Raw genomic sequence first — 144,179 nt, forward strand, 5'->3', positions numbered from 1 at the left:
ATGGGGCACAGAATAGGTTCTTCACTGATAATTCGTGTACAGTCCAATCTGTGTACAGTCCAAAGCAGTTCACTAGCAGTAAAGTATCTGACCTGACTTCAGGAATTCATTCTCTTTGTAGATCTGAATGTTAGTGTATATGTGTTTACCTCTGAGTATGTATGTGTGAGAGAGAGCCCCAGAGAGGAGAGTGTGAGAGCAAGAAACTCTTCCTGGGAGAGAGAATGATCATCTAGTCAAAGCTATGGTTAAGTTAAGATAGCAATGTGAGCTGCATTTCCCCTCCTAAGCCATCATCAGCTCCTCCCAGGTCCAAACATCTCATGGAGATGGTACAAACCAGTGGTAGAAAGCAAAGTTTTTATACCCATTCTACTCTTGGTAGTATTCTACTCCTACTTTTATAGCCTACTGAATTAACTCAGGGGCCATGGCTGGAAGTTTTCTTTCAACTCCCATAAAGTACTTTGAGGCTTTTGGTTCTTTATCAGTGCAGAACAAATTCTATCCTAAATGTCAGCCCCTGTATAAAGTTTATACTTTAAACTACTAAATATTAGTGCCAAAGCACTTGGCAGGACTACCTTCAATTTTCATTAAGAACAATATAATACTGAAAGACATACCACTCCCCACATATCCACCAGAACCAGAGACCTCAACAGAGTCTCAGAGGAGGACCAGCATCCCTCAACTCCTGGGGAATTCAGGGAGGTTCCACGGAGTTAGCTCACTTGTTCCTACCAGCAACCTCTCAGCATGCTGACTCTGCCTTGATTACAGCTCCTACTCTGACTTCTGCTGTCCTCATGGGCTGCTGGCAATGCCACTGACAGAGCGGACCATCAGTGTCTGTGCCAAGAACAAATTGCTAGATCCCTTCAAAACTTCCAAGCCTTGGTGGGAGACGGTGATGAGGCCCAGGACCAAGTCATGCTGTGCTCTCTACTGGAGACACTGACTGTTGGGACAACTAGGGCACATTTTGTCTCTTGCTCCCAAAAGACTTTCTTTATACCCAGAGCTTTTCATCCTTCTCTCAAGTATCTCCTCTAATCACCTCTTTCACCAAGGAGCTCAAAACCAATTCCGATTGACTTCTTACCTCTAAGAGGTAGATGCTAATACTTACACAACTGGATTTCTAATAAGATAAAATGTGATACTCTGTGGGGAATTCCTGTAACAGTGCATGGCACAGAATACTCAATACATGGAAGATAAATTCCCATGATTTTTACTAGGATTATCGTCGGCTCTAAGAAACATGTTTGCGGTTTTTTGTTTGCTTGTTTTTGGTTTTTTAATGAGAGCTAAAACATAACATACTCAAGAATCCTGAAGGAAAATTTGGTCTGCTGCTACCTAGGAAAGTTCCTAAGGCATCTGGAGAGATTCAGAAGTGTTATGATCTTATCCTTCAAGATTTTTTTTCTTTTAAGTCTTTTTCAGAATTGCATTTCTGAAAGGGAAACGGGATGAGTTGTTAAGAATGTGCTTTGAAGAAGTGAGAAGCTTCACAGTGAATTACAGATCTCCCTTGACTTACGATGGGGTTACATCACAAAAAATCCAACATAAATTGAAAATACTGTAACTCAAAAATACATTTAATACACCTAACCTAGTGCTCAGAACACTTACATTAGCCCACAGTTGGGCAAAATCATCTAAAACCAAGCCTGTTTTGTAATAAAGTTTTGAATAACTCGTGATTTATTAAATACTGTATTGAAAGTGAAAAACATGATGGCTGTATGGCTGCAGAATGGTTCTGAATACATTGGTTGTTTACCCTCATGATACGTGGCTGACTGGGAGCTGGGGCTCCCTGCCCAGCATCACGAGAGAACACTGAGTATCATACAACATATAGCTAGCCCAGGAAAAGATCAAAATTCAACATCTGAAGTACAGTTTCTGTTGAATGCATATTGATTTTGCACCATCATAAAGTCAAAAAAATCATAAGTCCATACCATCCTAAATCTGGGATCATCTGTGTTTAGATTTCCTGGGAGTGTGACATAAATAAGAGAATAGTTGCAGAGGAGCATTTTACTTAATGATATCCTGTCTTTTGCATGTAGAACGAGTGTAAGTCACCTCCCATAAATTGGCTATTTCTGTCAGATGTCAGAAACATGTTCAGTTTCACTCAGTGTTTGATCTCTACCAGAAGTCTCATGTCAATATAAAATTTAGGGCCATTATTATCCTGAAATCTCAGCTGAGGAACTTCATAAATTTGTGTCCACCATGCAGAATAGAATTTTCTTGTGTGTGTCTGTGTCTGTGTGTTTGCCTAGAAATGCCTTGATTTCGTCAACATCAATCAGTGACTAGAACAATGGACTTTCACACTTGGTTGCACGGGATTTTGTCCACCTGGTAATAATTATTGTCTGCTTTGTTTCTAAATGTTTTTCAGCACAGTGATTTCCAGTGGTCCCCATATACTGGAAATGTGTACAAGAGTCCTCTGGAAGGCTTGGTACAACACAGATTGCTAGACCTCAATCCCAGAATGTCTGATTTTGTAGGTCTGACCTGGGGCCTGAGAATTTGCATTTCTAGCACATTCCAAAGCAATGCTGCTGCTATTGATCCAGGGATTCACTTTGAGAATGACTCTCCTAGAAGATTTCTTTCTCACTGTGGACATCTGGAAACAGAGGATAAAAGACATTTCCTTTCCTGACAAGTAACACATTCCATACTGGATTTTGGATACATTTCCACTTCCTAATTCTCACTAAAATTTGGTAAAGCACATACTTTCAACTTTTTGTTCAGAATAAGAAATAAAGGGCTGGTAAACTTTTTCTATAAAGAATTGAATATTAATTATTTGGGGCTGTAATTCACATACAGTCTCTGTCTCAAAGACTTAGTCATTGTGGTGTGAAAACAAACATTGACAAAAGGTAAACAAGTGGGTGTGTCTGTGTTACAATAAAATTTGACTTACAGATACTGACATTTGAATTTCATATGTAATTTATGTGTCATAAAATATTGCTCTTCCTTTGATTTTGCTCAACTCTTAAAAAATTCTTGGGCTTCCCTGGTGGCTCAGTGGTTGAGAGTCCGCCTGCCAATGCAGGGGACGCGGGTTCGGGCCCCAGTCCAGGAAGATCCCACATGCCATGGAGCGTCTAGGCCCATGAGCCATGGCCGCTGAGCGAGCGCATCTGGAGCCTGCGCTCCACAACGGGAGAGGCCACAACAGTGAGAGGCCCGTGTACCACACACACACCAAAAAAAAAAAAAAATCTTAATTCTCAAGACATAAAAACGCTAAGAACAGGGCCAGGTTTGGCCCATAGTCTTACTTTGTTCACCTCTAGTATAGATCCTGGTACCCAATGCATCCAATGATCAATAAGTTGCCTTTATATTCCCAGGATACAGATGACTGTCATGAAGCCCTACATCCTTTGTCACCTATAGGAAGAGTTTCCAAGGACTGAATGGGTTGCATCAGAGTCACCTGAGATTATTAGAGTGATAAATTCCATTTGTGCCACTACCCTCCAACTCAGATTCTGATCTATTAGGGCTGGAAGGAGCTGGAATATCTGTTTTTCAAACAAACAAAAACCTAAAGGTATGTGTGATTTTAATGCTTAGTGGGTTTGGGGAGTCGTTACCATTATAGCATTCAGCTCATTGCTGGGTAGAGTGGGCCCTTCATGAATATTAGGCACAAGAAATATCTGTCCTGATAGAGATATTCTCAATACCAATAAATTAATGGCAGTGTTTCATTTAAAGTCCATCACTCAATTCACAAGATCCCTTTTATGATCTCTATGTTTTTATCTTAACATTTTAAAAAATCTTGCATAATATTCTTACTTCCTCAAATCACTGCATCACCTCTGTAGACCTATCTTAGTGTGAACTTAAAGCTCCCAAGGGATTTGCACACCCAAGCACTTTGTTGGAGGCTGATGAAACATTTTATATTTCTCAACAGATTTTTTGCTGGGACTCTGCATTACAGTATCTTAGAACATAAGAAAGGAACTAAAAAATAAGGTAGATTTGGTTAATGTGTACCTAGCAGACACAGAAATTCAACAGATAGAGATGATTGAGCAAGTAACTATTCACATCTTAGTGGAATTAAACTAAATCTACCCATTGACTCTTAATCTCCAATTAAAAGTAAGCAATGGAAAACAGGTTTCAAAAAAATGCCAACCTATGCTGTGTATTCAACAAGGACTGTGAAATGTGTGGGAAATACTGACAGAAGTTAAGTTAACCTGACCCCATGCTTTGAGTTGTGGTGTTTGTACCAAAAAAGGCAGCTCTGCTGAGTGATTTTCTTCAAAGTACAAGAGACAGACTGAAGAAACCTGAGGCATAAAGATGCATGTCCTTGAGATAATGCACTAATTAATGATGGCAAAGTAACCTCACGCTGAAGTACTGCGTTATTGGTAAACACGCTGTTATAATTGAATTACATGTTCTGTGAGGAAGGGGAAAAGCTCACTCTGGATGTCCAATTAATTGTCATTTTATAAAGCTTCCAAGAGCACCGCCAACCCCGAATCTCCTAATGAATATGAGTTGAAGATGACACATGGCACTTTTTTTTTCCTCAGAAGCCTCCTAATCCAGCAGAAGGATGAGTTAGCAGTGGTAGTTCTAATCTTATTTGGAAGCTTTTAATCATGAAAACAGCAGTGAGCTGGGTGTTAGGAGTGACTTAACAGTCGTAAGCATCAGTCCTTCTTTATACCAAAGTTTTCTCACACGGAGAATGGAGCTAATCCATCTTTTCTTCCTAGCTATATGGGTTAACTGAGAATGAAATACCAACCTAAGGGTTTATTGTTATTATTAATGTTGTTGTTGTTATGGTAACTTTTCCTCTGCTGGATCCATTTTGGAGCTTGAGTCCTGGGTACCATATTTGATGTGGGGCTTCTTTCCTGATGAAGCAGGAGTGGGGAAAAATAGAGGCTGAGAGACAATTTCCTGACACAGACTCAAAGGCTGGTCAAGCCAGGCAAACCACAGTTAGTCATATTGTCCACTGGAATAATGCAGCCCCACAGCTGGGGGACAAAACCCTTCAGCAGGCATGCCAGCCAGCTTAAGGGCACAGAGTGGGAGCAGAAAAAAATCTGAACAAAAAGCGGGAAGTGTGCTGCTCATTTCCTTGCATTAATATTAAAAAGGACATCTATTGCACTGTACCTGTTACTTTAACTTTGCCCACCATGCATGGCAGCCCCATTATGTTATAATTTCTCTCTTGTTCACGACGCATCTCATTAACTGCTTCCTCAGATTTGCAAGCATGGAGCCTCACATAGCTTTTCTTCTGTTGTCGTTCATGATGGTTTGCTTTTATTTTATTTTTTTCATACAAAATCTATTTATGCTCCTTCCCTGTTTCATGGTTTATCATATCTCTCTCTTTATACTTTTATGTATATTGCTGTCTTTTAATGTGATTGCATTTTGCTGAATTAATCTAAGACATTCTTCCAGTGCTAAGAGGACTTTGCTGAGAGCACGTTGAAATGTTTTGAAGCAGAGGAAATATGCTAGTTTGGGGTGCTGTGAAAAAGTAACTCGAAGCCAAAGTGCTCTCAGGGGATTGCTTTGGAGACACAGCTCTCTAAGACCACCATTGTCCATTTTAAGTGAGTGATAGCAAGTCACTCTATGTATTAGGGCTTCAGGTATCTAATCTCCAAAAGTAAAGGGGTGGACTATATAACTTCTCAATTTCCCCTTATTGAGAAAAGTGTGATATTCCAGTATTGCAGGGACATTAGTATAGGACAATGTAAATGTAGGTAAATTATGGTTCCATCATTTCTGGAGTTCCCAGAATATAAATATTTCTGCAATGAACTCCAAGTAAATAATGACTATTTTTCATTTTTAAATATTTGGATTTTTTGAAGAATAGTTGATTTGCAATATTATATTCATTTCAGGTATACAACATAGTGATTGAATATTTTTATAGGTACTCCATTTAAACTTATTATAATATATTGGCTGTATGCCCTATGTTTTAGAATATAGCCTTGTAGCTTATTTATTTCATACATGAATATTTGTAACATGTTGGTGAACCATGCCATTTAGAATTGCTGAACACAACCTTGAACATGCTCTTTTCCACTTTCTGTGCTCAAAAAACTTTAAGGGTACTTTCTCTATCCACTGGTGAAGCCATGCAAAGGTCCATGACTGTTAATTAAAACTATAATTTTCCTTTAACTATTCAACAAATATTTGTCAAGCTACCATTATCTGTGAGATTATAGGGCTACAACACAAACAAAGCAGACATGTGTCTACTGTCATGGAAATCATAGCCAAAAAGTAGGTCAGATCTTTATAAAATAATCACAAAATAAATATAAAATTGGAAAGCATTGTAAATTCTCAGAAGGGAACACAGATTATATTTCATGTAATGTATTATATTTCTCAGGGTTTATAATTTGCCATGGGAAGCAATGGAAAATAGTCTTATTCCCTTTTGTCTATGGAGAACTTCAGTTCCATGGAGATCCAAGGCTTGCCAATGGCATCTCAGATGTGAAGCCAAGCCTTTCTTCTTAATTCAGTCACTTTTCACCTTGCCACATAACCATAACCAATTCCAGAGAAAGAGAAATTGAACTTTCACCCATATAATCATGTGGACATTTTAGAATGAATGCAGTATAGCCAGGAGGCAACATCAAATATGTCATAGTATCAGGAACATTAAAACAAAAATGGGCAAGCAAAAAAGTGATTCAGGCAGTCAATTTCAGATGCCCACTTTGGCTGGAATATGTACTCTCAGAGAATCTAGAGGGAGAAAAAAATTAAAAGAAAACTGCCCCTTTATAAAAGTGTAATATAATAATTAGAATTATAGGGTTGCTTTCATTCCTGCTCTCAGGAAAGAAAAAAAAAAATACACTCTTCATATCAATTCAATGTACTCTTGTTATTAGAGAGCATTTAGCAAGCTCCAGTATTTCAAGCCAGATAGTATTCCTTAAGAATGTGAGAAAGGAGATTTCTAACTATAACTTGAATAAATACTGGTAATTTTCACCATTTTTATATATGTCTTTTTCCCCCTAAATACAATAATGACTTATGTATAATTAATGTCAGTCTTAATTTTCTAATCTTAAGAGGCTTATTCACAGAAAAATTGCACTTGTCTACAGATGATTATCTTAAACTAGCCTCAAAAAGAAGCTGCTACAATTGAATTAAATATGCATAAATTCAGGTTATTTTTTATACTTTGGAAGTCATCAATTTGCATGTGTTAAAAGAGTCCTATATTATTACAGTAATGAGATCTTAAAAAGAGCATTCAAGTGGATTCTCTTCAAAATTTGTGTTTAGGGCTTCCCTGGCGACACAGTGGTTGAGAATCTGCCTGCTAATGCAGGGGACACGGGTTCGAGCCCTGGTCTGGGAGGATCCCACATGCCATGGAGCAACTAGGCCCATGAGCCACAGCTACTGAGCCTGCACGTCTGGAGCCTGTGCTCCGCAACAAGAGAGGCCGCGATAGTGAGAGGCCCGCGCACCGCGATGAAGAGTGGCCCCCGCTTGCCACAACTAGAGAAAGCCCTCGCACAGAAACGAAGACCCAACACAGCAAAAACAAATAAATAAATAAACTCCTACCCCCAACATCTTCTTTTAAAAAAAAAAATTTGTGTTTAAACTTGACCAAGATATTTAATATCTCATGGTTCACCTTGAGAGCTGTGAAGACAAGCTATAGGGAGACTGACAACAGGCCTTGTGTACATGTATACTAGGATATACAGCCTCCTCAATATGATGCTGTAGGGTACCAGTCATTGGCAGCAGAGCTCCCCCCAGACATGGCTGGGATGTAGGGGGCAGAGGGCTACTTATTGAGCCTCCCCTGTGTGCCACTTACTATGCTTGGGTACAGGGTATACAAAAAGTTAAGATACTAACAAAAGCAACAACAACCAACTATTCATGGTCTCAAATAATCTATAACCAGTGAGGGAGACAAGACAAAGGTATGTGGTATTAACTGAGATCTTCATGGGCAGCGGACACCTGACTCATTCAGACCTGTGGGATGGGGCAGCCAAAGAAGCCTCCAGAAGGAGGTCACACTGTTATGGAACCAAACTTGGGTCCACTTGCCCACATGCAGTAAAGCCAATCTACTGACACAGGGCTGTGGTGAAGGAAAGTACAGCGTTTATTTCAGGGCACCAAGCAAGGAGAAGGGGCAGCTCATGCTCAAAAGACCCAAACTCCCTGATGGCTTTCAAGGAAGGGGTTTTAAAGGCAGTGGGAGAGGGGGATTCAGGGTGCGTGATCAGCTTGTGCACAGTTCTCAGATTGGTTGACATCGGGGTGAAGTTTCAAGCATCATCATCAACCCACTGGTTTCAACCAGTCTAGAGTCTATGTTGCCGTGATCAGAAGTTTCCATCTGGTGGGGGTCTGCTTCCTATAAAAACAACTTAGGAATGTGTGTCGGGCCTTTATCTGTGTCTTTCAGGGAACTGGGAGTTCAGTGATTCTACGTGGTGGATTTATAGTCTAAATTGTTACCAGTATCCCAGCCCAACAGCTATTCTCTGTTTCAGAGATCATGAGGGAAGATCAAACCATTCAGGGAGAATGAAATTTACATATCGACCAGTGGTTCTCAGACTGTGGTGCCTGGACCACAAGCAGCAGCAGCAGTACCTGACAACTTGTTAGGACTGCAGTGATCGGTCCCACTTTAGAAGAGCTGCATCAGAGCGGAGCAGATTCTGAGTGGAGCCCAGCGACCTGTGCTTTCATACACCCTCCAGGTGGTTCTGATGTCCACTGCAGTGTGAGAACTGCTGATATAAAATTTGCTTGTGAGTCATGGACATTCTGAGTATTTGATGAAAACTACATACTATCTTACAGACAGGGTTGGGATACTTCAGGAAATAAACATTTTACATTCATTATTCAGGAGTACATGAAAAGTTGAAAGGCAGTCGATGACACTTTGTGAAACACAAAACTGACCTAGTTCTATCAGAGGCATCGCAATACCCTTGTTATTAGTCTGCCTGGGCTGCCATAATAAAATCACAGTCTGGGGGGCTTAAAGAGCAGAAATTCATTTCCTCACAGTTCTAGAGGGTAGAAGTGCAAAAGCAAAGTGCCATCAGAGTTAGTTTCAAGCCTCTCCTTCTAGGCTGTAGTTGACCACCTTCCTTCTGTGTCCTCTGTGCAGGGGGTGGGAGGGTGGGGGGAGAGATATGATGTGTCTTCCTTCTTCTTATGAGGACACTGGTTCTATCAGATTAAGGTCTCATCCTTATAAACTCATTTAACCTTAATTACATCCCTAAAGGCCATATCTCCAAATACAGTCACTCTTGGTGTTAGGGCTTCAACATATGAATCCGAGGTGATGAAACTCACTTTGTAATAATGCTGGATGCAGAATTGGGGTTTGGGGACTCAATTTGAGCTGGTAACACATAATGAAAGCTTCAATAATTTCTGGAAAAAGATTTTTCTCTCTTTCCTTCTATACTTTAACCTGAATTTATCAACAGGAAATACGGGCAACCACTTTGACACTATATGGGATGAAATTGGCTCAGAATGGAGGAGTATATTTTAAGGTAGTAGAGTCAAGGAATGGAAAAAGAAAAACATTTGGTGTCAGAAAAATATCTGGGTACTAGATCTAACCTTAACTGTAGTTTCCCCTGATATTTTAATTCCATGAACAGGTAATTCTCATTTTGGCTTAAGGAAGTTTAGGTTAGTTTTTCTGCCCCTTATAAAGAATACAGAGGCAAACAGTATTGAGACAGGCTGGGACCTGGGACCTGGAACCCTTTGCTGCAGTGCTTGCACCTGGACAAACATCTCCTTGAGGAACAAAATACAAATAAATTATAAGCGACTGAAAATAACTGCATGCATGTGTAGTTGGGGCAAATCATAGACAATAAGATACAAAAAGGCCAAAACCAACTGCCACTTCTGAAGAGTTAGGATCAAAACCAGGGGGTCGGGAGCAAAAGTAGGGTCCTGCACATGCCCCCTGCACGCAGCACCACTGAAGGGGTGGGCAAAACAACTCAGCCACCCCTCCCGCCGACCCCTGGACACACCCCTACCTTCACCCATATAAGGAACCAGATCGCCCCCTGCTTGGGGAGCAAGCAAGGGAAACTCTTACTGATTTTCTTTCCCTCCTGCTACAGCAGAAGCCCTAATACAGTCTTGCCTGAATTTCTTGTCTGGTCTCTTATCAATTTCTATTGATTAAGGAAGGCCAAGAACCCAGGGTGGTAACAGTATTGGACTAAAAAGTCATCACAAACCCTTCTCTACCCCTACACAATCTCTCCTTCCTCTCTGCAGACCAGCATACTGACCCTTTCAAGTACATATGGGAAAACAGACTCCACAGATACAGAGTCGTAGATCTTGCTGTTCTGAAACCAATAACCAACTAACCCAAAGCTCAGTGCCCTGATTCCGAGTGTCCTAAATATAAAATCTCACTAGGTATACTTAATTCAGAAGTCCACCCTAGTCTTGGAAGCTCTGGAGTCCTAAAATGTCATTTACCAGGAGGATCAACCCTCAAAACCTGAGCCTAGGTGGGAATGAAAACCCCAAACATGTGATCAGCAGCTCAGCACTCTGCTAAATGGGAGGGGAAGTCGTACTGGAAGTTTTCTTCAGCTCTAACCTTGCGTGTTGTTCTAGTTGCTTACATGTGATAGAAGTCACAAATATGTATTTTTGTACTGGAAGTCTAAAGTGCAGAGATACAAGAAACCTATCAAAATCATAATTTCTAAATGTTGTGTTTTCATACTTTTCAAAGAATATGACACACTTTATTTTGCTTTTTAAAGAGAACTAAATAGTTTCTTTATTAGGTTTTTAAGTATAGGTTTTCCTTCCCTAATGATTTTTTTAAAAAAGAGAGAGAGAAAACTGAATCACAGGATTGGGGATCACTAAGAGAGAAAAAGAAATTTCACGACATAAAATACTGTTTTTCAATCAGTGCCCAGAAAATATTGTATATGAATAGTCAGCAGGTGCTGAGGTGCTTACGCTTAGGGATATGAGCATGTGATGAGCACTACATCCCCTGCAGTGAGACAAAACAAGTGTGAAATGAGATATCCAAACTGGGTATCTCATTAAAGGGAAAGGAGGGAAAGTGAGGGCCTGCGGCCCACTCTCTCTGGACATGAATTGCTCTGATATTACAAAATTATACAAGCAGGTTGTTCTGGATCTCGATCATGATATCCCAGGAGCAAACAGGAAATGGAAGCTTTCAGCTATATCCACATAACTTTTCCAAAAGCAACAGATGAGTAATTTCCTTTATACTAATATTCATGAAGGCAAATAGACAGTCTCACTAGGATCCAGGGAAGCTGAGGATGTGACATCCTTCCTATGGTTAAGTATGTGAAAACTGTGAATAAGCCTCAGCCATTGTCTTCATTCTAATACATTCCATGTTAGTCTAAAATGGAGATCCAGCCCAATACCACTTCTACTTAACTGGGACAATTGTATTTTTAAAAATTTCAATAAATGTTTAATTTTTATAAAAATGTTGTCAACATATAATAAGAAAAAAATAAAAGCATCTATCCCCCTCCCAACCCTTATCCATAAGTTTAATACTGAAAGATAAACTCATTTAATATTATTAATGCAATCTTTTGGAAAATTTCCAGACATGTGCTTACATATATATATATATGTTTGTTAATAATTTTATTTTTCTTCTTTATTTTTATTTTTTATATTTTATTGAAGTATAGTTGATTTACAATGTTAATTTCTGCTGCACAGCAAAGTGATTCAGTTATACACACACACATATATATATTCTTTTTCTTCTTGATTATACTTTTCAGTTAGTATTTCTTGGAAGAATATAAACTCTCATTCTTTTTAATGATTGCATTACACCTACCATCAAATTTATATATTAACTTCTCTTTTCTTGGTTAACATTTAGATTATTTCTAATTTTTTTTTAAAATTTTTTTGTTTGTTGTATTTACCATTTAAGGAGCAATGCTTCAAAAAACATTATTATTCACAACGTTTGCATCACTCAAATATATATATCCAGGACAAATTCTTAGAAATGGAATTTCAGCTATTGATAGGCAATGCCAGATTGCCCTGCGCTGAATCCATACCTACATTCACTAACAATGGATGATGCACTTGTATGCACCTCCTGTTATAGTTTGGGCTGCTATATTTACTTTGTTATTTTATCCAGGTTAGTTATATGCTTACTTATGCTTGCTGCTTGATCCATCATGGAGTTAGACAGGCAGGCTGCTTACTCATTAGAGAGTTGTACTCCATCTGCTATCTGTTCTCCCTTCAGCCTCAGATGCAGCCCACTTCTGGACAGATGCCTCATTTAGACTTGTCCACTGTGTCTCTCTGAGGTGTGCAATGTGGTTAGGGCCACACCTGCATCTCTGACACTCTGTAGACTCAAGTGTCCGAAGAATAAAGCTTCATTGGGCCTTTCAAAATTAGCCTCCCCATTTTGAATATTTCAGCATATTGCTATTTTTTTTAACTTTTTATTTTATACTGGAGTATAGGTGATTGAAAATGTTACGTCAGTTTCAGGTGTACAGCAAAGTGATTCAGTTCTACATATACAGGTATCTATTCTTATTCAAATTCTTTTCCCATTTAGGTTGTTACCCTAATACTGAGCAGAGTTCCCTGTGCTCTACAGTAGGTCCTTGTTGGTTATCCATTTTAAATATAGCAGTGCATACATGTCAATCCCAAACTCCCAATCTATACCTCCCTCCCACCCTTCCCCACTGGTAACCATAAATTCGTTCTCTAAGTCTATGAGTCTGTTTCTGCTTTTTAAAAGTAAGAAGCTATTCATAAGATCTGTTTACCATTTCACCAAAACTGGCCAGAACTTGGAAAGTATTCTACAAATTTCATTTTCTGAAATGTTTGTTTGCTTGTTTGTTTTTAGTATCATTTAAGATAATTTCACTCCTTTTCATCTATAGAGGAGAGAGGGGTAGTTTGGGGTTGAAGGTCATCTGGTTTCAGAAAAGAAAGTGGTTAAGGTTTCTTCCTGGACTCTGCCATATTACCCAAATGTCCTTTGCAAGTCAAATGCCTGCATGTGAAATATGACTTGCAGGGCTATCAGAGCCCCCTAGGAGGCCTTTTAAATGAGGAAGGGAGGAAAAAAGGAGTTCCAAGTTGTGATTACAAGGTCTCTTCTCTATATTTTCAAACATGATTTCTCTCCTTAAATTTGACAAAAGGGGCTTTAGTTAGGAGTCTTAGAGCACAGCACTCGACTTACATCTATGATGTAATGCTTTGACAATTTTAAACGTATGTTTCCTATGTTATGGTCTTTTTCTCTTTTCTAGACTGTACTATTTGAGGGTAGGGATTTTAAGATTTGTTTTTATTTTTGCAAACGTATAAGACAACACCTGGCACTGCGCAAGTGTTAATGATTGCTGCATGAAACAATCATTTAACTTAAAAGTTTTGTCTCATTGACAAAATAAAGTTTGTTTAGAGCACACATTTGTTGAAAGTGAATGCAGTCAATATAAAGTCCCTTATGTGAAACTTTATTGGATTTAATTTCCTATATACTATATCCCATAGCAGTTTCTTTGCAGCATCTTCCTATTCTCCACAATGTCCTATTGTTGATGTGTCTAAAGTTTTAGTCATTGATTCTCCTCTCACTTTTAACTATGCTTACACCCTAAATGATCTCATTTGGCCCCGTGGCTTTCAATATCTTTATATATAGGCTCCCAAATTTATATATCCGTCCTAGATCACTTTCCTGAACTGCAGACTATGTATCTAGCTCCCTACTCAACATCTCCATCTGCACGTTCAAATCCTATCTCAAATCTAACGTATTCAAAACTGATTTACATGGCCCCCCACGCACCCACCAACACGCTTCACCTTGAACTTTCCCCATCTCGAGATTAATGGCAGCCTTCCACTTAGCTCCGCCAAAAGTTGAATTCTTTCTTTATTCCTCATTTTCTCTCCTACCAAAACTTCTAATTTTTAAAGGAAATCCTATTAACTCTCTTTTCAAAATATATCCATATTCTTAGTACTTCTCACCGTCTCTATCATTATACATGAGACACTGAAGTAGCCTTTTAACACATCTTTCTGTTTCTATCCTTATCTCCCTCAAGTCTATTCTCAGATCAGCATCCAGAGTGATCCTGTTTAAATCAAGGTTAGGTAATACCATTCAACCTCAAAGCAGCTCATGTCACCCACGGCTGCTAGCCTCTAACCCCTAAAAAGAGAATGTATATGTTTTTGTAGGTAGGGAATAGAGAAGAATCATATATAAATATCCTTAATCAGATGACTGCAGATTCTTATATTCAGTGGCACATTTCAAGGTGGAGGAAAGTGGAAGTATGTGGCTATTGGACCACAGACTTATTAGAATTGGGGAACATAGGCTTTGAGATCAGATGCCCTGGGCATGCAGTCTAGCAGTTTCACATTTCAAATGAGAGATCCTGGGGCAATTACTCATCATGGGGATAACATCTCAAAAGAATTAAATGAAAATAGGTAAGGTCACCTGTGCAATTTAAAGTCCACAAAAATGGGCAAAAGACCTAAATAGACATTTCTCCAAAAAAGACATACAGATGGCCAAGAGGCACATGAAAAATGCTCAACATAACTAATTATTAGAGAAATGCAAATAAAACTACAATAAGGTACCCTCACACCAGTCAGAATGGCCATTATCAAAAAGTCTACAAATAAAGGGGACTTCCCTGGTGGTCCAGTGGTTAATGCTACACACTTCCACTGCAGGGGGCATGGGTTCAATCCTTGGTTGGGGAACTAGTTCCCACAAGCAGCACAGCCAAAAAAAAAAAAAAGTCTACAAATAATGCTGGAGAGGGTGTGGAGAAAAGTGAACCCTCCTACACTGTTGGTGGGAATGTAAATTTGTGCAGCCACTATGGAGAACAGTATGGAGGTTCCTTTAAAAACTAAAAATAGATTTACCATATGATCCAGAAATACCACTCCTGGGCATATATATCTGGAGAAAACCATAATTTGAAAAGATAAACTCACCCCAATGTTCATAGCAGCACTATTTATAATAGCTAAGATGTGGAAGCAACCTAAATGCCCATCAACAGAGGAATGGATAAAGAAGATGTGGTATATTTATACAATGGAATATTAGCCTTAACAAAGAATGAAATAATGCCATTTGCAGCAACATGGATGGACCTAGAGATTATCATACTAAGTAAACCAGACAGAAAAAGACAAGTATATGATACTGCTTATATATGGAATCTCAAAAAAAAAAAAAATGAAACAAATGAACTTATATACAGAACAGAAAGAGACCTACAGACATAACAAACTTATGTTTACCAAAGGGGAAAGGAGGGGAGGGATAAGTTACGAGTTTGGGATTAACATAAACACACTATTATCTATAATATAGATAACCAACAAGGACCTATGGTATAGCACAGGGAACTATACTCAACATTTTGTAATAACCTATAAGGGAAAAATGTCTGGAAAAAGATATATATATATAATTTAATCACTTTGCTGTACATCTGAAAGCAACACAACGTAGTAAATCAGCTATACTTCAATTAAAAAATCTGAAAATAAAATAAATTGTACAAGTCTAGCACAAAGTCCAATGAATACCTGTTTCCCATTTAGCACTTTTTAATGACTATCAAATGCTTAAAACCCTACATCTATAAAACAGAAGCAGTATTTACATGAGGAGATGATCTTAAAGCAATAAGTTAAAGAGAGAGGAAAGGCAGAGCAGACCCCCTCTTACTGAGTTTACCATTCTCTGTCTGGCAAAAGCAGATTAAGTAGAGACTTGACTGGGCATAAACTAACCACATCACAAGGTACTGGCATCAAAAAGACAGAGAAAGAGAAATACTAAATCCTTCCAACCCAGATGGCTTTGTTTAGAGAACAGCTTAAGAAAAAACAGGGAATGTAACTAACTCTAGGAAAATTACATTTTTATCTATGATCTTTTATTCTTCATTTTGTCTTCCTATTTTTATCCATTGCTTTAAGTTCTGCTATTTTGGAACATGATTAGTTGTCAGTAGGGAAATATAATTTTATTTTAGATGATTTGCAGGCTGAAGCTATCTGAAACTATGAATCATTCCCAAACTTGAACCTGAATCTCATGCATTCATTCATTCACTCATTCATTTAGGTTTGGGGATTTTTTTGGTGGGATTTATATAGCAGATTTCCTCCTAGGGGCTAAAATGTACTGAGCAGATATACTCTCTACTCCTGTCTTTCCCCTTTGTGCTTCTAGATGCTATCTCTGGGCTTATATCTTAGAAGCATCAAAGTAGTTAAACAGGACAACAGAGAAGTAAAATGGGTCATAATACCATGGAGAATCTGTAATGGATTTCTCAATTTCTTCATTGCATATGCTTCTTGGAAATGTCTCAGAATTATGGAAAAACAGAAAACTTCAGTCAATCAAATCATCTAGCTAATAATTAGTGTGCTCCTCCCTCACTTGTCTGACCTTATTTTCTAAACTAACCTCATTGTTTCAGGCATAATAAGATCCACATTGTTCTCTATACATGCCACCCTCATCTCCTCTTTGACCTTTGCTCAGCATGGCCCTCTCTTTCCAAATTCTTCCATATGTGACTCTCTGGTCCCTCTAAAACTCACTGACTACCAACTCCTCTCAAGTTCCATTACACTAAAAATTGGCACAGATGCTACATGGAGTGGACAAGAGGTCATCACCTCAAGAACATGAAGGAGTGTCAGTGTGATCATTAGTCAGGGAACTGATCTGGTTGTTTGTAACAAATGGCAAAAAAAATATCAGTAGCTTAAAGGACAGATGCTTATGTGTCTCTCCCTCAAGGCAGTCCTTCACATAAAGAATGTAAGGCTAGCATTCCAGAATTCTAGGAATTTGTTTCGTTGCCACTCTCAGTAGGTGATATATCTTTTGAAATATATAGTGCTATTCTGGCTCTCATCAGCACATGCTCAGCCCAGCTGGCTTTACCGTATAACTAACTCCTTCTTCAGGAGTTTCGCATCAAGTCCACCCATAGGGACACTGGTAAAAACTTGTATGCGTGGCCAACCCAAGCTGCATGGAAGTTGTCATTTGGATGGTTATGTGTCCAGCTGGAATTTGGGGTTCTGAATATATAAAGAAGTAGGGGAAATAGATATTGAAATACTGAATGCCGTTTGTCTTCCCATCAATACAATCCGCCACTAGGGGGAGAATGTTTTAGTCTCTCCTATGCATGATGCCAGAATGTTTCGCAGTTCTGTTTCTGTTCATCACAAATGGTTTAGTTGGCAGTTGAATCTTAAACATCGGTCAACTGAGTTTTGTTAGTATGAACTGGCATCTTCACATCCCACCAGGCAGGAGTGTTGACAAGTCTGAGGTCCAGGGCTGTGAGCCAGCAGATGGTAGATTTCACCATGGGAAGTGTCACTTCATAAGGTGACCTGGGACCCAGTCAGTCAGCCTCTTCTAGTCAACACTCCTCTGAAGGGCCACATGCCAGGAGAACATATTTCAACTTGTAAATATTCTCTCTTCCAGACACATGGACACTCAGTCATAGTCAACCAAAACCCAGTTCCAAGAGCATATCTCCTGCTGGGAAGCAGAACCCTGGCTAGCTCAATACTCCATCCAGAGTTCCTTGGACTCTAAACACATTCAGCCATTTTGATAGCAAATAAGTCTATTAATGAAGTTTGGAAACCTACCGATTATATATTACTTCTTCCTCAACATACCTGTGTTCCACCATAACAAGACCAACAGTCATGGAAACATGATGAACTGACCTTCATTTCTTATATGAACCTTAAAATAAGGAATGTTATTTTAGGTATATAGTCTCGTATTTTCAAACATATTATTAGCTTCTTTAGGAAAAACTATTCCTTGTATTATAAGCTGGACTGTTAATAGGTATAAATTAGTGCTTATGATTTGAGTATTTTATTTTATATCATTTTATCCTTTATGTACATGGATATATGGCCAGTATATAATAATTTACTACCATGTAGTGAGTATTAAATATAATAACTGTGTTACCTAATTTAATTTTTGAAAGGTCCCTTGATATCAGCACCTCGAGTATGTAGATGAAGAGGCTGAGGTTATGGCAAAGTGATATATGCTCAAGTCCACTCCAAGAGGACTCGGAGGGCTCTTCAAATTAAGGTCTAAGTGTAAAGCCTGTGCTGTTATCGCTGCACTACTCTGCCACTTTAATTTAGTAAATCAAAATAGCGTTCCCCCTGTAATTCTTCTGAAGTTCATTATGTATGAATTGGCTGTAAAGATAGTGAGTTCATCAATGTATCTAAGGTCAATACTATGAATAACTATTTATTTTCCATTATGCTCAAATACTCATCATTATGGTACTAAAATGAACAAAAGTCTGCTTGTTTAACTTTTCATATTATTTGAGATATCTTTGAACAGAAGTTGCAGAAAGATATATGATGTTTGAAGTATACAGAGAATTGGTGTTTAAAGGGGGAAGAACAATAGTTTGTGGGGTTTTGTGTTTTCTTTTGGAAATTAAATGAATTATCAAGTGGTTTTATCTATTTATCTAGTAATAAGTACTGTGAGCATTGGGATTCCAAAGTTTCAGAAAATGAGTTTAGAATTAGACAGCTGTCTTCTTGGTGTGTCCTGATGTGGTGTAAGGGGCAAGGCAGCTTTCTCCAAGCTCTTTTTTTAAGGGCACTAGTTCCATTCATGAAGACTCTTCCATCATGACCTACTGAACTTCCAAAGGCACCCCCTCCAATACTCTCACTTTGGAAATTAGGTTTCAAAACATTTGAATTTTGAAACCTAATAAATAGGGACATAAATATTCAGTCTACAACAATTTGTTAAACGTTTTCTATAAAACAGACAACTTTCAAGGTATTTTCTATAAATCATGGTTTTGAGGTATCACAATAGCCTCTGAAGTGAACATTATGATCCCATTTTACGAAGGTTCCAAGTAATTAATTGGCCTAAGAACACTCACTGACTAAGTAGTGAAGCCGGATTTCTACCCAGGAAAGAATTATCTGGCAAAGTCCTGGCCTCACCATTTACAAGCTAAGTGAACTTGTTTAATTGCTTACTATTTAAGACTTTATGTATTTTATTCGTAAAAGAATAAAAATATATTTCATAGTATTGTTATAAGCCAGTATATATAAAAACACACTGTAAACTAAAAAGCAAAATTTTAAATGTTTTTGAAATACCAGAACATCAAAGAGTACACCCATACAGTGCTAAGCATTATGAGAGATTCTGATGACAATGCTTGGTACCAAAGAGAAAAGGGATGTGAGATGTTATAAAGAAATGTACACTGAGCAAGACTACAAAGATTTCATGATGTGCCGGCATCAGAAAGGGCGCAGAGATGAGCATTACAGGGGGATTACTTGAGAAGAAGTTTTGATATACCTGACATTGAATGTGACATTTGAATAGTAGACTGGGACCAGGAGATCCAGACAACCAATGTGGAATCATGATGGACAAATTACATTAAAGTTTAAATTCCTGTATTAAAAGGATTACTAGGCATTAGCTAAAATTTTTTTATTATTTTTTTTATTTTTATTTTTTATTTTATTTTTATTTTTTTTGTGATATGCGGGCCTCTCACTGTTGTGGCGTCTCCCGTTGAGAAGCACAGGCTCCGGACACGCGGGCTCAGCGGCCATGGCTCACGGGCCCACCCGTTCCGCGGCATGTGGGATCTTCCCGGACCAGGGCACGAACCCGTGTCCCCTGCATCGGCAGGCGGATTCTCAACCACTGCGCCACCAGGGAAGCCCTATTATTTTAATAAACATTTGTATGGCATTTTTATAAATATTTATTCATTAATCCTTATGACAAGGCTGAGAGGAAGGTATTGTAAGTATCACCATTTTAGAGGCAGGAAACCGAAGCATAAAGACTCTTGTTAAGGGTAGCAAGACAGATTTTATGTAGACTACTGCTGTAAGGAAGAGACTCCATTATAAGCCGAGCTCAACTCCAACTAAGACAAAAGGTGAACATTGGGAAAATGCAAAACTACAGAAAGGAAATGAGTGGAAAAGCAATGAAAATGGTTTGGCAATGTAGATTGGAACAAAGTTTATTTTGCAGTTTGGCAGCATTGCATTTTCTTGAGCAAAGACTCAGCTAAAGGACACAGGATAGGGTAGGTAGAAGCCAGGGTAATGTTTGCTCAAGTATCTTAGCACAGTGTCCAAGCAAGTGCTTTGTGTCATGCGGGAGTTCATGGTTCACTGAACTGCGTTCATATAGCTAGTAACCAGCAGAACCAAGATTCCAACACCAGCATCCTAACTCCTGAGTGCATATTGAATCTCCATATCAAACTTACCACTTGCTAATTCCAACACTTTACATTTTTTTCTTTGTAGCCTTTATGGCCCAATTTATACATCTTATGATGTTTGGAGCCTCTCTGGTGGTTTAAAATGTTTCAAAAAATCTCAAAAGTGTATCCACATTGTTGTTTTGGATTTTGACTGTAATTCCTATGGATTCTTGACATGAAATTATTTGAACCACTAAAAATGCTGTCTCAGTTATTCTCATGATCTGGGCTGGAAGTGGCTCTTCCCTATTTTGACCTGCACCTCCTCAATTGTTCTCACTGAAAAAAAAATGAATGTGAAGTAACTGAACCGTTCGAACTTCTTTACCTTAAAACAAAACAAACTAAAAATCTACCACCACCATCAACCACAAGACAACACAATTCCATACCGAACATACTCCTCAGTGTCTTTTGAAATGCCTGTGACTCAACATGTGGTTTAAACTGAACTTTTATTTGACCACTGTTCTTTCAGTTTTACCAAATTACTAGATTGGGCTTTACCTGATTTCTTGGAACTAAGATTCTCAGCACATAAATTTGGTTTGATAGGCAAAAACATTCACACACATATATGATGCCCTCTTTCCAAGGGTTTCCATGTAAAAGAGAGAGAACACGAGGTGGCTGGCTGGAGGGCGTGCTTCAAGCTCAAAGTCTGCCTTAGCCGCAATAGAGCTGTTGCAACTCAATTTCCCCCCATCAGAAATGCTCCAAGTGTTTGGCTGAGATTCACTGACACTTGAGTTTTCCTGGTAGGAAGTTTCAATGGCTCCAGCAGAAGCAGTTCACACTTCTAATAAGCAAAAAGACACCTAGAGGTGCCCTGTGATACAGTAACATTTTTTTCAAGAGGGTGGAGGATAAATTTACATGGGTTCTAGGTAACTTAAAAAAAAAGTGAAATATATGGTCCCTAAGAATCCATGCAGGTGGTGAGACTGAAAATAAAACACCTACTCCTAAACCATTTTGAAATATTCTTAGATGAATAATTGAGCAAAGTAGAAAACACAGAATAAAATGCATGCTTTGAAACAGCCTTGAGCCAGAAATTTCCAGCTATGGTTGATTTTTGCCATCGGACACTTTAGTCACTTCAAGTTCGTATACTTTTGTCCTCCACCACATTTATCACCTACAGGCTGATAGAAAGGGAAGAGTAGATTTCTGTGCAGAAATTAAACCAAAAGGAAGAAAAAAATACATCAAACAGTTAAAACACACACACACCATCAAAACACTCATGTTTCTGCACTTCACGACACCACCTTAATTTCCATCAGCTGGTGCAGCTGTGTACTTCCCACCGCGCAGCCTCATGAAGGGTATATTAAGTCATTATGCCCTGTGAGATAGGTATAATTATGAATCTTCTCACCGTACTACTTTGAGAGTTTCTAAAATTCAATCAGTTAGAGACTGAGTGTTTTGTTTTTTGTGTTTTTTTTTTAAGTGCCACAGGGGGAAAAAGCCAACAACAACAAAAAAATCCAGAGGGGAAAACTATCTCACTCCCCATTACCAAAGGGCTATCTGAGAGCACTTTCCAAGAGGAGTATCTGTCCCTCTCAGCTCACTTTGAGAACTACTATAACAAACTTCCAGCAAGGATGGTCAGGGATATACAGATGTGAGAGGAGATTGCCCTAACAGAAAATGACCAAAAGGAAATCCAGGCTGGAGAATCTCCCATTCTTATATCTAGGTGTGGAATGCATGCTTTAAGAATGGAAAAACAAGATAAAACAAGATAAAACAAGAGGGGCTTCCCTGGTGGCGCAGTGGTTGAGAGTCCGCCTGCCGATGCAGGGGACACGGGTTCGTGCCCCGGTCTGGGAAGATCCCACATGCCGCGGAGCGGCTGGGCCCGTGAGCCATGGCCGCTGAGCCTGCGCGTCCGGAGCCTGTGCTCCGCAACGGGAGAGGCCACAACAGTGAGAGGCCCGCGTACCGCAAAAAAAAAAAAAAAAAAAAAAAGATAAAACAAGAGGATCCACCATCCTCTCTAATCTCTGTATGAGAAGTGTAATGAAAGTTATCCTTAGTACGGCTACAGGAAAGCTCCAAATACTGAGGACCATATTCTATAAATTAATCCAGAGTTTGTTTGCATTGAAGATCAGAAAATAGACTGCCTTTTCGTTATAGCACGCAATTATCTATTTTCCATGGCTGGATATACATCTAGATTTTTACAAAATATTGAGGAAAAAAATTAAGATCAGAAAGGGGATACTCTAGTTATGGGTGGTAACACAACTTTAATACATCCCATCTAAAGCAGCCAGTGGATATTGAGAAAGTAACATCCAGATGCTACTAGAGTGAACTTGGTGTAATATCTTTGCATTCAGAAATAAGATTCTCCCAGGTATTTGTAACAAATTTAGAGGATAGAATAATTTATTCCAAAATTTAAGGACTTCTAAAGCTTGGGTAGGATTCTTTAATTCAACTTCAATATGTTAAACCTCCACATGTATTGTCAGTGCTAGGTCTGTACACCTATGCTTATATGCAAAGTATCTTTTGCTACAAACTGTCTTTTTTAGTCTTTGTTAATGCTTACCTCTCTCAATAAGAATATGTTATCTTGAAGCAGATTTAATATCTTTTGAATTTACCCAGACTCTTTAGCCTGGCATTTGAGGTTTTCCCATCAGCTGACTTCACTCTAGCTTCCCATCATAATTTTCAAGTTGTCCCTCAGAAGAAACTTCCTTTACATTTGTCAAATGAAATATAACATAGTAGCTAAATTGGGAATTCCAGTTACAACTCCACCTTCGCACAAGTTACTTTTAACCTCATTTTGTCTTAGATTTCACATCTATAAAATGAAGGTAAAGATCCTACCTCACTGAGTTGAGAAACTTAAGTGGTTTAATCCTTGGAAAATGCGTACTGCGTTGTTTCACACATAGGAAGCACTCAATCAATGCTAGCGATTACCACTTTACCAGAAAAACATTTTGTGCTTTTCAACTCCTACAATTTTGCTCATTCTACCTCTTGATTCTTTGCCTATAACAGGTTTCCTATCGTTCAAGGAGAAAGTAGATTCCTCTCCTTTGTGAAGGCACTCTGAACTTTCTGCCCCAGTCAGCTATATTTGATTTTTAGAATTAGAAAGCTTAGTAAACATTTTGTTATCCCTTTCTCCTAAAAAATAGAAGTAATGCATCTTGCATGTAATATACATGCTACAAGCCACTTTGCAATTCTCTGTAATGACTGTCACATTCAAATATTCACACTCTTTTTTCACATGCTACCTCTGTGGGCAATTAAATTCCCCTCATTACCTGACTTCTTATGATATATCCTACCTGTGCCAGTTGCTGCCTACGATTTATAATTACTTTGTGATCTGACATGTTTTACATTCCAATTTATTCTCTCCTGGACCAGGTGCGTACATTTTTATCTGTATCACATTTGGCTGCTTTATTTCTACTTCTTTTAAAAAATGGCCATAAAGACTCAAATAGAAATCATGACTATTTCTTTGTAGTCAATCACACACTAGGTCACAGGACACCAGTGTTATGGGATCTCTTTAAAACTTTGACTGAAGTGAATGCATTTTACCTTTACCAGCAGAGCTTGATGTAAAGCCAACTGAAATGTTCCCTGAGTCACTGATTCTCGAACACCCCAGAGACGGGGCAGTGAGAGGGACTGGTAAGTGGCATAAATAAAGAAATCTTTCAGACTGAGCATGTCTCTACCAGAGATTTATGAGGGAAGGGAAGCTAAGGTCCTGGCCCCTTTGTCTGTGAAAATGGCATGGGGAAAAAATAAAAGCTTCTTGAGGACGATGAACAGAGATTCTTTGAAGCACTGGGTATCAGAGAATTCTATGCCTTAGCCTCTCCTGTCTCATTGACCAAAGCAAGTCATCTTAGGCTTGTTAACTTTAAAGCCTTAAGAATTGCAATCCTCCATGTGCCTTAATGGGGAAGATATGTAAATACTTGGTACAGCAGCACTAAAGATAACTGTGCATATTTTACCATTGACCAAAATAAATAACAGAATCTGACTCAATACAGAGAGTTCTTTACTGTCAAATTACCTTTTTCTCCCAACTTAATTTCTGCATTTATAATTTAAACTCAACTCAAACCAAGAGCCTCCTTCACACACACACACACACACACACACCCCACCCCTCCACACACACACAAAATCTAATGAAGGCCAGTGGGTCTTGCCTATAGTGACTGGCTTCATTTTCCATTCTGTCTACCTCTTCCCCACCCCCCCCCATATGATGTTTCCCTACTTCCACCTCAAGTTTCCTCTGGACCAAACAAACAATCACAAGTGTACGGACAAGTGAGACTTCACAGCAGATAAACTGCCATGCTTTGCCTGCCCACCTCTTGTTTCGAAGGCTTTCATTTCCCTGGGACAGCAGACCAACTCATCAGCTGAATGAGACAGCAGGTCCATGAAGGAGGAGGAGGCCCAACCAGGGCTGTTTATGAAGGGAGGATTTACATGCTCTACTTGGCTGCAGGGCTATAAGATAAAGCCGGCTTAGGTATCTGACACAGGTATTTTATCTTTATTTGTTCTGGTTACCCAGGGACCATAAGAAAAAGACTGGCAAGCAATCAAGAGATTTTTCTGACAGCTGAGGAGACATATGTGAGTATAGAGAGACAGGTGGAGGAATTCTTCACAGGATATTTAATATACTGTATATCCTTGCACAGGATTCAATGGAGGCTCACTAATACAGCCTTGGCTTTTCTAGTAACCTCTGCAGGAAATCTCTCTGTTCTTCATGGAAGCCTTTATCTCGGGTGAAATACAGCTCCTGTATAGGTGATACTCATATGGGACATATGCACACAATCTCCATTTGGACTCATTAATCATTTTTATTCTGGACAGATTATTCAATGCTATAAGATATAATGAAAAAATATCTTGTTAAAACTAAAACGTCCAAGAGAGTACTTAGGGAAATTTATATAGACTGAAAACATATGTTAGATGTCTTCCAAATTAGAATTTGTAAATAAATGATTCTGGTTTAATCACATGGCAATTTACAGGGACATTTTTGGTAAAAATGATCACATCACAGGCTGACGAGAATTTAATACAGATTGAGCTATTTCACTTGCTGCTTGAGTAGTTTTAGAGATTTTATTTGTCATTAATCTTTTGAAACACTTGGTTTATTAATTTACACAAGAATTCTGTTTTTAAATCAATTATACTGTGAATTTTGAAATACAGCCCAGTGAAAAATCTTAGACACTGAGCTGCATTTCAAAATCTACCACCAGCCTTCAAGCCCACCGCTCTCCATGGTCCTCACACACCCCACTGCTGGAGAGCAAGCTGAACTCTTACTTCATGAAGAGTCTCTCCAGCCCATGCCACAATGTTGTGAGCTACTTTGTAGGTTTGTTGGCTTTGATGAGAGAAGACAAGGCACAGTTCTGACTCTAGATACTGGGGCGCACAGAGGCAGATAGGAATTCTTTGACCCACTGTCGGTTGGTCAGCTACTCCATTCACGTGAAACCATTAGTGCTGCACGTATGTGTCACATGGCGATACTTATTGAAACGGGATGGAAGAGGCTGGCACAAAGGAAGTAATATTACAGATGCTGTACTGTGGCGGCAGGCTAATATCCCTCCAAAAAAAGGTCTGTCCCTTCTTCTAAGTCAGATGTCTATCTTTTCCCCCATTTACCTTGCAGCTGGATAGGATGAAGCAGCTAGGTTTGGAACAACGAAATGTGTGTGGAAAAGATGTGAGCAACAAAGCCATCTTACAATTTTTAAAAAGGCCTCTCCTTGAACTTTGACTTTTTTTTCCCTTCCCATGGTCCAAAACATAGATGTTGCAATAGTGCAGTTTCCATCACACAGATAAGAACAACAATCTAGAGGTTTCTGTGGCAATGATATGGAAGGAACTTGGGACCCTGAATAAACTTGCGGAGCAAAACTGCCCAGCTCTTTTTGATGAACTAGACTGCCATGTTAGAGAAACAAACTCCTATTTAAACTACTTTATTCTGGGGACTTCTTTCTTTCTTTTTTCATTTCATTTATTAAAAAAAAAATGTACAGTGGATCTTTTACCTAACTAATAAAAGTCACTTGATTCAAGGTATTTACAATCTCATTCAGCCTAATAGGGAGCACTTAACTTGGGCATCCTATAAAGCCACTTAAGGGTGTCATTCTTTTTAATATCCAAGAAGATATCCTACAAACTGCATCTTAGCACCCACAAGTTGTTTATGGAGCAGGCTTGGCCTCTTCTGTAGATAGAGAAAAAGCAGTTACGAGTCCTGGGTTTGCTCATACAAAACTTAGTCTGAGTTACCTGAACCACTCAACTTTTCTCTGGCTTGTTTCTCCTTCTGACCCTTCTGACAAATGGACTGAATACCTCTTTTCTCTTTCATGACCTTAACCTGATGGACATTAATGGATTTTACAGAAAGGCTGTCAGAAACAGTAAAAACAGGACATTAGGTGAGGATGCCTTTCAAATATAGGTTCAAGGTTCCAGATGCTGTCAGAACCAACTGACTAGTATTCTTTTCTAACCTATCACTCAAACTAACTTCCTGAAACTTAGCCTGTGCCAAATGTCCTTTCTAATATATTTGTTCAAATATATCACAAAGATATGATAGTAAGTATACTCTTGCCATGAAGAGAAATATATATCAACCCACTGTTGGCATTATGTAATTCATGATATGTGATAAGTGAGATAAAATTGCACGTACTTTTGTTAAATTACATCAAAACTGTAATTCACTTTTGTAACCTTTAGTGAGGAGAAAATACAGATGGTGCAAGCTACCAAATACTTAAGATATAACTTAACAACAGAGGAATAATAGGTAGAAAAATATAGTCAAATAAAATGCTTCTTTCTCTACTTTTTGTTTCTTGATTTTCTCAACCAAACACACAAGCAATGAGTACCCAAATGAGAAGCATGGGTCTCTTAAGTTTTATACTTTTTCAGATTCACTGTTGGGAGGATTTAGCTTCTCTGTAGAGTCCTTATTACTCATCGGCATTTAAATTAAGCCCTGATCCCCCTCAGTCTTCTCACTCAATATAATCTTAATAAGGGTAGTTGGATATACCAGTTTCTGCCAATTCCACAGTACATCACTAATTCAATGTCCAAATTCTTTTTTCATCCTCCACAATTTTTCCAGGGTCCATCATTATCTGTGACCATGATGTACTGACCCCAAATTAATAAAGAAGGAGAAACACATGAGAATAAAAAGTTATCAGTCTCTTCCTATTCAATTTATAACATATCATATGGGTTTATTTATGTGTATATGATCTAAGGGATCAAGGGACTTTACTTGTATATATGATATATGTATGTATACATACACTCACACACATATATGTATATACACGCACACATACGGATGGCTTGAGTCAAATGCTTGTGCTCTTGAGGCTGAAGAACTATGACCAAGACTCAACATGAATGTGCCCATGAGAGAATCTATATAGAAATTCACTGATTTAAAAAAATCACCAACATAGACACACTCCAAACACGAAGCAGTGAGGAACTAAACTAATAATTTCAGGTTGAATAGAAAAGACGGGAGACTACACTGAGGGAGAAAACAAGAGAGAATAAATATGCACTAAATAAAATATCAAGCTAATCTCCCAATTATGCTAATTAGAAATGTGACATAATGTTAAAGTACACGTGAAAACTGGACTTTGACATGTAAGAGTTGGTGGCCAAAACAGGCATGAAGGTCAGTTCTAAATTCATAGAATGAAAGCCACATTGGCCTCTAATCATTTATTTTACATAATTAACCATTTGGTCAAAAATATGTATTAATCATACCCATTTTTTTCAACTCTTACTAATTACGTTATAGAATAAAGAGATTCTGTTCTCATTTGTGAATCCTTAAACATACACACCACCAAATACATAGACTTTTTAAGATTTTTTTTTTAACTTACTGATAATTATCCATGCTTTGACTAGAGTACTGAAAAATCTGAGGAAATCAAGTGTTTAATTATAGGGAATGCATCAGAACCAATTAAATGTTTTGCATTAATATATTAATACACCAAAAATAAAAAGAGAGTTGAATTATCTATCATTCTTTGGAAATTTAGATTCCTCCTAATAACATCAATTGTTTTGCTTGGACTTGATGCCTTTCAGTAAAATTTCATGCTAACGGGAAGACAAAAGTGAGTGAAAAGGCAACATTGTAAAGTCAGAACATATTTTTAAGCCCTCTATCTGTTTTAATGTGTCTCCACATAAAGGTAATGCTCTTTCCAGCTTTGGTGCTTGTTTAGTGCATGGCCTGTGGTGAAGAATGTGTCTCCCCTCTCCACCTTTATTTCCTAAGCCTCGTATATGGAGAGTCCTGTGACTAATTCTGGTAATAATATATAGGTATTGAAGGGGGTTTCATAAATCACTTTCACGGATAGCTTTTAAAATAAAACAAAAAAACCTGTGGATTTCTCTAGCCCTGACTTTTCCTACCAAAGCAGGGAAGGCTGTAGATGTACAGATGGCATGACCAGGAGGGAAATGGCCTGGATCCCCGAGTCACTGTCCAGAGGAGAACAGCCCTGCGGAGTTGCTAAGTCCCATCTGAATGTGATGCGAGCAAGAACTTAGCTCTTACAATAGTAACCTACTGGAGATTCAGGGTCTGTCTGTCTGCTGCAATAGCTCCCGCTACTTACTGTGACTTCTGCAAAATTGGCCCTGTAAGTAGAATGTTGTCAAAAAATTAACCTTAAAATATGTTATGATGGCTTCATGGTCAGGTAAGGAACAGTGAAAAAATTATCTTAGAGGCTTGGAAATGTGGCAAATATTTGGATAAAACAACTCAGGTCAACCATCAGGATAAGCCTGTGGTTTTCCCATTCAAGAATCCCTGTAGCATCACTAAATTGAAAAAGCGAGGACTGAGTGAGTAGGTGGGGAGGAAGCAAAGAATAAAGGAGATTTGAGAACTGTAATTAAAAAGAATGTATCAGGATATTCCTAGCCCAAGACAGGATTTGGACCAACAGATGAGAAGTTTATTAGATAGGGGGAATATACAGTGCTACAGAAAATAAATAAATAGATACTGATATGAACACATTTTCTGAAATCTTTTTTTTTAGGTACCTGAAATCTATCAAAGTTACAGAGGATTTAGAAATAAGGATCCCAATAAAATGGAAAATATCCAACACTATGTCTTTCATTTTGCCCCATTTTTCCCCCTCGAAACTTTTGCAGATTCGTAAGTTCCACAGGCTCAGAAGGTGAAACAAAGTGCCATTTAAAAGATTGAGAGGGCTTCCCTGGTGGCGCAGTGGTTGAGAGTCCGCCTGCCGATGCAGGGGACGTGGGTTCGTGCCCCGGTCCGGGAAGATCCCACATGCCGCGGAGCGGCTGGGCCCGTGAGCCATGGCCGCTGCGCCTGCGCGTCCGGAGCCTGTGCTGCGCAACGGGAGAGGCCACAATAGTCAGAGGCCCGCGTACCGCGCAAAAAAAAAAAAAAGACTGAGAAAAGCTGGTAGCAAAACTATAGAGCTGCAGGGACAAAAAATTAGAATTCAGAGCAACAGGGGTAGCCAAGTCTTGAGGGGTTAGGATACCAGAGAACAGAAGCATGAAGAAGTGAGCCCAACATTTTCACAGCGTTTCTTCTTGGGAAGAAGCAGGTTGGTGCTAATTGGCATAGAAGCTGAAAATCCAGGCAGGAAGTGGTGACCAAGAGACTAAGAAGCTGACCAGAGACTGTGGCAGTTTGAAAGCACTGGGGGGGGGGGGGGCCTTCTTGTGGGGATGTTGCGGGGACACAAAGTGCATTGCTAATCTGAGCTCTGACAAGGAAGCTGGCCCTGGCCCTGCAGCGTGAGCATTTCTAACCAGCAGTCAAACTGGCAGCAATAAACACACTTGCAAAATGTTACTTTGAAATGATGTTATTCTTGATGGACTTTTTTCTTGAGGAGATTTGCATTATTTTAGATTTTGGACATAAACAACACGTTAACTTTTATATGGCACCACTGAAAGTCTTCATAACTGAAAATGTCATAGCATACGACTTCACTTCCTTGATTTGTGTCTTCTTAGTTCTTACTAAGTCCCAAGACCTGTACCAGATAACAGATACACAAGGTAACTAAGACACCATTCATTTTCGGTAGAAGTTTGTTTATAACCTCATGGGGAGCTATCTCTGAAGTCAGGTGCTACACTAGAGAGTATATACTGTGATAAAAGCAATCAAGGGGAGGCTGTGAAGACAAGTAAGGGGATCAATATCTCAAGGTGTGTCTGCAAGTCACTACTACCTCATTCTCCCTTCAATACGGAAAACAGTAGCCTTGAACATCATGCTCCTGAAAGGACTGAACAATCGAATTATTGGCATTTATATTTTAAATTTTCTGATATACAGAGATATAGGTATAGATAGTACCTTGTTTTATGTATACTTTATACATGGGAAAGTTTGCTCTGCATTTTTTGATGATGGTTTGGAACATCATCTACAATTTTACTCTAAAATAGCAACCATTTAAAAAAAATTCTAATACCTGTTGTAAACATTAAACATGTCATTTGGTGATGGAGGACTCCAAAATAAAAGCTTCAGAATAAACACACACAAAAAATATATGTATATGAACATATACATATATCTGTATATGTAAATATACTACAGGTATGCTTTCTTTGTATATATAGATACACATATCTATATCTCTAGATAATTTTATCTATATATGTATAATATATAGATAATAAAATATAATTATCAATAGGTAATTCTATCTATGTATGTATCTAGATATATCTATAACTATATAAATTGCATAAAATATTGTCCTCACTTTACAGATTAGAAAGTTGAAATTTAAAAGCTAAGTAAGCTCTACGAGGCCATAAAGGTAATAAGTGAAGGAAGTAGAATTCAAAACCAGGATCATGTAACTAGCAGCACACACTCCATAATTCAATGACCTAAGATAAGAATATAAGGAAAAATTAAGGGACTAAGACTTCAGTTTCATTTGTATCTCTCAACAATGACTAGCTCAGGATGACCACTTCATAATTCTCCAGTTGTTTAAATAATCTTTGTTTCTTCCAATCTCACCAACATTTGGTGTAAAATAAAACTGCAGTAGTGGAAACAAACGATGATCATTTTGGGTTGGTTCTCAGGAAATGGTAGAAACTCAGTCAACCTTGTAGTCTAATTTCATAAATGCCACAGTTGCATCTTGAGTATTTATAAGCACCACAAAATATTCTCCTCTGCTGCTTCTAGACATATCTCTTGGGTCTCTGCCCTAATGTTTTTCACCATGACCAATATCTAGGCATATGGCCCAGTACCAAATTTCTGTGGCTACTCTGGGCTCCTGGCATGGATTCTACCCCTGGCAGCTCTCATCTTCAGATGTGCTCTGTTACTTTGCTGAAGAAACTTCTCTCCATGCCTTTCGGGTAATCATCTAGCAAGTGCTCTCGGTTTTCCCACATAGGCAAGTTACTGACAGCTTGTTTAGTAGTTTTAATTGTATTACACAGTCCTATCTTACAGGTACTTGGATGTTAGCCATAGGCATTGACTTTGAAGTCACACTGAATGGCTTATGGCAGGTTCTGGTTACATCTGCTGTACCACTCCTCTCTCTAAGATAGCTAGTATTTGAATTTGCATAATCTATGTATGCCTCTACCTCTTCTATTTAGGGAGAATTTCTACCTTCATATTTCTTGAAAAAACACAGAATCCCCTTTCCCTGTGAGCTCTTCAAATGTCTTTCACTCAAGAGCTGGTCCTGGGCTTCAGTGCTGTCCCTGGGGTCACCTGTTACATTTATTTTCATTGAGCGGCCGATAGAGAGTATAGTTGGGAAAACAACACTACAGACCTCTTGGACCTATCTTTCCCATAGCAATTCACTGTGCAATGTGGCTCCTTTTATATGGGTAAGATAATGGTGTTATGATGAGGCGGTTTTGAGACTGCAGTTGGGTTTCCTCATTGTATTGGATATTCTAACACCTGGAGCAGCCTGGACCCTTCTGGTGAAAACCACAAAAACACCCATTCGGCTTGCTATAATCCAGTGCCCTTACAGCTTCTTTTTCATGCAATTTGATGTAACCAGGCCAAGCTCTGCAGCCTTGACACTTTGACTGCTCTCATGACCTGTAGATAGAAATGTGGTCTCTGACTGTGACTGGACAAGAGTGGCCAGTGCCCTGTACCCACAGGCTGCTGCAGTATTTCCATTTTATTCGAGGTTGTGGGAAAACCCTGCAGCTGGACATCATGCTTTTCCTCTCTATTTGAGCCCATGTATGTCAGAAGGCAGCCCTAAAAAGCTGGAGCATTATGCTAAGTGAAAAAGTCCAGACAGAGAAAGACAAATACTGCATAGTATCACTCATAAGTGGAATCTTAAAAACAACAGTCAAGCTCATAGAAATAGAGAGTAGAAAAGCGGTTCCCAGAGACTGGAGTGTGGGGGAAATGGGGAGAGGTTGGCGAAAGGGTAAAAACTTTCTTCCATCAGATGCACAAGGTCTGAAGATCAAATGTAAACACATACACTGTTCTACATATACGTGGTGACTGTAGTTAGGAGCACTGCATTGTATAATGGAAATTTGCTATGAGTAGAAATTAAATGATGGAAATCCTTTCACAATGGGTATATATATATATCAAATCACTACGATGTACAATTTAAATATCTTACAATTTTATGTCAATTATACTTCAACAAAGCTGAAATTTAAGCTTGCATAGAAAACGGTGCCAGTTCTATATTGTTAGACATAACCAAAAGATAAAATCCAGAGCTGATCTGTGACCTAAGGGCAGTCTCTGGCTGTCATAACCCCAAGATGTGATTTAGATGAACAGTCAAATCCTTTAGACAAGAGAAAAACCAGTTAAGGGTAAACAGCAACTAGACTTTACAATGATTATTTTTACTCACTGAATCATCTGCCTCCTTACTTGATGGCATGTGTTAGCAAACTGCCTAGCCCCACCTATTGGGTGAAATCAGTTGGCAGAAGGGAAAGAAGAAATTTGTCAATGACATTTAAAATTGGCAAAGACAGGGCTTCCCTGGTGGCGCAGTGGTTGAGAATCCGCCTGCCGATGCAGGGGACACGGGTTCGTGCCCCGGTCCGGGAAGATCCCACGTGCCGCGGAGCTGCTGGGCCCGTGAGCCATGGCCGCTGAGCCTGCATGTCCAGAGCCTGTGCTCCACAATGGGAGAGGCCACAACAGTGAGAGGCCCACGTACCACAAAAAAATAAATAAAAAATAAAAAATAAATAAAATTGGCAAAGAGAGAATGGATTTCTTTTTCCGTTCATACTGATATTTGATAGAAGAATATGGACACGTAAAGAAGAGAGAATTAGGCCTCATAAAATGGTTAACTGCTAATTGTTTACTTTCCCAGATATTCCATAATGGATGCTAAGACAGAAACTGCTAATCCCTAAAAATGGGTAAGAAATATATGTGTGCATGCCTCTGTGTCTGTAGTATATTTACTTCACTGCTGCCTGAAGAAAATATGATTGGGAATGAATGACCTTAGAGTTGATTTCCACTCCTGTGAGTCAAAGGAATTCTTTAGAATATTGTGAAGGAGTTATCATTTTAAATGTGGCTGATGTGTCTTTGGAAGCACTGTGATTGCAGATGGTGGAGAGTTGCATCTCCTATTTGTAATAATAGCAGTGAGAGCAATGCTATTCATCAGAGATGTTTCATGAGACAGGAAAAGAGTGCTGACTGCAGCCAAATGGAACGAGGAGATAAAGGACACCAGCACAGCATGGGAAAGGATTCCCAGGAAAATTAATGGGTCCCCAAAGGGCTATCTGCTCCTTAATAATAAACATGATTTCAGAAAAATGAAAGCAAATGAATGCGAATACAGGCAAAAGATAATCAAAGTAACTCTATTCAATGGCCAAAGGCATCAACGAAAGAGGCAAGGAAATATGTGGAATTAAAATGTGGATATTACAAAAGAAGGAATTAAGTCCCTTGCAATGGAGGATTTTATCCTCTCTACATCTGCAAATCTTGTCCCATCTTCAGAGACTTCTTCAAGCCCACTTCTTCCAGGAAGCCTTCCCAGGAAATTCAAACTCACTTTAACTCAGTCTCTGTTGCCCAGGTCTCGCATGTGGCAATAAATCCTCTGTCTGTGTGTCTTTATAAAGATAGAGTGGAGAATGTCAGGGAAGAAGGGAGAAGCAGTTCATATTTAATTCACAGGACCCCATGTCTCCTCTCCCATAAATGGCTACTGTATTTTTCCAGGTGCTCAGGACATGAAAATTGAAGTGATCATGACTTTTTTTAAATAGAATTTACTTTTTAGAGTGTTTTAATTCACAGGAAAAAGAAAAGCGAAGATGGTACAGAGAGTACCCATACGCCCTGCACTCAGTTTTCCCTGTTATGAACATTTTAGATTAGCGCGTGGTATATTTGTGACAGTTCTGAATGAATGCTGATAAGTGTTTATTACTTCAAGTCCATCCTTCATTCAGTGTTCTTCAGCTTTTAACTAATGCCCTTTTTCCCGTTACAGGAGCATTTCCTTACACTTCCTTCTCATGTCTCCTTGGAGTCTTATTGGCTGTGCCTGTTTCTCAGACTTGCCTTGTGTTTGATGACTTTGACACCTTTGAGGAGTCGTGGTCAGGTATTTTGTAGGATGTCCCACTATTAAAATTTGTCCAATGATTTTCTTCTGATTAGACACGGTGTGTGGATTTTGGGAAAAAAGACACAGAGGTGATGGGCTATTTTCATCACTTCATAACTTTGACTCTTCTTTTTGTTTCACAGAGCATAGCTGACCCATTAACAAATCCCGTTGGCTTTTCTACTGGCGTATTTCAAGAATCTAATCAGTCACAACAACCACCCTGATCCACGTCTTCATCATCTTTCTCTCAGATGATTTTCATAGCTTCTTAATTGATCTCCCTTCTTTCACCTCTCCCCCCACAGAGAAGCTAGAGTTTTAAAACCTAAGTTAAGCCATTTCACTCCTCAACTCAAAACCTCCAGTGAATTCCCATTTCACTCAACGGAAAGGTCCTAAATTCTTTACGATGGTCTGTGGGGCCTTACATGGTCTAGCCCTTGCCATGTCTCAGACCCCATCCCCTTGAAGGTTATACTCACAAGCCACAGCCTTCCTTTTTCACCTACTTCTGTAAAGGTATTCCTGGTTCAGCATTAAAAGGGTTACTAGTCATCTGTTTTTGTCATTCCCCAAGGGGGCGGTGGAATCCCAATGGATGGTACACACTCCGATACCACTGCTCCTTGTATCTACTGTATGTTCTACTAAGCCAGCTCATCTGCTGAGCTTACAAGTAACGCACAAGAGCTGCAGACTGCAAAGCTAACCAGATTCCAAACTTGGTTTGAGTCCTGTACACCACAAAATAATGTGTAGAATCTATGTTAGCTTAGCAAGATCCTACGAAAGAATCCACTGTAAAGCTTTTCAGGCCAACCCTATAATCTAGAATAAATAAGAACAATAGTCATCATTTTTTACACTAACCATGAGCCAGACACAGTGCTACCCCCTTTAGATGCCTCATCCATTATCACATCCATCAGTCACCTTCTCAGAGAGGCTTTCCCAGTCCCCAGGGAGCAGGAACTCCCATAGTCCTAGATCATCTAGTAATAAGCTAGGAGGGGGTAGAGCCAGAATTTTACCTGGGTCTCTTTTAACTTCAAACTTCTTCACACAACGTTCACTACCCAGTCAATACCTTATCATCTCCTCAGTGACCATTTTTGTTCTATTTTGTTTCCTTTTGCTTTTTTCCCACCAACCCAGGTTTTCTTACCTTGAGGTTTCTCCTACCCTTCGTGTCTCTCTAGAACACTTGTGTTTTCTTCAGCACCATAAATGACTTGTTTCAACTGTGAACTCACACGAAAACCTCCTACTTGGAAGTGACCTTCCACTCTTAAGATCTATGCTGCTTACTGTCTGAAGTCACCTTGTGGGGCTTTTTCAGAGCTACGTTACTCAGTAGATCTTTTCATAGTTACTGTACCACCTTACTAGAAGAGATGACTATTGATAAAAGAGACTATGTTTTATGAACATTTGTAACATTCTCTGTTCTCAAAATTGTTCTAAATATATTGGCTATTTAATCATATTGCTTGAATTAGAAGCTTTGTGTAATGATGTGGACATTCTCCACAGTATATATATTCAGTGAAAAAAATTACAGAATGCTGTGCATAGCATAATTATAGAATGATGTGTTACAAATGTGATTTAAAAGAAGGTAAAGATATATTAGTATTTACTTGTATGTATGCATTAAATCTCTAGATGGACACATATGAATACAAAAGTATGATTACCCATTTGGGGTGGGGAAGATCTGTTCACATAGAAATAGAAGTGAGAGAGATATTTTTTTCATAATTTTTTTGAACCTTTATTACCTATTCAGATGAATAAATAGGGAATTCCCTGGCAGTCCAGAGGTTAGGACTCGGCACTCTCACTGCAGTGGCCCGGGTTCCATCCCTAGCTGGGGAGTTAAGATCCCGCAAGCTGCATGACACAGCCAAAAGCAATGATTAATAAAAGAAGCAGTGAATATAAATACACAGAAACGTATCTGGGATAAATGGCCTTGCTTACCCTGTAAGCTGAGTGTGCAGATGACAGAAAAACTTTGACTTTAAATTGCACACTTTATAGTCAGATCTTTTTCAAAACACCTAATATTTTTGTTGTTAAAATGGACATTTTTTTAAAAGTATAAGCCCCGCACTTATAAATGACCAGACTAAAAACCTGAACGTGAACAACTTGAGCAATATCTAACTTCAAGGGAAACGATCATTCTTTGGATCCTCTGTAGGTTTGTAGCCTATATGGGTGACTAGGTGATAATTTCCTGCATCTAAACTTCCATTTATTGCCCTATATCTTTGCTTCAGCATGTCAGTTGCCTCCCATTGCTGTGACGATTTACCACAAAATTAATGACTGAAGATAGCACCCTTTTACTGTATCACCTCCATGTAGCTCAGGAGTCCACATACAGCCGGGTTTGACTTCCTCCTCTAAATATAGAGAATCTCATAGGCCAAAACCAAGGTGCAGGCAGAGGTGCATTCCTTACTAGAGACTGGGAGAGAACCCACTTCCAGGTTCATGCAGGCACTTCGCAGAATTTGGCCCACTTTTCCAAGCTGGCTGTCCCCTGGGCATCATAATCAACTTCTAGAGGCTACCCACTTTCCTTGGCTTGTGGCCCCAACAACGGTGGGTGGAGTACCTCTCTCCCTCCCCTTCCTCTGCTTCTATCTGACTGCAGCCCGAGAAGCTTCTCTGCCTTTAAGGGCCCATGTGATTTTATTGGACTCACCTGAATAATCCAGGATAATCTTCCCATCTCAGCGACTGAAACCTTAATCACATCTGCAGTGTCCCTGTTGTTACGTTACTTAACATATTCATGGGTTCTGGGGATCAAGATGTGGGCACCTTTCAGAGATGGCATTAATCTGCCTAGTGCTTTTGTAGGGTTCTCTTGTGATCACCAGGAAATTCAGTGGATCTGAGTAGTCCAAGAAAAGGGACTTTATCTGAAACACAAAAGGTACAGTACCCACTATAGTGCTCTATGTAAAAGATGATAAAAATATGAGGCAGGGCTTCCCTGTTGGCACAGTGGTTGACAGTCCACCTGCCGATTCAGGGGACGCAGGTTTGTACCCCGGTCCGGGAGGATCCCGCATGCCACGGAGCGGCTGGGCCCATGAGCCATGGCTGCTGAGCCTGCGCGTCCCGAGCCTGTGCTCCACAACGGGAGAGGCCGCAACAGTGAGAGGCCCGCGTACCGCAAAAAAAAAAAAAAAAAAAAAGACATGCACCACAATGTTCATTGCAGCACTATTTACAATAGCCAGGACATGGAAGCAACCTAAGTGTCCATCAACAGATGAATGGATAAAGAAGATAGGACACATATATACAATGTAATATTACTCAGCCATAAAAAGAAATGAAATTGAGTTATTTGTAGTGAGGTGGATGGACCTAGAGTTTGTTATACAGAGTGACGTAAGTCAGAAAGTGAAAAACAAATACCGTATGCTAACACATATATACGGAATCAAAAAAAATGGTACTAGGGCTTCCCTGGTGGCACAGTGGTTGAGAATCCGCCTGCCGATGCAGGAGACACGGGTTCGTGCCCTGGTCCGGGAAGATCCCACATGCCGCGGAGCAACTAAGCCCGTGAGCCATGGCCGCTAGGCCTGCGCGTCCGGAGCCTGTGCTCCGCAACGGGAGAGGCCACAGCAGTGAGAGGCCCGCATACCGCAAAAAAAAAAAAATGGTACTGATGAACCTAGTTGCAGGGCAGGAATAAAGATGTAGACATAGAAAATGGACTTGAGGACATGTGGTGGGAAGGTGAAGCTGGGGCGAAGTGAGTAGCATTGACATATATACACTACTGAATGTAAAATAGTTGGCTGGTGGGAAGCCGCAGCATAGCACAGGGAGATCGGCTCGGTGCTCTGCGATGACCTAGAGGGGTGGGATAGGGAGGGTGGGAGGGAGGCTCAAGAGGGGGTATATGGGTCATGTGTGTGCATATGGCTGATTCGCTTTGTTGTGCAACAGAAACTAACAAGGTATTGTGAAGCAATTTACTCCAATAAAGATCTATTTTTAAAAGTTGTAATCATGTAAATCCCTTTTAAATGTTAGATTCATAAGAAGTAGCATGTCCAATATTCCTCAATGTGTTATCATCAGCAAACTGCTTGATGCATTGTTTTCGTCCAATTTTTTTTTTTTTTTGCGGTACACGGGCCTCTCACTGTCGTGGCCTCTCCCATTGCAGAGCACAGGCTCTGGATGTGCAGGCTCAGCGGCCATGGCTCACGGGCCCAGCCGCTCCACGGCATGTGAGATCTTCCCGGACCGGGGCACGAACCGGTGTCCACTGCATTGGCAGGCGGACTCTCAACCACTCGCCACCAGGGAAGCCCTCTTCCAATTTTTTATCATTAATTAAGAGGTTTTTGGTGACTGAACATTGCCCAGCCTTACACACCTCATTAAGAACCTCCTGGCACCAGAGTCATTAGGTCATTTATCAGTTCTGACTGGCCTCAGTCTCCCAGCTCACTTACATATGAGAGCCTCATCAAATCTCACTGCAATCAGAGCTGTGAGCCAGGCTCCGAGATGTTGTCAGAGACCACCACGGACATTCAGAGGACCCACAGTGAAATCAGCACCCTCTGAATTAATATGAGACTCACTGAGTCAGACCTTTGCCCATAACTAACTATAGTCAAAAGAACAATAAATCTGAGGTAGGAATGGAAAAGGAGAGAGTAGATGTGTGTGAGAGATATTTAAGTAATAGTATTGGTATGACTATGGAATGGATGCAGGAAATGAAAGATGCTCAAATTATAATTTTTCTTGCCTTCAATAACTGGATGGATAGGGATGCCATTCCTTTGGAGAATACAGAAAAACAGTAGTTCTTGTGTGTGTGTGTGTGTGTCTGTGTTTGTGTGTATGTCTGTAGTATCTGTGTGTGTGTCTGTATGTGTGTCTGTGTTTGTGTGTATGTCTGTAGTGTCTGTGTGTATCTGTGTGTGTGTGTGTTTGTGTGTATGTCTGTGTATCTCTGTGTGTGTGTGTGTGTCTGTGTCTGTGTCTGTGTGTATGGTGGTGGCTGTGAACATACTGAGGAGTTGTAAGAAGCCTTTTTTTTTTTTTTTTTTCTGTGGTACGCGGGCCTCTCACTGTTGCGGCCTCTCCCGTTGCGGAGCACAGGCTCCGGACGCGCAGGCTCCGCGGCCATGGCTCACGGGCCCAGCCACTCTGCGGCACGTGGGATCCTCCCGGACCGGGGCACAAACCCGCGTCCCCTGCATCGGCAGGCGGACTCTCAACCACTGCGCCACCAGGGAAGCCCAAGAAGCCTATTTTTATAAAATACTTTCGACACATCTCAGGAATATCTAAATAGTTATATCCAGTAGTCATTTCAGTACATGTGTCTGACATCCAGGAGTGTGGTCTGAGTTTAGATAATGGAGTGGTCACGGTTCAGGTATACAAAATAGAGTCAGGGGACCATTGAGAATCTGGTCTCAGACACATCCCTGCACCACTGAGAACTGGAATTTTCTGTGAACTGCACCAAACTCAAGGATAACAGCCATTCTTAAAGCACCATCTGCCCGCTGAAACCTAGTGGTCTCACATCCGTTCCCTTTGTAACTATGTAACCATTTTGTATCCCAACCACTCCTCTTTAACTAGCACCCTTACTTCTTTCTAGGTGTAATTATAATTATTGATAAACAAGTCATGTAGCTAACTGTGGCTGTGAGGTTTTTGCCTTTATAAGCCTCCTTCATTCTGTGGTCCATCAGAACACAATTCAAGTGCTTCTTGAAACTCTGTCTCTTGGGCTGCAGTTCTAAAAAAAAGAACCCAAGGAAACACCTCTTTATTTCAATCAGGTCTTTGATTCTGAAATGTTAACAGATTTGGATTCCATCATAATATACATAGTAATTAACAATATACAGGTAGATGAACTCCATCAGGAAGAAGTTGTATAAAGGGAAAAAGAAAGAATGTATTGAGAAGATCATTAACAACTATAAACGGAGACAGCTGAGTCCAGCCAGGAATGCAAGCCTATAAATCTATTAAACAAGGAAACAGGAGTTTCAAGGGGATGACAGCATTTATCGGCAGCAAATATTGCCAACTAATCTGAAGCATAATGCAGTATGTTATTATTAAAGTCTTCTTTATAACTTTCAATCAACTTTGTATGTAGACAATGAACACAAAACAAAGACAGCAGGCTTTGAAACTAAGGTGTGCCTGTGATGGAATCACAGCTCTGTCACTTGAAGAGTGGCATGGAGCAAGTTATGTCACTTCTCTAAGCCTCACTATATCCACATGTCACATCCAGAGGGGGATGCCTTCCCACAGAATGGAGAGGTTTACTAGTGATGATGTATTTTAAGCAGTAAATATTGCTCCCATGCAAATTTAAATTAAGTGGGGTGTGGGGCAAGACTTGGGTCATTTTTGTTCATTGCTACATCCCCAGTTTCCATAACAGTGTTTTTGACATAGTAGGTATTCTATAAACTTTATTTAATGAATTAGTAGTTGATACTTCCTTTACCAACACTTGCATTGTATGGACCTGTACAATGCATTGTTGATAGATTTTAGTGACCGGTATAAAACCTGTTGAAATGTTTGAAGAGATAAATGGGATTTCCAGAATTTCATCTTTGAACTGGAGGAAAATTGATAATTTAATTATGAGGTGATTTACTAACAATTGAAAAGTGGTCCTGAGTTATAGATGTGTTTCAGTTCAAGTTATTTGGATAAAATATATTAAGGGACTCATGTATTTAAGTAAATGTGCCCGATTCTGAAGGAGATGCAAAGAAAAGTAGGAGAGATACTGCTAACCAATAAATCTGCAATTTATTTCAATACAAATAAAATGGCTTGCTGTTCCTAAAACTTAGAAAAAGTAAAAATGGGAATTTGACAGACAGAGCAAAGACAGCAATTAACCCCTCATACACATTCCTTTCAGGATAACTTTACCCAAGTCAGCAGGACAGACTGTCACTGGGAAAGGGAAATGTAGCACCCCCAACTTACATAGCAACCTCTTGTATAGCTTTTTCCTTTAAAAACAATGTCTTTCTCTCACATCTTTTCACCTAATGTCAATAATCATCATGAAAAGTGAAATATTCTACACTTTCATTCCATTAACTGGTGTTATAAATCATACACTATCCTAGAGAGAGGAATATGAAAAATCATAAAATTGCCTCATTTTAATACACGAAGAATGAAGAAACTAGAACTTACTAACATTAAATAATTTCTCCATGTGAACTTCTTTTCGGATTTTGTAATCTATATTTCTTTGTTATAAAATCCATGCTTACTATAGAAATTTTTAAAAAGTAAAGAAAAACTAAAGACAGGAAAAAATACTATGAAATATTTTACAAAAATTTGCCTGATGAAAATAAACTTCCATTCCCAAAGCAGTAACAATATAGAAGTTTATATCTCCCAAAGTGATATTCCTGTTTTTTTTATATTTATGTTTTAATTTACATTTTCAGTTCTCTCCAATTGCATGAGTTTTATTTTTTATTGATTTATTTTTATTGGGGTATAGTTGCTTTGCAATGTTGCATTAGTTTCTGCTGTACAGCAAAGTGAATCAGCTATATGTATACAGATATTCCCTGCCTCTTGGACCTCCCTCCCCTGCCATCCCACCCATCTATGGAGGTTCCTTGAAAAACTAAAAATAGAACTCCCATATGACCCAGCAATCCCACTACTGGGCATATACCCAGAGAAAACCATAATTCAAAAAGACACATGCACCCCAATGTTCACTGTAGCATTATTTACAATAGCCAGGTCATGGAAGCAACCTAAATGTCCATCAACAGATGAATGGATAAAAATGTGGTACATATATACAATGGAATATTACTAAGCCATAAAAGGAACAAAATTGGGTCATTTCCAAAGTGATATTCCTAATTGGGCTTCTCTCCAAGTGTTGGTTCAAGCATCCAAATGGACTTGTCTTGTACAGTAGTTTCAAGGTAACAGAATAAAGGCAAAAGCCAAACAAATGCAAGACCGTGGAAGAACATGGCTGGGAGCTTTCATGAGCCCAGCTGGTAAGCAGTGATTCACTTTAGTTCATATTTTACTATTGGTTAGAACTGAGAACCTGCTTATCCTACCAGCTAATCCCCAACCCCCTTAAGGACCGTCATGATAGTTTGCCTGCAAAAAAGCAGCACATAGATCTTCACTTGATCCAGGAAATAATCATCCACAGTGAATTATCTTCCTCTTCTTTTTCCAAAATACCCCAAACTGCTTGTTAACACCTTGCAACACAGCAAGGAGTCCCAAATGTACTGGAAGGCAAATTAGAAACACTTCCTGGCTTCCAAATTCCACACTAATGGGATGCTTGCCAAGCAGAAACTGTCTCATGTGTTTCCTATTTTTAATCTATATTATGGACTGAATGTTTTTGTCCCCTGCAAAATTCATAGGTTGAAGCCCTAACTCCTAATGTGATGGTAACAGGAGGTGGGACCATTGGGAAGTAATTAGGTTTAGATGAGGTCATGAGGGTGGGGCCCCCATGATGGGATTAGGGCCTTTGTAAGAAAAGACACCAGACAGCTTGCTTCCTCTTCTTCTCTCCATGAACATACACCTAGGAGAGGCCATGTGAGCACACAGCAAGAAGGCAGTGGTCTACAAGCCGGGAAGTGGGCCCCCACCGGCCACCACATCTGCCAGCACCCTGATTTCGGACTGCCTAGCCTCTAGAATCGTGGGAAATAAACGTCTATTGTTTAAGCCACCTCATTTATGGTATTTTGTTACAGCAACATGAGCTAACTAAGACACTCTACTATAGAAGCTAAAGTGATGGCAGATGGGTTCACATACAGCACAAACTCATGACTATATGACTTTTGCTAATTTTGTTGGTGACTTGGTTTTATTTTTGTCACAACTTAGCCATATAACTACACACAACTGGAAGGAGATTTGAATATGTTGTCTAGCTATGTCCACAAAGTAGAAAAAGGCAATTTTGTCAGAAGCTAAAAAGCTCTGCCACATAAATTATAAAGGTATTGTTAGGCAATTATGTTTATTTATTATAACAATATGTATAGCAGCAAAATATTCAAATAAGCCAAATGCCAAATGCAACAATATTCCTGTCCTTACTAAGTCTTTCAGCAGTATTTGAAGCTATTGAACATTTCTTTGTTCTCGAAACAGTCCTTTCTCTTGACCTCTGTGAAAATATACTGTCCTTATTTTCCTTCTCCTCAGGTCCTCGGTAGGCTCCCCTTCCCCTGCCCATTTGTCAGGGTTGGATTCTGGCCTCATCATCCTTTTTTTATATGGTCCATTCCCTCTGAGCAATCCAATCAACTTTTAAAATTTTAATTATTGTCCAAATACTGATGATTTTCAAATGTTTTTTCAACTCAAATACACCTCCTTAGTTTTAGGCACATATCTTCAATTTTCTGGTAGACAAATCTTGAAGTTCCACAGACAAACTTTTTTTTTTTTTTTAATGAAGAAACAAAGATCATTCCTTTTCCATGCCACTAACTAGACTCCTTTTCTGACGTGTCTGGTCATTTTTTTCTCTCATGATGAAGACCTGAGCACCACCTTCACTCTTTTTCTCTATCACTATTCTAAGCTAATCAATCTCAAACCCTGTCAGTCTAATCTCACTTGTGCTTTTTGAGTTACAGGCATTTTCCCACTCCTAATGCTGTTGGTTTAATTCTGTTTAATTCACCATCATCTTTATTAAGGACAATAGACAAATTCTCTAAATTGGTCTTCCTCCTGAACTCTCCACCTCTTATTTTTAATACTAGATTCAGAATAATATCACTAGATTCAGAATAATATTGCTAAAGGGTGTGTGACCAAAATGGTGGAATAGGAAGAGCTTGAGCTTCTGAACTGTAAACAGACTAATTTGAGTAATGAAATTGAATCAGTAATAATAATAATAATAATAATAACCATAGTAATAGTAATAATAATAGTAAAAGCTCCCAACAAACAAAAGTCCTGAATCAGATTGCTTCATAGGTGAATTCTACCAAACATTTAAAGAAGAATTAACACCTATCCTTCTCAAACTATTCCAAAAAATTAAAGAGGAAGGAATGCTTCTGAACTCCTTCCATGAGGTGAGCATCACCTTAATATCAAAACCTAATAAAGACACCACAAAAAAGAAAATTATAGGCAAATATCACTAATAAACATAAAAGCAAAAATCCTTAAAAAATATTAGCAAACCAAATTCAATAATACATTAAGAGGGTTATACATCATGATCAAATGGGATTTATTCCAGGGACGCAAGGATGGTTCAAGAACTATAGATCAATCAGCAAGACACACATAAACAAATTAAAAAATAACATTCATACGATCATCTCAATAAATGCAAAAAAAGCTTTTGACAACATTCAACATCGATTTAAGATTAAAAACTCTCAAGATAATAGACATAGAGGGACCATACATCAACATAATGAAAGCTGTGTATGACGAAACCACAGCTAACATCATACTCATTGACGAAAAGCTGAAAGCGTTTCCTCTATGATTAGAAACAAGACAAGAACACTCACTCTTGCTATTTTTATTCAACATACTGTTGAAAGTCCTAGCCACAGAAATCAGACAAGGAAAACTAACAAAAGGAATTTAAATTGTAAAAGAAAAAGTAAAGATGACGTGATACTATATGTAAAAATTCCTGGGCTTCCCTGGTGGCGCAGTGGTTGCAAGTCTGCCTGCCGATGCAGGGAACGCGGGTTTGTGCCCCTGTCTGGGAGGGTCCCGCATGCCGCAGAGCGGCTGGGCCCGTGAGCCATGGCTGCTGAGCCTGCGCGTCCGGAGCCTGTGCTCCACAACGGGAGAGGCCACGGCAGTGAGAGGCCCACGTACCGCAAAAAAAAAAAAAAAAAATTCCTAACAGTAACACCAGAAAAGTATTAGAATAAACGGATTCCATGAGGTTGCAAAATACAAAACTAATATACAGAAATCCGTTGTGCATCCATACTATAATAACAAACTATCAGAAAGAGAAATTAAGAAAACAATCCCAGTTATAACTGCGGCAAAAAGAATAAAATACCTAGGAATAAATCTAAATGAGGAGGTAAAAGACTTGTACTCTGAAAAGTATAAAACACTGATGACAGAAATTGAGGACAACAGAAACAGAAAAATATACCATGCTCATGGATTGAAAGAATTAATATTGCTAAAATGACCATATTACCCAAGGCAATCTTAAGATTCAATGACATTCCTATCAAAATACCAATGACGTTTTTCATAGAATTAGAACAAATAATTCAAAAATTTCTACGGATGGCTTCCCTGGTGGCACAGTGGTTGAGAATATGCCTGCTAATGCAGGGGACACGGGTTCAAGCCCTGGTCTGGGGGGATCCCACATGCCACGGAGCAACTAGGCCCATAAGCCACAACTACTGAGCCTGAGCATCTGGAGACTGTGCTCCACAACACGAGAGGCCACGATAGTGAGAGGCCCGTGCACCATGATGAAGAGTGGCCCCCGCCTGCCACAACTGGAGAAATCCCTCACACAGAAACGAAGACCCAACACAGCAAAAATAAGTAAATAATTAATTAAACTCCTACCCCCAACATATTCTTTAAAAAAAAAAAAAAAATTCTACGGAAACATAAATTACCCTGAACAGCCAAAGCAATCTTGAAAAAGAAGAACAAAGTGAGCAAAGTCACTTTAAACTATACTACAAAGCTACAGTGGTCAAAACAATGTGGTACTGGCACAAAATCAGATACATAGATCAGTGAAATAGAATAGACAGTCCAGAAATAAACTCACGTTTCTATGGCCAATTATTCTATGAAAAAGGAGGCAAGAACATACAATGGGAAAAAATAGTCCCTTTGATAAATGGTGTTGGGAAAACAGGACTGCTACATGCAAATGAATCCAACTGGACTACTTTCTCAGCTCATATACAAAAATAAACTCAGTGTAAATTAAAGACTTAAATGTAAGACCTAAAACCATAAAATCCTAGAAGAAAACATAGGCAGTGCACTCTTTGACATAGGTTCTTAGAAATATTTTTTGGACCTGTCTCCTCAACCAAGGGAAACAAAAACAAACAAATGGGTCTACATCAAACTAAAAAGCTTTGAACCATGAAGGTAACTATCAACAAAACAAAAAGGCAGCCTACGGAATGGGGGAATATATTTGCAAATAATATATATGGTAAAGTATTAATATCTAAAATATAAAAAGAAATCATGCAACTCAATGTTAAAACAACAAGGTAACCAATTTAAAAATGGGCAGAGAACATGAATAGACATTTTTCTGAAGAAGACATACAGATGGCCAACAGACACATGAAAAGATGTTCAACATCACCAATTAACATGGAAATGCAAATCAAACCACAATGAGATACCACCTCATACCTGTCAGAATGACTGTCATCAAAAAGGCAACAAATAACAAGTGCTTTTGAGGATGTGGAGAAAAAGGAACCCTTCTGCACTGTTGGTGGGATTGTAAATTGGTATAGTCACAATGGAAAAACAGTACAGAGATGTCTCAAAAAATTAAAAATATAACTGCCATAGAATTCAGCAAATTAACTTCTCTGTATTTACCTAAATAAACAAAAACTCTAATTTGAAAAGATATAGTCATCCCAATGTTTATTGCAGCATTAATTACAGTAGCCAAGATATGGAAGCAACATAAATTTGCATTATTAGATGAATGAATAAATCAAATGTTGCATGCATGCACACACACACACACACACACACACACACACACACACACACTAGAATATTACTTAGCCATAAAAATTAAATTTTGTCCTTTGTGACAACACTGGTGAATCTAGAAGGTATTATACCAAATGAAGTAAGTCAGCAGAGGAATACCATATGATCTCACTTATAAAAGGAATGTAAACAAACAAACAAACAAAATAAAATGAAAACAGATCCATGGATACAGAGAACAAAAGGGTGGTTGTCAGAGGGGTAGAAGGTTGGGGAGGGGGCAAAATAGGCAAAGGGGATTAAGAGGTACAAACCTTCCATAATAAAATAAATACAGCATAAAGAATATGGTCAACAATATCATAATAACTGTGTATGGGACAAATGGTTTCTCAACTTACTGTGGTGATCATTTCTTAAAGTATGTAAATGCCCAATCACTATGTAGTATACCTGAAACTAACATCATATCGTACATCAACTGACAGTAAAAAAGAAACAATATCACTAAAATATAAACTGAGATATATTATTTTTGGTGTAGGTACCAGTAACTCAGTGTTTTTGCACTGTCAATATTGTTATCCTCACAGCATAATTGTGCCAAGAGAGTCATTTCTCTTCTTACGACACAGACTTATTACCAAATGCCCTCTTTAGCTATTCGAAGCCTTAGTACGTTCCAGAATCCAGGAAAAAGAAGGAAATCGAGGAAGAGGAGAGAACATTTAATCCCAACCCTATGACAAACAGTGATTTAGTTAGTAGGTATAAAAACTTTCTGTGCATTTGAACAGTCACCTAAGATAATTTAATTGAAATGAGTTCACGCAGTGTTTGTTCTCAAATTTATAGTTCTTGGAATTAGGGTCTTTCTCCCTAGGTGTTTTGAGTGTATTATTTATTTTAATTGATTCTAGTTTGACTTCTAAACTGGGTTTTTTAAAGTTATTAATAGAAACAGTTACCTTATCCAAAGGGAACTATTACATTTGTGGCCTAGCTGTAAAGCTTTATGATAGGGCCTCCTAAAGCAGTATGAATTATTTACACAATAATATTTGTGGAGGCTTGAATCAAAGAGGGGCACAGGAATAGAGGAAGCAAAGCAAAGTAGCAATGGGGCAACTCTGAGGTGGAGAAAATGAAGATCTATTATTGTGGTTTTAGGATATTAGAAGAAAATGTTGTCCTCTACTATTTCATCCTTTTCCCATATTCAATAGTTGAAGCTTCTATTATCAGCTATATCAAGTTGCAAGCAAATTGCTTGGAAGAAAAAGTGAAAATTAAGTGCAAGTCTCATTTTTTTAGATGACAAGAGTTAAGCTCAGAGGATGGATAGAATGTGTTCAAAATGCTGTATTGAAAATAAATATAGACCTTTGCATCTGTGTAAGTTATCCGAGCATTGCATTATTATCCTTATTTAGTACATATTAGCTTTCTATTGTGCCTGATAAATTACCTCAAACTTGGTGGCTTAAAATCACATACATCTATTATCGACCAGTTTCTGTGGGTCAGGAGTCTGGGTTCAGCTTAGCTGAGTCCTCTACTCAGGGTCTTACAAAGTTTGTGATCAAGGTGGTAGGTAGCCTGGGCTATAGTACCATCTGAAGCTTAGAATTTTCTTCCAAGATCCCATGGTTATTGGCAGACTAATTTCTTTGTAACTGTAGAAATCCCTCTGACTAATTTCCAGGACAGATGGGAATCCTCTTAGGCTTTTAGGCCCTTTTGTTTAGGATTTATATGATTAGGCCAAGCTTATCCAGGATATCCTTCTCCTGATTACTTCAAAGTTGACTGATTGGAGAATTTAAATGCTTTTGTGACATACTTTCTCCCTTGTGATACAATAATAACCAAGAGATTGATATCCATCATATTCACAAAGTTTTAGATTTCCTTGGGATAGTTTACTAGCATAAATGGACAGAGAGACAATTAAGATTAGATGTCTTGAATCAGACATCCTGACTTCAGATAGCGTCTGGAATTTACTGACCAAATACTCAAGCAACTTACTTAGTGCTTCCGTAGGCTTTTAAGACTTTGTTTTCTCCTTCACAAAGTTAGGATTAAAATACACTCACAAATTAGGTACTTTTTTGAATTGTGTGTCCAGAATAGAAACCAGACATTATTTCTTACTATTTGATCAAGTTCACCACCTCTTGGCTGATTTATTTAAAGTCAATGCTGCTTTGTTTCACTGGGTAATGTATAATATGGCTGTTAATCTTTTTCCTTGGACCTAGAAACTTCAATTTCTTTTGACCTAAAACTTCAAAAATTTAAAACTTTACTTATTTTCATTTGTTTATTTTACATGAAGAAGATTATAAAACCAACATAAATTTCAGAGATTGGCATATGCAAGGGAATGAATGTTAACAAAAGGTGCTATGTTCCTTGGCCAAATTTTCTTGCCTCTAAAATACATTTTGAAAAAAAAGTAACAAAATGTCAACTGTTAAAGACTGATCTCAGACCAAAATTGAGACTGTTTTGCATTTCTGGGTTTAAATTAAAAGTCTATTAACATTTGTGGGAGCCGGGCGGGAATCAAGCCTTACAAAACAGCCCTTGATTGGCAATTAGCAATTAGAAAATTTCAGAATGTTCAGAAGGTAATTTTGGATAAGTATCTAAACCCATGGCTGCATGTCTGTTCCTTTGCCAAATTTTTCACATATCAGAGTTGCAAAGCTGAGAATAAAATTTCTCAGGTACAGGTTGCCTCTGGGGATATTTTCAATGTTTGCTCCATTTAAGGCAAAACGGATTTCATAGGTTTTTTTTTTTTTTTTTTTTTTTCCCCCAAGCTGTGGTCCTTTTTGAGCAAGAGCATGGAGGTACGTGAAAGGCAAATAAATAATACTGAATTATTTGGCACATACTTTGTACCTGATGTCTTTCTCAAGCCCCCAAATAAACGATTGTTACTTTAATTTTCCAGTTGTTTAGAGATGCTACATAATTTACCCAAAGTCATAAGTGTTTATTCAGCATAAGAATCCGGTTGTATCTGACCACATGGTTCACAAAAAGAAAAGCCTGTACAAGGATGTGGAGATTATTCTTTCTTATGATGGAGACTCTGTCAGGAGGGAAAAAAGCAACCACTCAATTTGCAAAATGGTACGATATGGTGAAACAGAACTTGCTTCAGTTGTGCTGCTACGTCGGTAGTCTCTTTGAGTTATTCATTTATTTCTTCATTCACTTAACAACATTTCTTAAGCACCTACTTTGTACCAGGAACTGTACTAAGCCTTTAAGATACATCCATGAATAAACTAAACAAAATCTTTGGCCCTTTAGAGCTTAGTTTTACATGGCTCAACAGACTCTACACAATACTTATCTAAAGAAAGTAAATTATATTGTATGTCAACAGATGACGGGAAAATTGAACAGGGTATAGGGATCAGGAGGGTGATATGAAACAGAATAGTCAGAATAGGGGACATTGGGAGGAAAATCACTGGTCAAAAACTGAATAAGATCAATTAGATATGAGGGTGTTGAGAGGGAAAGAACTAGAGAAGGATGGGCCAAAAGTTAATCTGGGAGTGAGTCTAACCTCTTTTTTCTTTTCACTACAAAAATCCACCGCAAGTCTATCCTTTTTTCATTTCTGCTAGAGACCACGTCCATCCTCTTTCTCCTTTGTCTCTTCCTTCTGTGGTCCCTTCTCTGACCATTTCTAATTCTCCATTTGCTTATTCACTTTCTCCTTATTTTTCTTCATTCTCCTTATGTTATGACTCATCTTCAAGAATTTTTTCATAATGTATGATTTCCCATTTTATATTACTCTTATGATCCTTTACCTCTTCTACCCAAAAGCTTCCTTAGGTGATACTGCACAGAGGACACATGAGCAACTTTTCTCCCTTCTTTCAAACTTTTGTCTGTGCCTTATATTTGCTTAATGATTTATTAGGTCTTTGTATTATATATTCTGCATTTGAGTCCTAAGGTTCATTTTTCACCCTTGTTTGGTATCCTCTATGGACCTATACAACCTAGCTGTCTTGCCATGTCAATTCCAATTGGTTTTATCCAGATCATAGGACCAAAAGAGATTGATCATCCTTTCTTCCTCCCTTTTGACATGGTTTTGCAGTGGTTTATCAAGATCACAGCCCTTGTTGGGTAGCCCTCTCTTCCCACTGTAGCTCTTATTGGAAACCATGCACTCTCTTGTCCCTTCAGGCAAGGGTAGCAGTGACTTACTTTATGCAGTCAAGTCACCTTTTCTTATGGGTTTTCTTACTTCTATGCACATATTTGTTAACAGTCCCTTCACTGAACCCTTCTTGAATGTCTTATTGAAAATCATCTATCTATTTGTCTATCTATCTACTCTGATAGACAAAACATACCATTGTATTTATTTGCATTTCTTTGCTTGTGAGGATAAATGCCTTTTCACATGTCTTTTTAAAACTTTTCACTTTTGTGATAAGTCCTTTAATACTCTCTGCTCATTTTTACTAGTTATTGTCTTTTCTTACTGATTTATAAAATGCTCTAATTAGAGATATTAATCATTTTGTTTCATATGTGAATCAGTTATCTATCACTTTTGCTAGTTTACTTTCCGGTCTTTAATTTGTTGTCTATGTTTATTATTTTAAAACTATTACCTTTATAGGTACTTATACCTATCAGTCTTTTATTTTTTCCTCTTTTGTGTTTTTACCTGACTGTCAATCTGAAAAGAAACTTTTCTAATACCATAAAAACTTGTGTGTGTTTATTTCTACTCTAAATTTTGCCTAGTAGATTTGGAATGTTACTTAATATTTTAAAATATATAGTACTTCTACAATTTATTCTGGTGAAAATTATAAAGTAACTATAGAACTTCTTTTTTTCAGAATATTGACCTAAATATTTCTAAAGAACATACTTTTTTCTTACTAACTTAAAGTGACATCTGTCTCATATGCTAAAGTCTTTTTGCAGTTGAATCTGTTTCTGAATTTTGTAATCTGTCCTTTCCTCTGTGTTAATACAACGGTGTTATAACTAATATATCTTTATTACGTAATTTTTTTTTTTAGGGTAAATACTGCCTAATTATTCTTAAAGTTATCTACTTTACAGAATTTGTTCTTCCTGGTGAATTTCAGAATTTTTTTTTTTCAAAATATCAAGCAAATATCAAAATTCCAGAGAATCTGACATAAAACCTTTGATTTAATTATACATCACTGAAGTGAAATACTAGTTTTATCATATACTAATTCCCACCTACAGGAGTTGTGCTTAAAATGTTTATTTGGGAGAGAATCCAAGAACACAGACTGTTTCTACGTTAATTCCAATTTTCTTTACGTCCATGAATAAAGTTTAATATTTTCTTCATACAGGTCTTCAAAATTATTGTTTGCTTTCCCATATTAAACTTTTCTTGTTACTGTAATTAGGGTTTTCCTTTTCATTGCATTTTAAATTATTTACTGTTGATACATACACAACCGTTATATACTTATGTAGTTGTATTTCTGTGTCTTCTTACATCACACACACACACGTTTGAATACTCATGCAATTATTTATTTATTATTGACTACTTATACATCTCTTTGATTTGTCAGGGAGATGATTCCCTCCACTACCATTAACTTAAGAAATAGAGACTTATTTCTCCTTTTCCCCCCATTTTTGATGCTGACATAGGCATGACCTCCCCATAATGATGAATAATATAGTGGTGAGACCAGCTTCTTATTCTTATTTCTGACTTTAATGCAATGGATTCCACCATTTCACCTTCAAGAAGGATATTCGCTGTTGCTATTTCTGAAGACAATCGTAACTATTCCCACTGTATTAAGACTTAAGGCGATACAAATGAATGGGTCTTAAACCTGATGAAAGTTTCTTAGTTTCTATGTAGACATGATGTTCAACCTCAGACAGTCTCCCAAAGGGAGCATTTGAACATGGTGCAAAAAAGGAGAGTCCATATTTTTGGTCGCTCCAGTAACTGGAGAGTGCTAGGGGCATTCACTGGGGAGACACCAGACATGCCAAAGCTTCTGCCCTGCATGGCAGTATTTTCCTCAAATGCAATCGATGTCCATGCTAAGAAACACTGACCCAGCTTAATGTTGTTTTCTTCTGTAACATATTAATATTATGGATTAAATTAATAAATTTTATGCTTTTCAGAAGGAAATTGCATTCCTGTATGATACCATAGTAACTCAAGACATGCTGGATTCGTTTGGTAATATTTTATTTTGGAATTTTACATCTACATTCATAAAAGAGATTGAGCTAGATTTTTTTTTACAAAATTATATATATGAAGAAACTCGTGTTAGTGTTATTTTTCTTTTTCTATGTTCTATCTTTATTATGTTTTCTTATAATTTTTCCCTCCTGGTCTTATTAATCATGTCTCCTCTCACTCCCTAATTTATATGAAAGATATGAATCCTATGTTTATTATGCTAATGGTTTAATTCTGTGTTTGAATCTAAATTTTTGTCTTAAAGGTCAAGAACAGAAAAATTTTATGGAGTCAAAAATTTTGAAATTCCTTTCTTCTGACACACAAATGTCACTGAGAAAATGTTAATTGGAAAGGAGAAAAAGAACATTGTGTGGATGGAGACAGGGCTGGGAAGAAACCTCCAGGCAGTTAGCATATAGGTTTAATCCATGGTGACTGTTAGGGAAGTTAAGCCTCTAGTCCCACTTTCTCTACCCTCTTCTCTGTCACATCCTGATCAACATCTTTGAGGAGATTCTCTGTTTCCAGCAGTGGTAGAAAGAGTTCTCTTTCACATGAATTGGATCTTTCAACAGGAAATTTGAAGATGAAAGCTGTCATATGTGTAGATTTGTTCCCATGTTTTATCTCATGCAGATTCTAGAAGAGCTTGATCACATAGCTCCTAATAAGGAGAGCATGTGGTAAAATAATGGATAGGGTTTTAAATCAAGGAACATTAATCTATATCTTTTTTGATGTTCATTAATTTTTAAAGTAATACTAATGCATGCATATGTTAAAAACTTTAAATGGTAATAAAAGTTGTGATAAGCAAAAGTCTCTATCCCCACTTATACCGTGCATCTAACTTCCTGAATTAATTGTTAACAGTTTCTTATATAAATTTTTGGATGAAAGCATAGAGACATGTCAGAGACACATACATTTGTATTATAGGGCAATAATATACAGTTCACTCTTTTCCCTCTATAATAATATCTACCTAATTCTTAGTCTCTCCAGAATATTACGTCATTATAGTTGTAGCATAAGGTAGCTAAGTTATCCACTACTGTAGGTAAACATTAAACTAATTTTTTTTCTATTATAAATAATGCTGTTCTGAATGTCTTTCTACAATTATCTGGATAGATTTGGTTAAATTTTATCCATGGAATTGCTGTGTTGAAGCATATGCTTATTTCTGATTTTAGCAGGTATTTCCTAAACTTTTTTCAAAAATGTTTGCTCAAAGATTTTATTTATTCACTTTTGTATCCCTAGTTCCTAACATAATTGTTGGAACAGAGTAAGCATACAATTTAATGAATGAATAGATGAATGAAACATTTTCTACCTATTTCTACCAATAATTATTGATTCTATGTTTCCACACTCCGTCCAAATTTGGAATATTACCAAACTTGCAAATTTTCATATGGCTTTCTTGAACTGATCCTCATTAAAATAAAGGATGCATGGTGGATGCAAATCTACTGTTAAGGTAAGATAATATTTCCAAATAATCACTGTAAAAGCTTAAACAAAAATAATGCGCTCAGTACTAAATTTTATATATATATATTTTTGACCACTTAATCACATTTAAATGATATTTTTTATAGTATTTCCAATTTTTTCCTAAATGAAGTTTACCACATCTATACATGCAGGGACTTTTCTTTGTCAAACTAGAACATTTAAATTATTCTATCATTTGGCTTCTGTAAAGCTCCATCTTCAAATTTTCAGCCTAAGATTTTCTGTATTTATCCTCACTCTCTTCCACTGAATCTATTTCTCTAGAAAACAATAAAAGATTTCCCTCACAAGGGTTTTACTTATAGCTTGTCGTGAGGTGTGTATTATCTTCATTTTCTAAGTGAGGAAAATATTGTTTAAATTCGTTACATGCCCAAATCTTACAGGTACTAAGAGATAGAACTGAGATTCCAATTCAGGTACAAAAACAGACACATAGATCAATGGAACAGAAAAGAGAATCCAGAAGTAAACACACACTTATGGTCAATTAATCTATGACAAAGATGGAGAAAAAACAGCCTCTTCAATAAGTGGTGCTGGGAAAGCTGTACAGCTACATGTAAAAGAATGAGATGAGGACACTCCCTCACACCACACAGAAAATAAACTCAAAATGGATTAAAGACCTACATGTACGACCTGAAGCCATAAGACTCCTAGAGGAGAACACAGGCAGAACACTACCTGGGCATTAATCGTAGCAATATTTTTTTGGATCTGTGTCTCCTATGGCAAAAGAAGTAAAAGCAAAAATAAGCAAATAGGACCCAAGTAAACTTAAAAGCTTTTGCACAGAAAAGAAAACCATCCACAAAATGAAAAGACAAACTACTGTACGGGACAAAATATCTGCAAATGATATGATCACCAAGGTGGTAATTCCAAAATAAACAAATGGCTCATAAACTCAATATTTTAAAAAAAAAAACAAGCAAAACGTGGGCAGAAGACCTGAATAGACATTTTTCCAAAGAATACAGATGGCCAACAGGCACATGAAAAGCTGCTCAGTATTACTAATCATCAGAGAAGTGCAAATTAAAACCACAGTGAGAAATCACCTCACACCCATTATAATGGCCATCATCAAAAAACCACAAATAACAAATGCTGGCGAGGATGTGAAGAAAAGGGGATTTCTGTACACTGTTGGTGGGAATGTAAATTGGTGCGGTCACTATGGAGAACAGTATGGAGGTTCCTCAACTAAAAACAGAGTTACCATATGATCCAGCAATTCCACTCTTGAGTATATATCTGAAGAAAACTAAAACATAAATCTAAAAGATACATGTACCCAAATGTTCACAGAAGTACCCAAATGCTGTTATGAACATTTATAATATTAGCATTATTTATAATAGCTAAGATGTGGAAGCAACATAAGTGCCCATTGATAGATGAATGGATAAAGAAGATGTGATACATATATTCATATGAATATTACTCAGCCATAAAAAGAATGAAATTTTGCCATTTGCAACAACATTAATGGACCTAGGGAGTATTATGCTTAGTGAAATAACTCAGAGAAAGACAAGTACTCTGTTATTACTTACAAGTCGTATTAAAAAATGAAGCAAATGAATGTACATAACAAAACAGACTCACAGGTATAGAAAACAAGCAAGTGGTTACCCATGGGGAAAGGGATGAGGAGAGGGACAAGGTAGGAGCATGGTATTAAGATATAATAGCTACTGTGTATAAAACAGATACGCAACAAGAATATATTATACAGCACAGGAAAATATAGCCATTGTTTTGCAATAATTTTAAATGGGATAAAATCTAAAAATATTGAATCACTATGTTGTACACCTGAAAATATAATACTGTAAATCAACTGTTCTTCAGTAAGAAAAATAAATGAAATCACCTATGTTCGTCCAAAATATCAATGTCAAGATACCCAAGGACAGATAGGATCATTCAGATTAAAAGAGGCTTAAAGACACATAACAACTCAGCGCAACACATTAAATGTGATCTGCTTTGATCATAATGCACAATATTGGGACAGCTGATAAAATCAGGATACTGTGTGTAGACTAAACAATGCCATTCTGTCAACGGCAATTTCTGGATTTTGATAATCATGGCTTTTATGTAGGAAAAGGGATGTCCAATTTCAAGGAAACACAAATATTTATTAGTAAACATCATAGTTGCAACTTACTCTTAAAAAGAACAGAGAGATGATAAATAAGTAATAGATTATATAGATCGACAAACACATATCTATAGACACAAATACCTTCTGTGTGCATATATCTGTATCTAACTATCTATCTATGTATCTATCTATAATCTATCTACCTAACTATCTGGAGAGAGAGAAAGGGGGAGATGAGCATGACAAAACAAATACAGAAATATACTAATATTAACATTTGGAGAATTTGGGTAAAGAATATATGGTAATTCTTTGTATTAGTCTAGCAACTTTTAAATCTGTAATTTTGTCAAAAATGTATAAAAGAAAGAAATGCAATGCATCATTTATTGCATGATACATCTTCCATAAAGAGGCCCTAGGGCTTCCCTGGTGGCGCAGTGGTTGAGAATCCGCCTGCCGATGCAGGGGACACGGGTTCGTGCCCCGGTCCGGGAAGATCCCACATGCCGCAGAGCGGCTGGGCCCGTGAGCCATGGCCGCTGAGCCTGCGCGTCCGGAGCCTGCGCTCCGCAATGGGAGAGGCCACAACAGTGAGAGGCCCGCGTACCACAAAAAAAAAAAAAAAAAAAAAAAAAAAGAGGCCCTTATGTAGCCAGCCAACAGTTTTGCATATTGAAGCCAATCCTGTGGTATAAAAGCATTTGGCATGTTTTTAACAACCTAATGGCTAATGACCTGGGCGAGTCAATGCCCTGTGTGTTTTCAGAGAACTAACTGAAACCTCACAGTTTTCACTGGCATCAACTGATATAAGTTCTGGTGCACCTGAGTATTATCTAGACACACCTGAGGAATCTTATTTCCAGCAACTACATTGCTCTCATGTGGCTTTCTGCAACTCTGCTTTAGGGTGTTGGTGCCCCCATCACTTTGGCTGCATTTCAAGGGGAAGCTATCCCTAGCAGAGTAGTGAGAGTCTACATATAAGAGGGAAAGAAGAAAATGCCAGGGGGTGCAGAAACGCAACCTCCTATTGCCTGAACTTTTAGCTCCAGAGGGCCAGATATACAGAGGAAATGGAAAATTAAGGACTAATATTGGAGGATGAAGAGGTGTGAGTCTACAAGTCAAGAAAAGGAGCATCCACAATGCAGATGGGTTCCTGGAAACAACTTTTAACCTACGAGTCAGAAAACCTACACTATGCTCTGACATCTATAATGTAACAAGGCGACTTCAGAAAATCACTTCAACACAACTTTGGATGCATCTACAGGTTTTATGAGGAAAACATGTGAGCTCATTTGTGAGATATCAGGAGAGGGCCTCAGTGGCCTTGCTGTTGTTGTGTGTGTGTGTTTTTTAAATGAATGTTTTTATCAGGGTATAGTTGCTTTTTAAAAATTATTTCTTTTTTTAATGGGGTATAGTGCTGTTGGTTTCTGATATCCTTACCCTCTGAGCAGAAACGCCTGGAATGGCACTGGGCACTGAACCCAAGCCAAGATAATGAGACCTTATGGGAATATGGAGTTGGAACTAAGAGAATTTGAACCCAGTCTCTTGGATGGAGAAGATGTAAACATTGGAGCTGTGGGCAAGGGCATTCCAGTATGTCTACACCTCTTCCCCAAATAATAGGTACTGAAAACTTAGAGTCAAGTGTCAGGTTCATTGATTTTTGTTTGTTTGTTGTTTGTTTGGCCGTGCCATGCAGCATACGGGATCTTAGCTCCCTGACCAGGGATCAAACCTGTGCCCCATGCAGTGGAAATGTGAAGTCTTAACCACTGGACCATGAGGGAAGTCCCCCATTGATTCTTTCTGACTGGCTTTTTTTTTTTCCCTAGAGTAGAGTAGATGGATTATAATAGTAAGGTATTAGAATGATCAGAAGGCTACAGGAACATAAAGGGAATCATGGTTTATAACTTGGAAGGCACCTTTTATAGGAAGATGAAATATTTGGTCACTTTTATTTTTAATTTTTTTAGTATCATTCCCAAACCAGAGATACAATTTGGTTGTTTTTAATGAATATCTGTTGTCCCATCTTCAAGAAGGAAGGTTGTGTAAGACAGAAACTATCATCATTTAGAAGAACTGAGTACAATGTTGAGAGCAAGAGAAACCACAAAATGTACCTGAAGTTCATGATAAGGCAGAATATAGATTAGGGAAAATGTCCAATTAATGTAAAAGAGATCAAGACAATTGTCAGCTGTGCATGTGGTTGTTCAGCCCTTGTTCTTATTAGATGTTACTCACAAGGTACAGAAGTATTTTGACCTGCTTTAAATATACAAATAATAATAAACAATTGCTATCTAAAAGACAACTTGCTTAATTTTTCTAGTAGGTCTGCACAGATCCACATTAACTACTCCAAGACTTGACTAAGTTTGATCTTTGTATCTTTTTAAACCTCCCACATGGACAGACCTGAATACAGGCAATGCGTAAGAAAGATCAGCCTCCTGAAGAAAATACTTGCTAAAATGTTTTAAACTAAATGAAAGAAAATTTCAAAAGAATGAATTTATTAGAATTACATTAAAAATATAAGGCAATCATATCTAAAGCAGAGGATGACAAAATTAGAATATAATGTAAACTATTCAAACCATAATCATTAAATTTTTTTGCTTCCATATATATATATATTTTTCTGAGTTTGATGCTTTTATTTTATTTTGTTTTGTTTTATAGATCTTCATTGGAGAATAACTGCTTCACAATACTCTGTTAGCTTCTGTTGCACAACAAAGCAAATCAGCCATAGGCATGCACGTCTCCATATACCCCCTCTTGCGTCTCCCTCCCACCCTCCCTATCCCACACCTCTAGGTGGTCACAAACCACCGAGCTGATCTCCCTGTGCTATGCGGCTGCTTCCCACTAGCTAGCTATTTTACATTTGGTAGTGTATATATATGTCGATGCTATTTTCTCACTTCGTCCCAACTTACCCTTCCCCCTCCCCGTGTCCTCAAGTCCATTCTCTGAGTCTGCGTCTTTATTCCTGTCCTGCCCCTAGGTTCTTCAGAACAATTTTCTTTTTTTTTTAGATTCCATATGTATGTGTTAGCGTACAATTTTTGTTTTTCTCTTTCTGACTTACTTCACTCTGTATGACAGACTCTAGGTCCATCCACCTCATTACAAATAACTCAATTTCATTTCTTTTTATGGATGAGTAATATTCCATTGTATATATGTGCCACAACTTCTTTATCCATTCATCTGTCGATGGACACTTAGCTTGCTTCCATGTCCTGAGTATACTATGGTCCATACAATTGGCTAAACTAGCAATACAGAAGAAGCAAACTTGTTCTGCTTTGGAAGCGAATTATTCAAATGCTTTTAATATTTATCGGCTTCACCTTGTTACCTATATATATTTCACAGGCTCACCTGAGGCAAAGTTTGCAGGAAGATCCAAGTTTTGTTTGATCTCCTACTACTTTTTCCTGCCTGTTAATATAACCTTCCAACCTTGGGTACCCAGTGCATTCATTTCCTCCACTGCCCTCCCTCCTGAAATGCCTCACATGTTGGGCAGCAACATGTATTTCAGGCTCCCCTGTTCGCCCTTCTCATCAAAATAACTGACCACAAGTTTCTTCCCATCAACACCCGATGGTGTTATTTCTGACAACCATATACAGGCAGACCTCAGAGATATTGCAGGTTAGGTTCCTGACAGCCACAATAAAGTGAGTCACATAAATTTTTGGCTTCCCAGGGCACGTAAAAGTTATGTTTACACTATACTGTAGTCTATTAAGTGTGCAATAGCATTATATCTAAAAAAAAGTATGTGAAAAATACATCTATATCTATATACGTATTCCTGTTTGTGTACGTGAGATAAACACACAGGCATGAAATACACACGTACACAGGAAACAAAAATACTCATACATAGCATACGCATATACATACACAGAAATAAAAAACTATAGACTATATATAAATTCTACGTATGAAACTACATACAAACATACACAGAAATACAGAAAAATATGCTCTGGAGGGCTTATTTTGGAGCAACTTAGGGTCAACAATCTCACTGACAGAGGAGCTACTTTGTTTTATTAAAAGTTCTTTTTACTTCAATTGTTGAGTTTCAAGGATGGCTTTAGAGTGTTGGAGGGGTGATGGGAGCCAATGATTCTCTCATCACTGGGTCCTCCATCTAAGAGGAACCCATATAATCATGATTGGGGAAGAGACTTCATGAAACATGAGAGCTGCATACACAAAAATCCTCAGAGTGATTTTTTTTTTTCCCTTAATGCACGGGTTCCTATCTACAGGAACACCACGACCACCAATAAAACCAGAGTAAAAAGCAAGGTGTAAAAGGAGGAGGACTGGAGAAAATAACCTATGTGAAGTGTCTGTGCCTTTTGATTCTGGGCTGGGGTAGACTTCTGGGTGGACCTTCAGCATCTGTGAGGGGTTTATGGAAACACACAGGGTACAGAAAGCATCTTACTAATGGCACAGAGCACGCTCTATATTTCTGAGGAGTTTATTCTCACCATTACATTTAGAACTTTTTTAACTAATAAATTTTGCTCTTTTTCTAAATTCCTCCCCTGCAAGGACTTCCTCACATTCCTATTCAAACCCTCTTTCTGTGCTTAGGAGAAAATAAAGAGGAAATTTTGTTTTGTATCCTGGAAGAAGAGGTATGTGTTTAACTCTGCAGAAGGGTCAAATTTTATCTATGATACCACTGAGAAGGAATCACTCAAATATATTCTAAGAATCAAGTGCCTGGGGTGTGTTCTCTTTTGTTAATATATGTCAGCTCCTTTTTTGTAAATATAAAACACACTTTTTTCAAGACTTTAAAACATATTAGAAGAATTCAAAATGGCTTAAAGTGCTTGCAAAATGGCATTTTGATGATATAAGTGTAAATGAACTCAAACTACTTGGCTAAATTTTTTTTCTTTAAATTATCTTTGATTCAAAAAAGGTTAAGTGAAAATACATTTGCAAATGTACTTGATGGTTCAATGGATCTTGGAGGTTTTGAAATTCAGCTGAAGTTGGTTGATACATTCAGATATGTCCATTTCCATCCAACCAGTGAGCTGTACCTGGAATTTCAACGAAATCTTTCACCTTCAGAGACTAAAGTAACTTTAATATGTAAATTCATTAAGTATCACTCCCATGTCCTTCACTAGTCTGTGAAATGTCAGGAGAGAGGAGAAAGCACATACTAAGGCTGTGTCTGCCTAATACAGAAATCCTGATTTTGGAACAACAGACCCCACACCAAAAAAAAAAAAAGAAGAAGATTCAGGAAATTGTCACAGGACTTGTTTCTAAGAGCATCTGTAGAAAAAAAGCAGAGAGATAATATTTATTTAATCTAAACCATGTAACCAGAGCTTTAATGAATTACCTATTTAATCCTAGCACAAAATAAGAATCATAATCCATAGAAAACAAAGAGTTTTAAGCTACAGAGATGATGGAAATTGCTCAAAGTCCAAGTGTTCAACACTGATGAAGACAGGCTCAGGATGACTCAGCTCTGCGTAACTAATGACCACGTTGAACTATATACCACAGTCCTTCTTGTCTGCACACTCCCTACAGAAAAGGAAGAAAAGCTGGATTCTAGGGCCTTCCGTCTGTCCCATCTTTAGATATTCTAGTCTCTATGACATCCTCACTTTCCCCTCAATGTCCTTTTCTGTTCTGTCCTATTTCTCTGATTGAAACTTGAGCCCAGAATAGGATTTAACATCATAATATCCTAATGTGCTCTATTTGAAAAACCCACAGTTCTCCTCCTGTGTCTTTCTCTACTACCACACAGAACACTTCACTTCTGACACCCTGGTTACCAAATGTGTGGGCGTCTTAGGCACACCACGTGATTCTGTGACACGAGCCAGGTGTCCCTACAGTTTAACTCATTTCTGACACTATCTACCTGGCGATAGCGTCAAATCTCACAGGGGGAGGTCTAAGTACCTAAGACTGCCCTGCCCCTCACCTTTACATGTCAATTGCAATAGTAAGTCCCCAGGTTACCTGGAATTTCTCTCCAGCTTGGCAAGAAATCAGGGATTCCCATGACCTCCTGTCCCTTGACTTTGATTTTTTGCTAGAACAGCTCACAGAACTCAGGGAGGATGTGATAAAGGATACCTATGAACAACCAGCTGAAGAGATACATAGGGAAAGGTCTGGGAGGATCCTGAGTGCAGGTTTGTCTCCATAGAGTTAGAGTGCATTGCCCTGGAATGTGAATATGTTTATCAATCTGGAAGCTCCCAAGATCCCATATTACTGGGATCTTATGGAAGCTTTCTCATGTAGACAAGATCAATTATTAACTCCACTGCCAGCCTCTCTCCCCTCTCTGAAGGATGAGAAGTGAGGCTTAAAGTTCTAAGCTTCTTATCATGGATTGGTGTTCCTGGGCACCATTCCCATTCAGTACCTCACCCAGAGTCACCTCAACAGAATGAAAGATGCTCCCAGTTCTCTTATCACTTAGCAATTTACAAAGGTTTTAGTAGCCCTGTGTCAGGGACTACAGCCAGAGACCAACATATGTATTTCTTATTACTTCACATGTATATCTGATGAAGGGAAGAAATTCATTGCTAAATATGCAATATCTTGGATTAGAAAACCAGAGAAAAATGAATCTGGGGGAAAAGGTCTTCCTGCCTCCCTTAACCCAGTTTATTCCAACTAGTATTGAATGAGCACTTCGCATGGGTATTTATTAATAACAACCCTGCAAAATAACGTTTTAATCTCTAATGGTTTTTCTAATTGATACCACAATTGAACTGAATATTTTAAAACTCAAGTGTGCTAATGTGGACCACACTGAGGATTTTTTTTTAAACTATTTATTGTATTTATTTATTTGGGGCTGCATTGGGTCTTCGTTGCTGCGTGTAGGCTTTTCTCAAGTTGTGAGTGGGAGCTACTCTTCATTGCGATGCACGGGCTTCTCACTGCAGTGGCTTCTCCTGTTGCAGAGCAAGGGCTCTAGGTGTGCAGGCTTCAGTAGTTGTGGCACATGGGCTCAGTAGTTGTGGCTCGTAGGCTCTAGAGCGCAGGCTCAGTAGTTGTGGCTCGTAGGCTCTAGAGCGCAGGCTCAGTAGTTGTGGCACATGGGCTTAGTTGCTCCGTGCCATGTGGATCTTCCCGGACCAGGGTTCAAACCCATGTCCCCTACATTGGCAGGTGGATTCTTAACCACTGCACCGCCAGGGAAGCCCAAGGAATTTTTGAGATTACATAACTGCCACATCAATATTATTTCAGAAATCTCTGATCTTGGCACTGATCCATGCAAATGTAAAAAGTGTTAGAATCCACAATGTTATCACAGTTTAGAGCACTCATTCCTATGTCTAATGACAACACTGGGTAACCAAGGAATATTTGGAAATACTGAATCATGCTAAATAGAGTTTATGTAAGTAATCAGAATGTTATGGTACTCAATTTATAATTAACACATGCAAATAATTAACTTTTTAGAAATACAAATGCTTTTAGTCTTACAGACAATTGATTAATGCTTCCATATTGCTTAGTATCTCAAAGTATCTCCCTTGTGATTTTTAGTTTGAACAGAAGAATTTGGACTAAACAATCTTTTAAATATTCTTTAATTCTTAAAAATGCCTTTGGGTTAACACTCTATTTAAAAAATTACTTATTCATGGAGGAGACAAATCCATTTATTTATTGACAAATATACTTCATATTAATATCTAGAGTTTATCCTAGGCACTGTTCTAGGTAATTGGGAAACAGACTGAATAAAACAAAGTTATACGCTTGCCATACATCTTCCCTAGTGTTGGTAAATTTGTAAATAAACAATTACTATTTCAATAACTGCTACACAGACAAATGAAATTAAGGGAAAAGGGAGTGCAAGGGAGGTGCAGGGGTTAATATTTACTTTTTAATGAGTTAGCACTTGAGAAAAGACTGGGTTCCTGGAGAAGCACACCTGGTTGGAAATAATAGCATGTGTAAAGACCAGAGATATGAGCACACTTCAGACATTTGAGCAATGGCAAGAAGGCCAGTGTGGCAGGGGTATAGTTGGCAAGGGGAAAACGACAGGAGATGAGGTAAGATAAGAAACAAGGGACAGGGCTTCCCTGGTGGCGCAGTGGTTGAGAATCCGCCTGCCGATGCAGGAGACACGGGTTCGTGCCCTGGTCCGGGAAGATCCCACATGCCGCGGAGCAACTAAGCCCGTGAGCCATGGCCGCTAGGCCTGCGTGTCCGGAGCCTGTGCTCCGCAACGGGAGAGGCCACAACAGTGAGAGGCCCGCATACCGCAAAAAAAAAAAAAAAAAAAACCAAACAAACAAAAAAGAAACAAGGGACAAAGTAATAAAGGCTGGGAGACCATTGTAAGAGTCTTTTACTCTGAGTGAGATGAGTCACCAATGAGGATAAAATATGGCTTATGTTTTATAATTCCTCTGGCTGCTCAGTGGAGAACCAGGTGTAAGAGATGGAATGGAACATGTAGCCAATTAAAAACCAGACAAGAGGGAGGGGATATGGGGATATATGTATACATATAGCTGATGCACTCTGTAATACATTGTAAAGCAACTATACACCAATAAAGTTGTTAAAAAAAAAAAACAGTCAAGAAGTCATGGCAGATTAGAACAAGTGGATGTACTAATATATGTATGTATACCATTGATATGTATTTGTATGCCACAGGCTTTTTCAAGAGAGGATTCAGGATTTGCTGATGGACTGGAAGTACAGCAATGAGAAAAATAAGAATTAAAAATGTAGTCAGGACTTTTTTTTTGACATAAGTGATCAAACAGAAAAATAAATTTGCCACTTATTCAAATGATAGATGACTTTGGAAGAGATTGCTTGTGGTAGGCAGAAAGAAGTTAGGTTTTGGATATATGATATCAAGATTACACTCATAAACTGCTGATGAGGGTATAAATTGGTGCCACATTGGAAAACTGTCTAGCTGTGTCTACTAAAGCAAAATATACAACACATACTGAGGAATTTCACTCTGCGATATATGCGAAATAGTGCTGTGCACAAATTTTGCCAAAAGACATGTACAAGAAATCTTATAGCAGCACTATTATAACACCCCAAAACTAGAAGCAAACTAAATAGTGACCAGCAGTAATTTATGACATATTTATACAATATTATTCAGCTATGTACCTCTTTGTAACATCATGAATGCATCCCCAAAATACCGTTAAGATAAAATAGGTGCAAAAGAGTACATACTGTAGGATTCCTACGTTTATATAAAGTGTAAAAACAGACAAAACTATGCTATAGTATTAAGAATTAGGATATTGTTAACTGGGGGGTTGACACTTATCAGCAAAGACAAAAGAGGGACTTCTGTGATGCTGGTAAACAGTGTGTTGTCTTTTTAGAAATATACTGAAATGTATAATCATATTTTATATACCCTTAACTATTTATGTTTTAAGCCAATAAAGATTTTACTTTAAAATTATTTTTGAGGTACCTAGTTTACTTTCAAAATAAGATGATGAATGGCCAGTTCCATGTATGCGTCTAGAATTTTAGGGAAGATCTGGGCTGTATATAAAGCTGGGTTAGGGGCTTCCCTGGTGGCGCAGTGGTTGAGAGTCCGCCTGCCAATGCCCAGGACGCGGGTTCGTGCCCCGGTCCAGGAGGATCCCACGTGCCGCAGAGCGGCTGGGCCCGTGAGCCACGGCCGCTGAGCCTGCGCGTCCGGAACCTGTGCTCCGCAACGGGAGAGGCCACAACAGTGAGAGGCCCGCGTACCAAAAAAAAAAAAAAAAAAAAGCTGGGTTAGGCTCAGGAAGTGTTTATGCATAGCAATGGGAACAAAGGTAGAATCTATCTATCTATCTATAATATATATATATATATATATATATATATTAGTTGACAAGCACAGGATGAGCGAAGCTGATTTCTCTTATGATGAAAATGTCTCAGTGGAAGAAGGAAGGTCATCACCTGAAAGTGAAAGGTGAATATGGGGGAAGAGGGGATAACGATTTGAGAGACAAGAAGGTATCAAAAATTTCCTAGAAAAGCATAATATTGATGACCACGAGTGTAATAGGATTGCTGTAGTGAACTAATAGTATACTTGCTGTTGTAGTCCATATATGGTAAAACAAATGATTTAGAGCAGGGTATTGTAAACAAGTGTATCTTCCTTTTACACAAACATAGATAAAGCTATTGAAAAATCAAAAATTCATTTGGAGGAATTGTTAATAAGTGTCCTATTATCAGCAAGGGGATAACTAAATAGAGATTAATCTGACAAAGATTTATCAGATCAAGAATGAAGGTAGGGCTTCCCTGGTGGCGCAGTGGTTGAGAGTCCACCTGCCGATTCAGGGGACGCAGGTTCATGCCCCGGTCCGGGAAGATCCCACATGCCGCGGAGTGGCTGGGCCCATGAGCCATGGCTGCTGAGCCTGCGCGTCCGGAGCCTGTGCTCCACAACGGGAGAGGCCACAACAGTGAGAGGCCCGCATACCACAAAAAAAAAAAAAAAAAAAAAAGAATGAAGATAGTTTTCTCCTTATGATCCCTGTTTCTTCTATGGTTGTTTTCCCCCTCTTCTTTATCAAAAATAAATAAATACTTAAATAATAGAAAAAAATATCAAAAGGGTAAGGGACACCAAGACAAAACCAACTTCTGGCTAATTTTTTCATCTACAGGAAAGTCTCTAATAAAGATAGCAGATGCTTTCCATTTTCAGGAAACTTGGAATAGTGTGATGTTGTGTTTATGTGTACGTAAGTTTATCTACACATGTTTTCACACCATCAATTTTAATTGTTTGCTTCCTTGACTGTAAAGATATAAGAGGTAATGAGTTCTTCATTGTTCACTAATTGTGTACTTAAAAGAAGTCTTATGCAGCAATTGTAAATTGCTGCTTTACTCCAGTGCTTGGGTATTTCAGGGCAAATAATCACACATACATCTGTTCTCACATAAAGCAAACTGCTTCTGTTATGAAAATAAACAGATGCAGTGAGCCTTAAACATCATCATGATATATTTGGTTGATTAGAATTTGTGACTTTTGTTTTTGATATAAAGTATTATTTAAAATTCATATCTATATATCAATATACCTATATGTCTATATTCATAAAATACTGAGGAGAAATATGGAAAACAATACTGCCTACATCGAGTCCCCAAACCATTTCTCCAGGGAAGGATATATTTAGGAAAGGAATGCTTAAAAATAATCTAGAGAGAGAGTGATATCAGGAAAATAATATTGTACATAGATCTTGATGCCTATACTTCCACAGAAACATCAAAAACAAGCTAAATGGACAGAACCAACTCAGAATTCTGGAAAATGGCCAAAAGCTCACTGCAAACAAGCAACCACTGAATAAAGAAAACGCCACTTAAAATAACATTAAAGGTCAGTCTCCCCTGCACCTTGACCAACCCTGGCCCCTCCATGACCACACCACGCCAGATTTCAGACACTCAGACTTCACCTTTACTTTCACCTACTTTGGCAGCCCCAAAAGACAGGCATGTCTAAAATATCTTGAGGAGGATCTTCAAGATGGAGGAGGAAAAAGACGTGGAGATCAACTTTCTCCCCACAAATATATCAAACTTACATCTACATGTGGAACAACTCCTACAGAACACCTACTGAATGCTGGCAGAAGACCTCACACTTCCCAAAAGCTGTGCGGCTGACAGAGTCGTGGTGCTCTGGCTGGGTGTCATGCCTGAGCCTCTGAGGTGGGAGAGCCGAGTTCAGGACATTGGACCAGAAAAGACCTCCCAGCCCAATGTGATATCAATCGGGAGGAACTCTCCCAGCTATCTCCATCTCAAAACTAAGACCCAGCTCCACTCAATGACAGCAAGCTCCAGTACTGGACTCCCCATGCGAAAAAACTAGCAAAACAGGAAAACAACCCCACCCAGTAGCAGAGAGACTGCCTAAAATCATACTAAGTTCACAGACAACCCAAAACACACCACTGGACATGGGCCTGCCCAGCAGAAAGACAAGATGCAGCCTCATCCGGGAGAACACAGGCACCAGTCACCTCCACCAGGTACTCACTGAATGAACCTTACCCACTAGAAGCACACATCAGAAACAACAGGAACTGCAAAACTGAAGCCTGCAAAAAGGAGACCCCAGTAAGTTATGCAAGAAGACAAGACAAAGAAATATGAAGCAGATGAAGGAGCAAAGTAAAAACTCAACAGACCAAACAAATGAAGAGGAAACAGGCAGTCTACCTGAAAAAGAATTCAGAGTAATGATAGTAAAGATATCCAAAATCATGGAAATAGAAGGGAGAATATACAAGAAATATTTAACAAGGACCTAGAAGAACTAAAGTGCAAACAAACAATGATGAACACCAAAATAAATGAAATTTAAAATTCTCTAGAAGGAATCAGAAGCAGAATAACTGAGGCAAAAGAACGGATAAGTGACCTGCAAGATAAAATAGTGGAAATAACTACCACAGAGCAGAATAAAGCAAAAAAAATGAAAAGAACTGAGGACAGTCTCAGATACCTCTGGGACAACATTAAATGCATCAATATTCGAATTATAGGAGTCCCAGAAGAAGAAGAGAAAAAGAAAGGGACTGAGAAAATATTTGAAGAGATTATAGTTGAAAACTTCCCTAATACGGGAAAGGAAATAGTCAATCAACTCCAGGAAGTGCAGAGGGGAGGGTCCCATACAGGAGAAATACAAAGAGAAACACGCCAAGACTCATATTAGTCAAACTATCAAAAATTAAATACAAAAAAAAATATTAAAAGCAGCAAGAGAAAAGCAACAAATAACATACAAAGGAATCCCCATAAGGTTAACAGCTGATCTTACAGCAGAAACTCCACAAGCCAGAAGCGAGTGGCAGGACATATTTAAAGTGATGAAAGGGAAAAACCTAAAACCACAATTACTCTAACCAGCAAGGATCTCATTCAGTTTCGATGGAAAAATTAAAACCTTTACAGACCAGCAAAAGCTAAGAGAATTCAGCACCATCAAACCAGCTTTACAACAAATGCTAAAGGAACTTTTCTAGGCAGGAAACACAAGAGAAGGAAAAGACCTACAAAAGCAAACCCAAAACAATTGAGAAAATGGTAATAGGAACATACATACTGATAATTACCTTAAATGTAAATGGATTAAATGCTCCAACCAAAAGACATAGACTGGCTGAATGGTTACAAAAACAAGACCCATATATATGCTGTCTACAAGAGACCCACTTCAGACCTACAGACACATACAGACTGAAAGTGAAGGGATGGAAAAAGAAATTCCATGCAAATGGAAATCAAAAGAAAGCTGGAGAAGCAATTCTCAAATCATACAAATAGACTTTAAAATAAAGACTATTACAAGAGACAAAGAAGAACACTACATCATGATCAAGGGATCAATGCAAGAAGGATGTATAACAATTGTAAATATTTATGCACCCAACATAGGAGCACCTCAATACATAAGACAAAATGTTAACAGCCATAAAGTGGAACTGAACAGTAACATAATAATAGTAGGGACTTTAACACCCCATTTTCATGAATGGACAGATCATCCAAAATGAAAATAAATAAGGAAACACAAGCTTTAAGTTATACATTAAACAAGATGGACTTAATGGATGTTAAGAGGACACTGTCCAAAAACGAGAATACGCTTTCTTCTCAAGTGCTCATGGAACATTCTCCAGGATAGATCATATCACGGGTCACAAATCAAGCCTTGGTGAATTAAGAAAACTGAAATCATACCAAGTACTGTTTCTGACCACAATGCTATGAGACTAGTTATCAATTACAGGAAAAAAAAAACTGTTAGAAATACAAATACACGGAGGCTAAAGAATACATTACTAAATAACCAAGAGATCACTAAAGAAACCAAAGAAGAAATCAAAAAAAACCTAGAAACAAATGACAATGAAAACACGATGCCCCAAAATCTATGGGATGCAACAAAAGCAGTTCTAAGATGGAAGTTTATAGCAATACAATCCTACCTCAAGAAACAAGAAACATCTCAAATAAACAAACTAACCTTACAACTAAAGCAATTAGAGAAAGGAGAACAAAAAACCCCTAAAGTTAGCAGAAGGAAAGAAATCATAAAGATCAAATAAGAAAAAATGAAAAAGAAATGAAGTAAACAATAGCAAAGATCCATAAACTAAAAGCTGCTTCTTTGAGAAGATAAACAAAATTGATAAGCCATTAGCCAGACTCATCAAGAAATAAAGGGGAAATACTCAAATCAAGAGTATTAGGAATGAAAAAGGAGAAGTAACAACTAACACTGCAGAAACACAAAGGATCATGAGAGATTGCTGCAACTATATGCCATTAAAATGGACAATCTGGAAGAAATGGACAAATTCTTTGAAAAGCACAACTTTCCAAGACTGAACAAGGAAGAAATAGAAAAAATAAATAGACCAATCACAAGCACTGAAATTGAAACTGTGATTAAAAATCTTCCAGCAAACAAAAGCCCAGGACCAGATATATTCACAGGCGAATTCTATCAAACATTTAGAGAAGAGGTAACCCCCATTTCTCCTCAAACTCTTGCAAAATACAGCAGAGGGAGGAACACTTCCAAATTCATTCTACGAGGCCACCATTACCCTGATACCAAAACCTGAAAAGGAGGTCACACAAAAAGAAAACTACAGGCCAATATCACTGATGAACACAGATGCAAAAATCCTCAACAAAATACAAGCAAACAGAATCCAACAGCACATTAAAAGGATCATACACCATGATCAAATGGGGTTTGTCTCAGGAATGCAAGGATTCTTCAATATACACAAATCAATGCGATATATCATATTAACAAACTGAAGGATAAAAACCATTTGATCACCTCAATAGATGCAGAAAAAGCTTTTGACAAAATTGAACACCTATTTATGATACAAACCCTCAAGAAAGTAGGCACAGAGGGAACTAACCTAGACATAATAAAGGCCATATATGACAAACCCACAGGCAACATCATTCTCAACGGCGAAAAACTGAAACCATTTCCACTAAGATCAGGAACAAGATAAGGTTGCCCACTCTTACCACTATTATTCAACACAGTTTTGCAAGTTTTATCCACAGCAATCAGGGAAGAAGAAGAAATAAACAGAATCCAAATCGGAAAAGAAGTAAAACTGACACTGTTGGCAGATGACATGATACTATACATAGAGAATCCTAAAGATGTTACCAGAAAACTACTAGAGCTAATCAACAAATTTGGTAAAGTAGTGGGATACAAAATTAATGCACAGAAATCTCTTGCATTCCTATACACTAATGATGAAAAATGTGAAAGAGAAATTAAGGAAACACTTCCATTTACCATTGCAACAAAAAGAATAAAATATCTAGGAATAAACCTACCTAAGGAGACAAAAGACCCATATGCAGGAAACTATAAGACAGTGATGAAAGAAATTAAAGGTGACACAAACAGATGGAGACATATACCATGTTCTTGGAATGGAAGAATCAACACTGTGAAGATGAATATACTACCCAAAGCAATCTACAGATTCAATGCAATCCCTATCAAACTACCAATGGCATTTTTCACAGAACTAAAACAAAAAATTTCACAATTTGTATGGATATACCAAAGACCCCGAAGAGCCAAAGCAGTCTTGAGAAAGAAAAATGGAGCTGGAGGAATCAGGCTCCCAGATGTCAGACTATACTACAAAGCTACAGTAATCGAGAGAGTATGGTACTGGCACAAAAACAGAAATATAGATCAATGGAACAGGACAGAAAGCCTAGAGAAAAACACACGCACATATGGTCACCTTATCTTTGATAAAGGAGGCAAGAATATACAATGAAGAAAAGGCAGCCTCTTCAATACGTGGTGCTTGGAAAACTGGACAGCTACATGTAAAAATGAAATTAGAATACTCCCTAACACCGTAAACTAAAATAAACTCAAAACGGATTAAAGACCTAAATGTAAGGCCAGACACTATAAAACTCTTAGAGGAAAACATAGGCGGAACACTCTATGACATAAATCACAGCAAGATCCTTTTTGACCCACCTCCTAGAGAAATGGAAATAAAAACAAAAATAAACAAATGGGACCTTATGAAACTTAAAAGCTATTCAACAGCAAAGGAAACCATAAACAAGACAAAAAGACAACTCTCAGAATGGGAGAAAGTACTTCCAAATGAAGCAACTGACAAAGGATTAATATCCAAAATATATAAGCAGCTCATGCAGCTCAATATCAAAAAGCAAACAATCCAATCCAAAAATGGGCAGAAGTCCTAAGTAGACATTTTTCCATAGAAGATATACAGATTGCCAATGAACACATGAAAGGATGCGCAACACCACTAATTATTAGAGAAATGCAAATCAAAACTACTGTGAGGTATCAACTCACACCAGTCAGAATGGCCATCATCAAAAAATCTACAAACAATAAATGCTGGAGAAGGTGTGGAGAAAAGGGAACGCTCCTGCACTGTTGGTGGGAATGTAAGTTGATACAACCATTATGAAGAATAGTATGGAGGTTCCTTTAAAAACTAAATATAGAATTACCATATGATCCAGCAATCCCACTCCTGGGCTTATATCTGGAAAAACTATAATTGAAAAGGATACATACATCCCAATGTTCATTGCAGCAGTTTATAAAATAGCCAGGACATGGAAGCAACCTAAATGTCCATCGACAGAAGAGTAGATAAAGAAGATGTGGCATATATATACAATGGAACCTTACTCAGCCATAAAATAGAATGAAATAATTCCAGTTGCAGCAACATGGATGGACCTGGAGATTGTCATACTTAGTGAAGGATGTCAGACAAAGACAAATATCTTATGATATTGTTTGTATGTGGAATCTAAAAAAATGACACAAATTAACTTATTTACAAAACAGAAGTAGAGTCACAGATGTAGAAAACAAACTTATGGTTACCAGGCGGGAGAGAGGGGGGAGGGATAAATTGGGAGACTGGGATTGACATTTACATACTACTATATATAAAATGAATAATTAATAAGGACCTACTGTATAGCACAGGGAGCTCTACTCAATACTCTGTAATGGGAAAAGAATCTAAAAAAGAGTGGATATATGTATATGTATAACTGATTCACTTTACTATACACCTGAAACTAACACAACATTGTAAATCAGCTGTAATCCAATAAAAAATTTTCTTAGGAAAAAATTAATTAATTAATTTAAAAAAAGAAAAGTGTCATGCACCACAATGTTCATTGCAGCTCTATTTACAATAGCCAGGACATGGAAGCAACATAAGTGTCCATCAACAGATGAATGGAGAAAGAGTATGTGGCACATATATACAATGGAATATTACTCATCCATAAACAGAAACGAAATTGAGTTATTTGTAGTGAGGTGGATAGACCTAGAGTCTGTCATACAGAGTGAAGTAAGTCAAAAAGAGTAAAACAAATACTGTATGCTAACACTTACATATGGAATCTAAAAAAAAATAAATTGTTCTGAAGAACCTAGGGGCAGGATAGGAATAAAGATGCAGACATAGAGAATGGACTTGAGGACACAGGGAGGGGGAAGGGTAAGCTGGGATGAAGTGAGAGAGTGGCATGGACATATACACACTACCAAATGTAAAACAGATAGCTAGTGGGAAGCAGCCGCATAGCACAGGGAGATCAGCTCCGTGCTTTTTGACCACCTAGAGGTGTGGGATAGGAAGGGTGGGAGGGAGACACAAGAAGAAGGGTATATGGGGATATATGTATACATATAGCTGATTCACTTTGTTATAAAGCAGAAAATAACACAACATTGTAAAGCAATCATACTCCAATAAAGATGTAAATAAATAAATAAATAAAATATTTTTAAAAGCATTAAAACTTTTTCCCATTTTTGCTTGACCTTGCCCTGCCCTTACCCCCTTTAAATAATGGGTAGAACATTTAGAATAAGACTTGGTTAAAAAAGAGTGGACTTCAACAACTCTATATACCAAGTATACCTAACTGACATAAATTGAACACTCTACCCAACAGCAGCAGAATGTACATTCCAATCTCGTGACAGGGAGAAGTCTCCAGAATGAACCAGATATTAGGCAACAAAACAGGTTTCAATAAATCTAAGAAAAATAAATTATAGAAGTATCTTTTCTGACCACATTTTAATAAATCTAGAAATTAAAAAAAAAAAACAGAAAGAAAACTGGAAATTCACAAAGTTGTGAAATTTACACCATACACTGAATCACCCCCTAGGACACAGAAGGTATAAGGGAAATTAGAAAATAGTTAAAGATGAATGGAAATGAGAATATGACAAGCTAAAACTTATGAGATGCAGTGAAGTCAATACTCAGAGGGAAATTTACACCATTAACCAACTACACTTTAAAAAAAAGTCAAATCTGTAACCTAATTTTAAACTGTAGGAATAGGAAAAAAGAAGAGCAAACTAAACCCAAAGTCAACAAAAGAAAGAGAACAGTAAAGATTAGAGCAGAGATGAATGACATAGAGATTTTTAAATGACAGAATCAATGAAACAAAAATTTGACTCTTTGGAAAGAGCAACAAAATTGACAAGTCTTTAATTAGACTATCAAATAATAAAAGACACAGGGGATCAATCAAGATTGTGGAGCAAGTGGACGCAGACCTCACCTCCCCGCAGGAGAGCATCCAAAATACTTCTACATGTGGAATAATTCGCACTGAAGACTATCTGGAAACTTGCAAAAGGACTCCTGTGCATCCAAGGCTGTAAGAAAGATGTATGCATAATTGGGTAGGAAGGGAAGGAAAGTGATCAAGTCAGGACCTGTGCCCCTGGCAGGGGACTCAGAGGAAAAGGAAGAATACACAGGCAGACACCCACCCTGGGGAGTGAGCAGTGAGAGCCATGAGGCACCTGGTCCTGGAGATCTTTACAAGGGGCTGAGTCCCCCAGCTTGTTGGGGGACAACAGGGACTGAAAGGAAGGCTGCGGGAAGCCTGGACTCCATTCGTGAGGAGCCCCGGCATGCTGGCTCACCTTGGAGGGTGGACAGAGGTCCACTCTAGCTGCTGCCGAGCTTCCTGTGACACCCTAGGCTCATGTCCCTGCCTGAACCAAGGACACGCTCTGGGCCTGCTCACACCAACCCGCAGCATGGCAGTGAATCTGTGGGGGCCACAACCAGGGAGAAGACTCGACCTTGGGACTAGAGGCTACCCACTCCCAGGGCAGAGCCTGGGTGGGGTGACAGTGGTCATTACTGGCACTTATTCAAGCAGCTCATTGAAGCAGCCCGAACCTCTGACAGCACCTGCTCCACCACAGCTCACACCTCGATATACACTGAGAATACACACGAGCCCCGCCTGCCCTGCTGTGTGGCTGCACAACAGGGTGAGGGTGACAGAGGCTGGAGGCAGGGGTCCTCTGTGAGGGACAAAGGGGAGTTGCACCCGAGGCTGGACCTGAGTCGAATGAGGGAAACAGCTGTGGAAGACTGAACAGGCAGCATACCACAGCTGGCACGCTGTGGCTGACATGAGCTGAGAGCCTACAGGGGCCCCATTTGCTTCAGCACTTCCCTGCTCTGGGGCAAGGTTCCCAGTGTGGGAAGGGGGAAAACAAAACAGAAAGAAAACAGAACAGAGCCAGCTTGGTCCAACATTCAGGGCTTCTACTTCAGCAACTTGGGATAAGATCCCACCCCAAATAAAGTGGCAATGGTCACTTAGCAGAGAAGGAGTCCCACTCACACAGGCTCTAGCTCTACTGCCTCTATCTCCAGCCCCACCCCTACCAAGATGATAGCTGCCAGCACATCCTGAAGAAAGATGTCACTGCATCCACATCACATCCAGCTCTCTCACCAAAGGCATTGGGTACAGGAGTCTGTATAAGAACAGTCCCAATAAGAATACCACTTCAACCACAAACAGGTAACAGTTTTACCTAAATTCATGGAGGCAGAGAAAGTTAAAAAAGCCAGAGGAACTGCTCTCCACTGAAAGACAAAACCCCAGAAAAAATAATGAAACAGAAATAAACAATTTTCCAAATAAAGAATTCAAAGCATTGAAAATAAAAATGTTAACTGAATTAGGTAAAAAAAACATGAACACAGTGAACGTGTTAACATTTTCATAGAAATGTTAACATAGTTTATAGAAACTATTAAAAAGACCCAATCAAAAATGAAGAATTTAATAGCCAAAATAAAATACAGTCTAGAAAGCATGAATACCAGACTAAGTAATACAGATGAATGCGTAAGTTATCTGGAAAACAGAGTATTGGAAATCACCCAATCGGAACAGCAAAAAGAAAAGCAAATTTTAAAAAAATGAAGACAGTCTAAGAGATCTTTTTGATAACATTAAGTGTACCAACGTTTGCCTAATAGGGGTCCCAACAGGAGAACATAGAGAGAAGGAGATCAAAAACGTATTTGAAGAAATTATGGCCCAAAACTTCCCAAACCTGAGGAGGGAAAGATATCCAGGTGCAAGAATCACAGATGGTCCCAAACAAAATGAAGCCAACTCAACCCACACCAAAACATACCAAAATTAAAGTGGAAAAAGTTAAAGAGAGAATTCTAAGAGCAGCCAGGGAAAAAGAAAGAGTCCTATACAAAGGCTTCTCTGCAGAAACTTTGCAGGCCAGAAGGGAGTGAAATGGTAGATTCAAAGTGCTGAAAGGGAAAAACCTGCAACCTAGGATACTCTAACCAGCAAGATTATTATATAGAAGGAAAAATAAAGAATCTTTCAAACAAGCAATCCATAACATATGAGAATAGAATAATTAAATTAGTTTTAAGAAAACTTTTTGTATTTATATTCTCCCTCACTAAATTTAAGCGTATTTTGGTTAAATGAAAAGAGCTGTGATCTTTGTACCTTACTTATTAAAGATACTATATAGGAAAATCTATTCAAGGGGGCAAAAAAAGACCATCTATAACTAGAGTAGGATTTTTCTACCAACCTATCACAGACACCAAAAAAAGATTTATTGTGGAGTGTACATTTACCTCTGATACTCTGAGTACAATTATAGAAAAAGAGAAATACTAAATTATATAAAAGGTTTTGCTACATTATACATGGCACCTGAGCAAATAAATTTCATGTCTCAATTTTATCATCTAGAATATGAAATGAATGTTCGATTATCTCTGATTATGTAAACAGTTGAGTTCCATAAGTATTCTTAGAGTTTATCAAGTACAATCTCAAACTCAAGTTCACTTAACATTTTCCCCTACTGTGTAGATATTTATTAGAATTCAGGAGGATAAATTGTGTAAAGAATTATTTAGAGTTGTCAAGAACACATACATATATACATATACACATCACTTTCTGAGCAAACTAGTCAAAATTTATCTAGGTTCACAGATTTAAGATGACTACAGAATGACTGAGGGTGGAAAGGAGGTACAGCTACAAATGAATTACTAAGTAATACATCAACCTGAACCAGACAAATCAAACGCAATTCTTCTTTTCCATTCATTGTATTTGCATACAGCACAATTCAAAAGGATGAAAAAAAGGCATTCTTTCACTTCAGACAAATCTCTACTGCTTCCTCAACAGATAGGTTGTTCTAGGTAATGATGCTTATGTACTGCAATGTGCTCATGGACTTTTAGACTTTTTTCATGTACACACAAAATCAAAGAATTTTTTTGTCTAGTACTACTTGGCTTTAATTTCTGTTTATAGGAAGCTGAGATTTATTTTATGGATGAAGTAGTGTTATCCTAACTGAAAGAAAGAATGGACAGAGTGCTTCTGGGTTTATATTAGAGTTTGAGTTTTAGGCATAGCCTATGATGTCATGAGAGGCTGGCAAGTCACACTGAGCACACTTTGTAGGGCAATTTGTCCTTCTGCCTCACTTGGAATTTTAGCCATAAGCATTGTTTAGCTAAATTAGACAATAAAGGTGTTCTATGTTTTTGTTTTGTTTTCAGAAGACCCCTGAGGATATGTGCAAACAACCTTTTTCCTTAGGATAAGTGGCAGTAAAAGGGGACTAAAATAGTCAAAATAGAAAACACACACAAATAGGGATGGAGGAGAGTAAATAAAAGGGAAATTGAGTGAGAAAATCACAGAGAGAGAGGAAATGTTGAAAAGAGCGAGGAAAAGAGAAATTATAGAGAGAGATTGAAAAGTGAAACATGTCAGTGTATTGTAGCTATTCCACATTCTCCCGTATTTTCAGCTGATTTTTCCTTATTGGTTCTTTCTTTCCAGAATTTTTCTTGTTTCATTTTTCTTACTTTTTTTCTTTGAATATTTCTTTTCTTTTACAAATGTCCCCTAGAATGAAAATGCAATCAGTAGTTTAATAGAGAATACCTATATTTTTGCCCAACTCATTTATTCACTAATTTGTTTGTTTGTTTTTTGGTAAGAAAGCCAGACTCTGTTTTCCTGTTTCATTTACAGTCAATATGGACCAATGACTGAATTCTAGCCAATGGAGTGTGGGAGACATTTTGTGCATCACTTTTGGGCCAAAGTGGTAAAAAGTATCTGTAATTACTTATTCTTTTCAAAACAACACAGAAAGAGGACACTAATACCATAAGCCCATAGGATCAAACAAGGCACAAAATGTGAAAAGATGGGTTCCCCAAACACTACAAAACCAGCAGTATATATGACATGAACTGTTATGTGATTAAGAAATAAAATCCCATCTCTATTGGGATGTGGGGTTTATAGCACAGCTAGAATTATCCAAAAATGCAGAGAAGCAGACAAGTCAAAATCTTTCCCTCTACGCTATTAACAGTCCTCTTTCTCTGCTCTTTTTCTCACTTAGAGGAATTGTCTCTGTTTATACTTCGCATCTATAAGACCTCAGTCTGGGAAAAGTTAACTTAAACACTCCAGCAAGTTAACATTTTCATGCTTCCCCCTCTGTCTTCTGAGCTTGGTACACGCATCAGTTGACTTCCTTTTGAGTTTTCTATTAAAACATACACAGACACACACAATCAACAGTCAATATATTGTGGATTAGCTGATTTGACTTCTTTCATTGACTGAATCACATATCTAATTAACTTGTCTAAATCAATATTTATCTTCGTGCCATACAAACCCAAACATTTGTTTTTTACTTTGATTTATATTTATTAGATTGGATTTTTGGCACCTTGATGAGAAGAAATTCAATAAGAAAATTCCATTATATAAATATTTATCCATTTCAGAAAATTCTGTGAGGTAAATATATCAGAAATTCAGTTAAAAAGACTCTTCTAATTCACTCACTATGAAAGAAAAATAACAATGTGGACTAAAAAAATTAAAACAACTTAGTTCTAGCATTCTAAAAGACTGGAGTCATATGTACTTTATTTGATATTGCATTTGCACTATTTATAGTTACGGATGAGGCTTAGTAAAAATAAATCTGTCACTGCTTAAAATTATTTCGTAACAAAATAATATTAAATGAATTAATGTTTTGAAACATTTCAATAAAAATATATTTAATTAGAACAGATAAAATATTAACTCAAGTTCATTCCAACAAACACAGTAAGTGACTATTATAGGCCAATATTTAGGGTTGGAGATTTAGTTTATATAAAACAACGTATCTGTGGAGAGTGAAAGGCATGTAAACAGATAATTTCTGTACAACGTATTAAATGTAAAGAATAAGCTAAATTATCAGGGTTCACCTAAAATTTTATCATATATAAATAAAAATATATATTTTTCTTAACTGTGTATTTCAGCCACCACAGTAATCCCTGCACATGATTTGAGCTCCAAACAAGGAAAATTTTAGTGAGAGGTGATTTATTGATAGTCTTGAGAGGTGATTTACTGATAGTCTAAGTAGTGTCTTATATTGATAGTAGACTATCAATAAATAGTCTAGCTAAAAATGTCTGACATCATATACAGTTTATCTATATGAGACCATATTTTGTAAGGGATACATCACAGGGCTCAATCATACACTTTGCCTTCCTTTTCCTTTGTCATACATCGCATGGCAAATTACTATAAAAATAAGATCTTTGTTTCTTTAGTATTTTCTCCTGCTGCTTCATTCAGTCCTGAACTTGTCATCTTCTATTTGTGACAGCACTGCAGTCATTGGGGACTGGACTTTGATGTTACAAATACAAGATAGAGACTTCAAATAAGAAAAAAAAAAAAAAGCAGAGCTTGAGAGTGAACAAAAGAAGCAAAAAATCCTCTTGTTCTCTATTAATATAAAAAAAGTTCTCTTAATAAATGGCGGTCTATTTTATATATAGTCTGTCAAAGTTAATTTATAGTAGGATTGTTGATAGACGTTTTGGGCAAACTATTTTCTTGAGGCTAGTCAGGAGGTAGCACCATATCGGAATGAATAATGTGTCAGAATCCGAAACATTTGGGTTCTGTTACTTCAATTACCTGTGTTCTGAGCCTTAACTTCTAACGCTATTAAATAAGTAAATGTTGAAGCCAAATCTGTAAAGTCTGAGTCTTAATTTGTACTATTCAATCAATCAGCAAATATTTGTTCGAGTCTGGCTGTGTGTGAGGCAGAGTGATGGTTGAAAGAGGGGATTAAAAAAAGGGTTTATTTTAAGAAAATGCCCCGTAATATGACATAGGACATTTCACTTGACAAACACAGATATCATCATCCCCATATGACAAGCATAGATAACTAGTCCCAGAGGTATTAAGTATTCAATAACATGACCAAGAAACATCTCACAGAGAATGAAAAGTTGTTCTTGAATTCAAAACCAAAGTTATCTGAGCCCAAACTCTGTCCTCTTATTCAAACCACTTATACTTTAGGTATAAAACAAAATATATGTCCTAAATAAGTTTATAGTTTAGCAGATAAGATGAAATATTTACCCCCCAGAAGATAAATAACATCGCTATGTGTCAAAAGAATGGCTTGAACAATTGAGAAACATCAGAGGAAAGAGAAACAGAGATGATTTTAAGCCTGGACAATTAGGTAAAACTTTACAGATAAAGCCTTGAAGAATGTGTAGAATTTTTCATTGCACAGGATGTGGGTCTGAAAATATTCCAGGTGGGGAGAGTAGTTAGAGAAATGAGGCCTAGCAACAAACAAGGCAGCTGACAGTGAAAAGAACAATGTGATTGCAACAGCTAATATATAACTTGAAAATGAGTACAAAATAAGGCTGGAAATAAAAAGTGCTTACTGGAATGTTCCTATTGTATTTTAGACCTTTTGGGCATTAACTTCTCATTTAAAAGTTCTTGTTTGAGTCTTCAAATAGTGTGGGCTTTATTTTAAAAATCAAATATTACTAAAACAAGTGACACAAATACAAAGCAGAACACAATAACTTGTTCTTGTGTGGCCAGGATTTGTTTGTTCCCCAAAACAATTGCATATGGTGGTCATAAGGCTCAGGCCAACATAATCATAAAACCCAATCCTTTTAATATACTAGTTATCTTGAGGTGGCTACAGGAAATAGCAAATATGATAAAATGACTTCCCTGAAACTGCTATGTAGAGAGTGGATGTCCTCTAACCACTAAGACCTCTATCAGCCTTATAATTATAGGAGGATAAAATGAGGCCAATACAGGGGGAAGAGAGGAAGCAGTCAGGCAATATCAATGAAGTGGGAAGGAGAAAGAGAGACACAGAGAAAGACAGAGAGAAATATTCATTTAGGGTCCCTGGACTGAAAAGTATTTAAAACCCCAAATTCAAATACTTACATAAACACTTTTTCCCCTTGATATGGTTTGAGTTGGGTTTCTATTATTTGTAGTTGACAGCTAGGAAAGTTCTATCCCATTAAGATATATAAGTTCAACTGTCTGAATCAAGTAAGCATTTTAAGATATTTCAAAAGAAGAAAATTAAACTGCATCGTATGGGAATTCGAATAAAGATGGGAGAGTGAGCATCACAACCTGCACACACCTGCTCTAAATACAGAATGAAGGGTCTAATATTTCAAAATATACTCAACAGAATACATAGTCATTATTAAAAAGGAAAGGAAAACACAGGAGGATTTCTGCTCTTTAGCCAGGAATAAATAAGATGTTCTAAAATTACCCTTGCCTTAGGACAACTAGACAACTAGAGAAAATAAAGGAAATAACTATTTTTAGACAGTATACCACAGGCAGCACAGGTCTGTAATTCACAAGGAAAGGGAAGCAAGCAGAATGAGCAGCTCCCTAGACTTTCTGACTAGAGGTAACTTCCATATGACAGCACAAGGCAGGAGGAACTCATAGCACACCTGGCAATCTCCGTGAGTTGAGGATATAGATATTGGAATTTTCAGAGCCCAAGACAACAAGAAATTGTTCAGAAAGGTAGTGAGTGCTAGGGAACTAAAGATACAGCAATATAAATCTCCAGAAGTCTACAGAGGGGCCCACAAGCCTTTCACTGAATATAGTAGGCACATGGGTAGTGTGAAACCCTGAAAGACTGAAGAGAATAACTTCCAAGGAAAGAATAATTGTACAGAGTGATACGATGATCAATTCTCAAAGGTGACACAGGGCCAGGGAGTGTTGAGGTTTCCTTCACCCAGAGTGTAGGACTTCATTGAATATACTAGACCTTCAGTTCATGCTTTAAAAGGGAATTGCATTAGCTCTACAATATAGTCTACACTAGTTCTACTACCCAAAACAATCTGAAAATAAACCTCAAAATGATTAAACTAATTCAAAAGTAACTTGACTACCTACTAGAAAGAATTAAATATTCTTTCACTCCTTAGAGGAATACAAAGAATACAGGATTCAAAAAATAGGACATTTCTAATGTCTAACATCCTATCTAAAAGTACTTAAAAGAATGAAAAATGACACTCAAAACCAGGAGGAAATTTGATCAATAGAAACTGGCTTAGAAATCACAGACATAAAATTAGCAAAAGAGAACATTAACACAGTTTTGTAAAACTTATCGATATGCTTAATAATATAAAAAAGAACATAAAAAGTAGAAAAATAAATCATATAAAAGATAGCTGAATGGAACTTTAGAGATAAAAACACAATACCTGACATTTAAAAATCTGCTAGAAGTGATTAATAGCAGAGTAGACACTGCAGAAGAAAAGAACAGTGAACTTTGAGTTTCTTTTTTTTTTTTTGGTATCCTCAAATGGTAACAATACAATCTGAATAAAGGTCAGGGAGAAACAAAAATAAAAACAAAGCAAAACAAAAGGACACAGCATTATTGACCTTTGGGGGGATATTAATAAGTGATGTTAACACATCTTTAGCACGTCTAACTGCTATAGACTGAATGTTTATGTCTCCCCAAAATTCATATGTTGAAGTGTAAATCCCCAGTGTGATTTGTGATTTGGAAGTGAAGCCTTTTTGAGGTAATTAGATCATGAGGGTGGAGCCCTGACGAATGGGATTAGTGACCTGATAAGGGGATGAAGAGACCAGAGCTTGCTCTCTCCACCATATGAGGATACTCCCCCCTCCCCAAAAAAGAGGACTGTCTACAAACTAGCAAGTGGACCCCTACCCCCCGCCACCAGACACTGGATCTGCCTGTACTTTGATCTTCAAGTTCCCAGACTCCAGAACTATGAGAAATAAATGCAATAAGTCCTCTACATACAAATGAGCTCCATTCCAAGAGCGAGTTCGTAAGTCCAATTTATTCATAAGTCCAACAAAGTTAGCCTAGGTACCCAACTAACACAGTTGGCTGTATAGTACTGTACTGTGATAGGTTTATAATACATTTCACACAATACATAAAAAACAAACATAAAATATAAAGAAAACATTTTTAATCTTATAGTACAGTACCTTGAAAAGTACAGTAGTACAGTACAACAGCTGGCATCCAGGGGCCGACATCAAGTGAACAGGCAGGAAGAGTTACTGACTGGAGGAGGAGAGGAGGTGAAGATGGTAGAGCTGAAGGATCATCAGCAATAGGAGACTAATTAAATAGACTCACAGACATAGAGAACAGACTTATGGTTACCAAAGAGGAAGAGAAGGGAGGGATAAATTGGGAGGTTGGGATTAACATATACACACTACTATACATGAAATAGATACACAACAAAGCCCTACTTGTAGAGCACAGGAAAACTATACTCAATATCTTATAATAATCTATAAGGGAAAAAATCTGAAAAAGAATATATATGTACATATATATATGTAAACGGAATTACTTTGCTGTACACCTGAAACTAACATAACTTTATAAATCAACTAAACTTCAATAAAAAAGAATTTACAAAATGTCCTTCTAAGTAAAATTATTCAGTCTAGCATAAATGGAAATTATTTGATGGTATTTATACATGAGATATTCAGCAATATGAGTTCATTGGTGTGGGCTGGGTAGTGAAAAGGCTAAGAAGATGAATTTGGCTTTATATCTTTCTTCAGGCCACTTACTCACTCTATAGTACTAGTCAGGTTATTTAATTTTGGAATCTCAAGTATGTGATCCACAAATTTTAGATTAATCATATCTACCTTTTAGCATGAATAATGAGATTATCATGTGAAATAAACAGTATAGCATTAGGTGTCTGGTAAATAAAGGTAATGAAAAATGTGAGCTAACTCAGAGCAAACTTGTCCCAACTTTTACTAGAGGCTGGTTAATTCTCTTCAGTAAGTGTAGATAAAATAACAGTTGGGGGCTTCTCTGGTGGCGCAGTGGTTGAGAGTCTGCCTGCTGGTGCAGGGGACACGGGTTCAAGCCCTGGTCTGGGAAGATCCCACATGCCACGGAGCAACTGGGCCCGTGAGCCACAACTGCTGAGCCTGCGCGTCTGGAGCCTATGCTCCACAACAGGAGAGGCCACGATGGTGAGAGGCCCACGCACCGTGATGAAGAGTGGCCCCCGCTTGCCACAACTGGAGAGAGCCCTCACACAGAGGCAAGGACCCAACACAGCAAAAATAGATAAATAAATTGGTAAACTCCTACCCCCAACATCTTAAAAAATAAAAATAAGTAAAAATAAAAAAAATATAACAGTTGAACTACACAATGTATACTTACAGGCCAGTCAGGAAGAACATCTGATCAAAGTAGAGATTTTTTAAGGAGGAGAAAGTAGAAAATAAAATGAAAAGGATAATTTATTAGCCTTGTGACCAGTAGAAAAAACTCTGAGTTTCAGCTTCCTCACAAATCATGGGATGTTAACAATGCTGCCTATGTTATTTAAGGATTAAACGAGACAACCCATATCACACACATAGGTACCTTTCAGACTTTGTGTTCAGTCATTGCTACCTGATCCGATTTAGAAACGAACAAAGGAACATTGCTACTTGTTGACTGGTTTCCTTGTCTGTTTTGTGGTTTTATTTATGTAGTTACTTATTTTTTTGTATTAATGGTAAAGAAGAGCTTTAAGGTTGTCTTTAAATGTTATTTCATGAGAAAACCATTCATGTAACTTGTCTTTCTATACTCTGATGCTGTAAGGTGATGTGTCTCTTTTTGAGAGTTACTGACACCAACAGCATAAAGGACATCTTGTTCTCTGATTAATTAAACATGTTCTGTGCACTTCTCATTTCTGGTAGCCAGGAAGACAGGCTTTTTTGGTTACCATGTTGATTAAACAAACCACAGACTCTGATGGCTGGCTGCTGCTGTCCACAGGCACTAGGGAGAAAAACAAGTGTTTTGCCAACAGGATTGAACATTTGGCCTTGTTTATTCCCAGCACAGTGCTACCTCCCTTGTGGAGGAAATGAGTGAAAGCTTATTAGGAAAACTCAAGATTCCCCAACATCTGATAACTCCTAAACAGCTTTTCTAAGAGGAAGGTAGATTAATCCAATATGATATCAAATAGAAACGAATGGCTTAAAAAACCTAGGATAGGTGCAGGCTTGTTGCTTTCTAAAGAGAAAATGTGGAAAAAATAGAGAATGAATATTGAGGAAGGTAAACTTATTTCAAGAGATATTTTGAGAGAGAACTCACAGGGTTTCTGATATAATTATCAGATGCTTGAGAAAACTTGCTGTCGAGTTTACTGGATCACAATTCATTGAGTTTCATAACTGAGAAGATGAAGAGATGCTAGAAGGAGCTATCAAGACACAAAAGACATGCAGAAACCTTAAATGCGTATTTCTAAGTGAACTAAGCCACTTTGAAAGAGCTCCATACTATGATTACAACCATATGAAATTCTGGAAAAGGCAAAACTATGGAGACAGTAAAAAGATCAGAGCTTCCTAGGGGTCCAGAGGAGGAAAGGCAGGATAAAGAGGTGGAGTGCAGGTGATTTTCAAGGTAGTAAAAGTAGTTTATATCACACTGCAATGGTAGAAACATGTCATACATTTGTCAAATCTCTTAGAATGTACAACACAAAGGGTAAACTCTAATGTAAACTATGGACTTTAGCTAATAATAATGTATTATCAATGCCTCATTATTATTATAATACAATATCAGATCAGATATCATTCAATATCAGGTACATATGCATTATACAATTTCAGATACATTATTATTATTATTATACAATATCAGATCAGATATTATACGATATCCTATCATCAATTATAACGAATATACTACATTAATACAAGATGTTGAGTAGGGGAAACGGGGAGATAGAATATGTGGGAACTCTGTGTATTTTCCATTCAATGTTACTGTAAACCTAAAACTGCTCCAAAAATGTCTACTTTAAAAAAAAAAGGTACCGGAGGAGTGTATAGATATGCAGATGTTATGATGATGGTGATGATGATGATTTACAAAATAATTTGCAAATACAAACCTGTATATTGGATTTGAGGAAAAAACTAAAACAAGAGAAAGAATTCAAACAGCAAGAGGTTAGAAGGTATAAAAATCTAGGAAAAAACTGATATTAAAAAAATATGTACATCAAAGAGAACATACGGGCACCTGGAAGTTGGAACAGTCATCAGGTCACACAAAGGCCAATGAAAAAGATCAAATGAAGAACAAATGAACTACAATTAATCCTTGACAAGATCACGTAACCTGATTAACTTGAAATAAGATGTTACATGTTATATTTTTCAGTTTTAAGGAATTTACCAAAATCTTTTATGATAATTTATACTTTTCAAGATCCAGAATTGGGTAGATTAATTACCAGAAGGGTTAATAGTTAACGGGTTTATAGTCAAGTTGATATATGACAACTCTCTGACTTCAGTTCTGTCATTCATGGAACAAATGAAGAAAATGGCATTAACATATATGGAACATCAAATATATTGGACAACATCAATCTAAATAGATAATAAAGTATCTAGACTCATGTAAGTAGTCTTACCACACACATTTAATAAAATAATATTTATCAGGGATAAAAAGGATGTATCACACCTGCATTCAAAATTCAGCTTTATTAGCAAAAATGGGAGAGATGGGCTCCATAGAAATTCCAGTTTAAGATGTGTGTATGTAATATATTTCAATAATAGATGTCAACAAAATGTAAAACATACCAGAATCCAGAGAAACCAAAATTTTACAAAAATATTTAGGCGTACTCGAAAATAATTTGTTCAACCTCTAGCTATAATATGTCCACCTGTAGCTACTGCGATTTTAGTTTATATTAAAGGACATATTTCTAGATATGAGAGAAGAGCCTCTCTCAAATGGCCTGTTTGTCCATACTCTTGAAATTCTGAATTCTGTTCTGGAACTACACCATAAAGTAAATAGAGTATCTGTTCTGGAACTACACCATAAAGTAAATATAGTCGAATTCAAAATGTTCAAGGAAGAGTAACACAGTAATGAAAGTGCTCATGATATGTCAGAATGAGAAAAGTTAAATTAATTAGAGATGTTTACCGTAGTAAGAAACATTTCTGAGAAAAACATGTCCTCAAATATCTGCAGTTTTTACTTGGGGTAGGGATAATTCATCTTTTTGATCCTACATACAAAAAGAAAATAATTTTTAACTTCTACTTAAGTTAGAATAAGAACATCTCACCTTCTATAGTATAGAATTAGTTGTACTTAGGCAAATGAGGATTTTTTCAGAGACTTTTCCTCCTAACATAAAGAAAAACACTCCATATTTCTCAGTGTCCACCAACATCTATCAAAGCTCTTTGTTATCCTTCTGGATCAAAATGTAGTAGTAAAGTTAAAAACAATAACTAGGATTTCATCAGTGGTTAGAAAATACTCTAGGCCCAGGAATAGAAAATGTGGTTGGCTCTAGTTACAAAGGATGGGGAGTGGATGGAGAAAAGAAAATAGTTACGTGGCGGATGAAACCAGTTAAAGATATTTTAACTTTGTGATAAATTGTAAGATTTACTGACAGGAGACAGAAAAAGCAGGAAAAAGAATATTGTAAAATCTATCCAGCCTTCAACAGCTTATCCAAATTTAAGATTCAGGCTTTCCTATGATTTATATTAGGCTTCTGAAAGTTTAACCTTCATTAGCATTCTCAAGCCATTCACTTCAATTTAAACCCGTGGGGTTTTCTAATCTTTACTCAGATTTCTGAAGATGCATTTCATTGGTTCTGCCACAGACATACTTGTATTCTATGCATCAAAGCAGAGGGTAATGAAGGATGTTTTTTCAAGGTCACTAACCTGATTATTATCTTTAATGTGGCCAACCTCCCAAGTCTGTTGGTGGAGGTAAACCACAGTGACCTGAGGAATTGCACAATTCACTCTATTTCATCACTATTTCAGCACTTTGCCAATTAGTCCCTGGCCCAGTGATTCCCAAATCATCAACAATCCCACTGTGTTCTTCAATCACTTGACCTACCTGGGTTTCCAGCAACTACATCTATAGAGAATTTACATGGAATCTAGTATATTCTAATAATTTTTAAATAACTGATGTAAGATCATTCTCCTCTCCCCAAAACCCAACAAAGATGTTACAATATTACAATTAAGTTTTATTTTATGAATTGAACTCATAGACCAAAGAAAATTCTAGTGAATGTATAAAAATTTTTCCTGGATCAAAGTCTAGAGGAAAGGGACTTCCTTGGTGGTGCAGTGCTTAAGAATCTGCCTGCCAATGCAGGGGACACGGGTTTGATCCCTGGTCCGGGAAGATCCCACATGTCGCGGAGCAACGAAGCCCATGCGCCACAACTACTGAGCCCGCGCTCTAGAGACTGCGAGCCGCAACTACTGAGCCTGTGTGCCACAACTACTGAAGCCTGTGTGCCTAGAGCCCATGCTCCACAACAAGAGAAGCCACTGCAATGAGAAGCATGTGTGCTTCAACAAAGAGTAGCTCCCGCTCTCTGCAGCTAGGGAAAACCCGTGCATAGCAACAAAGACCCAATGCAGCCAAAAATAAATAAATTAAATAAATAAATTTATTTTAAAAAAATCTAGAGGAAAATAGAACTAAATGGTAATAACATTTTTTAGAGATTTAAGTATATGGGATTTGTGTTTTGTTTTATATAATTTTCATCATTTTATAAATATTTTGCAATGAGCATCCATTATTTGTGTAATGAAACAAAAAGGCCAACTACTTTGAAACAGAAGCATTGATATGTATATGTATGTCTATATCTATATGACATAAATACATTCAAAATACATTCAAATCAGTTACAGGAAAAATTTTAGGGAGTTGGAATTTGGTTGTTTTTTAACATGTCTAACTTTGCTAAAATGTGACTATATTGGTATTATAATCTAAATATACATATTTGTATAGATATACACATATATGTTCAGTAAGAGAAATGAGCTGCAATTGTGGGTCAATTTAACAAATAGAGACTTTTTTTTTTTTTTAACCAAGCTCAGGTTTCTTCAATGTGACCTTTCCATCAGAACACACATTCCTCATCCCAGCACAGGTTTTGACCCTTCATGAAGCATCTGCAGAATACCTTCAGACTGAGACAAATGACTCGCCCTTGGCACACTGAAGGAGAGACTGAAGTCAGAGGTTTAACAGTGGGATGCATCTATATCCATTTATGTTTAACATACTTTCATTAGCACTTGCTGCATGCTTAAAACTGTATGCCAGATACACAAAGAAGAGGACCTTCCCTTCCTGAGGCTCTGACGATGAAAAAGCCAGATAAGCCAATAATAACACAGTGTCGGTAATTAGGTGCTATCTAGGCACACAGAGCTGTATGAGCAAAGAGGGAGAGACACTGTTTTATCAGTGATAGTTAAACCAACATGGCGACATCTGGAATGGGTCTTAATGGATGTCTATGAATCTACCAAGGACACAAGAGAATTGTGCCTCTATCAGGCAAGGGGTCACTAAGTGCAAAATGTATGAACATTGAAAAAAACTGTAAAGAATATTTCCTCTTTTCAAGATCATCTATTGAGTTTTGTCAAGAAATACATACACTTACCCAGTCTATCTACATGACCTACAGAAGTGGAGCTGGAGCAGTTATGTTTTTCTCATGATGAGGGAACATTTCTATGGACACACAGAGAATTTTAAAATGTACATCTAGGGCTTCCCTAGTGGTGCAGTGGTTAAGAATCTGGCTGCTAATGCAGGGGACACAGGTTCGAGCCCTGGTCCAGGAAGATCCCACATGCCACGGAGCAACTAAGCCCGTGCGACACAAAAAACTACTGATCCTGAATTCTAGAGCCCGTGAACCACAACTACTAAGCCCACGTGCCACAACTACTGAAGCCCGTGCCTAGAGTCCATGTTCTGCAACAAGAGAAGCCACCGCGATGAGAAGCCCATGCACCGCAACGAAGAGTAGCCCCCACTCACCGCAACTAGAGAAAGCCCGCGCGCAGCAACGAAGACCCAACGCGGCCAAAAATAAATAAATAAATACTTTTAAAAATGTGCATCTATTCTGATGCTGCCTTCTGTTCCTCACCACAGGAAGAAGGAGAAGATGGGTAGCCTAGAAAGAGCACTTAGATTTTGAGATTCTCACCCATTCCTGGCAGGTTTTAGAACTGCTGAAGGTGGAGAAAGAGGTTCTTCAGAAGGCTGAGACGAAGGTGAACCAACACGTCCATCAGTGGGTCCCAGGAGGACAACACAGCACTGACTTACTGCACATCTACTGGCCTGAGGCTTGATCAGAAAATCAGACTCGGGGCCTTATATGGGGAGTGACCCTGATGGCAGGAGCAGACAGCCTAACCTCACTGAAGATGCCAGGTGCTCAGGGAAGGCCTGCTCAGGCTCTTAAGCTGAGTCACAGAGTCCTGTCCAAACTAGCACTGCCTCGATTTCATTGCTACAAATAATTCCCATTAGCGAACAGGAAGATTAAAGCCTTTGGTCTCTAACTACTTTAGAGAAGATTCTGCCCCAAAGTATGTGAATATTCTTTTTTTTTTTTTTTTTTTGCGGTATGCGGGCCTCTCACTGTTGTGGCCTCTCCCGTTGCGGAGCATAGGCTCCGGACGCGCAGGCCTAGCGGCCATGGCTCACGGGCTTAGTTGCTCCGCGGCATGTGGGATCCTCCCGGACCAGGGCACGAACCCGTGACCCCTGCATCGGCAGGCGGATTCTCAACCACTGCGCCACCAGGGAAGCCCGTGAATATTCTTATAAGGTACATATTAACTATAAGGATCTGGGCCCTGGGAAGGAGGTGATCTCAGCAATTCTCAAACAAATAGGAGAGGGGTACACAAAGGTTTGGGCATCAAAGAACAATAGTGGATAGATGGGTGGAGAAACAAGAGAGAAATGATAGATAGTTCTGTCAATTTCCTCAAAGACAAAAACGATGACTTGTCCATCAAGGTATATAACAGGGTAATGGGGGCCATAGGATTATATTCAGGAGTGTGTGTGGTGGGGGGTAGTCTTAGGTTCAAATGCTATCCTTCCATCAGACCATTGCCCAATTCAAACTTCAGAAAATATGACAGCTCTGAAATATAGATGCAATATAGTTCACAGGTGATTATGAACTGAGTGTGTACATTCTGAGACTCAATAAGAGTACTTTAGTTCTAGCAATAAGTATCACATGTAAAGCATTTCTAAAATCTCTCACAAAGTTTTCATTTATTATATTTAGCAAAACCAAGGTCCGGTTTGCTGTGTAAAATATACAGCAAAGAGACAGTTTAAGCGAAGCAAAGTATTTTTTTAGTAATTAATATTTTTTGGAAGTGTGTGATTCTGCTACACTAAGATGTGACTTTCCAAGTCCAATCATTGTATTAATTCCTTAAAGTTTTAGTATTGGGTTAATATACTCCAAAAACATGGGTGATTATAAACATTAAACACACAAACAAGCACAAATAAATAAAAGAATAAAAGAATTTCACATCTTGTGCCATGCACAGCAGATATGAAAAACGTTTTGGAAACTTAACTTCCCAAGTATATTAAATAAAAGAAAAAAAAATAGTTGCCTTTTTAATAATGCAATTCTACTAAGAAAAAAGAGCTTTTTGTTTTCTTTTTTTTTTTTAATAGAAACAATTACTTTCAACAGTCAAACTGGATAAAAAGAAATACTTTTTAAACACTTTCAGTCCCCAGATAAAAGTGTTGCCAGGGGCTCCTCCAAACTGCATAGCAGCAAGCCTGTATTCACAAAGAACTTTTGTTTCCAGTGGGAAGAGGAACATAAAATTTTAACACATCTGTATGATATATTTGCACCAAAGATTTTCCAAAAGGACTGTGGGTCTACAAAGCTAAAGCCTTTTGGAAAGGAAAGAATATATTGCTACCAGGAAAGAAAAACCAAAATAGATGGGAGTTAAGTGAAGATAATGATGCTCTGATTCTACTGACTTCACAGTCACCTCTGTAGTGATTGTATTAATTTCCTGTTGTGGGGGAAGCAAATTACCACTAATTCATTGGTTTGAAACAACACAAATTTACTATGTTGCAGTTCTGCATGTTAGAAGTCCACTGCTAGCCTCACTGGATTAAAATTGAAGTGCTGAACCACAGAACTGCACTCTCTCTCAAGACTCTGGGGACAATCTGTTTCCTTACCTAGTCTAGCTTCTAGAGGCTACCTGCATTCCTTGGCTTATGGTCCCTGCTCTCCATCTTCAAAACCAGCAACAACAGCTTGAGTCCTTTTCCTGCTGCCATCCATATGGCCCTGCTTCTGTTGTCATATCTCTTTTTCTGACCACAGCCAGGAAAGGTTCTCCACTTTTAAAGATTCATACAATTAGATTGAGCCTACCCAGTTAACCCAGAATTATCTCCCTATCTGAAGGTTCTTAACCTTAATCACATCTGCAGAGTCCCTTTTGCCATGGAAGAAAACATATTCATGAGTTCCTAGGTCCTGGTCACCTTTGAGGACCATTATATTCTGCCCCCTACAGTGACATTACCACCATCTAATTTCAACTCCATATTGACTTAACCTCCATTTATTATTATTATTTTTTATTACCCAATAGGAGCTAAAGGGTAATCTTTGTTTTGCCTCATGCAGACTTATTTAGATAACAGTTCACTTATTTAGATGTTCAGTACACGACATGTTACCAAACTTGCTGTATATGCTCTCATGGCACTTAGCAACCCTCATTCATTTATACATTCATTTCCTTAATATCTGTCTCCCCCACTAGGATTTAGAGAGTGAAAACCTTGTTTCTTTCATTTAGTGTTTTATCCTCAGTGACTAAAACAATACATAGCAAAAACTGGATCTCACTAAATATTCATCAAAAAAAAAAAAAAGAATGAGGGCTTCCCTGGTGGCGCAGTGGTTGAGATAGTCCGCCTGCCGATGTAGGGGACACAGGTTCACGCCCCAGTCCGGGAGGATCCCAAGTGCCGCGGAGCCGCTGGGCCCGTGAACCATGGCTGCTAAGCCTGCGCGTCCGGAGCCTGTGCTCCGCAACGGGAGAGGCCACAACAGTGAGAGGCCTGTGTACCGCAAAAAAAAAAAAAAAAAAAAAGAATGGGTAAGCAAATATTTATCATGCAACACCATTTGTCAGGACTCAATGGTTATATACAAGAAGACCGACAGGTGGAAAGATCGTCAAAACAAAAGAAAGTTTGAGACCCAGATATCGTTGCTACAAAGTTATATACACAATGTCAGCATCATCCACTCTCCTTGCTCAGAGTCACCTTAAGACCACTGGCCAAAAATGAGCACGTAGAATGCCTCATTACACTTTCAGTAATCAAGAACAAAATGGATTCCTGTAGCCAGAGGTAAATGCAAACAAACTTCAACTACAGATTAGCAGACATAGGGTCCAGTTTTAACTCTGCTACTTAGCTGTTTTGTCACCTTGGATATGGATTAGAGGTTAACCACTCTAGAAAAGCCATGAACTGGAAATGTCTAAGTGATTCCTGACCTTTAATCCTTTTAGGAGATTGATTCTGTGACATTGGTCACAGTGACACAGCATTCTGAACAGCCCTGAGTCTGCCTTTTAGCAGGAATGCAGAAGTGAAGTCTTTCTTCTTGGAGGTCAGAAAGGCATAAATAGCCATGGCAAGACCCAAGCCAGGGAGATGATAAAAGATAGCTTGGGGGCATAATCTTTCTCTGGATTGTGCATCTGTCTCTTCACATAATATACATGTGTTCTTGCATCCTATGGATAATAAAACTTTATTTTGCATGACATTTCTCATCCTGCACTCTTAAATATTTAATAGAGATAAATAATACAGTTACTAAGGAAAGTAATAGGAGGTAGCAGGGGAAAATTAGAAGGCAGTGACAGACAGTAAGAGTTATGTTTTGGAAGGATTCTAAGAATGATCTCTTCTTTCTTACACTGACTTCCCAGAAAACAGTCCTGAAGCCAGGACAAGTCAAAGATATTAATACTTCAAGAACATAAGGAGCATTTCCTAGGGGTCAATTCTGTTTCTAATAACCTGTAGCACCTTGGGTGGGACACTTGAGCCCTCTGAGCTGCAGTTTCCCCATTTGGAAAGTGGAGCAATATGTCAGTGGCGGTTGTGAGGATACAATTTGCTGAGATAGGTAAAATGGTTTTGAAATGTGTATTACACTCAACAAATTCCTTCACGGGGAAAAGGAAATTAGATGAAGAGGAGAGAACAAGATATATACATAATGTGAAGAGACCAGCGTGATGGCAGATGTGGATTAAGATCTATTTACATGACAGCAAACCAGGAAATCAATTCCAAAGGAGTTTAGAGTCATTTTGTGAAACGAGGGGTTAGAAGACAGGCCATCAGTGTGTGCTTAGCAGATAAACTGGCCTCCCCATTTTCCTGCACAGCCTTTATTTTCTCCTAATGACCAGTAGCACCTTGTTGTCAGAATAATATATCTCTTTTCTATTCTCATTGATTTCTCACCATCCTAATAGTTCACACCTTCTTAACTCTAATCATGTAGGTTTTAACTGGCTTGTGATCCTCTTACTACCTACTATTTCTTTAAAAAAAAAAAAAAAATCCTCCTTAAATTTACCTCTTTGAAGACTCCCGCAGATCTCTGCTCCTCCAGCAAGCTTCCCTGACCTCATATAAAGACACTTTTTGTCTCTAATCACATAATACGCTGTTCTCAAAGTGTGGTGTCCCATCCAGCAGCATCAGCATTCCATGCAGACTTACCAGAATATAAATCCTTAAGTGCCACCTCGTACCTACAACACATGATAGAAAACTAAACCTTCAAGAATGGAACATGAACCCACTGGAAGGAGGTGCTGTAACCTTGATGATTTCCCTCTGAGAACGGTCTTTTCCTTTGAGCACCATCTCTCAAATCTCAGTGCACATCAGAGTCCCTTTGAGAGCTATGTTGAAAACACAAATGACCACGCATGCACTTTCTGCCTCTGCAGACCTGAACTGTGACTCGAGAATGTGTATTTCTAACAAGCTCCCAGCTGATGCTGATCCTTTACTCCTTGGGACCACACCCTGAGAACACATCCACTGGGCATCTTCCTCACATGTCACATCTTCCAATCCTTGTTCAGGCCTCCTGTGGACACTGTCGTCAGGTTCATGCAAGGATAAAGAAGTGTCTCTATCTCCCTTTGGCATAAATGAGAATAAATTGGAACAATTAATTTAAAAGGTCAAGGCAAGGAATTTTTTTAAAGGAAAGGAAAAGCACACCTAGATCAACAGTTTGACTTTCCCACTTTTAGTTTAGTTTCCCTATGGTGTGACACCCAGCTTGGCTACTGGTCTAGCCTCTTTCACAAAAAGGCCATGTCATCCCTATGAACTGGGACAGTTCCATTACCAGCATGCCTGTGCTGAGTGCCTCTTCTATGTTTGCTTCAGCTCCCCATCCCTGCCTTCACAGAATATATCATGCTGTACTTTTATTTTATTATTTATTTATTTATTTATTTATTTATTTTTCTCTGTGTTGCGCCTTGGCTGCTGAGTGCGGGCTTTCTCTAGTTGCAGCGAGCGGGGGCTACTCTTCGTTGTGGTGCGTGGGCTTCTCACTGTGGTGGCTTCTCTTGTTGCAGAACATGGACTCTAGGCACGGGCTTCAGTAGTTGTGGCACGTGGGCTTCAGTAGTTGTGGTTCGTGGGCTCTAGAGAGCAGGCTCAGTAGTTGTGGTGCACAGGCTTAGTTGCTCCGCGGCATGTGGGATCCTCCCGGACCAGGGCTCGAACCCATGTCCCCTGCACTGGCAGGCAGATTGTTAACCACTGCGCCACCAGGGAAGTCCCGCTGTATTTTTAAATTGAGATACAACTAACATAAACTAAATTGCACATAAACTAAATTGCACAGATCTTAAATGTTTTACATTCAATGAGCTTAGCCCATTGTATAAAATTCTGCAACCACTACCAAAAAAAGTAAAGAGAACATTTCTGTAACCCTCCTTTCTCCTACGACTGACTATCTGATATTCATTACCATTGATTAGTTTTGCTTGTAATTGTATTTAATATGAATGATATAATATATCATATTATTCTATTATCCTGAACAAGCTCCTTTCACTTAATATATTTTCATATTCATCATGTGATGAGATGACTTGGGAGATTTTCTTAAATTGCTATGAAATATTCAATTGTATGGTTATATAATCATTTGTTTATCATTAACAAGCAGGGGGACATTTTCTTTTCTTTTTTATCCAGTTTGAGTCTGTTATAATTAAACTTGCTATGAACATTCTCAGGCCAGTCTTTGGTGAACATCTGCTTGTACTTCTGTTTAGTCAGTACTTGAGAGTAAAATCACTGTTTCACAAAGTAGATTCATTTTTAACTTTATAATTAACTTCTGCATAGTTCTTCAAAATGATTAAATTTTTTTTAGCCCCCGTCAGCAATGTATCAAAGTTCTAGTTATGCCATATCCCTATAAATATTTGTCAGAAATTTTTATTTAAACTTTTATCCATTCTAGTGGATGTGAAATGGAATATCATTGTGGTTGTAATTTACATTTCCCTGATTACTAGTGAGATTGAGTATCTTTTCATGTGCTTCTAGGCCAACTGAATACTTTTTGTGACAATTCTGTTTAAGTATTTTGCCTATTAATTATTTTGCTGTCATTTATTATTGACTTGTAAAGTTTCTGTATATATCCTAGATAAAAGCTTTTTTTTCATATATTGCTGCAAATATTTTCCCAGACATTAATTTGTCTATTCATATTCTTAACTGGTATCTTTTGATTAAGCAGAATTTTTAATTTTGATAAAATCCAATTTAAATTTAAATCCTAAAGACTCAACAAAAAATTGTTGAAACTAATCAACAAATTCAGTAAAGTTGCTGCATAAAAATCAACATATGAAAATCAGTTGTGTTTTTCTACACAAACAATAAAATATCTGGAAAAAAGAAAACAATCCCATTCACTATAGCATCAAAAACAATAAAATACTTAGAAATGTATTTAATCAAGAAAGAGAAAGATCTGTACAATGAAAACTACAACACTTTGATGAAAAAAATTGAAAAAGACAGAAACAGAAAGACATCCAATGTTCATTGGTCAGAAGAATTAATGTTGCTAAAATGCCCATACTACCCAAAGCCATATATAAATTTAATGTAACCTTTATCAAAATTCCAAAGGCATTTTTCACAGAAAATACATACATATAAAGACACTGTAGCCACCCAGAACTGTTCTTTTGGAAGGCAGTAGTAATTGTGAAGCAGAACATGGGAGTCTTTTCTTATAATTCCCAATATCGTGTGTACACTCTGCGTCCTAAGTCCAATTGCTAAAATTTTTAAGCCTACTATTTTAACCTGACATTTTATCACCAACTTTTCTTTAAAAGTGTTCCTTTTGTCATTTAGTTATTGATTTTCCTGGGTTTGACATATGAAGTGTTCTGTGAGATGACATATTTGCTTTTTTTTGAAAGCCGATTCTTATGAAGTAGCTGAGTTCCTTTATGTTTGTCATATTTACTAAAGTACCAGGCACAAAATGCACCAAAACCCAGAGCAGTAGCTTTATGTAAATGCTCATGAATTTTATTGTTAATATAACTGTCAACCCACTTATAATTTGTGCAATACTGTATATATGCAGATTGAGGTGCCAATAAAAAAAAATGTAGCCTCTTTGTGATCAAAAAAAAAAAAAATACAATTTTTCAGGACAATCAGCCAAAACCACTGTCATCCCAGGTGCCTGTATGCATGTCTAAATGCTGTGCCCCTGAGGAACAACATTAATGGCTTCACACTATGAGATATGTAAACTTCACTAAAATATTACAGCCAGTCATCAAACAAACAAGCTAAAAAACATCAACGACAAGTGCTAAATTGGGGCTGGAATCACTATCCAGTGTTCCTAAAATACATTATCTAAATTTCCAGGTTTCAACAAAAATTAGTACATAGCCAAACAAACAAGAATGTCTGACTCATATGCAAGAACAAAAGCAAAAAGCAACTGCTTCTGAGAAGGCTCTGATGACAGATTTAATAGACAAAGACAGCAAGTAGTCATTATAAATTTGCTTTAAAAAATCTAAAGAAAAGCATACTTAAATAAAGTGTGACAGTGATGTCTTGTCAAATGGAATATATCAAGAAAGAGATATAAGTTATTTTTAGAAAACCCAAATGGAAATTCTGAATATATCAAGAAAGAGATATAAGTTATTTTTTAGAAAACCCAAATGGAAATTCTGAAGTTGAAAAGTACAACAAATGAAATAAAAAATTCACTGAAAGTGATCAAATCTAATAGATGTGAATAGCAAAAGAAACAATCAATGAACTTGAAGATAGAATTTTCGAGATAATGCAGTCCAAAACAGAGAGAAGTAAGAAAGACCAATAAAAAACAGAAGTAGATAAAATACCATTAAGCATATCAACATACATATAAGTCTAGTACCAGAATAAGAGGAAAGAGAGAAAAAGCAGAAAAAAATGTTTGAAGAAACAAGGACTGAAATCTCAAATTTGATGGAAAACATCAATCTACAGGGCGATCAAACGAACTCCAAATAGGATAAACACAAATTACATTCACAAACAGACCTCTAATAATAAAAATGCTGAAAACTATAGATAATGAGAAAACCTTGAAAGCAGCAAAGGAAAACTTACTCATTGAATATACGATAGTCCCAATAAGACTAATAGCTGAATTTGCATCAGAAACAATATAAGCAGAAGACAGCATGATGACATATTCAACATGCTGAAATAAAAAAATAAAACAGTCAAGAATCTTTACGTCTAGTAAATCTATCTTTCAAAATTAAAAGTAAAAAAAATGGAATTCTCAAATAAACTAAAGGTGAAGAAAATTGAAATTAACAGATCAGCCTTATAATAAATATTAAAGGAAGATCTTCAGATGGAAAGCAAATAATCTCAGACAGTAATTTGAATCCACACCAAAAAACAGTATGCATCAGTTAAGGTAATTATGTAATTGTAAAAGAATGTATAAATGTATATTTTTCTTTCTTCTGTTAACTGATTATAAAGCAATTATATTAGAAAAAAGTAATTGTATTTGCAGGCCTGAAACACATATGTAATATATATGTCAATAAAAGCACAAAGGTGGTGGTTGGGGGCAAAGCTGTGTTGAAGTAAAGAAATGATACCAGATGGTAACCTGAATCTACAGGAACAAATAAAAATAACCAGAAATGTTAAATAGGAAAGTCATTATAACAAACTCTATAAATATAAACATGCTCTCCTTTATTCTCTTTGTTTTAAAAGACAGAAAACTGTATAGAGTAATAGTTATAACTATTGGGGGGCGGTTTATAACATATATACATTAAAAATACTATGCAAACAGCAACAATGAGAAAGCTGGAGTGACCTGATTAATATTAGACAAAATAGACTTTAAAACAAAAATATTACTAGGTACAAAGACATTTTATAGTGATGATTCAATTAATTAGGAATATATAATAATTATAAATATTTTTGGACCTAATAACAGAGCCCCAAAATACATGAAGCAAAAACTGACAGAATTGAAGGGAGAAAAAAAACAAGCTATTCAACAGTTATTTTTAAGGCCTCAATATCCCACTATGAATAAGGGGTAGACCAGGTACAAATGATTTCAGCACGGAAACAAAAGACCTAAACAACTCTGTAAACCAAGGAGACCTAACGGACATCTGTAGAACACTTAAACCCCAAATAGAAGAATACACATTTTTTACAAGTGTACACAGAATATTCTCCATAACTTGCCACATGCGTGGACATAACCCCCATTAAATTTAAAATGACTGAAGTTATACAAAGTATGTTGTCCAAACACAATGAAACTAAATTAGAAAATGGAAATAAATTTGGGAAACTTAAAAATATGTTGAAGTTAAAATATGCACTTATAAATAGCCAATGAGAAAAATAAGAAATCATGAGGAAAATTAGAAAATACTATGAGATTAATGAAAATGATGGTATGATAGATACAACTTATGAAAGGACTCAAAGGAAGAAACTTATTTACCAAGAAATTTAAATCCTGTATTAAAAAAAAAGAAAAATTTTGATAACTTAATCTTTCCCCTTAAGCCATTAAAAAGAAAAAAAAAATCAAACTAAACCTAAAGAAAGTGGAAGGTGGAAATTAACAAAAATAAGACTATTAGAGTAGAAATTATTCCACTATTAGAGTGGAAATTAACAAAAATAAGGACTAGGAAAACAACAGAAAAAAATCAATTGGATCAAAAGTTGAATTATAAAAAGATCAACAAAAGTAACAAAATTTTAGCTAGACTAAGCAGAAAAAACAGAGAAGACTCAAATTACAAAAATCAGAAATGAAAGACGATGTTTCTACCAAACTTAGTAACAAACAGAATTTTTATAGAATACTATGTACAAATAATAATTTTAAAATTAGATATATTCGATGAAATTGATAAATTTCTAGAAAGGCAAAAACTACCAAAGATGACTCAAGTATTAATAGAAAATCTGAATAGTTGCATGAAAGTAAGAGATTAAATTAGAAATAAAAATAGTAATTCCCAAGCTTAGATGGTCTCAATTGTAAAATTTTCCCAACATTTAAGGAAAAATTAATATCAATTCTTAGCAATCTCTACCAAAAATAGAAGAGGAAGGAATACTTTCCAACTTTGTTTATGACTCCAGTATTACTGACGGCAAAATTAGAGAAAGACAACACAGGATAATAAAACTACATACTAAATCACTTACAAATATTGATGCAAAGCCCACAGAAAAATACCAGTACAATATATTCACTGACATATAAAAGGATTATACACATAAAAGGAATAAATGGTATTTTTTACAGTAATGTAAGACTGATGAAATATCTGAAATTAAATTAATGTAATATACCATACTGATAGATTAAACACAACATAATTGTTTCAATAGATGAAGAAAAACATTTGACAAAATCCAACACTCCTTAATGTTAAATACTCAAAAACACTAGAGACAGAACTTCCAAGTCCTGATAAAGAGCATTTCGGAAAAGTCCACAGCTAACACTGTTCTTCATGGTGAAAGTCTGGATATCGTTCCCTAGGACTGGGAAAAATTCACTCACCACATACAGTTAACATTATACAGGAAATTCTAGCCAGAATTAGGCAGGAAAATTAAAATAAAGGCATCTATTTTGTAAAAGAATATGTAAAACTATCTCGATTTTCAGATATATGACTTTGAATATTAAAAATTTTAAGGAATCTACTAAAATAACCGTAAGAACTAATGAATGAGTTCAGTAATGTTGGAGGATACAAGGTCAATGTACGAAAAGCAATTATACTTCTATACAGTTGCAATGACTAATTTTAAATGAAATCAAGAAAGCACTTCAATTTACCATACCTCCAAAAGAGTAAGATAATTAGAAATAGGTTTAAATTAAAAGATAACATATCCTAAAAACTAAAAAAATATATATATTGTTGAAAGAAACTAAATGAATGAAAAGGCACCCCGTGTTCATGGGCTAGAAGACTTAATATTGTCAAGATAACAATATTTCCCAAATTGATCTACAGATTCAATACAACCAGATAAAACTCCCACACTGATTTTTGACAGAAATCGACAGGCTGACCTTAAAATTCATATGGAAATCCTTGGGACCTAGAATACCAAAAATAATCTTGATAAACAACAACAAATTTGGGTTTGTTCATACTTCCATTTTCAAAACTTACTACAAGGCTACAATAAGCATGTCAGTGTGATACTTGAATAATGATAGACATATAGATACAGTATTAAGAGACCACAAATAAACCCTCTCATTTACAAACAATTTATTTTTGACGAGAAAGGCAAAATAATCAAATAAGGAGAAATTAATAGTCTTTTCAACAAGTGATGCTGGGATAACTTGATATCTACATGCAAAATAATGAAGTTAAAGCCCTTCCTCACATAGGGGTAAGTCTTCATGACCTTGGATCAGGCAATTATTTGTTAAATATAACACCAAAGCACAAGTATGAAAAGAAAATGTGGATAAATTAAACTTCATGAAAATTAAAAATTTTGTACTTCAAAAGACACTCTCAGTAAAGTAAAAACACAGAATAGGAGGAATTAGCTGCAAATCATATATCTGATGAGACACTTGAATTAAAACATAAACACTCTTAATTAAATAATAATATGAAAAATAACCAAATCCAAAGTGGTTAAAATAGCTGAGTAGCTGTTCTCCAAAGAATATGTACAAATGCTCAATAAGCAGATGAACTTTCTTCGACATCATTAGTAACTAAATATTTGCTATCAAACTATAATGAGATACTACTTATTTCCACTACGATGGTTGCAATTTAAAAGATTCCTAGATGTTTTGGTGAGGATGTGGAGAGTTTGAAACTTTCATACATTGATGGTGGGAATACAAAATGATGCAGCTATTTTGGAAATAGGTAGTTCCTCAAAAGACTAAACAAAGAGTCATCATATTACTCAGTAATTCCTGTACCAGTAGTATGTCCAAGAGAATAAAGCTAAAAAACTTATATACACATTTTCAAAGCAGCATGATTCATAATAGCTCCAAAATGGAAATAGTCCAGCTGTCTATTAACTGATCAATAATAAATAAACAAATAAATATAGTGTATCCATATAACAAGAATATTAACCAAAAAAAAAGAATATTAACCAGTAATAAAAACAAATGATGTACTAATACAGGCTACAACATGGATAAACTTTGAAATCATCATGATAAGTAAAGGACATTTTGTATGAACAGTCCAAGATATAAAAATCTACAGAGACATAAACTAGATTAGTGGTTGCCTAGGGTTGGAAAGTTTGGAGAGAAATAGGATGATTGTTATAGTGTACAGCTTTTCTTTTTGGATTAATAACAATGTTATAAAATTGAGTGTGGGGATGGTTGCACAATTCTCTGAATATATTTTAAAACATTGAATTATACATTAAGTAGATGAATTGCTTGGTGCTATATGAATTATATCTCAATAAAGCTGTTACAAAAGAGAGATAGAGATAGACATGGACATAGACATAGAGATAAGTAAGAGCGAGAGACTCTACCTGTCTATAATACAGAATGATTAAAACAAAGATTTTGCACATTACAAGTAGGATAAAATCCAAACGTACTATCATGATCTAAGCTCGTCTTGTCTCTTTAACTTCACCAATTTTCACAGCTCTTCCTACTTCATCCTTACACTAGCACCTCCCCATTGTAACAAACTATTTGAAGTTTCTGCTTGAAATTCCCTTCCCACTTTGTTTCATAGCAACAATTATCATCTTTCAAAAATCAAACTCCTTATAGGAAATCATTTCAGTGTTAGGTACATCCTTCCATGTTGCCCTTTCATCTTCTACCTTCTTCACACTTCTATTGTGTTCTATATAACATTTTCTTGTAGTCTTCGTTTGATTACTTATCATGTCATTTATTCCAACATAAGATAAGGACAGTTACTCATCTTTTATCCTAAGGTCTGTGTATTCATCTTAGTATTTGCAGGATCTGACATATAATAAATCCTCAATAAGTGTTAACTGAATGAATGACCGTTTTTATATACTTAATGATACCACTCTTCGTAACTTGAATTTCTCTGAATCAAATTATTTTAAGGGAAGCCTCCTGTATACAAACATTATCTAACATGCATTAACACTGTCAAGTAACTTTGGTAATTTCAGTTCAGTTCAATATATATGAATTTTAAGGATCAGTCACTAAAGGATAAAACCTTGTACCAAGATATGGGCATTTTAAGACTTTATATATTGTTTTTTGAAACTCTCAAATTACTTAGATGATTTTAATATTCTGAGCCCTCATAAAGCTTCTATATTTAGACGGTGCCCTAAATTGACACTTTCTCTTTCAATGGACAGTCTGAAAGCATGTAAAGTTTTATGATTAGATGTATATCTAAAATTTTGTAAATAATTACAAATTTTATAGAACAAATCGTTTCGTTTTTTAAAGGAAGCTTATTTAGAATAATCCTATTCTGAATTTGTGCCAAGTGGTAATGAAAACATTTTTTTGTAATCTATGATTTCTTTACCACAATTCAGCTACTTTGAAGCACTCAGTGGTTTTCTGATGTCTACTAACAGTAAAGGAAGGACAAACCAAAAGAAACCAATCTTATTCAGGGAGTCTACAGATGTATGGTAAATCTTGACTTAATTCTAACTGTATCTTTAATGTCATTATCTCTTGTAATATAAAAAGAGAATCGATGTTCAGACCAGTGACCTGAAGACCCCTCAGTATTTTCGGTTTTTAAATACTGCATGGCATTTTACCAAGTATCTGTACTAATTCCAAGGGATAAAAGAAATCAAGTATATCAATAATGTTTCAAGTGAATGAGGTGATGAAAATTCTTTAGATGATTAAACTTCAATTACTCAGAATAATTCCTAGCCTAGAACTGTATTTCTGTTGAGCACTTTAGATACTGCAGGGCTAATGGCATTAAATGTATCTAATATTACATATATAACTTCCAAATAATTGAGTATAATGTGATACCAAAGGGTAGTGTGATACGTATGTCAAGTGATGCATTAGAGGTGGTGGTTATTTTTATTACACCTAAGAACTGCTAGTGTCTCTGTAAGGGTGGCCACTGAAGCTGCTTTACAACGATGTCTCCTATAATTCTGTAGCAATTAGAAAGTCCTGGTGGGTTGTTCAGAGAGTACTCTGGATGGTAAATTACCCACAGTAAAGATCACATGAGGGGTATGTCATACCATTTTACTACACAAACAAAGAAAAAAGACTGGGATCTTGAGAACAAGACAACATTGTATTTATGTGCCAAATGAAAGTGGCAATAAGGAAAATAATTCTACTGTTCAATGATACAAAAAGTTCCAAGAAGTGAATAGTAAACAATTAACAATTCACACTTTCAACTTGTGACACATCCTAGAATCTCTAAACTGATTTTCCACATCTTATTATGGCAGCAGATTTTTCAAGATCCTGGAGAATAATGCTACTGCATTTGACATTTACAGTCACTATATCACCTATGATGGGAGCAAGCTTTTAAGAATAGATAAGGTGACATAAAATAACACTGAGCTGACAGGTTGCCCCAAACTGTCTCCCAATCCACTCTGCCATCCGGCATTATTTTGATTCTTTTTTTTTCTTTTAATTAATTAATTTATTTATTTATTTTTGGCTGGGTTGGGTCTTCATTGCTGTGCGCAGGCTTTCTCTAGTTGTGGCGAGCAGGGGCTACTCTTTGTTGCGGTACACAGGCTTCTCAGTGCAGTGCCTTCTCTTGTTGCAGAGCATGAGCTCTAGGCGCACGGGCTTCAGTAATTGTGGCACATGTGCTCAGTAATTGTGGCACACGGGCTTAGTTGCTCCACAGCATGTGGGATCTTCCAGGACCAGGGATCGAACCAGAGTCCCCTGCATTGGCAGGCAGATTCTTAACGACTCTGCTGCTAGGGAAGTCCTATTTTGAATCTTAAAGCCTATTCAGTTTTCCAAATTTACAGAAATTTCATCAGAATTAAAATATGGGAGTTCATGTCGAGTCTTTAGTTCAGTGTGTATGTGCTCAGTAAATTTAACACTTATTAAACACTATTTCTGAACCCTCTCTCTTAAAAATAATATGCATAAAAAGAAACAGGAAAAGAATTCTTGAAACTACCAATTTAGTTAAGACATATATTTCCTTCATAATAGAAAGACCTTTGTTTCGAAATCACTTAGTAAATTAAGATAGCTGTCTTCATAGACAGATTTTATAGAGAGCTAGCTAGATGGTAAATATATATTTGGTAGCATAATATCCCAAAATATTAATCCTCATGCTACCTCACTCATAAAAATCTCTTCTCATGTTCCCCTTTTACCATCTCAGGAAGCTGGACATGAATTAGCCACCTATTTTGGAAGAATGGGTTACAGTAGGACCAATAAATAAATCAGGCATACTTCAACCTAACTTTTAAAAGCATGGTCTAAGATTACCAAAATTAGTGTGTACAATTGGAGACTTTTTTTTTTTTTTTTTTTTTTGCGGTATGCGGGCCTCTCACTGTTGTGGCCTCTCCCATTGCGGAGCACAGGCTCCGGACGCGCAGGCCCAGCGGCCATGGCTCACGGGCTTAGTTGCTCCGCGGCATGTGGGATCTTCCCGGACCAGGGCACGAACCCGTGTCTCCTGCATCGGCAGGCGGATTCTCAACCACTGCGCCACCAGGGAAGCCCTTTTTTTTTTTTTTTAACCATTCTCTGACTCAATAGGAGCTGACAGAAGAGATCAGGAAGAAAAAGGGAGCCACACAAATGGAGACAGCAGGGAATACATGTGAAGATTCTGTGCACTGGGTGTGCCACGGAGCTGTGCAGAGCTTAAGTGGAATCCAGTTTTCTTTCTGGACACTGTTAGATGGGGGAACACTAGGCAACAGCAGCCACTTGATCTACTGGGGAACTCACAGAAGGCAATTAGGCTCCTCTGTTATCGAAGACTCATCCCCAGTGGACCAGCCTTCTATTTAATAGCAGAAGATACTTTAAGTTCTCTTGTAATAGAATCCAGGGTCTGAACACCTAGAAGTTCAGGTAGTAAAAAAAAAAAAAAAAAAAAAAAAAGATTCTCTGCTCCATCTGAACAAAATTGGACAAAGCCAACTGCTGGAGATCTTTGCCAGGATAGTGATGGGTTGATTAATCCTACCGTGTATTCAAATCAGTGATATGGAGACTTCCAGAACAAGGAAATCTGCTCTCTTTTGGATTCATAAGCAGCCTGATCGTTTGGAACTTTAATTTTAATTTTTTTTTTTTTTAAACTAGACCTTTATTTTTTTTTATTTTTTATTTATTTTTGCAGTATGCGGGCCTCTCACTGTTGTGGCCTCTCCCGTTGCGGAGCACAGGCTCCGGACGCGCAGGCCTAGCGGCCATGGCTCACGGGCTTAGTTGCTCCACAGCATGTGGGATCTTCCCGGACCAGGGCACGAACCCGTGTCTCCTGCATCGGCAGGCGGATTCTCAACCACTGCGCCACCAGGGAAGCCCTGGAACTTTAATTTTAATCACTTCTCAAAGAGTGGAAAAATAAGGACCAAAAATCCAATGTTCAAGGTCCTCCAGGGCTGCGTATTAACTGACTGCTTGCAAACAAGAGGACTGTCATCACTAAATCTCCATTTCTTAAGTTCCTTTTCTGAAATTCATGTGACTTCCTTGCAAGATTAATGAAATATAAAGGAAAACTATTTTAAACTGTTGCTAACATGTCTGCTCTGGGTGCCCCTGAGAGATGCGTCAGGAGGTGTGTGCTGAGGTGAAGAGGCACCCCAGAGAATGGGGCTGGGGTAGACCCTCAACTCCTTTCACACTGCGTGCGAGCACCCTGCTATTAGACTACCCATCCTGAGACTCCAAGTGAGACTATATATGAACAAGTTTCAAATCCAACCAACTCTGAAAATCATGGAAGTAATATATGTGATATTATCAGTTAGAGAACACTATGTAAAATGTGAGAAAATTTTATTTACATTTCTCTGTAAATGGGGAATCATAACAGTCCTCCAAAAAATTATCATGAGAAAATTTTATGAATGAAATAAAATAATGTGTTCAAAAGGTAAAATTTCTCTATAAATGCAAGGATTTTTTTACTGTGTTTTCTAGGCTCAGTTAATGGTCACTAACTGTTACAACTGGTTGGTTTGGGATGACTTATGGCAATTCTTTCAAAATGCTAGAATCTTAGGGGTTTTGTTTGTTTGTTTGTTTGATTTACTGGCAGATAATAGATGCACATCTTCAGATTTCTAACTTTTATGCTACGTAATTGAAGTCCCATAGCTAGGTCTCTACGTACATAAGCGCACTTGTGTGTGTGTCTCTGTGTGTGTCTCTGTGTGTCTGTGTGCGGTTGTCAAATTCCAACCATGCCATGTTAAGTGGAGCTCTGAACTTTAAAGAAAAGCCCTTTGTAGATACAAAGTAACATTATGAATCCATCTGGAGCATTATTTCAGTGGATCAGATTAGGTGTCTAATGAGACCAAGATCAAGTGTTTGCTCCTCTGGAGAGCTGTCAGCCTTGAACACCCTGTGCTTATAGACTTGATCTTATCTGGAATTGCATTCAGCTGTCTCTAAACACTAATCAAAGAACCAGAACCCACAGACAAAAGAGGTGAGAGATTATGGCTTTCCAGATACAGTCAATTCCATTTGGCAAAGATTTTTCTTAGAATACATGGTCCCGGGGCTACCCTGGCAGCACAGTGGTTGAGAGTCCGCCTGCCGATGCAGGGGACACGTGTTCGTGCCCCGGTCCGGGAAGATCCCACATGGCGCGGAGCAGCTGGGCCCGTGAGCCATGGCCGCTGAGCCACTCTACAAATGCAAAGTATCCATATTATGATTACTTCTGACATAGTTATTGCTGTAACATAGTCATTTTCTTTGGAGTCTTTGGATTATAAGGCCAGAATTCAAATATTTATAAAATTATTAAATACATTTATAATTTGATAAGCATTTAATTTCTTTTGAGGCTACTTATTAATATCCAATGTTACATACCTATAATGCTAACCAGGGTGTCCTCTGAAAGAACTGGTTGTGCTACTCCAGTATCTGAGTTTATCCTCCAAATGGAAACGCTCAAGCACTGTGTATGCCTTATCCTTAGAGCTTCCATATAACATATCACTTGAATTAGGTTATTTTTGACATACTCTTGGTGAAAATATTAATAAAAAACTCCAGAATATCAGATGTAAACTGGAACTGTCTTGGGCAAAAAGAGACATGTGGTTTACCTAGTTAGAGCAGAAACTTCTGGAGTTCACTCTATTCCCTCTAAGGCTTGTTTGAAACTCTGGTCTGGAGAAGCGAGGGGTGCTCTTGTGTCCAGCCCCGGTGATACAGAGACTAGACATTAGCCTTGGGGACACAGAACTGAATGACTGTAGCCGAGGAGCCAGACAAACAATTGTTAACGGTCCTGGGGAGCGCCGCCCAGCCACCAGTGTTACTCTCAGTGAAACGGGGACTTGCCCGGTCAATACGTTCCCTTTGAGTTCAGGCTCCTCTTTAGTCACAGCCACTTCATAAGCCTGAGGTGGTAGAGAAGAAACTCCTTGAACTTCTGAACCTCAAAGTGCCACTCACTCTCCTTAAAACATCTCAGCGACAAAGGGGCCCATAGGTCTCTTTGTTGGAAGAGAAGAAGTGGTCTGAAGAAGGCACAACAATAAAGTTTCCCAAGCAGAATATCTGGGCTGTGGCAAAGTGACCAAATATCCATACAAGTAAGGCCGGTCTTCAATCTGGGCCAAGTTCAGCTGTAGAGCCTGGGTCCTCTCCTCTACCTTCTGTCATCCTCAGTGAAGAGTAGCTTGTTCATGGTTTGGGCTTGGAAGATAACTCTGAACCAGTCATATGACTTTCAATCTCTACCAAGCCTGAGCTCCTGAAATCATAATTCTTAACAATCACGACTGGTTGCTACCATACACTGAAACCCCTCCAGACACAAGAGTACAGGCACACTGAATCAAAACTGGTTTGAATCTTACTACTTTGAAGACCCTAAGACACCTCCCAAGGACTCAGGGGGGACAAATTTTGTTTTCATTTATTCAGTCACTTATTCACTGGAAAAACAGTAATTGAGTGCTTTGTATGATTCAGACTTCATTCTATACACTGGAATACAGCAGTGACCAAAAATGCAAGATCTTTGCCCTCATGGTACTTACATCTTACAGTAGAAGGCAGACAAAGATAAATAAATAAATAAATGAAAAGTAAATGAATACGTAAAAATATTTCATTTGCTCTCATTAATAGCCATCTTCAACTCCTTTGGCTTTCCTCCCTACCTAAGAATTTGATGATGGAATGGCCTACAAAGACATTCATTTGAACAAATGACTGTTATATTCATGCCTAACCCTCCATTTCACTCCCCCTGTAAAACAGCATTTTGCATAACTACTACATTCTCTCCTCACTTGGTCAGTGTCGCGGACTATTTATCTGAGAATATAAAAAGGTCTATTTTGTGATCTAGTAGGTTATTTAATAACTTAGTTGTTTGGCTTTATTTTTATCATGAAGAAGAAATTGACTTTTTACTGTATACCCCTTTACTTTTCACAAGGAAACAATGTATTCTTCTTAGGTGGAAAGAATACTCTGCATTTCAGCAATTTTTCAATAAGTGTTCCCACACATTTTGAATGATTAGTTAAACCAGGGAGAAGTTGGACTAATGTGACGAAGATCTTTTTTTCATTGCCTTTAGCTGTTACACAATGAAAAATACTACAGAGGATGTTGAGAAGGTTTAGGAAGAGCAAATAATCTTGAAAATGACTTATTTCATTATATGAAAAGACCCTTAACTTTTGTACACCTAGATGTTTAAATAATTGTGAAACTTAAATTTGAAATGTATTCCACTCTTGGTAATTTCCTTCTCAGTGTGTTTGAAATGGCTGGGCTGTTATCTGTTCTTGCCACTTTTTTTGTTATGGCATAATACTCCATCCCCTAGCAAAGGAGTTTCACACCCTATTACCTTCCTTTCTAGTTTATTACATTGTTCACAGCAGTGAATGACACAGCTAGTGTTGCAATACTGTTTCTCTTATAATTTTGAGGGTTTGATTCTTCTCATGTGTGTTTTCTGCAAAAAGTGTGTTGTATGTACAGTTGACCCTTGAACAACATAGGTATGAACTGCATGAGTCCACTTATACACAGATTGTTTTCAATAAATATACTGTAATTTTAAAAAAATATTTGTTGACAGTTTGAAAAAACTTTCAGACAAACTACATAACCTACAAATGTTGAAAAAGTTAAGAAAAAGTTCGGTATGTCATGAATGCATAAAATATTATAGACAATAGTTTATCACTTACTACCATATACACAAATCTATTATAAAACTGAAAATATATCAAAACTCACACATACAGTTACAGACCATACATGGCACCATTCCCAGGTGAGGGAAATGTAAACAAATAAGATGCAGTATTAATCATAACTAAATAAAATTAACTGCAGTACACACTGTACTACTGTAATAATTTTGTAGCCACTTCCTGTTGCTAATGCAGTGAGCTCAAGGGTTGGGAGTTTCTGATTAAAATACCATGTGACAGTAACCATCTCTGCATGAGCAGTTTCTCTCCAGTTAATTGCATATCACAGCAAAAAGTGATGTCTCAAGGTTCTTGTGTATTTTTCATTGTGTTCAGCACAATACTGTAAACCTTATAACATAATGGGACCCAAACAAAGTGTCATTAGTGATGCTGAAAGTGTCCCTAAGAAGCAGAGAAAAGTCATGACACGACAAGAAAAGTTGAGCTACTTGATACACACCATAGAATGAAGTCTGCAACTGTGGTTGCTAATCATTTCAAGAGAAATGAATCCAGTGTAAGGACCACCATAAAAAAAGAAAAGAAATTTATGAAGCTGTGGCCATTAGGCACAAAAGCCTTGCACTTTTTGTGAAATACCTTTTTATCTCACATTGAAAATGTAGCTTTATGTGGGTGCAGGACTGTTATAAGAAAGGCAAACCTATAGACTCTCATATGATTTGAGAAAAAGCTAAGTCATTATATGAATTATAGCAAAAGGAAGGTGAAGGATCTAAAGCTGGAGATTTAATGCTGGCAAAGGACGGTGTGATAATTTCAGACAGAGGTTTGGCTTTAAAAAATGTCTAGATAACAGGAGAAGCAGATTCTGCCAACCAAGAGACAACAGATAAGTTCCCAGACACCATTAAAAAAATCATTGAAGAGGAAGGATATCTGCCTGAACAGATTTTTAATGCAAATGCAAGTGCCTTATTCTTGGAAAAGTAATAATGTCATGAAGGACATTTATTAGTAAGGAAGAGAAGTGAGAATTAGGATTTAAGGCAGGAAGGGACAGGATAATCCTACTGCTTTGTGAAAATGCAGTTGGGCTTGTCATCAGAACTGTCCTTAAATAAAGCTTCTAACCCCCGAGTCTTTTTTTTTTTTTTTTTTTTTTTTAATTTGTTTATTTTTGGCTGCACTGTGTCTTTGTGGCTGTGCGTGGGCTTTTTCTAGTTGCGGCAAGTGGAGACTACTCTTGGTTGCAGTGCGTGGGCTTCTCATTGTGGTGGCTTCTCTTGTTGCGGAGCATGGGCTTTAGGCGTGCGGGCTTCAGTAGTTGTGGCACGCAGGCTCAATAGTTGTGGCTCACGGGCTCTAGAGCACAGGTTTAGTAGTTGTGGCGCACGGGCTTAGTTGCTCCGCAGCATGTGGGATCTTCCCGGACCAGGGCTCGAACCCGTGTCTCCTGCATTGGCAGGCGGATTCTTAACCACTGCACCACCAGGGAAGCCCTAACCCCCGAGTCTTGAAGAGAAAATATAAACACCAGCAGCAAGTCTTTTGGTTGTACAATAAGAAGGCCTGGACAATGAGAATCCCTTTCTTGGGTTGTTTGTATTGATGCTTTGTCTCTGTAAGGGACTGCTTTTTAAAGTTCTTTTGATATTGGACAGTGCCCTTGACCACCCAGAAACCCATAAGTTCAACCCCAATGGCATCAAAGTGGTGTACCTACCCCCAACACAGTGTCTCTAATTCAGCCTCCAGATCAGGGGGTCATACAGACCTGTGATGCTCACTACATCTGGTGCTCTAGGGAAAGGACTGACAACACTATGGAAGAGAACCCTAAGAGAGAGAATATCATGGAAGTCTCTGGAAGGATTACACCAGTGAAGATGCCATCCTTGTTATAAAAAACGGCACGAAGGCCACTAGGCCCTGAACAATAAATGCCTGCTGGAGAAAACTTGTCCAGATGTTACACATGACTTCACAGGATTTATGACAGAGCCAAGCAAAGAAATCATAAAGGAAATTGTAGATATGGCACAAAAGGTGGGGGTGGGTGGGTGAAGGGTTTCAAGATAGAGATCTTAGAGAAATTCAAGAGTTGACAGACACCATGCCAGAGAAATTAACAGAAGACAACTGGTGGAGATGAGTGCTTCCCAACCAGTGACAGATGATGAGGAGGAAACCTAGAAGCAGCAGTGCCAGGAAACAAATTGACATCAGACAATCTAGCAGAAGGCTTATGATTTTTCATGACTGCTTTTAATTTCTTTAAGGACATGGACCCTCCTTCTGATACAGGCACTAAAACTAAAGCAAACAGTGGAAGAAGGATTGGTCCTGTATAGGAACATTGTTAGAGAAATGAAAAAGCAAAAAAGTCAGACAGAGGTTACATGTATTTTGATAAAGTTACACCAAGTGCACCTGCCTCTCCTGCTTCCCCTTCCCACTCTACCTCTTCTGCCTCTGCCACCCCTGAGACAGCAAGGCCAAGCCCTCCTCCTCCTGAGCCTATTCAAGGTGAAGACAATGAGAATAAATACCTTTCTGATGATCCACTTCACTTAACTAATCGTAAATAATCATCATATCGTACACTTAAAAAACTTACCTGTCGTGTGTGTGTGTGTGTGTGTGTGTGTGTGAATGTCTTTGTGTGAAAATCTAATAACTATATGGCAAGAACTCTGTTAAATGTTTTTTTGTGTCATCACCATTATTACTGCCAAAGTGTTTTATCATGTAGAACACTGTGTGCTGGACTTGTACTGGAGTGGATAGCTTACCAATGCATAGGCATGAGTGACATTTAACATTTATAAAATTATTTAATAAATTTAATAAAATTAAATGTGTTCGTTTTATTGCTCTTTCGTAACTCTGCTTTCAAAGAATTACTTTACCATACAGTATTCTCTCTCTGTCAATTTCCCTCTCTTATAATTGGAGGAATTGTGTATCAGCCGATCATCACAGGTACGTTTTATTTTTAATGTAACAATGTTTCCAATAGTTTATTATGAATATGATGGTAATACTGTATGCCATAAAAATTTTAGTAACAATTCATTTATTAGTGTGTAGGCTAGGCTACTATGAAGCAATTGTATCGATTACGCTAGGTGACCATAAAGCAGTCATATTGCTGCTTCTTTGTTATCAGTGCATGAACTTCTATGCCTGTAAATAAACATGAATTTCATTTTCACATTATCTTTTCATTTTTGATGTCTAGTGTTAGTAATACATAAAATATCTACATTGTTTTGTATTATATAAGACAATACTGATGTAGGTACTGACAGTTCATCTGTAAACAGACCACATAAACTTGTGGTATTGATAAATGCAGTACAGCACTATAAATGTATTTTCTCTTCCTTATGATTTTCTTAATAACATTTTCTTTTCTTTAGCTTACTTTATTGTAAGAATACAGTATTTAATGCATATAACATACAAAATGTGTGTTAACTGACTGTTTATGGTATCCGTAAGCCTTCCAGTCAACAGCAGGCTATTAGTAGTTAACGTTTTTTGGAAGTCAAAAGTTGTGCATGTATTTTTGACTGCACGGGGATGTTGGCAACCCTCACCCCTGCATTGTTCAAAAACCAACTATATATTTAAGAACAATTTGGCAAATTCTTCAAATTATGAAGAGATCAAAAATCAAAGGGACAAATTTTTATCACTGCTAAGTATAATCCTTCAATTTGTTGAAATTTCAAGATTAACTAAAAGTTTTTAACTAAGCACTTACTAGTCCCTGAGGTCCATCTATTTTAATTATGTGTACTTTATGTAATTGTTACAAACTTAACATTAACACTATGAGAATATTTGCTATAGAGCTATTACTATAATCTTCCAGAAAATATGCTAGAATGCTAGATGGACATTCTCAAAGATTATGACAATTCTGTCATAAAAAAATTAGAAAATTCGGTAGAATATATACACCAATATTTTAACCATGGCTATCTCTGTTTAAGTGACAGCAATGTGATAATTTACTCCTCATTAATTTTATGTCTGGCAGCAAATACATATTATTTTATAATTCTAAACAATATTGTTACCAAACTCAGGTTCAGCTGCTCACCACTCAAAAGCCAATACTTGATAGACAAGTGTTGGTTGGAAGGGAAAGGTTGCTTTATTCAGGAGGCCAGCAACCTGGGGAGAAGGTAGACTCATGTCCATAAACCAACTCCAAAGATTCTGCTCAACCATGAAAGTTTTTAAAGGGAGAATCATTTGGGGAAGGGGTCAGAATCTTCATTATCTTCTGCTATGTACAGACTTTCTTCTGCTCGGCTTGTGGTGAGATAACAGGGTGGTGCTCCAGGAATCTTGTGCTCGGCCCAAAGTTACCTGAGAGGGGGCCTTACTTCCTACAGAAGAGCTCAAAGGTATTGCTATATACATGCCTTGAGTAGGGACCAGGACCCTGCTCCAAGGCTGCACCATTGTTTCTAGGCTGCTCCTCCCTTGTTTCTGCATCCCCTCCCTTCCCTGATTAGCAACTGTTCGAATCTGCCCCTTGGAACTCAGGGAAGGTCAAAGAGGCTGAATGAAGAAATAAAAAAATAATAAGAAATGGGGGGCATGAAAGGGATTTGTACCCAGGAGGGCCTCACAGGGTCCTGCTTCATTTCAGTATGGTTTACGTATTTAATCACTATTGAAAGAATGATCTCAAGTGGTTTTCTCTATCATTTCACTGCACTATTTAATATCCTATAAAAGCTGGTTACAGGCTTGCAAATGACGTCCAAATTGCTAGCATTGCCCAAAATTCTATTCTGGACTGTCTTACTTATCCAGCCTTTTTGTCTCAGTATACTTCCTTCAATGTTGGACTGGATTTTCCTTTTGTTTTCCTAGACACCTACCTTGGGACCAGCTATACCCAACCTCCAAATGATCTTGACAAAGTTCCCCACCCAATAAAATATGATTCAGTGAATTACTTTTAGCTGCAGTTTTAATTGAGAGTATTACTTAAAGAATTATCTCACTTAGTTTCATCTGCAATTTTTTTTCTCAAGAAACTCCAATATTTTTTTCTAAGAATTCTTCCAACTGAAACCATGCATCTCAGATTGGGACTTGAACCCACATGGCCAGGACTTGAACCCGGCCAAAGCCCAGATTGAGACTTGAACTCACGCAGCCGGGACTTGAACCCCGCCAAAAACCCCCACAGTCTACCAACTGAGATCACACACCTGGTTTCAGGGCTTAATGAAGCTCAGGCTCTTGATGTCTCTTCGCAGAAAGAATTCAGTGAGAGACAAAGTGATAGGTAAGAACCGGATTTCTTTAGGAGAGGGCAGTGCCCCACACAAACAGAGGAAGACTGATGGAGGCTTTCCAAATAGCAGCTACCATGAAAACTATGAAGTTGAGAATGGTCATGAGGAGACAGAGATCAAGCATTCTTGGAGGAAGAACAGTGCTTGGGGACATATTGTTCTGACTCATCCAAAATAGATGGCTCATTTTAACACTGCATTTACATCTTTGATATCCAACTAAGACATGGCAGAGGACTGAACCTTAAAAGCAAGACCCATATCTTGATCGCAGATACCTGCCAACTAAAAATTGGCACTTGCCAACTACGTCTACTAGGATTAAATCCTGAGCCACAGCAACCGCTGACCTTCAACACACCCTGAAAGGAGTTCAGGGTGGAGTTTAAGAATGAGACACTGTGCTCTGGAAAAAGCTGGCAGAATAGGCTTTCAGATAGTTAGATGTTGTCAAGAGAAGATTTTAGGAGCTCAACTCTTGAATCTCCTGTGCCTAGAAAAGCATCAAAATCATTCATGCTGATGTCTGCTCCTCATGACTAGCAGTAACCCTCATAAGACTAGCAGCAACCTTCTGCAAAAACTGTGTTCTTGATTGTGTAGGGCCTTAACTATACTCACACTCCTACTTCCCTATCGATACCCACAAACTTTTGTTGGGCTTTCCGGCTGGCGGATATAAATAAGATACTGGAATGTCCCCCTGGGCAGAAACCGTTCCGAGACAAAGGCCTGGGAAACAGGACATGTGGGGTGTAAGAACTCTTAAGCCAATGAGTTTAAAGGTCGCCCATGTGACTCAACCCCCCCACCACAAAAAACACGAAAATGTAAAGTAGGCATCCGACAGCTAACCAATCAAGGAACTAGAGCCAAGTCCCCACTCCGGTCCGACACAAACAAACCAATCAGAAAAACCCTCGATATATCCACACTCTGCATAATGAAAACTGAAACCTATAAAATGTATGTGATTCCGCCTTTAGGGGGTTCCTCTTCGGCCTCCTGCGTGAGGACCAAGGAACCCCGGTGCACCGGCTCCTAATAAACCTCTTCCGTGTTGCAACGACTCTCGACTCTTGGCGGTTCTTGGGCGAGCTGGGACCCCTCGGAGACCGTTCAGGTCTAACAATTGCATGGACCACCCCCGACCCTTTCACCAAAATCACATATATACCTACTGACCTCCCCCCTACCTCTTTGGAACAGTTACTCAGAGCTATCTGAGAGGCTGTCTCTTGACAGCCTATAGTCCTCAGAAAGCCCCAAATAAAACTGAACTCATAGCTCTCACATTGTGTGTGTGTGTGCACGTGTGTGTATGCTGTGCTTTGTTGTTGTTTTTCAGTCGTCACCTCTGATGTCTTAAGTGTTTCTTCTTGTATAACTTTGTCCCACTCCTTAGGTGAGACGGGGGATACAGTGAGAGGAATACCTTCTCTTGTTGTTCTGGAACATGACCCTGTAAGGGCTTTCTTCCAGAGAGTATGTCTCTGTTATGGAAAAGGCTCTAGGACTATTTAACAAGGATTACTCTTTCCATCCCCCTGCCAGAGGCATTAGGGGTTATTTATTGCATCTTCTCTATGAGAATCTGGTAGGGTTCCTGAAAATAAAGCCAATAAAAGTGCAGGGCCTCTCTAAGATGGCACCTCCTAGGAGTGTCTCACTGTCATATTGGTACTCTATTGGCCTCTAGCAAAATTTGTCAAAATTATCATTTTAAGTGTTCCTACCAGTTTATGACTCCAGGAGATTTTGCTCCAGGAAACCAGTTCTCAGCTGTGTCTCTTTGGATTACTCTGTCTCTTGATTTCAGGGTGGTAGCATTCCCTGAAAACTCAGTTCTTTAATGTGTAAGGGAGGAAATATAATTTTTCCTCTACCCTTCTGAACTCTTGGCTGACACCCTTTTTAATAAAAGACAGACTAATAAGGAGGAAAAAAACACAAGTTTATTACATAGATACCTCAATATGGATGTGTGAATGAAAAATATTGCCTGCCATATCAGTAAACAAATGACGCTGCAGACAACAAGCCACCACATTACAGCCCTGACAGCGAGCCCCGAGGGAACTCAGGATGGAAACAGAATGCTGCAACCACCCCCAAAAGTGCACCTTGAGGAGACTCAGGATGAGAAAGCATGGGACACTGGCCCAAGGTAGCTGAGGTGCATATCAAAGGAATGATTTCAATGAGCCCAGACTTTTGCATCTTCCCAAACATAGAAAAGCACTAAATTCATTAACTTGAGATGTCTGATGTTCCTAACAGCAATCTTTTGATGTTCTGACTACCTGGTCTTTTGTTGCAAAATCTTTCATACATCCTGGCTTCTCCCCCATCCCACCCTTTCCTCTTCCGAACAGTTTATCAGTGTTATCTGAGATGCTGTGTCTCGGGTTTGAAGTCCTCAGAATGCCCATGGAATAAAACATAACTCTCAGTTTCTAAGTTGTACAATTTTTTTTTTTCAGTTGACATATGGGAGATACCCAAGGAAACTGAGTAACTCCCTGAGATGGCCAAAGCCATCACCTTAAATACTATCTTCAGCTAAAGACAAAAGAAAGATGTTGGAGGCAGGGAGGGAAGCAATTAAGCAATTAAGTAAGTGAAAGGAGGAAATATTTGGTAAACAAAGCTTGCCAAGGTAAGCAGGTTAAGTCCCTCAGGTGAAAAAGCTGTCTCTGGTAATAGCTCTCTTCCTTGTACAGGCACCTTTCTAATGTAAATTGTCTTTATAAACGTAGATTTTTCTTTACAAAAGGGTAAAAAATCTTCTACTCTGTTTTCAGAGTTTTTTTTCTGTCTGCACAGTTTTTTTCCTGTGTCTCAAAAATAATCAGCTCAAAATAATCCTTAGGCCAAAGAGTCGTATTTGGGGATGGCATATTCTTCTACCTTTCAACTGCATCCAAGGAAAATTGTTTTTCAGTCCGGGCTTATGTCAGAGCTGGAAACTGAACTCTTATAAATTAATTTTTTAAAATTTCATTTTCCAATTGACTGTTATTCATATACAGAAATATGACTGGTTTTTTAAAAAATTGACCTTATATTCTGTAACCTTGCTAAATTAGTTCTAATACTTTTCATTTGTTGAATCCACTGAATTTTCTATGTATGCAAACATATCTTCTGAAAGCAATGAGAGTTTTTCTTTGAATCTACAACTTAATGATTTTAAAGCTGATGCCTGGAGAGTGAAAAGTTTAGGAGAAGTCGAAGGTGAAGATGCTGAATTTAAACAGAGATTTTGATGGTCTATGGGAGACAAAAATTGGATAACAGATTCTCTCAGGCTTTGAATGTCACTCTGAAGGTCTAGACCGGATTTCCTATAACTAACATTCTATTCTTAATCTCAGATTTCCTAAAACTAACATTCTATTCTTAATCTCAGGTTGTATTATCATTATTTGTCCCCACCTTAACTGGCTGTCACAAACAAAAGTAAATCACTATAACATTTTTCAGTATCTCAAATTATTTATACATCATTTCATTCACAATAGTATTTGGTGAACAATAATCAGGGTCAAATCACAAAACTAAAACAATTTAGTAACAAGTTTGATGTCCATTATTCAAGGGAAAGCATTCCATGGATTGGGGGAATACAGTGCCTCACAAGCAGTGGTTCATTCTTCCTGGGGGATTTTGGGCAAGAATGAGTTTACAGAGCAGGAGAAGGGGCAACATGGGAACAGGCCATGGTTGGCTGGGGTTGCATATCTGACCTTCTTTAGAAAGATAAAGGAACAAAGAATCATGGAGCCTGGAGTTAGCTTGGCATCTGGGGATTGGCTGACTGTATAAACTATGTTTCTGGTCAAGTGGAACATTTAGAGGAACATAAAAGTTTGGTTTGCTGAGATACCACGTGGGGCAAGAGCAGTTCCATCTTGAGCATAAAAATTCATTTCAACACCAGGAATGTAAAAAGATAAAATCTAATGCAGAAATCTAAAGAAAGCTGATAAAAATGGACATAGACTATAGGAGTCAAATATTACTCTTCTAAGAAATGCACTTTATAATATCTGTGATTAATTTATTAAAAATAAGGTGACAAAATGGATACATAATCTCGTTAGAAAATTGGATACTATATAAAATTTCAATGTACATTTAAGAACCACAAAAACCCAATAAATGAAAATAACATTTTACCCAGGGGTTTAGACAGCAGGGTGGACAGTGTGAAAGACAGTAGTTTACTAGCATATAAATCAGAATAACAATATTCTGATTGAAACAGGATAGAAAATAAAAGAATTAAAATACAGAAAGAAGAGCATATGCTCAAGATATGGTAAAGAGACCTAATTATCTATAACACAGATATGTTTCCTGTCCAAAAACTCTTCAAAATTCAAGTTTATGAAAATAGTCAACTATGGTTATAAAGTCAAACAAGTCAAAAATTTCAAAAACTGATTCAAGACATCAAGGCAAAGCAGCAAACATTTCTATAGATATATTACGGTAAGCTTATTGAAAACTAAAAAAAAACCTTAAAAGACAACCAGAAAAAAAATAAAAACAAAACAACATTGTTTTCAAAAAAGGATCAATATAAGCTCTGATAAGGGTCAAGGATAATTTTAACAAACACCCCATGAGACACTTCTATACCCCAAAGCTTTTTTTTTTTTTTTTTTTTTTTTGCGGTACGCGGGCCTCTCACTGCTGTGGCCTCTCCCGTTGCGGAGCACAGGCTCCGGACGCGCAGGCTCAGCGGCCACGGCTCACGGGCCCAGCCGCTCCGCGGCATGTGGGATCTTCCCGGACCAGGGCACGAGCCCGCGTCCCCTGCATCGGCAGGCGGACTCTCAACCACCGCGCCACCAGGGAAGCCCCCCAAAGCTTTAAAACCCACTTATTTTGTGACTTAAGAAGAAACTGGACTTATTTGTTTGAAAAATTAGAGGATAGGTCTTAGGTACTTGGAAAGATCTCCTTCAGTCCTTACATATATGATAATACATTTATTTTATACATTTATTTTAGCTCATTAAAAGTTTTTTCCCTTCCACATCTTGTACTGTGCACTTTTTTTTTTTTCCTATTCCATAATGCTTTTTATGGCCACGGAGAACAATTATAGTAAAATCCTCCTTCTATTGCAAATCATTTATGAAACCTGCTTAAGTATTGTCATGTGCGGATTTATGGATTGCTAAGTCATTCTGTGGTTTCTGTTAAACTCAGGAGAGATCTGACCATATCCGATTGTTACAGTATTTCAAAGAGCAAATTGCTTTATATATTTTGCAACAGGATAGCTTCGTGATTTATCAAACAGCTTAAGAGTTTTGTTATTTTTATAACATCTGCATTTAGTTACAATGTGTGTCACTCATTTTGTTCTGAATAAATCTGTTCATAATAAGAGTGGAAGATATTTTATATTTATCATATATTGGGAGGCATATAATTTTTCTCTGTAAATAATACCAATAACACACAGGCACATGCACACAATCAACCACATACACTTACTACTTGGAATATACTCATACAAACACATTTTGAGTAAAATATGTAGGAAGTCTTAATATCAAGTATATTAGTGGGTCATGGACTTTTTCTCTTTTTCTTTGAGTACCAATAACACCCACCTTTACTATACAATTTCAAAAGCATTTTAAAAAATACTTCCCACTTGCTCTGAATTGCAATTCCATAAATTTTATGCAATTATTCCCATCTTCAGGTTAAAAAAACCTGAGGGGGCTTCCCTCGTGGCGCAGTGGTTGAGAGTCCACCTGCCGATGCAGGCGACGCGGGCTCGTGCCCCGGTCCGGGAAGATCCCACATGCTGCGGAGCGGCTGGGACCGTGAGCCATGGCCGCTGAGCCTGCGCGTCCGGAGCCTGTGCTCCGCAACGGGAGAGGCCACAACAGTGAGAGGCCCCGCATACCGCAAAAAAAAAAAAAAAAAAAAAACCTGAGATACTATGAAAATAAGCAACTTCCCCAGGATCACAAGGCCAATAATTGACAGTTGCTTTTTTTTTTTTAATTTGCTCTATTTTAGAAGAATTTTAGCATTACCAAAATCTGCAAGAACACTACAGATTTCCTATATACCTCACACCCAGCTTTCCTTCTGTTAACAGTACCTTAGTGCATCTGTCACAACTAATACATCAATAATGATACATTATTGTTAACTAAAGCACATACTTTTGTGTACTTCCTTAATTTTTACCCCATATTTTTTTCTGTTCCCTAATCTAGTTCATATATTCCTACAAGTAGATTCATTAAGTTCATTTAGACTTGTCTCAGTTTCTCAGATTTTCTTTCTTTTTTTTTTTTTATTGACCTTTACAAGTTTGAGTAGTATTGATCAGGTATTTTGTAGAATGTCCTTTAATTGGGATTTCTCTGATATTTTTCTTATGATTACTGGGATTATGGGTTAATGGGACGGACACCACAGAATTGCCATTCTCATAACATCACATCACGTCATGGGACATACATACTTATTTTAAGATCAATGTGAGTTCATGCTGATGTCTCCAACTTTCATTTAGTGTATATTGTTCATTCTAGCCTTTCCTGCTTGCTTATGACAAAGCTACCATTCCAACAGGGAGAAATCTGGCTCTCACCATTTACCATACATTTACTTATTTGTCCAATCCCACTGTATATGAACACTGCTTTCAGAATTGTTAACCTGTATCCATATGGGAAATAAATTTACCAACTACAGTGCTGATATACAGTTCTCATCTCTAGTCTTACAGTCTTTACTTCCTTCTGAAGTTACCTAGGTTAGCCCCTTTTCCCTCACCCTCTTTAGTCATATATGCTCCACATTTGCAATAGAATTAGATTCTTTCATCACAGGCTGCATTACATCAGAGGATCCTCCAATCTTCTGCTAAATTTTATTTGAACTTTCATATATTATGGTCCACTCTTTTATGAAATTCCCTTTGTTTTGACAAATTAATAGTGTCATGTATCTGCTACTATTGTATCATAGAAAACTGTTTCACAGCCCTAAAAATTCCCATGTTTTACCTATTTAACCATCCTCAAATTGAAAATATTTTCTCTCAGTAAACAGGCTGTCTTTTCATTCTCTTAAACAGCATATTTTGTTGAACAAAAGTTTTAATTTTAATAAAGGCCAACTTACCAAATTTTTCTTTCATAGATTTGCTTTCAGTGTTAAAAACTAAAAGTTTATTAGCAAATTTTCTGCTATATTTTCGTATAGAAGTTTAATAGTTTTGACTTGCATTTAGCTCTATGATCCATTTTTAAAACCACGAGGTCTGTGTCGAGTTTTTATTTTTTTGCATATGAATATCCACGTGTTCTAGCACTATTTTTAGAAAGGACAATTGTTCTTCCACTGAATTGTCTTTCTGCCTTTATAGAAAATAACTTGACTACATTTGTGTGGGGCTATTTCCTTATCCTCTACTTTGTTCTGTTCATCAATGTGTTTGTACTTGTGTCAATCGACATGCAGTCTTAATTATGGTGGTTTTATAATAAGTTCTATAATCGGGTAACATGAATACTCTAAATTTGACCTTTTATTCCAGAATTGTGTTGGCTATTCTAGGTCCTATCCTTTTCCATATCAATTTGATAATAACTTTTTCAATGTTTATAGGAAAGCTTGCTGGGATTTTGATGAGGATTGTGTTGAATCTTTAGCTAAAGTTAGGAAGAATTGGCACTTTAATGAAATTGTCTTCCAAAGTACAAACATGGAATATTTCTCTTTATATCTTCTTTGACTTTTTTCTTTGGTGTTTTATCTTTTTCTGCATATATATCCTGTACATGTTTTGTTAGACTTATACCTAAGTATTTATTTTTTGCATGTGTGGCACTATTTAACTGTTTTTTTTTTAAATTTAAAGTTCCAGTTATTCATTGTTGGTATATAGGCAAGCAATTGACTTTTCATATTTATCTTGTGTCCTACACTTTGCTGCACTCTCTTATTGCTTCTAGGGTTTTTATTTTCTTAGAAAAATAGATATTTGGGGATCTACTAGGTATATGCTCTTTGCAAACAGAGTTTCACTTCTTCCTTTTCAGTCTCTATACATTTCATTTGTTTACTTTTCTATTGAACTAGCTACGACTTCCGGCAAAATGCTGAATGTGAGAATATGAGTGGTGAGAGAGGACCTGCTTGCCTTATATCTTATCCTAGATAGAAAGTGTTTGGTCTCTAATGATTGAACATGATGTTAGGTAATATTTTCTTAGAAATACTCTTTATTATATTAGGAAAGTTCCCCTTTATTACTAGTTTTCTTAGAGTTTCATGATGAATGCCTGGCGAATTTTGTTGGATGCTTTTACACTTCTATTGATATGATCATATGGGGTTTCTTTAATTTTTTATGCAGATGTAGTTCATATATGATAAAATTTACTTGTTTAAATGTAAAATTCAATGTTCTATTAGTATATTCACAAAGATGTGAATTATAGAAAATTTCAATGTTCTAGTTCTAAAACATTGTTTTTACATTTTGCTTTTATGGATTTGCATGTCCAAGACATTTCATATAATTGGAATCATACAGCACGTTGTCTTAGTGTCTTGCTTCTTTCACTTACCTTAAAGTTTTCAAGTTTCATCCATGAACTTTCCCTTAAGTCACATGTATTTTGAAAGGAGTACTTTACCCTATTAATTTAACAAATCTCTATTCATCATGGCTACTAGAAACGTAATACTAAAAAAGGCTACATGTAATTATTAGTTCCCTAAGCTCTTCAGACATTGTTGATAAATCATACGCTCTTCCAGGAAAGGTAAATGATATAACTGACATGTCAGAAGGGTAGGGCAAGCATATTTGTGAAAGCAGAATTATAATAAAAGAATAAATAAGTTTGATGTCATTTGAATCATAGACCAGTTAAGTCAAAACACATTGCTTTTATTCCCTGATTTTCTGGTGCCTTATTACCAGTGTCTCATTTAGGAAATCACAGTCAAGTTCACAAGGATAAAATAAAAATTACAAAATGTTTCAGGTAACAGAATTCTGCATTCAATCCAGGACACAGGTGTGGTGACCAAGCCAGGAATCTCATCAGTGTCACCCACAGAGATATAAATGTATTATAACCAGTTGGTTTAGGAAAGCAGTCTCTGTCTTGAAAAGAGAAATAAAAGCTATCTGACTCTGGAAATGTGAATTGTAGGATCTTTGGTTTGCTGTCATCATAAACTGCTTATTAAATATTCACTATGTGAAAACTCTCTACCAGGTTTGCTGAATACCTTTTCCATTGACATAAATATCTAAATAAGTAAACTAATAGCCATAACTTAATAAAATTTTAATATTTTAAATATCAGATACAAAGCAAGATTTTTTCAAATTGGAATATAACTGCTTTACAATGCTGTTAGTTTCTGCTGTACAAATGAAGTGAATCAGCTATATGTATACATATATCCCCTCCCTCAAGACAAAGCAAGATTTAAGTCTCTAAATTATCATGTTCAAAACTAAAGAATAGGGGCTTCCCTGGTGGCACAGTGGTTAAGAATCCACCTGCCAATGCAGGGTACACGGGTTTAAGCCCTGGTCCAGGAAGATCCCACATGCTGCAGAGCAACTAAGCCTGTGCACCACAACTACTGAGCCTGCACTCTAGAGCCCATGAGCCACAACTACTGAGCCCATAAGGCACAACTACTGAGCCCATAAGGCACAACTACTGAGTCCAAAAGCCACAACTACTGAGCCCATGCACAACTACTGCACCCGTGAGCCACAACCACTGAAGCCCGCACACCTAGAGCCTGTGCTCTACAACAAGAGAAGCCACTGCAACGAGAAGCCTGCGCACTGCAATGAAGAGTAGCTCCTGCTCACCGCAACTAGAAAAAGCCTGCGCACAGCAAAAAAGACCCAACGCAGCCAAAAATAAAAATAAATAAATAAATAAATTTATATAAAAAAAGAGAACTAGGCATTTCCCCAAACTTGGGTAGCTGGGAAAGGGCAGCTTTAAAAAAACAAAAACAAAAAAAACCTAAAGAATAAAATAAAATAGGTCAAAGGAGTCTTCACCTAGAGATTAGGGTTTTAGTCATATTCATTAATAAAATATGTCAACATGTAAATTGTGTTTCTATATTACAGGTTTGAAATAATTCCTATGAAAGAATTAATTTAATTAGCTTATCCTATCCTTATATGTTCTGGGTACAACTCAATTACTTAAAGCAAAACGGTGGTGTTTTGGTGATCTCAGCAGCATGGACTGTGATGTCAACTAATTTCAGTAAGTTTACCTGCAAGGTTCTTTACTGCTGGCCTCACAGCTCACAGTGAATGCAAGGGCTTAACTTGATGTCATTTAAGATTCCAAAATGCTCTGCCTCTGAAATCTCTAACAGGTTCTGAGGCAGGAGATAGATGGGCCCCAGGTTAGACATTTACAACTGGCCTCCCGTTTACATTTCAAGAGGCAGAAAAAAGTGGGCTTCAGGCCGGACATTTGCCACTACCCCATGTTTGCATTCCCTGAAACAGGAGACAGCTGGGCTCCAGGTTAGGCATTTACGATCAGCCTCCTGTTTGCCTTCCGAAGTGGTGTCCTGGGGACACCTTAAGATAACAGTCATGGCAGAGACAGAGAGGGGCTAAACCTTGTTTGAGGAAAGGATCAAGGGATCTCCGCTGCCCCCCTGCTTGGGGCAAGGGAGACACTGCACGTGCACTGAAAGGCTACTTGGGGGTCAAAAGTCAGGGGACAACGCCAGGCCATCGTGATTCTGGCTTCTCCCAGATGCCTTCATGTCGGGATCCATCTTGGCTGAGAGGTGCGTGCGCACCTAAGGGGAGGGTCCTGAGACTAATTAGCCAGCGGGGACAAAGCAAGATGATTAGCCAGAAGGAAGACAAAGACCCGGAAAACTGCCCCTTCGTAAAGAATTTAAGAATTCTCCGAAGGCGCAAGTCTGTCTCTGAGTTTGCCTGTGAGCCCTTCCGCATGTACTTTGCTTTTCCAGTAATTTTTTTCCTTTCTCTTTACCTTCTGCCTCCTCGCCTGCATTCTTTCTTGACAAGGCAGGCAAGAGCTAAGGGTCCAGGCCCCAGCCGCTGGCACCTGTGGTCTAGTGGTTAGGACCCCCGGCCCGGAACTAAGATCTTGCTTCCAGCTACAGCGCTCGCGGCTGCTCGCTGCCAGCTGCCGCTTACTGCTGCCTGCGTCCGAAATCAGTTCTACTTGTCTCCGCATTTACCACACCACTTAAGCCAGTCTAGAAAAGTAAACAATAGCTCCAAAATTGCCAAATCCAGAAGGCTGCTTTCTGGTCTGTGCCTCACAGACCGTCTCAGAAATATCCAACGCAGTCAAACACACTCCATTTGTTACAACGTGTATGTTTTTGTTTTCGTTCTAAATTCCAGGAAACAGAACCTCTTACCAACCCTTCTAATCCACTGCATAACACTTCTGTTTCATTTAATCCTCTTCCCTTTAAACTTAATTGTTAAGGATACTTGTAAAACATTTAATGTAATAATAGACATTTATTTAAAAGATTTGTTGGTTTGTATCTGTATTTAAACTTGGGGGAAAATTGAGGAGAAAATTACGCTCTCAAAAGACCACCTTTTGCTTGTCTTTTGCTTATTGTTTTAATTATTATAAACATTCAAATCAAATGACATATAGCACATATAAATACATGTGTATACACATATATGTATGTATATATGTAACCAAAAGAGAGGTATTTAATTTTTACAAATTGGCATCCCCTTATAAGCAGCACTCAGTTAAAAAAAACTAAATATTGCTCACATTTGGAAAGTTTTTTTTTCAGACTCTTACTGTCTCACAAACGTAACTGGTAACCCTACTTCTAGGACCATAAATAAGTTTTGCCTGTTTTTGGCTTTTATATAAATGGAATCATAAAGTATGAACTTTGGGGTTGGAGGGATGTGTTACTTCTTTCTTTAAACATTATGTTTGTGGGATTCATTCATGTTTGTTGAATGTAGCAATAGTTTACTCATTATTGTTGTTGTCTAGTATTTTAATGTATGAATATAATTCATTACATCTGTGGGTGAACATTCAAATATTTTCTTTCATGAATGATACTATTATACACATACTTTTACATTTTGGGAGAGAGCATATATGCATGCATTTCTGCTGTCTATATTCGTATAAGAAAATACAAAAGCGCTTTGCATACTGTTACTGTAATAAATACCACAAAATAATTTTCCAGAGTGATTGTACAAATTTACATTCTCAACATTGCATAGGAATTTCAGTTTCTTCATATATTTTCCAAAATTTGCTATTTTTAATCTCCTTAATTTTAGCTATACTGGTACATACAAAATTGTTTCTTATTATGGTCAATTTTCATATCACTGATAATAAATGAGAGTGAGCATCTTCTTATATGCTTTTTTTGGCCATTTAGGTCTTTTTGGAAACTTATGTACAAGAATTTGCTCCTTTTTCTATTGTGCTATCTCCTTCGTATAGATGAAAGCAGCTCTTTCGCCCCTTTCCTGTTTGCCCATTTCTGTTCCCCTCTAACCTTAAAAGAACCTCATTATAGGAATGAGATCACTAGGCAATTTAACCTAACTCCTGACTTAAGCTCTCCTGAACACACAACATGCCTTGACTAACCTGTTGATTCTTCTCCTAGATAAGGAAAAGATCACCATGTGTGATCACCTGCAGGCAGATCACACGGGGCAAATTAACATCTGAAGAGAGAGTCAGCCAGTCTGCATGCAATGGAGAAGGATGCAAAACCCACCCTCCTGCCTTGATGAGTCACTGAGATTCTCCCCCCATTATTCCCTTTTAAAACTGTCATGGCTGAGCAGAATCTTGGGAGTTGGTCTCTGGACATGAGTCTACCTTCTCCCCAGATTACTGGCTTTTCTGATTAAAGGACCTTTCCTTTCTACTGATGCTTGCCTCTCGAATTATTGGCTTCTGGTGGTGAGCTGCCGAACCTGGGTTCGATAACGTAGATTTTAAAAATACAGACGAAAGTGTATAGGAAAATATGTTACTTTTTGTCCATTCTCTGGAAACAGTTGTGTCATGTTAACTTTATTTCCTACTTAAAATTTTGTTTCAGTTTATCAATGATGTCAGATGCACCTAGGATTGCTTGTTGAAGCTTATTAATTATGGATTTGATTTTTAATAATTATTTGATTTATTTAATGATTATTCAATTTTCCTGTAACTTCTTGCATCATTATTAGTAAATTCTGGTTTTATCTGAATTCATCATTTTATTAAAACTTTCATTGCCATATTGTTCATAATGTGTTTTTATCTTTTCAATAGCTATAAGGTCTGCACTTATTTCTATTTTTCATTTCCTACATTGGATATTTGTGCCTAATCACTTTTTTCCTGTTCAATTAAGATGTTATTAATTTTGTTTTTTTCTAAAGAACGAAGTTTTTGTTATACTGTATATTATCTATTTAGTTTTCTATTTTATTAGTTTCTTCTTTTATCTTTATTATCAATTCATTTAAAAAAATAATTTTTAAGTTAACTTAAAATATTAATTTTCTATACTGCTGTAATAGATATCTGAATCACTGATCTTCTAAATTCTTTTTTTCTAATATATAACATCAGAGGTTCCTACTGAGTAAGACTTGTTGGGCTCTGGAACCTGCATTTTAATTAAGTATCCTCAAGAGATTCCCATGGTTCCTATTCTGACATTCAGTCATAAAAATATATGCATACACAGGTATTTACAGAATACACAGAAAAGATAAGAAAGATAAACAATTCACTCTGCTTCTCTCACTTGGAAGTAAGGGCTTCTAGGAATCTAAGAAGCTTGGCACACCTAAATAATACTGAATAAACCAAACAAGAAAGGCCTATACAGAAAATAAGTATTGATGTGGCTTTCTGACTTGTTAGACTGGAATAGACTCAAATTCATTAAAAAACACATAAGGTTTCTGAAACGGTATTACCAGTAAGAATAGTACCAGCCCAGACTAAAGCAGACTGAAAATATTCAAATGTAAAAAGGTTCTCTGGGGTCTCAACATTATTGACAGGAAGTGTGCTGGGAATGCTGTTCAAAGGGAAGGTTTGTATGGAATTAATTTTGGCGCTAGAATAGCCTCCAGTTGAATATATGTTAACTATGCTAATTTTCCCGGCTCTGACTTGAATAATGCTCTTTACATGTCCTCTTATACATATACCTCTATATTTTTTTTTTCTGGTTTAACTTCAGGAATTCTGTTGCAGCTTTCTTAAGCTCTTCGAGCGCATGCACTGCTCTTTGTGCCATGTTCCTCCTCCATACAGTACATATCACTGTGGTAAACTGATAATGGATGCCAGGATCTAATCCCAAGAACCTGTGAATCTTACCTTATTAGGAAAAAGGGTCTTTGCAGATGTAATTAAATTAATGATATTGAGATTCCTAAGGAGACTATTTTGGAATGTCTGGGTGGATCCTAAATGCCATCATAAGTGTCATTATAAAAGAGAAGCAGAGGAAGATTATATAGACAGAAGAACAGAAGGCACCTTGAAGACAGAGGCAGAGAAGTGAGTAATGAAGCCACAAGCCAAGGCAGCCAAGGCAGGTCAGCAGCTACTGGAAACTAAGAGGAAGAGGGTATGGAATGGGTTTTGGATTTTTTTCCCCCTGACTCTGTGTCCAGGTAGTGTAGCCTTGCCAACACCTTGATTTTGAAATTCTGGCTTCCAAAAATGTGAGAAAACAAGTTTCTACTTCTTTAAGCCCCTAAGTTTGTGCTAATTTTTTTTTTTTTTTTATAGCAGCCACAGGAAACTAATACATCACTATGAAAACAGGAGATATTTCACGTAATTGGTTATTTGTACCTCTTTCTCATAATACACAACAAGATTCCAAGGAAAGGGGAGAATTATCTGATTATTTTATCCCCAGTGTTTTGACAGACCCTAGATTAAAATGTACCAAAGGAACATCTGTTCAAGTAATTAAACATTTTAACATAACAAATTGCTCCCACACTTTCCTGTAAATATACCCTATTTTTTCTTGCTAACATTTCTATTTTGCCAAGCAGTAAGTACAGAGAGCTGTATCAGGAAATAAGAATCAGATAATGACTCATGATCTTGATGTATATTTTGTCTATTTTAAGCTTATCTGAATCCTGAGGAATTTCTCTCATTTTCACTCAAGTTCCACTCTAATCTTAAAGAAGTATTGTTTTACATTGGGTCAGTAAATCCAAAATCACTTATGGATTAGCCTTCATATATCCATCTGTATAATTTTCAATTTGGCAAATATTTTTAAGAAATCAGGGACAGACATATGAATGACATAAATTTATTGCCATCAAATAGCTTATAGTCTAGCAGAGGAAACTACAAATGAACAAATGAAGCTACATTTATACTATTATAAACACATTTATAAATTTATAAATACATTTATACTATTATAAATGTCATTGTAAATGTAACCACAAGATGCCACAGAGAAAAAGAAGCAAGGACCCTTATTCTGATTGGAAGGCAGAAAATAACGCTCAAAGATGTCTTTACAAATGATCTAAATCCTGTTTTCAGTTTTGAAGGATTAATGAGATTTCGACAAGTACACAGATAAACTGCATAGCAACAATATATAAAGCTTCAAAGATTAGAGAAAGCATGGAACATTCTGAAAATGCACCTAGCCCTTGAAGTATAAAGAAAATGAGATTAGTGAGGTAAGAATGAAAGGGTTTTTATACTGTTCTGGAGTTCTCACACACACTCTCTTCTTTGGTTTCTGCAGGTTCTTCAAGAAATTAGGCTAATTCTAGGAAATGTTTTGATTATGTAGAACATCGTTGTGCAATAACATTGTTCCTGGAGAATACTGTTCCAAATAATCAGTATTTAAAGAGATAATACTGTCTTCCTCTTATCTCTTACTGTGAAAACACTAACATCAATGGAAATTTAATTGAATGACGGATGATATAACTCATTGGGCAGTGCATCACCTAGCAACTGCCAGTTACTAGAACCTCGGAAGACATTAAAGAAAGTGATGTTACGGTAAAATCAACCAATTTTAGGGGTTAAATGATAAGATTTCTTGAAAAAAAATCAAAATAAGTTATCATTTCTAGAAATTATAGCTCACATAACAAGAAACAATCAAATGCAATGCAAAAGAGTCAAATACATAAATGTTAATAACTTAGTATTACTAATTGATTTTTTAGTCAAGAATTGGGTAAAAGAACAGAATGCTGAAAAGTTGTTAAAAAAAGAAATGTAAGTTAATCTCTCACATGCCCATTAACAGGAATACCTTGTTTTATTGTGCTTCCCTTTATTGCACTTTTCAGACAGTGCATATTTCATAAGCTGAAGGTCTGTGGCAAGTCTGAATCCAGCAAATCTATGGGGGCCATTATCCCAACAGCATTTGCTCATATTTTATCTGAGTCATTTTCTGGCAATTCTCACTGTACTTCACATTTTTTATTATTATATATTTTTTGGTGATCTGTGATATTTGATGTTACTACTGTAAGTGTTTGGGGGTGCCACAAACTCCGCCCACATAGATGGCAAACAATAAATAAATGTTGTGTGTGTTCTGACTGCTCTACCCATCAGCCATTCCCCCATCTCTCTCCCTTTTCTCAGGCCTCTCTATTCCCTGAAACACAACAGTATTGAAATTAAGCCAATTAATAATTCTATAATGACCTCTAGGTGCTGAAGTGAAAGGAAGCACTTTTTTATTTAAATTTAAATTTTGATTAAGCCTAGTGAGGAAGGCATGTCGAAAGCTGAGAGAGGCCAAAAGCTAGGTCTCTTGTGTCAAATAGCCAGGTTGTGAATGCAAAGGAAAAGTTCTTAAAAGAAATTAAAAGTGCTACTCCAGGGAATACACATATAGTAAGAAAGCAAAACAGCCTTATGGCTGATATGGGAAAAGTTTTAGTGCTCTGCATAGAAGATCAAACCAGCCACAATATTTCTTCAAGCCAAAGCCAATCTAGAGCAAGGTCCTAACTCTCTTTAACTCTACGAAAGCTTAAAGAGATGATAAAGCTTGAGAAAAAAAATGTTTTGACCTAGTCGAGGTTGGTTCATGAAGTTTAAGGACAGAAGCTAACTCCATAATATAAAAGTGCAAGGTAAAGCAGCAGGTGATGATGTAGGAGCGGTAGCAAGTTTTTCAGAAGATCTAGCTAAGATCATTCATGAAAGGGCTACACTACACAACAGATTTTCAATGCAGACAAAACAGCCTTGTATTGGAAGAAGATGCCATCTAAGACGTTCACAGAGAACAGAAGACAATGCCTGGCTTTAAGGCTTAAAATTACAGGCTGACTATCTCGGTAGCAGTGTTGTCAGAAATAATCAATAAACAGTCTATGACAAACAATAAATGCTGGAGGGGGTGTGCAGAAAAGGGAACCCTTTTGCACTGTTGGTGGGAATGTAAATTGATACAGCCACTTGAAGAACAGTATGGAGGTTCCTTAAACAACTAAAAATAGAACCGCCCTATGACCCAGTAATCCCATTACTGGGCATATATCCAGAGAAAACCATAATTCAGAAAGACACATGCACCCCAATGTTCATTGCAGCACTATTTACAAAAGCCAGGACATGGAAGCAACTTAAATATCCATCGACAGATGAATGGATAAAGAAGATGTGGTATGTATATACCATGGAATATTACTCAGCCATAGCAAGTAACAAAATTGGGTCATTTGTGGATGGACATAGAGACTGTCATACAGAGTTAAGTCAGAAAGAAAAATATATTAATATATTATTATATATATTATATATATATATTATATATTAATATATTAATATATTAATGCATACATGTGGAATCTAGAAAAATGGCATAGATGATCTTATTTGCAAAGCAGAAATAGATACACAGACATAGAGAACAAACATATGGATACAAAGGGGGAAAGGGCGGGGGGGCCGTGGGAGGAATTGGCAGATTCGGACTGACATATATACACTATTGATACTATGTATAAAATAGATAACTAATGAGAAATACTGTATAGCACAGGGAACTCTACTCAATGCTCTGTGGTGACCTAAATGGGAAGGAAACCAAAAAAAGAGGGGATATATGTATACATGTAGCTGATTCACTTTGCTATACAGTAGAAACTAACACAACATTGTAAAGCAACTATACTCCAATAAAAATTATTTAAAGAAAACAATCTATACTATGAATGACAGAGAGTTTTCTTCAAAGCTAACTGAAGACTATAACCCGGGAGACAAAGATATAGAAACATCTGAACTGTGTTCTGCTAGATTACAAAATAAAGGAGGCTCATATAGGCAAAACACACAAAATAACATAACCTGTTTGTCCAGCTTTAGGACTGGAGCTCCAAGAAGTAAGGGTGCTTGTTAAGCAAGGATTAGTTGGGGTCTGAAATGTTTGCATAGTTGTAAAGAGAGACCCTGTGACCATAAGGTTGCAGCTGGCAGTTGTTGGCAGATATTATTTTTAGAATGGATGATGGTGTCTTTGAATGTAATACAGTTCAGAAAATTTAAGTTCTCAGTGATAGAGGAGCGTGTCTGAAACCACATTCACAATGGCCTCTTAGCTCCACTTTGAATGCCTGAACCACAGTTACTCCATTTTGACTTAAAGTGCATTATTTTCCTTAATGGTTAAAGCAGATGTACAATATATGTTTAATAGGCCACAAAACAGTCTATTCTAGTTAGCATAAAGTTTAAGTTAAATCTTGTGTAAGTCATAATGACTTCATACCTCCATATGTGAAAACTTCTTCCATCAGGGGCTGATTCAGCTGGTGACTGTAAGCTGAAGCCAATGCTCATTGACCATTTCAAGAATCCTAGGGCACTTAAGAGTTATGCTAAGTCTACTTTACCGCAGATGGAACGACAAAGCGTGGATGACAGAGCATCTGTTTACAACATGCCTTACTGAACATTTTAAGCCCGATGTTGAGATTTACTGCTCAGAAAAAAAGATTTCTTTCAAAATATGAGTGCTCATTGACAATGCACCTGGTCATCCAAGAGCTCTGATGGAGATGTACAATGAAATGAGTGTTGCTTTCAGCCTGCTAACCCAACACTCATTCTGCAGTCCATGGATCAAGAAGTAACTTTGACTTTCAAGTCTTTTTACTTAAAAAATATACTTCATAAGGCTACCACTGCCATGGACAGGGATCCCTCTGATGGATCTGGGCAGAGTAGATGGAAAACCTTCTGGAAAGGACTCACCATATTCTAGATGCCATTAAGGACATTCATGATTCAGGGGAAAACATCAACATATCAATATTAACAGGGGTCTGGAAGAACACGATTCCAACTCTCATGGATGACTTGGAGGGGTTCAAGACTTCTGCAGAGGAAGTAACTGCAGGTGTGGAAATAGCAAGAGAACTAGAATTCGAAGTGGAGCCTAAAGATGTGACTGAACTGCTGCAATCTCATGATGAAAGGTTAACATATGAGGATGAGGAGTTGCTTGTTATGGATGAGCAAAGAAAGTGGTTTCGTGAAACGGAACCTACTCCTGGTGAAGATAATACGAAAACTGTTGAAGTGACAGCAAAGGATTTAGAATATTACATCAACTTAGTTGGATTAGCAGTGGCAGGGTTTCAGAGTACTGACTGATTTTGAAAGAAGTTCCACTGTGGGTAAAATGCTGTCAAACAGCATTGCATGACGCAGATAAATCACTCCTGAAAGGAAGAGTCAAGCAATGCAGCAAACTTCATTGTTGTCCTATTTTATGAAATTGCCACGGCTACCCCAACCTTCAGTAACCATCACCCTGATCAGTCAGCAGCTGTCAGCATCTACCAGCAAAAAGATTACCGCTTGCTTAAGGCTCAGATAATGGTTAGCATTTTTAGCAATAAAGGATTTTTTAAACTAAGGTATGTATATGTACATTGTTTTTTTGTAGACATAATGCTATTACTCACTTAATAGACTACAGTATAGTGTAAGCGTAACTTTTATGTGCACTGAGAAACCAAAAAATCCTTGCTTTATTTCAATATTTACTTTATCGCGGTGGTCTAGAACTGAACCCACACCATCTCTGAGGTATGACTGTATACGGCTATAGTGATTACAGTGGGATATGGGACTAGAGAAGGAAACAGGAAACATTTATGTTGAAATGTAGATATTTTTCAAGTTTTAAATGTGTGCATCACATTTTTTTAACACATAAAACCAAACTAATATATATCAGATTTACACTGATGTTACCCAAAGCATTAGCTGCCAGGACCAGACTTTTCCCCTAGGGGTGCAGGCGACCAAACCTGAGGGAGGAGCATCAAGGGTTGACAAAACCTCCAAGTGTTGATCGGTCATTTTCCAAATGGGACCCAAAAACCATATGATTGAAAACGCAATATTCTTCCCCTGGATTGCACACTGCGTTCTTCTGGTTCCTCCTTTAAATTATGTTTTCTGGGAGCCATGACATATTTTAAGCTTTAAGTCCTCTGTTTTATAATGCACCATGCATCCTGCAGCACAAGACTTTTGGACTGCTATAACAACAAACCTCAGACCGGGTAGCTTATAAACAATAACAATTTATTGTTCACCGTTCTGGAGGCTGCGAGGTCCAAGATAAAGCCAGCATCGTCACATTTTCTGGTGTGGACCCTCTTCCTTACTCAAAACTGCCACCATCTTACTATGTCCCCACTTTGGCAGGAGGGGTCAAAGATTCCTCTGGAGCTTCTTTTATAAACACACTAATCCCAATTGTGAGGAATCTACTTTTGAAACCTAATTACTTTCCAAAGGCCCTAATCCCATCATCTTTGGGAGTTAGGACTTCATATATAAATATTGGGGGGACACAGATATTCAGACCATAGCCACAGGAGCACAAAGATAATGACACAAAGGAGACACTACTAATGGAAAATTTTGTGGAACTTCTTAATTTTATAAAGGCTAGCTTTTTAAGAAACATAAATTCATCTGCTCTGTTCTAGCCAAATATGTAAAGGTATTATCAACTTTCATATAAAATAATTGTAAACCTACCACATATATAGTAATATTTTATCAGTAAACCATACATAAAATTCTAAGTATTCAATAAAAAATGGAAATGTTCTCTAATGCTGGATTGAAGTATATCAGCCTCCAAAGACACATATACTCAATTAAAAAAAAATTGCTGGACTGCTGTATTTTGAACCAAGGTGGTTTATAGAAAACTCGAGATACTGCACAATTCAATTTATGTCTTTAGAGACTTTCAAAGTCCTAGTAAATATTTTACTGACTATTTTATGTTTTTTTAGTAAATGAAGTACATAAAGCAGCAGAGAAACCAGAAAAAAATTGTTATTCTATTTCAGTTTTATAACCCCTCTCACATTAGTGGTATATGAGTTTATCTATAATATGTAATGATACAGTACATCAATTCTAATAGGGTGTATTACAATATTCAGAATTCTCAAAGCGCAGAGTAATAAAAATGCCTCCACTACATCTATAATTTGAAACTTCAACATGTAAACAAGATTATATACATAATAGAAATAAACCTTTGAAGATACTCATATCTGGTGCTTTGATAAGCAAGAAAACTTTTATATTGTCAGGGGTTTTGGAGTGTATAATTAAATTTTAATATTAAAACTGAAACACTGTTGATACAACAGCTGAATCAACAGGACTACAAAATAATTCAGGTAAAATACTATCCTAGAGCATGAATGTAATTTCTTTGTATAAAGAGCTAGCATGGAACTCAAACAACAGTATATAATCATTTTTGAAATAAGTTGTCTACTTTATCATATTTCTTGAACAAGGCATTGGATAGTTATCAATGTTAATATCTCAACAGTAAGATTCCTGACTACTGATATTATAATTTTCAATAAATATCTTCTATACAGCACTACACAATAATAATATTGTTTTTCTTTTTTTTTTCTCTCTACCCAGTCAACTCCCAATAATATTGTTTTAAAGGAAACATAATAATCAAAATGTCAGGGAAGAATAAGGGGAAAAGAAAGTGTTTCATTATGCGGAAAGAAAACTTCCAGGCAAAGCGAAGAAGAAATGTAATGTTCTTAGCACTGAGTTCAAGGAGTCATAGGCAGGGTTTTTGTTTATTTGCTGCATATAAAAACACAACTCAAAAGTAGCTAAGTTGAAGAGAAGTGACTCAATATTCTTTTTCAAAATTTATGATTTATGTTTACCATGTTTTGTTTTCCCTTTCTTTCCCTCTTTCTTCCCTCCTTTCTTCATCCCTTCCTTCCTTTCTTTCTCTCTCTCTCTCTCCCCCTCTTTCTTTCTTTCTCTCAGTCAGACCTGAGAGTCTTGTCTTAGATCTGTGAGTAGCCATGACTGAGCCATCAACTCTTATCAAATAAATCAAGTCACGGCTACACAATTATTTCTAAAGAATAAATATCATGCTCTAGTACTAAAGGGTTTCATCTACCAAATTCCCTGCTTACTTTCCAACTTTGGCAAGGGTCAGCTTTAAAATATGCCTCTCTCCTGAATGGCTGTATTCATGTTAATATCAGGCAAAGAAGGCAAATCATATTAACTGCAGCAACTGGCTGTGGACCTTGAACAATTATTTAACCAATCAGCTTCTCGATGCCTCAGTGATGTCCTGTCAAACTGGGGCAAATATCTACTTCAGAGTGTTTTGTGAGAATTAAATAAAATGCACACAAAGCACATTGCCCAGAGCTTCATACATGGTAAGCAGTGAATTGAAGTCTTCTCTTAGTGGAAGTATTAAATTATGTGATTATGAGGTAAGAAATTGGCCTCATTTTTACAGGGTAATCTAGAATGTACAAGAAAATATAGAAAACAGCTAGGCAGCCTTGTAACACAGTGAAGGTCAAGTGTGTGACCAATTTGGCTGTGAGTGATGGCAACTGGCTTATAGTATGAGGCTGGAGAAATATTTTGAAAACACTGTGGCTTTTGTAGTATGTAATCAGATGCTCATACAGACTCTGCCATGAATACTGCAATACAGCCTTGTAACAATACCGTGAGGATTTCTTCTTAAATAATTTTGTCTCTGTGATTCAATGTGGCTTTCAAAATGCCCCAGGATGGCTACATAAGACACTGAGAGTGACTTAAGCAAGAGTTTCCAAGATTTCTCAATGCTACAACCCCCACAAGTTAGATAATGGAAAGACATGTAAGTGTTCTTCCTCCCCTGCAATGTAAAGAAACTACTGGGATATTGGCTTGTCTCCTCCTGGGACAGGAAGGCAGGATTCATGAATTTTAATGTGTTTCTTTGTTCACAGCATGAAGACTCTTTGTATCTACATTTCTATGCATTTCTAACTTCAGATGTCTCGAAAGTGTTCTTCTAAATACGTCCATAATAATACCAGAAGAGTTCTGTGTCATTCTTGTAAGACAGGCAGTAGTAACAGGTGTAGGAGCAAATGAAGTTTGGGGACAATAAGGAAAACTGGTAAATAGGGGACAGGAGACCCAGGTCCCGGGACTGGTTCTGATACTAACATGATATGTAATCCTAAGCACACCCCTGGGCTGTTCCACTACTGGATTTATTTTTCTTAGCTGTGAAGTGACCACTGGTCTCTGACAGCCCTTCTGGTGCTTTAATTCCACAATGAGAATGAGTCTGTACTAGTCCTCATTCATGAGCATATTTTCCTCTAGCACAGGACTGACTGTTTCTCAAAGTACAGTCTGTGTATCTGGGGTTCTTGTTATCATGGCATTCCTGGAAACCCTAAAGTTACTGAACCAGAAAGTCTGGTGATTCTGATACACATTGAGTTTTAGAACCACTGCTTTGTCAAATGAGGTAGTGGGGAATCTAAATTACACCCCTTACCCTTTCAACAATGTTAGCCCAGTTAACAGCTAGGCAGGGAAAAGAAAGGAGCAGTAACAATTTGTGCTATCCTTCCTCCAGCAACAATCTTCCTCTAGTCTTATCCCTAACTCGTATTCATCTAAGCTTCATTTATTCTTATAAAATCATCATCATCACCATCACCATCACCATCACCATCATCATCACTATCATCATTACCATCATCACCATCATCATCACCATCACAATCACCACCGTCATCATCACCATCATCATCACCATCATCATCATCACCATCATCACCATCACCATCACCATCACCATCATCATCACCATCACTGTCATCATCACCATCACTGTCATCATCACCATCACCATCACCATCAAAATCACCATCATCACCATCATCATCACCGTCACCATCACCATCATCACCATCACCATCACCATCACCATCATCGTCAAAATCACCATCATCACCATCCCTGTCATCATCATCACCATCACCGTCATCATCACCGTCACCATCACCATCACCATCATCATCATCATCACTGTCATCACCACCATCATCATCATCATCATCATCACCACCATCACCCTTATCCATTTAACAGAAACACTGAACAGGCTTTAAAGAGAGATTACATGAATTTCCCATAGGACACTACTAATATCTCAAAGTCTGGATTTGAACTTGGGTCCATCTCACCTCAACTTCTGGGCTATTGACAAGTACATGAGTCCCCCAGTCATTCAGTCATATATACATCTATTGAACTTTCTCCCAGAGATGCAAATGGCCAAGAGTAAAATCTAAGTCC

The sequence above is a fragment of the Kogia breviceps genome, chromosome 2 (genome assembly GCF_026419965.1).
Source record: "Kogia breviceps isolate mKogBre1 chromosome 2, mKogBre1 haplotype 1, whole genome shotgun sequence".
NCBI lineage: Eukaryota > Metazoa > Chordata > Mammalia > Artiodactyla > Physeteridae > Kogia > Kogia breviceps.